Source organism: Adiantum capillus-veneris, chromosome 7, assembly GCF_014529385.1.
Source record: "Adiantum capillus-veneris isolate H3 chromosome 7, ASM1452938v2, whole genome shotgun sequence".
Classification (NCBI taxonomy): domain Eukaryota; kingdom Viridiplantae; phylum Streptophyta; class Polypodiopsida; order Polypodiales; family Pteridaceae; genus Adiantum; species Adiantum capillus-veneris.
The window spans coordinates 141,088,651-141,232,829 of NC_140937.1; the positions used below are offsets into that span (position 1 = coordinate 141,088,651).

General features: G+C 42.3%; 1 protein-coding gene and 1 pseudogene across 1 annotated transcript; both read right to left on the bottom strand.

Annotated features, from left to right (window-relative positions):
• Window positions 1-49,754: 49,754 nt before the first annotated feature.
• Window positions 49,755-53,241, bottom strand: LOC147454712 (uncharacterized). The gene is made up of 4 exons (XM_086517067.1): window positions 53,225-53,241; window positions 52,120-52,196; window positions 51,754-51,875; window positions 49,755-49,955 (listed from the first exon to the last, which is right to left on the bottom strand). Exons 1-4 carry the CDS (start codon window positions 53,239-53,241, stop codon window positions 49,827-49,829), a joined length of 345 nt encoding a protein of 114 aa, XP_086373193.1. The 3' UTR covers window positions 49,755-49,826.
• On the bottom strand, window positions 50,433-51,755 carry LOC147454713 (receptor-like protein 44 pseudogene; annotated as a pseudogene).
• Window positions 53,242-144,179: the final 90,938 nt, after the last annotated feature.

Below are 144,179 nucleotides of genomic sequence, written 5' to 3' on the forward strand. Positions count from 1 at the left end.
GTTGAAGCTCTAGAGAGTTGGGCTATGGGGACATATGGTTCAACCTCTTGGACATGCAATGCTTTGGGTTTTATTTCCTTAACAGGAAATATCTCAAGGACTATGGATTGAGTGGTAGGGCTAAGAGTTTTTTTTTTGCGTTGTGACACCCCCCGTCCCCCAATCAATAGTGCATTTGGTGGTTATCATCCACGTGTATCCTAGGTTTACATTACCCTCCATAGTTCTAGCAGGCATGAACAAAAAGTATTGAGCTACAACCCCATTTTCATAACTGATAGAAATGTGCCAGATTCCAAATACCGCAATTTTTTTCTTGTTGACACCCTTGACTTGGATAATACTCTAAGATAGAGGTGGTTTTCCTAGCTGACACCACTCTAGTTGGCGTCTTATGCGTTGTTGTTGCTCTTTCACCTCAGCTTGAGCTTATATCTTTTTCAATTCTGTTTGTGCCTTGTCTACCTTTTTTTGATGGATGGCACGTAGCTCCTCTTGCCTTAAAGGATCATAGTATCTTTTAAATTTGCTCCCATTGAGGAATCCAATGGTTTCAACTCCATCTAGAGTCTCCACATGAATAGTTCCTTGTGGGGTGATTTCACATACTCTATATGGTCCTTTTCCTGCATATTTCACGCACTCATACATAAGGACTTTATCACCAACATTGATATCCTTGTTCTTTAGATGATGGTCAAACCATTTCTTCCTCCTATATTTCTCCATAAGTGTATTTTGCACAGCCGATTGACTTTCTTCATCTAAACTTTCAAGGATATATAAGCGCTCATAGTAAAGGGTTACCATCCCAACCTTCTTGAGAAGCTACTCGAAGACTAGGAATGACAAACTCTTATGGCATAACGCTTCTTTTCCATACACCATCTTAAACGGTGTGCAGTTAATGACAAATTTGTATGCAATACGATAAGCCCATAGAGCTGATGTAAGCTTTAAATCCCAATATGTACGATGAGCTTCAAGTGTCTTTGTCAAAATGGAGATGAGAGTTATGTTGGTACTCTCAACTGTTAGGAAATATGACATAGCTAAGTAGATAATTGAGTAGATTGTTACCATATACATGTGGTAGTGATGTGTGTGAACACACTAGGATCGCCGGAGCATTTTTTCCCTCTTTAGGAGGTTTTCCCCCCCGAGCATTGTATATACGCCCATCACTCTAGGGCTATTTATCTTTCCATTGCACACTAAGTAACACACTCTCTATTGTGTGCCTTGAGCTTCCTTTGTCTTATCTAAGCTGTGTGCATTCCTCTGCAACCCTAATCCCAACAATTGGTATCAAAGCAGGTTACGTCCTCCCGGGCTTAGTCGCCAGTTGCTCCAACACGCCTGCTCACTTTCTCTGATTACAGTGAGGTTTGGTGAGCGTTCGGAGGTCGACAAATATTTTGCGAAATCTTGTAGAGCATAGTCTGCTCAAATTTCTCATTCGGGCTAATTTTGGCCTCCATTTCCACTACATTCACGTCTGCATAGGCTATTTTGTCATTTTGTGCAGAATTTTTGTCAGTGCCATTTTTTGCATAACAGGTGCCTTACAATCTTCTACGGTTTGTGCTATATAGCACGTGTTGTTCCCACTTCGTTTCTCCTCTTTTCGTGGAGTTTTCACATTAGGTGCAACATTTACCATGGCTGACAGCAACACGTTCTTGTGTCAAAGGGCGTCTAGAATATTGTGCAGGGCATTGATGTACGTCCTAGTTTTGAGGATGTAGGCTATGTTGAGGATGTTGCAGGTCCTACTCCAAGGATTGCTGCTATTAGAGTTGTTTTGCCTACGGCAGAACAAGCTCGTTGGGATGTAAAGGATGCATAGGCTCATGCATTGATTGCGTTTTCTGTGAAGCGCACCATTGTTACTCACATCCATTCAACAAAATTTGCAAAACAGGCTTGGGATATTCTAGCAAGTCTTTATGCAAGCCGCAATGAGGCTAAAATTGCTTTGCTGCGTAAAGAGTTGGAGTCGAAGATTATGCATGAGGACGATGATATGGAAACTTTCCTTTTGCTGGTGTCAAGGATATCAATGAGCAGCTTATTTCTGTAGGTGAAGTCATTTCAGACAGTTCCCTTGTGCAAACTATTCTTGATGCCTTACCAAATTCTTACCAGACTTTTGCTAGTACTTGGAGACTTATGACCCAAGGAAATCTAGAAGTTGTCAAGTTTGATTCATTATGCACATTGTTGTTGCAAGAGTCACTTTCCAAAAAAAAAAAAGGACTAGACAGCGTGCAGTTGAACAAGATTTTATTGCTTCTCAAAGAAAGGGTGGTAACAACAATGCAACGACTTCTTATGGTTCTGCGGCGAGTGGCAAAAATTTTGTTCCTACTGATTCTATTGGCAGCAATTCGTCTGGAAATTCTAGTGATAAGGGCAAAAAGAAAATGCGTTGCCATTATTGTCAAGCTAATGATCACTTGATCAAGTTGTGTCCTAAGTTGAAGGCCAAAGAGGCTAAGAAGAAAGAGGGTGGTTTCATCGAAAATGTTGGTTCCACTACAAATGCAGCCATTGTTGAGTCTTCTGTAAAAGGAGACTGTAATGCTGATGTTGATACAGAATGGGCTTTTAGCGCAAAGTGCACTTACAATCTTTCTATCCATGATGCATGCTTGTCAGTTTTAGCAGATTCACATGTGTGGTATTTTGACAGTGGTGCTACAAAGCATATTACCTCACATCGTGAATTGTTCACCTCTCTCGAGTCTGTCCCTCATGGGAATTCAGACACTTGTGCCAACAATGCCTCTTAACTGGTTCAGGGAGTTGGAAAGATTGTTCTTAATGCTGCAAATGGCAGTTCCTTCACACTTGTTGATGCACTTTATGTACCTGGGATCAAGAAGAATCTCTTGTTTGTATCCGCACTTGGTAGACTTGGACTTGTAGTCAAATTTGTGGATGATAGATGTACAGTTCATGATCTCAGTTTTGGTGATGAAATTGTTGCATAAGGCCTTTTGTGCCCTGGGTTGTATAAACTTACTTTGTATGACAAGTGCGGACAAAATTTTGCAAATGCAGTTGCAGATTCAAGGGCTATTTCAGATGCAAAACTTTGGCATGCACGTTTTGGTCATCTGAATTTTGACAGTTTACTGTGTTTGCAAAAATCTTGGTTGCTTCTTTTCCCCCTATTGAAGCACTTGTCAAACATGTTTGTGAAGGCTGTATTTTGGGTAAGATGCAGCGTTTGAAGTTTCCAAAGGATGATTCAGTTAAGGCCACATGCAGGTTGCAGCTTGTGCATAGGGATGTTGGTGGGCCCATGCAAACTCCATCCTTGGGCAATTACCTGTACTTCGTGACTTTCATTGATGATTACTCTAGGCATGCATGGGTATTTCTGCTTAAAGCAAAGTTCGACTTTTTTTTGTGCTTCAAACAATTTGTGGCTATGGCTGAAAATGTCTCAAAATGTACTATGGGCACCTTCCGTTCCGATCGAGGGGGGGAGTATATGTCTCATGAATTCAACGCATTTCTGGCTAGTCATGGGATAAAACACCAATGTACAGTGCCTTATACACCTCATCAAAATGGTGTTGCTGAGAGGAAAAACAGGTCACTGATGGAAATGGCACAATGTATGGTCAAAAGTCAAGCTTTTTCGCATTCTTTTTGGCTTGAGGCCATCATGTGTGCCACTTATGTACTAAACAGGTGTCCTACGAAAGCTTTGTAGTCTATTACTCCATATGAAGCATGGCATGATAGAAAGGCTTCTATTGAGCACATGCGTGTTTTTTGGCTGTTTTGGCATATGCTTTGGTGCCACAAAAACAGCGCAGATAATTGGATGATAAGGCTGTCAAATGTTTTTTTTTTGGTTATAGTGCTGAAAGCAAAGGTTACAGGTTGTATCATCCGCAAAAAAAATGTATTCTGGTTTCATGGGATGGTGTTTGTGGAAGATTCTGTTCAGTCCTTGCTGTCATGTACTAGAGACAGTAATGTAAGCTCACAGAACATTTATGACACTTTGTTGCCTCTTTTCAGTAGTGGAAATACGAATGTAAGTTCCAATGAGGCAAATGTACAGCCTATGGGGGTTTCTGAAAATGTTACAGATCAGCCTATTATTGATGCAGATGTACATGATGTACTTGATGAGGAAAAGGCTGAAAATGAGCAGGCTAGAGGTATGCCAAAATGGCTGGTGCACACTTTGCGTGACAGTAAATTGGATGCACCTTTGTCTAGTCGTACTCGTTCAGGCTCTCGCCATGCATCTTATGCATCAGATTGTTATGCTTTGGCTGTGTCTAGCTTACATGATGTTGAGGAACCTCTATCTTTTGATGAATCACAGAGTTCAAAAAATTGGATGGCTACCATGCAATCAAAATATGATGCACTTATAGAAAATGACACATGGACTTTATGTGATTTTCCTCTTGGAAAAAAGGCCATTGGTACGAAGTGGGTTTACAAGTTGAAACGCAAGCCGAATGGTGAGATCGATCGCCATAAGGCTCGACTTGTTGCAAAGGGTTATGCACAACAAACATGCATAGATTATGAAGAGACTTTTACTCCCACTTGTCGTATGACTACTGTACATTTTCTATGTGCATTGGCAGCTCATTTTGGTTGGGATGTATGTCAATCAGAAATTGTTACTGCTTTCTTGAATGGTGACATATTTGAGGAAGTTTATGTAACGCAGCCTCGCGGTTTTGTCATAAAAGGAAAAAAGAACAAAGTGTGCAGATGTAAGAAGGCCTTGTATGGGTTGAAGCAATCTTCTCGTGCTTGGTATGAAAAAGCTGACACTCATTTGGTCAAACGAGGCTTTCGTAATAGTCCAATAGAAAGCACATTGTATGTAAAGCATGAGGGTGATGTACTTCTCATTGTGGTTCTTTATGTCGATGATTTGCTGATTGCTGAATTTAAGGCTGATTTTAAATGCTACTTTCAAGATGAAAGATTTGGGGCTGTTGCATCATTACTTGGGTATACAGTTTAAGCAGTGTGTATGGCTCAGACGCCTTATGGGGCTGATTTGGGTGTTGGACAGGACACTGCCAACACTATCTACAATGATAGTTAGAGCACATTGGCAGTTGCAAGGAACCCAGTTTTTCATGCTCGCACAAAGCACATTGAGGTGCATTACCACTATGTCAGGGAGAGGCTCTCAGCAGGAGAGATCAGCTGGGCTTATGTGCCAACGCAGGACAACCTTGCAGATCTTTTCACAAAGGCATTGTCTCGTGAGAAGCTTGAAGCTTTTCGCAAAGCTTTGGGCTTACTCCCCTTTGTAGACTGATCATGTCCTCAGGGCATAGCACTTCCCTTTACTCATGTGCTAGCTCTCGTTCACCGCATCACTCCACGGGGGATTTGTTACCATATACATGTGGTAGCGATGTGTGTGAGCACACTAGGACTACCGGTGAATTTTTCCCCTCTTTAGGAGGGTTTCCCCCCCGAGCATTTTATATAAGTCCATTACTCTAGGGCTATCTATCTTTCCATTGCACACTAAGTAACACACTCTCTATTGTGTTCCTCGAGCTTCCTTCGTCTTCTCCAAGCTGTGTGCGTTCCTCTGCAACCCTAATTTTAACATAGATTACTTAATGGAGAGGGATAATTTTCACACATAAGAGATTATAGAGTAGAGAGAGAGAGAGAGAGAGAGAGAGAGAGAGAGAGAGAGAGAGAGAGAGAGAGAGAGAGAGAGAGAGTACACATGATATACGTGGTTCACCCAATGTGGGCTATGTCCACGGGAAAACAGCCACTCAATGGCTTTAGTACTTCAAACAGAAGTAGGTTACAAAGGGATTATACCCTTTTGGAGCTCCCGCCTTGCTTCACTCTCACCACCTCACACCCACCTTGTTGCATCAACTTCACACTATGAAATGTGTGTAAAAATGGATAGGCCAAAAGGGCTGCCCTCTCTCATGAGAGGCAGCCATGTGTAGCCACCCTTGTGTAGATAAGTCCAAATCGGACCCTCCAATCCGCCCATGTGCGGTCACCCTTGAGAAGACAAGTCCGCTTTTGAATTCGGCCACAAGCCACCGATCATTGACTTCCGACCACCAGCCACCGACCATTGACTACCAGCCACCGGCCAACTGGCCAACCGACCCGTCATTTTCCGACCTCTTTTCGATCGTTGTTCGGCCATAACATTCCAACGAAAAGGAATATTCCAGCGAAGCCAGTCTCGAGCTTAGGCTCGAGACTAGGCATGAAAATTTTGGTTTTTGACGAGTGATTTTATTTTCCAGTGAGTGATTTTTTCTTCACGCACGATGGCTTCTCCTCATAATGGGGGCCTTACAAATGTGCGTTTTTACCACAAAAAATTACAAGGATTAAATCAGGCTCCATACTTAACATCAGCTTGGCCATTTACTTGTGGATAATAAGGCGTGGACTTATAGTGAGCTATCATGAAGTTGGTAGTGAGTTCTTTTATCACTCCATTTATAAAATGAGTACCACTGTCACTCAAAATCTCAAAGAGACAACCAAATCTTGTAATAATGTTCTCAAAGAGAAACTTGGCAGTTGACCTCGCATCAGCCAGAGCACCCATCTGAAAAGCTATCAGCTTCCTTCCCTGCAACTCTTTCAAGCACATGTTCTGAATATGGCAAGGGGTAATGGTCCCTCCTAGTGGCGGCATTGACCTTCTTGAGATCCACGCACATCTGAGTTTCCCATTCTTTTTTGGCACAATCACTATTGGAGACACCCATTTTGAGTGCTCAATAGGGTATATGAATACGCATTTCACAAGCTTTTCAATCTCTTCTTGAACGATCTTTGCATATTTAGAATTCATTGGGTAGGGTCGTTGCTGAACTGGTTTAGCCATGCTATTCATGGGGATTGTGTGTTGCACCATGGAAGGTGGAACACCTTTCATATCATGATATGTCCAAGAAAATATATCCCCGAATTCCTTGAGAAGTTCTGTAAGTACACACTCCTCAGTCTCTGTCAAATCTTGGGCAATGAAAACAAGTTTGGACTCTTCTCCTGGGTCTGCTAACTCTATTTCCTTAACTATCATTGGACCGTCATAGAATCCATTGCTTCCATCAATAGGTTTTCTTTGAGCCTTTGTATACACAACCTTACGTTCCTCTGTGGTGTAGGATTTGAAATGTTCAGGTAGTGCAGGGGGTAAGTCTATGGGGTCCTATTGTTATGTGGACTGTGATTTCACTTCCGATTCCTTTTGTTATTGAGCTAACTCTCAATTTTGTCGGCTCCTTATGGTACGGATCAACTTTGGCTTCTCTGTAGCCTCTAGTTGTGCGATGTCAATGGGTTGTGGACTACACCACATAACACTTTGAAGGTATTCACCCCAGTTATCTACTAACTTTCGATGAGCATCACATGCCCCTATATAATTAATCCATTCGGTTGTAGATTTCTTTTCATTTATTCTAGCATGGACATTTGCTCGATATCGTCGCCTCTTATATCTCTTACTCTTCTTGTCTAATTTTTGATTACGGCCGATCTCTATTGAAGAGTCACTAGATGAATCGCTACTTGTGTCTTTTGCTCCCTTGGATAGATTGTCATCTAGGGTACCACTGGGCCCTGAATGGTTTGTCCCCACATTAGCACTAGTATTTAACTCAGATTCTTCATCCTCAGAGTCAACTTCATTTGATGATTCTGACCCCAAATCGTGTGGGCTATAGTCTTGTGAGACGCTACTGGTTCCAATGCCAGTCAAACCTTCATCTTGTAGGTCATCAGAAGCTATATGCATTGCTTCTAGCATATTTAAGGGTACGAGTGGTGGCATTTCATCCCCCTCAGGTGTTACCCAGGTCGTCCCCCTGTTTCTCCAAGTGTCTATGGTTGTTGCTACGTGGACCCAATCCACATTGTCCAACTCAGTCATCCCAGGTAGTACATCCATATAAGGAGAATCTTCCCCAACATCAGTGTCCGCTTTACACGTGTAGCAATATTACAATGGGACCGAGTGAATTGTGGTGTCATATCTATAATCAATTATAAACCTATTTCCTAGAGGATGTGTGCGACCAATTACAAGATCTACTCGAATAACAGAATCTTGGAGCTGCAAGTAGACATGGTTTTTAGACCAACCATGCACCATTTTTACTTCCATCATGAAAGGACGTCCTAAGATAATCTCAGAAGCCATAGTGTGCTTGGAGGAATCCATAACAATTAAGGTAATTCGTATTTTATGTCCAAAGACCTTGATCTTGAGATCTTCTAGCATCCCAATAGGTTTAACAATAGACCCATTGGCCATCTTTACTACTATGGTTGTGGTCCCAAGGTGAGGTCTTCCCATAGTTTCCCATCAATTTTTAGTCACAATGCTAACCCCAGTGCCACCATCAAGGATTCCCTTCATAGTTAATCCCTTAGTAGTGATTGGTATGGTCACATTGGATTCATCGCCCTCAAAGTATTGTCCCAACTTGTTAACATGTATTCCTACAACAAGGTTCTCATCTAAGTTGGGTTGTGGATTAGGTGTTCCTCCTCTATTGGCATCTCCCTAACTCCATCCATCTGTGCAAATTGTGGTAGCCCAACCTTCAGTTCTCCATTGAGGAAAGCTCAAAGAGCTAAGAATAGCTCAGGGTCTCCATATAGTTTGGACATTATAATGGTTCTGACTTCTGAAGCCATGAAATCCATCAATTTGGCAATATTTAACGACATCTTTAGGGCTTCAGTCCCTTGACATGGGGAATGTGGGATCTCCATTTCTTTGATAGGTTAAGGTGTCCCTCTGTAAACATTCTTTCCAACAAGAAGTGAGTACACCCTCTTTGCCATGACTTTAAGTCACTTTCTTCTTGGATGACACTAGGTATGGCTAAGGGTATATGGACTTGGTGAGGTTGTTGTTGTGTAGGGAACACTTTGTCTGTAATCTGGATCTGCCTAGGTGCTGGCTCTAGATCCCTTTGGGTATCTTCTACTAAACTCCTTAATTGCTTGACTCACTCGATCTCCTCTGCAGGGTTTGGATAAGTTCCTATCTTTTTCTTAGATCCTGGCCATTGTGGCTCATGACGATCTTCCTTGTTGGTTTCTTTCTTAGTGGTCATTTTGGTTTCCATGGTTTCACCTGAATCAGAATCCTCTTCAGCATCATTCATATATAGGGTTGTCACCAGTCCCTATGTTGGTCTTTAAACCGGGACCTCACTTTGTTGCTTTCTGCGATCTCTTCCTTCGTGTTTTCTTCTTTTTCTGAGATTGGGCAATTGATGCCGTGTCTCTTTCTTCAAGAATATAATTTTTTTCTGGAGCATCGATCGTGTGAGTACGTTTATTGGTACCACAGGTGTACTTTGTGATGGATCCTTCGTAACCTCAATCAAGTTTAATGGCGTGATCTTTGATGCATTTGGATTATTTGGACGTTGGGCAATCAAATGATCTATGCCACATCGATTACACATGAGTATCGGCATTGTAGACGTGCTCGCTTGATTGGTTTGCATTAGTGTGGCATTTTTTTGTAGCCTAATAGGACACTCGGCCACACGATGTGGACCTCCACACTCATAGCATTAAAGAGGTGGTCTCTTAGCATTGAAAGTGATATTTTGCCCTCTTGCAGCAAGAGCAGCTACTTGATAGACAGGTTTGACTTGTCCCCAATAGTCCTTCATGTAGTATTGTGGACTTTCTTCAAGTGCATCAATCCCATAGGCAATATTATGGTCTATATCTTCCTCACAGCCTTCCAAAAAAGCAAAAGATGACTCACAACCCACTTGATTCACAGAAGTGATTCTCGGATGTGGTGGTTGCAGTCGTGTTGTTCGAACAACATTTTGGGCCCTAGGGACCATGTGTTGTGATGTTTGTTCAAGAGGTGGGGCCGGCATCAATGCAGGCACTTGAGGTGTGGCTGTCCTTGCTAAGGTTGGTATATTGGCCATTGCACGCTTAAATACTATGCAATCCTTAGCTTGATGACCATACCTCCCAAAGGCATTGCAATTCCCATTGAATTTTACTCTAAAAGTAGGGCATTCACTAGTACTATGCGGTCCATAGCATACTGAGCACCATTGTTGCTCCCTTCTTGGATACATATGATTGTTTTGCGGAGCGCGATTGTCTCTAAGACTCTCTTGAATGGCCTTGGTGAGATATGCTAAAGTCATCTCAGATATCTTTGGCTCCTTAGCAATAGGCTTTAGGGTCATTGACTGATGCCCCGATGCTTGCGAGCTAATAGATTTAGGCTCAACAAACACTCTTTCTCCTTGAATCATTAAATTATCCTCCAATTGGATCGCATTTGTGGTGACTGCTTCCCAAGTGGTGATACCTCTAATAACTAGGCCATTGTAGATATCCTCATGTCGTAATCCCCTAATGAATCTATCAAGCAATTGATTATTATTGAAGCACTCATTTGGATTACAACGAGAATTAAAATGCTTTAAGCGACTAATAAAGTCTCTCACCGACTCTCCTTCCTCTCGTTGGGCTTTCTGGAGTTGAGAGGCTACACCCCAAAGCACTTCCTCTCGTATGTATTCTTTCAAGAACAGTCTCCTAAGAGTAGGGTAAATCATTTTTTCTTCCACCCTTAGGGTTCTATACCAATCCCCTGTCTTCCCACTTAAGGTTAGGCTTCAGGCATTACTCTTATGCAGGTCATTGTGTTCTCCTAGAGAATCGCATATTTGTTCAAACACTTTGATATGCTTTCTCACATCCCCGTCTCCACTAAATTTTTGTGTCAACTTGGCTATTTGTACTGCCTTACTTCTAGGTTCTCTATCAGGCGTGTTACGTATATTCTCAGCAATAGATCGACTGATAGCTTGAGCAAATGTTGCCAAGTCACCTAAGTGAGCAGGCACCGTGGGTTAAGGCATCTAGAGACTACATGTGGAGTAGGTATTGGCATTGGGCTTGGCACATAGGAAGCCCTTGGGTTCCATGTTTGGTACAGTGTTGTGCCATGTGGCGGCCCAAAGTTCATATGTGTGGGCCTAGGCATAGTAGACGTCGGATGTGACATGCTAATGCTAGCCGGTATGGTCCCATGGAAATAAGAACTTGGGTGTTGTGGTTGTGGAGCATAGGTTGTTGAAACAATGGGAAAGGTAGGACCCATAGGTGTATACGATTGGTACACACTTGTAGGTACTATTGCAGGCATTGAGCTACCATGTAGTGGTGCTTTACTAACAAATGAGGTCCATGGCATGTTTCTTGGCATGCCCATCATTGGGGTAGGCATGGTAGCTGTGGTGTTATCAAGGGAAAGATGAGATAAACTTAGAAAAGTAAAGCTATCACTATGTGCGAGCATGAAAAATTGAGTTCCTTGCAACTGCCAATGCACTCTGACTATCGGTGTAGATGATGTTAGTTGTGTCTTTTCCAACACCCAAATCAACCATAAGGCATCTGAGACATACACACTCAATTGTAGCTATGAAGACTACCTTGTACTCAGCTTCACAAGGTGCAACCTAAAATATCTACTCTAAGTCATGGGCTAGTGGATCTAGCTCCACAATGTTTGGAGCCGTCCCCAACAAAGATGTTGCCTTCAAGGCATGAGCCACCTTATCTGCATGCCTCTTGTCTCACTCCTACATCTCTTCAAGCCCTAGTTGCTACTCCTCTTTACCCCTTTAGAAAAAGCACTCAAGCTACTATACCCGTGGCTCGAATACCATTAATTGCAAGGAATAGAAGAGAGGGTCGTTCAACACCAAAACAACACCGGCTCCTGTCAAGCTTCTAATATCTCAATAGTGGTTAAGCCGTAGGCAAGCCCCATAGGACTCCACTATTAAGACCATAGATCTCGACGGTGGTGCTTCGCTAACTGCACAAAGGCAGGAGCACTGCAAGGTTGAAAAATCCCTATTCTACTTACTCACATGCAATTAATAATACCAACAATTTATAGCTAGCTTGAGGAACTTTCTTCTTGAGCAAGAAAAGAGAAACCTTGTGCTCTGATACCAATGTAACATTTAATGGCTTAGTAACTTGTGTGTAGCGGAAAATAGCATGAACATAGCGAGCATTTCATTAGAATAGATTCCTAATGAGAATAACAAGAGTGCTTGGGTGGAGAGAGAAACAAAAAGCATAACACCTAGTTAGATAGCATGAACAATACTTCAAAAGAGAGAGAAATTAAGCAATTGATAATAGTTGAGGACCGGATTTGCATGGAGCCGGTCCCCCCTCCAAAAGGCTTTGTATTATGGTTTCTCCCATCAAGAGAGACATTTTACAATACAATTCTTTGTGTTCCTTCAATACTAGCTAGTGCTATGAAGATGGAAACTTCAAGCACTAAGGACAACACTTATTAAACAAAACATCAATTCCCTCACGGTCTCAAACCCAAGACCTCACACACCTTTGAAGATGGTGAGAGCTACCGGGGTATGAGAGTAGATTGAGAGGAAGGAGTATTCTTACAAGAAAGATATAAATCTCCTCACATAATCACTCATATTAGCATAGCTTAGCTTAGTAATTATCATGGTAGAGGAGATGATTATGCATTGAAGCTTGGCTCTTGGTTGGATTTGCATCACAAAGCCAAGAGTTGTTGGTGTAGGCCTCCCTTCTCACAAACTTGGAGTAGGTGACCTAATCTTTCCATTAAAGCTTGAGAAGGAGAGAGAGAGTCTTCTTGCTTCACACATTGATTGTGTGAGTGTGTAAGTGAATAATGCCCTAAGAAAATCAGCCCCCCCTCTCTCTTGGTCGACCCCCCTTGCTTATTACTCAAGCTACAGCCCTATTGGACCTCCCAATGGAAATTAAGCAGCATAAATGATAGCCTTTTGACACGTGTCCCCCTTTCCCCTTTTGTGAGAGCTTAAGGTAATTACTTATTTCAACTAAACTCTCATTGGACCCCTTTGCCTCCTGGCCAATAGGAATCAGGCAAGCCATTGGGCTGTTGAATGCTCATTGGACCCCTTGGGAGACTATCCAATAATCTTCTACAGAGCTTAATTCTTATTAGTTCTTTTATTAAGTGTTTTTAAATTAATTAAACTAGATTTACTCTAGCCTAATTCTCATTGATCCACCTCCAAGGCCATCCAATAGGAATTGAGTACACCATCTGGGCATCTAGGCTAGGGAGCTGACATGTGTCCCTCATTCCCTTTGTGTAAAGGGAACTTGTCTGTGTGTGAGGTGTGTGTGTGTGAGAGAGAGAGAGTTTCTCTCTCATCTCCTACTTCTAGGGCTCGCTAGAAGATATCGTTGGATAGTCTTACCGCCTCTTAGTACCTTGTTCTCATGTCGGAGAATGGACTCGGGCTGCAACACCTCTTCTTGGTCCTCGATCTCCGGTGGGTCTTCAATAGTAGGTTCTTGAGGTGGTTCTCCTTTGTAAGGCTTTAATAGGCTCACATGAAAAGAAGGGTGTATGAGCCAATGGCTGGGAAACTTGAGTTGATAGGCCATCTCATTGATTGGCCTAAGAATCTGGAAGGGACCATATTACCTTTTTGCTAACTTAGCATAGTACTTTTGGTGTCCCATAGGATTCTTGCCTGTTGTGTGCCTTAATTGAGCCTTGGGAAATTTTAATAAGACCCGATCCTTTTCTTTAAAGGCTTGGGCTCTTCTGTGCTTGTTAGCAGCAGCCTTTTGCCTTTGCTGTGAGATAGAGATAGCATCCTTAATCTTTTGGAAAGATTCTTGTAGGTCTCTACTATACTCATTTGTAGTGAAGATCTTCCCGTGTACCTTAAGTAGCAAGGGACTTTTTGATCTTCCCTCTATTACCTCAAAAGGTGATTTTCCCGTGGAAGTATGTACAGTGTTATTGTAGGCATACTCCACTAAGGGTAAGTACTTCTCCCATTGGGATCTTTGATCTACTTCCGTTACACAGGCTTTTAGTAAATCAAGAATTGTTAGGTTAGCTATTTCACTTTGGCCATCCGTTTGCGGGTGATAGGCCGAAGAGAAGTTTAGCCTTGTTCCTAAATTCTCAAAGAGGCCCTTCCAAAAATTACTCGTCATTCTAGGATCTCTATCCGACACTATGGACATTGGCAAGACATGGTACTTGAAGATTTGTGAAATGAAGAGGGTTGCCATTTGATGGGCTTTGATAGTCTTTTGACAGGTATAAAATGAGCTTGTTTACTGAACCTGTCTACTATCATCCATATTCCCGTATTCCCATGGATAGACTTAGGCAATCCAAAGATAAATTCCATGGATATTCTCTCCCATGGTGAATTAGGGATTGGCAAAGGTTGAAGCAATCCAGGTTGCTTCCCTCTATCAAACTTCGTCTTTTGGCATACCACACATTTAGAAACATACTCTTGTATGTTTGCTTTCATGGTAGGCCAATAGAAATATGTTTCAATCCCCTTTAGGGTAGACCGAATCCCTCTATGCCCTGCATAAGGAGGAGCATGAAATTCATACAATACTTTCTCACGTAGTGAGCTAGTAATGCATAGTCTATTGTTATAGATAAGATAACCATCTTGTAAAGTAAATGGTTCCTCTTTCTTCCCTAGTGCAAGGGCTGAAATTACATCTCTAAAATCGGGATCAATAGCATACTCATCTATCATAGAAGATATATCATTGTGAGTTGCTATGGAAACCGCATTCACTCTCGGCCGTCTTGAGAGTGCATCGGCTACTTGATTATGCTTGCCAACAATGTGAGCAATATGAAAATGAAATTGCAAAAGAAAGTTTGCCCACCTCATTTGTTTGTCGGAGAGCTTGGTCTGCATCATGAAGTACTTGAGACTTTGGTGATGCGTTCGGAAAATGAAAGGAGTCCCCAATAAATAGTGCTTCCATGAGTCTAAGGCATGTAGAACTGCGAGGAGTTCCTTTTCATATATGCCTAGAGCTTGCTCAACAGGGTCGAGCCTTCGATTTTCATAGCCAATGGCGTGCCCTTCTTGGAGCAAAATAGATCCAAGGCAATCACCACAAGCATCACATTGGACCTCAAATGGCTTTGAGACATCCGGTAGTGTAAGCACAGGTTGAGAGATAAGCTTTTCTTTAAGTTTTTTGAAAGCATTGTCCTCCTTGGCAGACCATGTGTACCTAACTTTTTTCTTATGTTAGGTCATGTAATGGTCCTGCTATTAGTGAGAACTTTTCTATGAAGAGTCTATAGTATGCACACATACCTATAAAGCTTCTTAGTTCATGAAGATTCCTTGGTTTAGGCCATCCTTTTATTACCTCTAACTTTGATGGATCCATTTGGATGCCATCTTGAGTGATAATGTGACCTAAATACTGAATCTCTTGTAAGAAAAATTCACTTTTCTTTCGATTAACATAAAGTTTATTGTCTCTTAGAACTTGAAATATTACCTGGAGGTGTTGCTTGTGTTCATCTAATGAATTAGATTAGATGATGATATCATCAAAGAACACTCCAGTAAAGGTTCAGTGTCATAAAATCTAATATCTAACCAACCCAAATGATTTTCTCATATTAAATTGATCACTTAATGTGGGAGAATAAATGGGAACAAGTGTTAAGATATAGATATGTGCTTATAGATCTATCTCAACACGGGGCCAATAGTAAAGGGGCCCAAATGGGAGATGGTCTATCAAGAGCAAGGCTAACCAATGGAGCATAAGACCTTACGGTTAGCTTCATTGAAGACCTCCAATAATGTGTGTAAAAGTCCTTTGACCTTAGGTAAGCTAGGGCTGAGCTTGAGGTGGGAACCCGGCCCAAGCTCGAGGTGCTTGTCGTGCTTGTCCTGCTTGAGGTGCTTTTCATGCTTGAGGTGCTTGATTAAGATGCTTGAGGTGCTTGACTGGCTCCATGCTTGAGGTGCTTGACTTGGTGCATGATTAAGGTGCTTGAGGTGCCTTGAGATGCTTGTGGGAACACCCCCTACTTCAAGTGCTTAGTCATGCTATGACTAAGGGGCTTGCTCATCCAAAGTCAAAAATATCCCTACAAGGAGGGGGGCGAGCTACAAGGGGGGGGGGGATGAGAGAACACACACACACACACACACACACACACACACACACACACACACACACACACACACACACACACACACACAAGGGAAGCCCCAGCTTGAAGAGGTAGCAAGGACACTTGTCAAGTTCCTCCCCATGTTGCCCTCATGGTGTGCCTGAAGCCTATTGGTTGGCCACCCAAGGGGTCCAATGATAATTTAGGATATTTAATTAATTGATTTTGCATTTATCAAGTCCTCTCTCTCAAAGGGGAAAGGGGGACACTTGTCCCAAGGCTACCCACGTTGCTTGTAATGGCTCCTGCTTGTGATTGGCTAGGCCTGGAGGGGTCCAATGAGCTTCAAGCATGAGCTACAAGGGGGGGTCGACCCAAGCAAGCTAGGGGGGTGCTTAGGGGGTATACTCACCCACACACACTCACAAACACTCTCATTGTGTACTATGCAAAGTGCAAGAGCTCCCTCTCCTTCTCCAAGCAAGTAGAGGTTGAGAGCCTACACCAACACTCTTGGCTATGGAGTGCAAATCCATCCAAGAGCCATGCTTCAATGCTTGAGCTTGCCATCTATTTCTTCTTCATTACTATGCTATTATGTATGCTAGCACAAGAGTTATGATAAGTGAGGAACTAGCTCTTTCTCGTATGAAATGTTTCTTCTTCCTCTTCCCTACCCTCATTCCCTGCTAGCTCTCTCCACCTTCGAAGGTGTTTGAGGTCTTGGGACTGAGGCTTGGTATAGTTAAAGATTTCTTCAAGTTTAGGTTATGCTATGATGGTGATGCATGAAGCTTTCCATCTTCATTGCTTCACCTAGGTCACAAGGAACACAAAGAATGTATTGTAACAAGTCTCTCTTTATGGGAGAAATCATAATACAAATGCCTATTGGAGGGGGGACCGGCTCCACATAAATCCGGTCCTCAACTGTTGTCATGTTTTCTAAATTCTCTCTCTTGCAAAAGTATTGTCCATGCCAAGTTAACTAATTGCTATAATTATGTTGCTATCTTCAATTATGTCTACCCGCTATGCTCACAAAATCATTTCTTGAAAGTACTCTCATTAAATTCCGTTACTCTCAAATTGAATAGGCAAATTCCATTACATTGGTATCAGAGCATTTGGTTTTTCTTTTCTTGCTTAAGAAGAGAGGTCCTTAAGTAGCCTATAAATGGTTGATGTTGTTAATTATAATAGAGCAAGTGGAACTGGGATCTAATATCGGTTTTGTTAAGCCCACTATGTGGAGGATGGTGCACACCTCGGGAGCTTTGGACTTAATAATGGAGTCTTTTTAGACTTGCCTACGGCTTTACCATTATTGAGCCATAAGAAGTCCGAAAGGAGCTAGCCCTTGGCAACTCTGCTATGTTAGACCTACTCCTCTACTCTCTATAATTAACCACTTTGAGCCGTGGGTGTAGATACTTAAGAGCCGATTTTCAAAGGCTAAGAGGAGTGGCAACTAAGGTTTTGAACTGCCAAAGCATACACTAAGTATAAACATAAATTTTGTTAACATGGCTGACAATAATCAAGAGAGTAGAATGAACATTGATAGCTTTGATTTTGCACATGAAGGTGCTAATGATGATGCTCCCATGTTTGTGAATTATCTCGTCGCTAGGTTGCAGCAAGCTATGGGCAACCTTGCTTTGCAAGCCAAAGTTACTCAACAACTTCGTGCTTATGGAATTTCCCTTCCTCTCCCAGAGGAGAGAGAGCTTAGGAGGCCTCTTGAAGAGACCCCCAAAAGAAGACTCTCTCCCATTCGAGAGGAGGAATCCAAACAGAAAGAAAGCAATGAAAGTCTAAGTTCTTCTGAAGAGGTGGCTCCACGAAGACGGCGGCCTAGACGATCGCCTACTCCTCCCAAGAGGAAAAGAGCAACCTATAGTCCTTCTCCTCATCACTCTGAAAGGCAAGAGAGGAAACAAAGGAAGAAAAGGGCTAGAAGAGGTCACCCTCATCTCCTTCTTCTTCACCTTCCTCCTCTTCCGATGAAAGTTATGGCTATTCTCCTAGAGAATACAAGAGGGGAGGACATCGTAAATCATTTCCTGCATGGCGAAGGTCACAAAAGCTAAAGAAGTTCAAGGAGGGAGGAAAGAGTATCTCTTTTCTCACCTACGATGGCACCTTTGGTGCTACCGACAAAGTGTTGGCCTTCATCCAGCAATTTGATGCGGCCTTTGGGGACGAGGGATTCACAGAGTCCTCCAAGCTCCGCCATGTAGCTATGCACTTCCAAAAATCAGCTCGTCAATGGTGGGCTAGCCTTCGTGGCAATGGAGAAGCCCCAAAGACATGGAAAACTCTACGAGTTTCCATCATGAAGCAATTTCTTTTAAGCGATACTAAAGATAAAGTTCTTACCGAATGGCGCGGCTTGAAGCTTCTCTCTCATGAGTCTATCAACAAGTATGTAGACAAGTTTTGGGATTTACATCTCAAAGCTACTGTCTTTCAAAAGATAGACTTTGCCGAGCAAAGACAGCAATTCTGTGCGGGATTACCTGAAGAGATGGCCGAATACATCAACTCTCAACGGCCTGGTACTATTACCGAAGTAATCCATCACACCATGGTTGCTTCACGCATCAATTTCCATCAAGGGGCTAGATGTAATGTCAAGCCCATGGAAAACAAAGATAAAAATGATGCAAAGGGGAAATCCAACGCACAAAATAATTCCCAAGGCACTTCCAACAACAACAATAACAACAACAACAATCGGTCCAAGGAGAAGGGAGTTTACAAAGGTAAAAAAAAACTCTCTCTTGAAGAGCTTGAAGCTTTTCGCAAGGACCATAAATGTTTCAAGTGTGGGGAGCAAGGACATGGCTATCGTTCTTGCCCCAAGAAGAATACTCTCAATGAGACTCCTAGGGCTTCCACCATCGAAGCTCCAAAAGAGGATGCTCATTGCAAAGGATCATCACTTTCCTATGCTTGGGGAAAGGTAAGAGAGCATGATGCCTTCATCTTGTTTGACCCTGGCTCTACTCTCAACTTCATATCAATAGAGTTGGCCACCAAGTTGGGCATTCAAGCTTTTGAGATGGGAGATATAGTAATAGCTGATGCAACTTTCAAGGGACAACAAGCCTCTGTTACTCCCTTGATTGGGAAGTTGAGGCTTAATGTCCAAAGCTATGTCGACAAAGAAGACTTATTCATCTCTCCTCTCCAACATTAGGATGTTATCCTAGGGGCACCATGGTTTGATCGCATGGCTGCCAACATGAAGTTCCCTGAAAGGAGAATTTACTTCACCTACAGGGGAAAGAACATGTATATAGATGCTAGTGAGCGTGGTCGCACTATTCCACTTGTAAATCCTCTTTCTTTTGATAAATCAATGAAGAGCTCAGTTTCTGCGTACATGATTTATGTCAAAGAGTCTCTAAAAGCTAATAATGTTTCATCAAATGAAAATGATAGGAATCAAGAAGAGTTAGACTTGTCTATTTTTCTAAAAGGATTCCAAGATGTGTTCATCGATGATATCCCTATGGACCTACCTCCAAAACGAGGGGATGATGACCATCGTATTGAGCTCCTTCCAGGAAGATCACCGCCTAACAAACCTCCTTATCGAGTCTCACAAGCTCAACAAGAGGAGATTATGAGGCAAGTACAGGAATTGGTAGACAAAGGGATGGTGAGGACTAGTTCCTCTCCCTTTTGTTCTCCAGTCCTTTTAGTGCAAAAGAAAGATGGTACATATCGTATGTGTGTGGACTATCGAGCACTAAACCATATCACTATCAAAAACAGATTTCCCGTGCCTCGGGTAGAAGATCTGTTTGATAAGCTACAAGGCTCTACCTACTTCAGTAGGATTGACCTTAAGAGTGGCTATCATCAAATAAGGATAGTGGATGAAGATATCCTAAAGACCGCGTTTCGCACAACATTTGGTCTTTATGAATATCTAGTCATGCCTTTTGGCTTGACTAATGCACCAGCTACTTTCAATCGTCTCATGGAGAAAATTTTTAGACCATATCGTAAATTCACTGGAGTGTTCTTTGATGATATCATCATCTACTCCAAATCTTTGGAGGAACATAAGCAACATCTCCAAGTGATTTTTCAAGCCTTGAGGGAAAACAAACTTTTTCTCAACCAAAAGAAAAGTGAATTCTTCCTTCAAGAGATTCAATATCTAGGTCATATTATCTCTCACGATGGTATTCGTATGGATCCATCAAAGTTAGAGGTAATAAAATCATGGCCTAACCCAAGGAATCTACATGAGCTAAGAAGCTTTATTGGTATGTGTGCATACTATAGACGCTTCATAGCAAAATTCTCTCAAGTAGCAGGACCACTACAAGACTTAACAAAGAAGAACATTAAGTTTGTATGGACTGCTAAGGAGCAAAATGCTTTTGAAAAACTCAAAGAGAAGCTTACTTTCCAACCAGTCCTCGTGCTTCTGGATCTCTCAAAACCATTTGAGGTCCAATGTGATGCTTGTGGTGATTGCCTTGGAGCGGTTTTGCCTTTGTAAACTCCCTTCTCTTTAGCTTTGTTGGAGTTGCCCTTAGGACACTTTTGGACATTGTCCTTCCCCTTAGGCTCATTGGAACCCTTGTCCGTGGGCTTAGAATTTCTGTTAGCCCCCGTTTGGAAATTGATTCGAGAAGCCACCATAGTATGGTGTATAACCGCCAATATGGTGCATGGCCTTTGGGAGTTGACATACTCCACCATTTCTTCAGTTAAGCCCGCACAAAATTTTTGCTTTTGCTCTCCAAAATCCAACTTCTTGAAGACAGTGGCTTTGAGTTGTAAGTCCCAAAACTTGTCTACATATTTGTTAATGGATTCGTAGGGAGAGAGCTTCAAACTTCGCCATTCGGTGAGTATTTTGTCTTTGGTATCGGTGGCCAAAAATTGCTTCATAATGGAAGCTCTTAAAGCTTTCCATGTTTGTGGAGCTTCACCGTTGGCCCATAGGCTAGACCACCATTTCTTGGTGGACTTTTGAAAGTGCATAGCTACATGGTGTAGCTTAGAGGACTCCGTGAAGCCCTCATCTCCAAACGCCGCATCGAACTGTTGCATAAAGGCCAAGACTTTGTCTGTAGCACCAAAGGTGCAATCGTAGGTAAGGAAAGAGATGCTCTTCCCTCCCTCTTTGAACTTCTTGAGCTTGGACGACCTCTTCCACGTGGCATAGGATTTCCTATGGCCTCTTCGTTTTGATGGTTCAAAGGTTGCACCATCACTTTTTCAAAAGGTGAAGGATTTGAGGAAGATGGAGAAGAGGGTGACCTCTTTCTCGCCTTTTTCTTGCCTTGATCTTCATTGTCTTCACCATCACTTTCATAAGAGGGAGAGGATGAAGAAGATGGAGAAGAGGGTGTTCTCTTTCTTGCCTTTTTCTTCTCTTGCTTTTTGTCATCCCTCTTTGAAGTATGGTGTGGAGAAGTCTTCTCCGTTTTGGAGGTGATGGAGAGCGTTTAGCCCGCCGTCTTCATGGAGCCATCTCCGCCGAGATGGCAGGAGACTCACTTCTTTCTCGTTCCTTCGGTGGAGGCTCTTGATTTCTCCTTTGAGAAGGAGATGCGTCATCAAGGAGTAAATTTTTGAGCCCTTCATATGGATCCTCTTCTTCTTTCCGAATTAGAGAGAGGCCTCTTTTGGAAGTCTCGCAAGTAGGCTTCCTAGGTGCTCTCTCGCCATGGTGGGGAACTTGGAGAATCCCATGAGCACGAAGCTGCCGTTGCACTTCACTTTGGAGGGATGGATTGCCCATGGCTTCTTGAAGCATAGAAACAAGATAGTTAGCAAGCATCGGGGCATCATTACTACCCTGCTCATTAGCAAAATCAAAATTAGCAACATTAATTTCACTCTCTTTACTATTGTCAGCCATTCTAACAACTTTTAGGTGTAAACTTTTTAGGTGTACTTTGGCACTTCAAGCCCTAGTTGCTACTCCTCTTTACCCCTTTAGAAAAAGCACTCAAGCTACTATACCTGTGGCTCGAATACCATTAATTGCAAGGAATAGAAGAGAGGGTTGTTCAACACCAAAACAACACCGACTCTTGTCAAGCTTTTAATAGCTCAATACCCTGTAGGACTCCACTGTTAAGACCATAGCTCTCAACGGTGATGCCCCGTTAACTGCACAAAGGCAGGCACACTACAAGGTTGAAAAATCTCTATTCTACTTACTCACATGCAATTAATAATACCAACCATTTGTAGCTAGCTTGAGGACCTCCCTTCTTGAGCAAGAAACGAGAAACCTTCTGCTCTGATACCAATGTAACATTTAATGGCTTAGTAACTTGTGTGTAGCAGAAAATAGCATGAACATAGTGAGCATTTCATTAGAATAGATTCCTAATTAGAATAGCAAGAGTACTTGGGTGGAGAGAGCAACAAAAAGCATAACACCTAGTTAGATAGCATGAACAATACTTCAAAAGAGAGAGAAATTAAGCAATTGACAATAGTTGAGGACCGGATTTGCATGGAGCCGGTCCCCCCTCCAAAAGGCTTTATATTATGGTTTCTCCCATCAAGAGAGATATTTTACAATACAGTTCTTTGTGTTCCTTCAATACTAGCTAGCTATGAAGATGGAAACTTCAAGCACTAAGCACAACACTTATTAAACACAACATCAATTCCCTCACACACCTTCGAAGATGGTGAGAGCTAGCGGGGTATGAGAGTAGATTGAGAGGAAGAAGGAGCATTCTTACAAGAAAGATATAAATCTCCTCACATAATCACTCATATTAGCATAGCTTAGCTTAGTTATTAGCATGGTAGAGGAGATGAGCATGCATTGAAGCTTGGCTCTTGGTTGGATTTGCATCACAAAGCCAAGAGTTGTTGGTGTAGGCCTCCCTTCTCACAAACTTGGAGCAGGTGACCTAAGCTTTCCATTAAATCTTGAGAAGGCGAGAGAGAGTCTTCTTGCTTCACACATTGATTGTGTGAGTGTGTAAGTGAATAATTCCATGAGAAAATCAGCCCCCCCTCTCTCTTGGTCGACCCCCCTTTCTTATTACTCATGCTACAACCCTATTGGACCTCCCAATGGAAATTCAGCAGCATAAGTGATAGCCTTCTTACATGTGTCCCCCTTTCCCCTTTTGTGAGAGCTTAAGGTAATTACTTAATCCAACTAAACTCTCATTGGACCCCTTTGCCTCCTGGCCAATAGGAATCAGGCAAGCCATTGGGCTGATGAATGCTCATTGGACCCCTTGGGAGACTATCCAATAATCTTCTAGAGAGCTTAATTTTTATTGGTTCTTTTATTAAGTGTTTTTAAATTAATTAAAATAGATTTACTCTAGCCTAATTCTCATTGATCCACCTCCAAAGCCATCCAATAGGAATTGAGTACACCATGTGGGCATCTAGGCTAGGGAGCTGACATGTGCCCCTCATTCCCTTTGTGTAAAGGGAACTTCTCTGTGTGTGTGTGTGTGTGTGTGTGTGTGTGTGTGGGTGTGTGTGTGTGTGTGTGTGTGTGTGTGTGTGTGAGAGAGAGAGAGAGAGAGAGAGAGAGAGAGTTTCTCTCTCATCTCCTACTTCTAGGGCTCGCCCCCTCCTATGTAGGGATGGTTGAAGACTTTTGGGACACACACAAAGCATCCAATTTCCCTAGGCTTTTGACCTTTGGACACAACCTTTGAATTTTGGAACCTTAGCATTGTGGAAGTCTTAATGGGCTGAACCTTAGGGTCTTTTGAGCCCATTTTTGCACATAGCTCTTTTGGAGATGGCCCCCTCTTTGGATCCCTATTTTCCCTCCTTTGGATCCCTATTGTGGCCGGTCTGCTAACTTAACCAATATTCTAGCTTTTTCTCCCCTGACACTTCCCCATATTAAATGATTAGTTTAACATGAGAAAATCATTAAAGAGAATTAAATATTGATTATTATGACATTACGTGTGAATATTTCTTGAACTTTTCCAAACTTTATATACATTTCTAAAAGCAAGTGAGTTTTAATTTTTAAAAATCGTTTCTCTCTCTCTCTCTCTCTCTCTCTCTCTCTCTCTCTCTCTTGCATTGAACGCAAGTAGGCTTTAGCGCCCACTTGCTTTAAGTGCAAGTGTGAGAGAGAGTGAGGTAGGATGGGAGAGAGAGAGAGAGAGAGAGAGAGAGAGAGAGAGAGAGAGTGATAGAGTGAGAGATAGAGTCAAAAAGATTGAATTTTCTTTCTTTAAAACATTCTCTCTCTCTCACTCTCTCTCTCTCTCTCTCTCTCTCTCTCTCTCTCTCTCTCTCTCTCTCTCTCTCTGGGGCACAATAAACATTCTCGAAGGACGTGTGTTGATGCAAGAGAGCAAGATAAACACGTTGGAAGACCGAGTGACAACCCGAGTGACGACCCAATAGGAAGAGATCACGTCACTCAAGAAAGAACTCGCCGAAGCCCGATCAAGAAACACACTGGAAGAGGGCGAACTGCAACCCTCAGTAATTGAAGAAATCAACAAGATCAAGGAACAAGTACCGGCCATCAAAGAGGGAGAAGAACAGCACAAAGAAATGACGACTTCTTGGGTGGACATTCTTACCAAAACCCAACAGAAGGCAGACGAAGCCGAGAAATGGATCAAGGTGGCCAAGAAAGGAAAAGATAAGGAGATAACGCCCACGTCCACACCCAACAACATCATTAACCATACACTAGAGGAGGAGCAGAGGAGAAGGGTGCGCGCTTTACATGTGAGAATTTGCGGTCTTAAAGACAAAGGCAATGTAGCGAAGAAGTAAAAGAACTCACAGCCTTGATGGGGATTCATGAGCCGACACACACAAGGGCATGGAGAGTGGGCAACATAAAGAAAAATGGAGGCAGTGGAGAAACCTCAAAAGAAAGAGCACTCATCCTCCATTTTCCCTCCATGGAAGCAAAGAAGTCATTCTTGAAGAAAAGACTAACTCTTAAAGAGACTAGCATCTTTCTTGGGGACGATCTCACCCTCTCGCAGATCGCTCATATGCAGGAAGTAATGCCAGAGATTAGAGCGGCAAGGGGAAAAGGCAAGATCGCTTTTTACCGAGAAGGAAAAGTGGTAATACTTGAGCGACGCTCCACATGACGGTGTGAGACTTATGGGACCACACTCAAAGTAACTGCCTGGAACTGCAATGGATCTATGCGTCTTGATGTGGGTGCTTTTGAGGATAGATTTACTGAAAGAGACATCATCTTCTACTCTAAGACACACCAGGCCCCTGGGAAATCCATGCCTCACCTCAGTGGATATAGGTGGGAGACAGCCTACAGACAGGAAACACGCTCAGAGCACAGAGGGCGGGGCTCGGGAGGAGTGGCAATGTTATTTAGAGAGGATCTGCAGCCACTGATACATATAGCCCGCAGGGACGAGCAGGCTAGGTACATGTGGGTGAGACTGAAAGCAGAGACAGGCAGATACCTCTATCTAGATATTTGTTACTTTCCCTCGAGTACATCAGTGTATGCACCACCCAAAGAACAGTCCCCTTTCTCTATTTTGGATGATGACATATGGGAGTTCTCTAGGGACGGTGAAATTATCATCCTCGGGGACTTCAATGCTAGGACTTCCCATCACCAGGCAGTGTTTTATGATACTTCAGAGGAGATGCTAAGAGAGATAGATGTGGCAGAGACGTGCCTTTCCAGACTATCACACGATATGGAATATACTGAGTATGGGCAATACCTGATAGACATGGGCACTGCACATGGATTGGCCATCCATGGGCACTGCACATGGATTGGCCATCTTGAACGGCCTACAGAGATTTCCTGCTACGAGAGGCTTTACATGCTTCCCACACAGACATGGAGCCAACACGGTGGACTATGTAATGGCACAACCGAATCTCATCTCTAGTATCGAGGATCTCACAGTTGGGCCCAGACCCGTCCGGGTGGCGGTGGATCATGCTCTGGTGCCAATGACCATCTCCTTCCATTTTAGTGCAGCACACAGGCCACGAGTAGCAGTCCCTACTCGCTACACATTCACAAGGGAGACGGACTCTGTATACATGAACGGAATCTACAGACGCCTATGCACTGAGGACCCGGGGCGACCTCTGGAGGAGCTAACTACTATACTGACACAGGCATTACATGAGGCAGCAGCTGAAGCATACCCACACACCCAGCCTGAGCAGAGCCGCCGATTTGGGAGCATGCCTCAGAACAGCTGGTACGATGAGGATGGAGGTGTTGTTGGGGGATGTCACTCACAGACAGTCACAGATGGACTTCCGACGCCTGGTGCGGCGGAAGAAGAGGGCTTTTTTGGCTAGACTCGAGCAGGATCTATATCAGCTATTCTTGAGTCAAGACTCGCGTGAGGCGTGGCGGCTCTTTCATGATGCCCCCCCCCCCCCCCCCCCCCTGCTATTTCCTCCACAGAGACCTGGGGTCAGTACGCATCATCTTTGTACACAGTACCTGGACAGCCGCCCCTCCCCAACCCATGGATGTGCTTGAAGAAAGTCCACAATACTACATGGAGGACTATTGGGGACAAGTCAAACCTGTATATCAAGTAGCTGCTCTTGCGGCAAGAGGCCAAAATATCAATTACACTGCTAAGAGACCACCTCTTCAATGCTATGAGTGTGGAGGTTCACATCGTGTAGCCGAGTGTCCTATTAGGCTACAAAAGAACTCCACACTAATGCAAACCAATCAAGCGAGCACGTCTACAATGCCGATACTCATGATCATGAGGGCCTAGTAGCTGAGCATTTCATTCATGCCAAAGACTTACTAGCAGAGCTTCTAGTAGTTATATTTAACCGTGCCATGTGTGAGGGCCTACCGGACACTTGGAGCCTATCTACAATCGTACCTATCTTCAAATCAGGAGACCCCATGGAGCCTGGGAATTATCGCACTATTATGTTGGGCACACACTGGCACGGTTGTATGCATCCATTCTTGAGCAACAGCTGAGTAGATGGGCAGAGAGGGAAGGAATACGTGCAACTGGGCAGGCAGGATTCAAGAGAGGCTTCTCTACTCTTGACCATATCCTAACATTCAGGGCCATCATCGAGGAAGGCAAATCTCATGGGAGACGGATCTATTGTAGCTTTGTGGACTTCCGCAAACCTTTTGACACGGTACCCAGAGCTAGACTAATGCGCAGATTACAGGAAATGGGAGTACCCACATAACTCATTTGGGGGATCATGGCATTGTACAGATCAGTAGTAGGGCATGTACGCACCCCGGAGGGACTTTCTACACCGGTTCACTCCACTATTGGGGTGAAGCAGGGCTGCCCGCTCTCTCCCACTCTTTTCGGTATGTATGTGGATGAGATTTCTGACTACATTGACAGCGATGGGGATAAAGGTGCTCAGTTGGCAGGGACATGGATTCCACTTTTGTTATCTATTGATGACATAGTGTTGATCGCTGAATCCCCAGAGGGAATGCAACGTCAATTGGATGCTCTGCATACGTTTGCCCATGAAAGTGGTTTGTCTGTCAACCTGGGTAAAACCAAGGTTATGGTGTTTAATACCACCCCACAGTGGATCAGGAGGTCAGCACCTACACTCACATACGGCCAGGAGACTATGGAGTACACAGACGCTTACACTTACCTTGGAGTGGTTTTTAGCGGACCTACATTCTCACTCAGAAGAGCAGCAAAAACCAGACTTACTAGAGCCCACGCAGCATTGGGTAGATTGGAGAGGATGTGTTCGCAGGTTCAGTTTCAGGAGCACCGGACGAAGCTCTGGCTCTTTGACACCTTGGTGGCTTCAGCATTGCTCTATGGAACCGAGATATGGGGACCTTCACTGGATCACCACGGGAGGACGGGTCGCTCAGACGGATGGGGGAACATGGAGAAACCTCTCGTCTCTATGATCTCGTGGCTCATTAGAGCCAAGGCATCAGTACCACGGGCCATTATCCGAGTAGAGCTAGCGGCCCCCCCACTTGTGGTGGAGGCGTTCACCAGATCAGTCTCCTTCATAAACTGCACATGGGCACTTCCTAGAGACAAATATGCTCGCATAGCACTTGAAGCCTCTCGACAGTTAGCCATACAAGGAGATACAACATGCTGGTATGGGGAGATGACATCATGGTTTCAGGCACATGGGTTCAGCATAGACCGGCTGCCACCATTCCATTACTCATTGGATGCACCATCTCTGACCCTTACACAGAGATCACCAAGCTCATACGCCAAGACCTGACCCAGCTAGACACCAGAAGGACATGGATACAACCAGCACAGGAATTGGGCACGAAGATGGCTTTTTACAAAGACCACCTTCTCCAGCTTACGGAAGATGGTTTTGTGGCGAGACCCAGATACATGGATACCCACTTGTCTCATGGGATATGATGTGCTATTGGCCAGTCACGCACATCTTCTCACCAGTTGTTGCGGATTGAGACGGGGAGATACAACGGAGTACCAGCAGAGGACAGGACATGCCCCTTGTGTAACATGGAACCTGAGACAGAGCTACACTATACATGTCGCTGCCCCGTCTACTACGAGATACGAGGCCGCTTCCATTGCTTGTTCATAGAAGGTTTTGGACCACTCTCAAGAGTCATGGGATACGAAGATCAGAGATGTCTGGGTTTGTTCTTGCTCGAGCTGCGCAGACACAGAGATAGCCTGATGAATGGCGAGGCTAGCCAGTCTCAAAGACGAATCACAGACTTCTTCAGAGCAGACACGGGACAGCCGCAAGAGCCACTCCCACAGCAGAGCTCCCCCTCGTCTCATACCAGAGGCACACTGATTGACCGAGCGATTGAACTGGGGAAATCCAGGTGCCCGCGACTGCGAAGAACTACACAGCATCGACGGAGGCTACGACAGAAAATTCCGAGCACGCTGGCCAGGCATGCACGACGCCTGATCAGACTACTAACCATGGAGAAAATTGATGAGATTCGCCAACGATCGATGCTAGATCTCTTGTGATTCAGCTATCCCAACAAGCCGCCCATTTTTTGCTTGGTCTTTTGCTTGGCTCACATCGATCAACTTAGGACCCCATAGTATATATCTTTGTTTTGTACTGTTGTTAGGTTATTTTGTTACTCTGACTTTGTATCAGATCCACCACTTTGTAACTTTCGGGTCTCATAGGTCATTGTGGCCTTTTGAAGACGTTAATATAACATTTCATTTGATTTCATTTCTCTCTCTCTCTCTCTCTCTCTCTCTCTCTCTCTCTCTCTCTCTCTCGTTGGATGCTAGGTGTAGACGAGAGAGAGTCAACGAGAGAGAGAGAGAGAGAGAGAGAGAGAAGGTTTTAAAGAAAGAAAATTCAATTGTTAATGGAGATGAATATAAATTTCAAAAGTAATATTCTCTCTTTTTGACTCTATCTCTCTCTCTCTCTCTCTCTCTCTCCATCCTTCCCATCTTATCTCCCTCTCTCTCTCACTTGCATTCAAAGCAAGTAGGCTTTAGCGCCCACTTGCTTTTAATGCAAGTGAGAGAGAGAGAGAGTGAGGTAGGATGGGAGGGATGGAGGTAGAGACAGTGAGAGAGAGAGAGAGAGAGAGAAACGATTTTAAAAAAGAAAAACTCGCTTGCTTTTAGAGATGTATATAAAATTTGGAAAAGTTCAAGAAATATTCATAGGTAACATTCTCTCTCTCTCTCTCTCTTATTGTCTTTAACTCTCACTCTCTCTAACTCAAGTTTCATCCATCCATCCTCTCTCTCTCTCTCTCTCTCTCTCTCTCTCTCTCTCTCTCTCGCACACTTGCGAGAGAGAGAGAGAGAGAGAGAGTGTGCGCTCTCGCACACTTGCGAGAGAGCTCGCACACTCACACTCTCTCTCTCTCTCTCTCTCTCTCTCTCTCTCTCTCTCTCTCTCTCGCAAGTGTGCGAGAGAGAGAGAGAGAGAGAGAGAGAGAGAGAGTGAGTGTGCGAGCTCTCTCGCAAGTGTGCGAGAGCGCACACTCACACTCTCTCTCTCTCTCTCTCTCTCTCTCTCTCTCTCTCGCACACTTGCGAGAGAGAGAGAGAGAGAGAGAGAGAGAGAGGATGGATGGATGAAACTTGAGTTAGAGAGAGTGAGAGTTAAAGACTACAATAGAGAGAGAGAGAGAGAGAGAGAGAGAGAGAGGAAGGAGGTTTTACCTTTTATGCTACTACACTTGTTTGTAAAGTGATTTACCTTTCATGCTTACTTAAAATCATGCTTAAGCTCTTATGCCTCCATAAGCAAGCCTTTCCCTTGCTTTTTTTTTTGAAAAGAAGAACAACTTATTAATTTTTTTTCATTTTCTTTCTTACTAAGTCTTTTTGTTAAAAGTTGCAAGACTATTCATTTGTGATATTTACTTAATACCAGTAATCTCACTAAAGCTCGAGAACTGGTGGCGGGTGGGAATGTTTCCTTCCGTGGTCAATTAATCATCTTTTTTATATATATTTTGATTTAAGGACATGTCAAGTGACCAAGTTTGCAAATTACAGGGACGTCAGAGAGGAAGTAAGAGCCGGTGAATTTTAACTTCACCTTAAGGCTTTCTAGACTTATAGTCTAATGAGTAATTTTAAATATCTACCTTGCTATCCCACTAGCTCAATTGCTAACTCACTACCAAAATGTGCCTAATTTTGTTGAATGTTGGACACCCAAGCTTGGTGCCAAATATCTTGTTGAATGTTGGACACCGAACTACCAAAAAATGCCCAACTTTGTTGAATGTTTGGGATCAATTCTTTCGCCAATCAAGAAGCAATATTGAATAACCAACGATTATAATTTTTATACAACAATTAGAGCTTTGGATTCAAATGTGTGCATTGGGTGCACTCATTGGTAACCCATCTCATTTTTAGTGTATTTTAGAGAGTCTAGATCTCCCATAAGTTTATCGAGCTTGATTCACACATGTTTTGAAACATAAACCAAATAGGCCTTGTGAAGATGAATGTTCAAGGGCATACATTGGCAATTTTGAAATCTGAACCAATAGGTATATAGTAGAAAAAGCTCATCAAGGTCCCTCAACTTGCATTTCCAAACGCAAATCAAATAGGTTCATCGAAGAAAAGCTGGCAAATCAAGCTAACCGAGAGTCACAAAGACAAAGCTCACCAAGGGTCTGCAACTTGCATTTCCAAATGCAAATCAAATATGTCTAGTGAAGACAAGAGGTTTTGAATCAGAAGCTTAACAAGGTGCTAAAGCACACAGGGTCCCATTCGCTTGCAGTGCAAACCATGCCATGCAAAAGCATTCCCTTGCACCTCATGTTGGGGTAAAGGTGTATATGACTTGCCTGGTCGCCTAGGTTATGGGCGCCAGCCCACTACTCGCCTTATTCTTGCACATATACCAAGAATAAGGAGTAGCTCATTTGAGAGCCTTACACAATAGGTTGAGTGTAGAGCATTCGGGCATAAAGCTTGGGAGCAAAGCTTTGGAGCTCTATTGTAACAAGCAAAAGAAGCCGACACTGAGAAAATTTGAAGGCTTGTAAGCAAGCTTGTGGAATTGAAGCAAATCAAAAGCAAGGCTTGTAGTGGAAATTGAGGACTACCATAATCGAGCAGAACAAAGGTGTGTGAGGGTTGTGTGGTGACACACAACCCTCACACAAAAACACACACACACACACACACACCTTTGTGTGTTTGTGTGTCACAAGGTGTGTGAGGGTTGTGTGGTGACACACAACCCTCACACAAAAACACACACACACACACACACCTTTGTGTGTTTGTGTGGTGACACACAAACACACACACACACACACCTTGCAGTGAACGAGCAAAATTGTCGAGCATTGAGCAAAGGGCTGCAATGTTGGCAATTGGGAACGCTTGCAATGTTGATTTCAAAGGGAGAATCAATTGCAAAGCACATCTTGAGAGCTTTGTAGAGTTCATGGGCAGCCAACAATGAGTAGGAATTTTGAGCAGCAACAAGCAGTGCATGGGAGATTGGGAGTATGTGTTGAACACACACACAAAATTGAACAAGGCTTAGGGCAGCTAGTAGCTTGGAAATTTGGGCAGCAGCAAATAGGGCGAGATTAGTAAGTGAAAATTGACCCTGAGAGGGCAAGCGATTAGGCGCTTCAGCATTCTTCGCAACGATTTACAGCGGCTACGACCTTGGCAAGCACTTACGTCCAGCAATGAAAGGCAACATCGCCCTTCTTTTTCTCGGCTTCGACATAGCGAGAGAGCGAGAGAGAGAGAGAGAGAGAGAGAGAGAGAGAGAGAGAGAGAGAGAGAGAGAGAGAGAGAGAGAGAGAGAGAGAGAGAGAGAGAGAGAGAGAGAGAGAGAGAGAGCAGTTGGGCTCTCCTCCAGCATAGCTTCAACAGTGACTTCCCTCCCACGCCCATTCCGGAATGGTCATCCCCAGACATCCCGACCTCAATCTAGCATTTTGGCTTCGACGATTTCTTAGTTTTCACCTTCGGCGGCACACACTGACTCATAGAGGCTCCGACGGCCCATTTTGGAGCAGTTTTTCTAGCTCTAAAACGCGTTTTCAACCACAAGCAGCTGTTTGATGGTGCTTTGTGCTTGGTTTTTGGTCGACGTGTTTTTCCAATCAATGAGGTAGTGTGCCAGATTCCAGGCAGTTTTGCTCATAGGTTGCGTGTTGTTTGTGCAACAGCACAAAGAACACATATAGTGCTCATGTTTGATTGTGTGGGCATTCCAGAGAGCAATTTTTAGCACAATTTTGTGCAGTTTCATGCTATGTATGGATGTGTGGATACCTCTTGAGCTAGGTATAGCTCGCAGGTACCCCATTCACAGGTTTACAACGTTTTTGGACATGTATAGGTCCGTAGAGCCACTCATTCAAGATTGAGCTTGTTTGCCAGGATTTTGGCATTTTTTGTATACATTTGTGGATCTGTTTAATGAGACACTAATTGTCTGTATGCTTTATGTGGAATTGGTGAGATTTTTTGAAGTTTTACTCAGTTTTCAAGGGAAACTCTCTCGGAGTTTTTCTAGATTCTTGCCATGTTCCATGCATATCTACAGTTATGCTCTCTGATGGTTTAGTGGTCAAGTTTGACTCCCACTTTGACAGTGATCAAGTGTTCACTCTCACTTTGACAGAGCTTTTCAGCTTGGACATAGTTTAGTGTTCTTGTACCCACCCTCGAAGGAGTGAGGATTGCGTATGCTTGTGTGGCTACAAACAGACAGACACATGTTTCACAGGTTTTTTGTTGCAGATTTTTGCAAGCGGTTTCTCTTGTGGGATGACTTTTGCAGAGCATACAAAGTAGTCTGTAGAATTTACATATAGGCTCTAGCATGGGTACGCACGCTTGCCTACCACTAGAGCCAATACGCTGCATGTAGATCGATTGAGCGAGCCAGTGGACATAGGTTGAGAGAGTCTTGCACCTGTTTTCTTGTACATACTAGTAATTTAGCTAGTAGGACCCACTTATCGGCACATTCTTCTTTAAGTGGGAGACTATTACCCTCACATTTCCTTACATTAGATGAAACAACAATGCATAAGAGACAGAATAGATAGTACACAGGCGGACCACGCGCGTTTGTGCTTGTTGTTGGGTTACCGCCGCACATTGGTCAACAACGATCTCCAATTTTTCATTTGGCCCTCCCAAAAATTGTTTAGATCCTGTTGCATTTCCACTACTAGGCCATCCATATCATTAAGATTGATCAACAGATCTCTCGGATGTGACTCTAAATAGTTGGCCATGTCATTTTGCATGCGCAAGCGAAGAAGCTCATCTTGAATAGAGGAGACAAGGCAGAGTTAGCCTCTCTCAAAGCATGCATCTAACTGTCATGCTGCTAGGCTATATTTTGTAGTGCTGTGTTTTGTCCCTCCAGCTCCACATTGCGGGCTTGCAAGGCTGCCACCTGGGATTCTAGCTCGGTGACCCGTGAAGGAGTATGAGCGGAAGTGCAACGTGAGAGAGAGTGCGAGAAGAAGAGCAGGACGATATGGTGCACTCGCTCTACTGTAATGTGTAGAGCATAGTGAGTTCTTATTAGGTTTTTACAAAAGAACATGTGTACATACCTGGCGGCCCGCCCACTTACCTGGGCGACCACATTGGGCTTTATACCCCAACAACCTCCCACTTAAAGTCCAATGTGGTACTTTAAGTGTGAGAGAAGCTACTAGACAAGCTAATATACAAGAGATGTAGAGAAGTGATGTACTACCCTACACCTAACTGCTTGCGAAAATGCGCAAAGCTCTCTGAGGGAAGTCCTTTTGTAAGTATATCAGCAGGATTTTCTGTGGTGTGAACTTTGACAAGCTGAAGTTGCTTATCCTCGAGCATTTCCCTGATGAAATGATACTTCACATCCACATGCTTTGTCTTTGAGTGATAAACTGGATTGCGAGCCAATTGTATGGCACTTTGACTATCACAATATAACACAGGCATCTCTTCTTTGATTCCCAAATCTGTTACTAGTCGATTAAGCCAAATTGATTCTTTGCATGCCTCTATTGCTGCAACATATTCAGCCTCTGTAGTAGACTGAGTAACACAATCTTGTAATCTAGAACGCCATGATACTCCTCCACCAGCCAATGTAAAGACATACCCTGACGTAGACCTTCGGTTGTCTAAGTCACCTGCATAATCTGAGTCTGTAAAACCCTTTACACTTAGCTCCTGACTCCCATAGCATATACGCATACTCTTTGTAGCTTTCAGGTATCTCAATATTCCTTTCACTGCCTCCCAATGTTTCTTGCCTTGTGCATCCTTGTGCTTGAGAAAGTAAACCCATACTTTCCTCGAGTAATCATCTATAAATGTCATAAAGTAAGAAGCTCCCCCTAGAGATAGGTTAGGCATAGGTCCACACAAATCACTATGAACAAGTGCCAACTGTGTATCTCTTCTATTGCTTCTATGCTTATGTGGCTGCTGTGTTTGCTTACTATACATACAATGTTCACAGAATTCAAAATCATTAAATGAAAAGCCAGGCAAATAACCAGAACGAGACAAGATTTCCATTCCCTTCTTGGACATATGTCCTAACCGGCTATGCCACAAAGAAACGTTCGGCTGCTCGGTTACATTGATTACATTTTTAGAGACATTTGATACATAAATCATGTAAAGTCCTCCAGACTTTACTCCATGTGCTACTGTCATAGAACCCTTGGATATCTTCCACATGTTCTGTCCAAAAGTGGTGACATAGCCAGCATCATCAAGTAAACATGTGCTGATCAAGCTCTTTGTAATTGCGGGAACATGTCTCACATTCTTCAGCGTGAAAGAAGAGCCATTCTGAAACTTCAATTGAACATCTCCAACACCTAAGATCTCACATGTCTGCCCATTGCCTAGCCGAACATGATCTTTAGTGGTCACATAAGAGGTAAACCACTCCTTGTTTGGAGACACATGAAGTGATGCCCCTGAGTCTATAATCCAGTCACTCAGTGCATTTCCATCAGATGCTGTAAGAAGAGCTGAGTCCATTGTATTCTTCAAGAAGTAGATGTCTCCTGACACTAGACTGTCATCCTCTGCAACAGTGTTTGTCACATTTATTTCTTGAATCTTCACTGAGGACTTGTTCTTCTCACCATGGTCTTCAGCTTTCTCTTTGCCTTTTTCTGCTTTCCATTCTCTGCAGTCTCTTTTCATGTGACCCTTCTTGCCACAATGGTAGCATTCTATGTCACTCTTGCCTTTAGCACTGCGGGACTTGCTACGAGACTGATTCCTCTTTCCACCTTTGTACTTTTCTTTGGTCCTTCCCCTGACAACTAAGGCTGTTCCTTTGCCTTTGTCCATTGTCTTTCTATTGGTTTCTTCAGTAAGCAGACTTCCTTCTACACCTGCTATGTTCAAACCATCTAGAGGTGCAGAATTACTCAAAGCTGTGCGAAAAGTGTCCCAACTTTCTGGCAATGTGATCAACAGGAACATAGCTCTAACAGGTTCATCAAACTTGACACCTTGAGTTGACAACTAACTGTAGATTGTGTTGAATTCATTCAGATGATTGGACATAGGTGTCCCTTCTTTCATCTTCAAGTCAACAAGCTTCTTAAGCCAGTATACCTGTGAAGCTGCACTCTGCTTCTCATAAAGATCACTCAGCTTTAACCATGCTTGATAAGCCGACATCTCGTCTGCTACATTGAAGTAAACGCTTTCTGCCAAAGTCAACATAATGGTAGAAAGTGCCAATTCATCCATTTCGCTCCATTCATCTTCGTCCATGTCTTCTGGTTTTATCCCCTTGAGCTTTATAGGTTTTATCTGCTTCTTTTGTACCAACACGTGCCAAATCTGCTTCTTCCACAATGGGAAATTGGTTCCATCCAGCTTCTTGATATTGTAAAGAGCAGTGTCCTGTGATCCAGCCATAGCTACGCTTCACAGTAGTTTACTTTTCTGGGAAAAATTCTGCAGAGTTTTCCCTGTAAACTGACCTCTGAACCAATATCAACCTGTCAAATGAACCAAGAAAGCTTCAGATTCTGTAGAAATTTTGGCAGAGTCTCCTTTGTAAAATGGCTCTGGTGTACTAAAAACAGACCAAAAAACAGCTCAAAAAACACTATCTCTCTGACACTGTAAGCTGCGGGTAAACTTGTCCTGCACCTGTACTGTCTCTGACTGTCCTGTCACTGTCCTGTAAGCATAGATTGCGACAATGCCTCAACGGCAATAAAGCAAAGATGCAATCCCAATTGTCTAACTCATAGTCAATACATCCTAGCTGCCTATCTAAGGGTGCTCGAGGGATCGCTCCAAGACCTGTATCACTGAAAGGATCTCAACATTCGAGAATCCCCCAGCTCAATAAAACCTCACTCGACCCTCAACAAAGGCTGCAGTAAATCTGACAGTACATAGACTTCCCACAACGTCATACATCCACAAATTTCCCACTGTATGCTGTAACCGCTGCGGCGGTTGTTTGCTGCGTGACTCACAGCCAGCAAACCCTCAACAAACATACATCATCTCTGACAATACATCCCATGTGGAAGTACCTGCAATGTCAGGATGACATCTGGAATATCAAGCAGCAAACACAAGCTACCTGATGAAGTAGTGGATGTCGCCTACAGTCTGTGTGTAGATGCGCCCGTGTCGTATGTGACACGCCTCCAAGAACTGTGAGCCGTCCTTCGATGTATAGACAACCACAAATCAGCACTTTGGGAGTGTCGATATCCTCAGCACCTGCAGTCGTAGGCCGAAAACCCCAAATTTGCAGAGTCGGATTTGCACCCGCCGAGACCACGTAGTCGAAAATGGCCTGCGCAGACCTTTGTCGAAGCCGAACGGTGGCCGAGATGACCTCAGAATGAAATTCTGAGAACACCGAGCCCTTCGCGATCGCCCACGAGATTTGGGGCCGTGTCTTTGCCCGTCGAATTTCACTCCAATCTGAGCTGCTGACTCTAGCCTCCTGCAGTGCTGCCCCGAGCCTCGATCTGAGCTCTGATACCAGTTGAAGGAGTACGAGCGGAAGTGCGACGCGAGAGAGAGTGCGAGAAGAAGAGCACGACGATATGGTGAACTCGCTCTACTGTAATGTGTAGAGCATAGTGAGTTCTTATTAGGTTTTTACAAAAGAACATGTGTACATACCTGGCGTCCCGCCCACTTACCTGGGCGACCACATTGGGCTTTATACCCCAACAACCCGTGCCTCAATAGCCGATGTTGGCCAAATTGCCCACAAGGATTCCGCCAAGCGCTGCAAATTTGTTTTGCATGCCTGGAGCTATTCATAAGGGGGCTGGAGTTGGTCCCACCGCATCTGCTGCTACCCTGGCAGCTTCAGGATTTTTTGGTTGCGAGAAGGTGTTCGCACCCGCAGAGCCGGTCCCCTCAGGGTTTGAAATTGCAGCACATTCCTGCATTCTTTGTCCCCATCACACAACTATGAAAGATTCAGGCAACCTTCCTCACTCCAGAGACGGTGGCAACAAAGGAGGTGGTGTGGAAAATAGGACTTCCTCCCGTCCTCTCTTTCTGCTTGAAGTCCCCGCAGCGTCTATCTCACGCAAAACATGGGCTACCACTGAAGTAGACGCATCAGCTAAAGCCGTCACACGGACATGCGTATGAGGCAACTCCTCAGCCGGTATAGAACTCTGAGCCCCTGTTGTTGGATCAGTGCTACGGGCCATGAAATGATCATTCTCAAAATGACACAAAGGTCAAAGGGCAAGAGGAAAAAATTCTGTTAAGGGGAACACCAATGTCAGAAGCTACCCCACCTTTTCATTAATTGGGGTATTGCACCCCATCTGCCCTACTACTCTTTGACACTCAGCCAATAACTATTCCCTGATGATTGTTGCCCAAGCCACGCGCCCAGAGATGGTATAAGTTTTGTCATGTAGCCAAATAGCAAGCATCTCTAATCGCTGCATCAGTGAGCCCTGACAATTTTTATTCCCCTTTCACTTTTAATCCAAATTCAAGCTCTGTCTCTGCAACGCCAACGATAGGTAGACAACAACATCTTGAGATCCTTTCTGCTATTAAAAGAATACTTTGATCGTTTACTTCCACCATATCGCCAAGAGCCAACTATTCTATCAATGTAGTAGCCTGCGGGTGGATAGGAATGCTTGGCTAGTCGAGGTTGGCGAAGACTCACTGTTGCAAATCCTGCAACCATGCGTCCACCCGTCTGAGAGCTAGCTATTGCACAAGTGTGAAGGGGATGCATTGAAGCAAGGAAGCTGTCATGCTGGCAAGAGCACACAGAAGAACACAGAAACGCTGAGACAAAACAATGCGAAAGCTCTACAAATAGCACTGAAAGAATATAAGGAACCTGGTGCATGCACTACCCCACTCAAAAAGACTTCTCAAAATAGGTAGTGACACGGTGTCGCAACCATCATAACCCTTTTCCCGCTTTAGAGATTGCATGTGGCAAAGAATTCCCAATCATGATTAAGGAGGCTTCCGGTTCTTGTACAATAGCAAATGGACACTTGATAGCGGTAGGTGAAAAGTAATGACGAAGTCAAAAACCATTCACCGGAACAGCAATCACCTCCCCTCGCAAATCAACCAAATAAAATGAAGTGGGTCCACAGTACTTAAAGATCCAAAACGGCCCAGACCATTGTGATTTCAGCTTTCCAGGCATCTTCCCAAGACGAGAACTAAATACAAGAACCAACTGGCCCCGCAAAAATTTCCGCGCTTTGGGTTGGTCTAGCCATTTCTTTCGTCGGAATTGTAGATCTTGCAACACCGCAAAACTGCACAATCGCTCTTCATCTAATTCCTGCAAAACATGCAAAAGATAAATGACTGAAGCTTCCAGAAGAAGCCTATTCGCAATCAGCATCTGTAAGCTGGGCACAACATGCTCCACTGGGGTAATTGCCTCCATACCGAATGCCAATTTGAAAGGGGTTAGACCTGTTGCCACTTTATATGCCGTACAATTGGCCCATAATGTGGAAGGAATTTTAACATCCTAATCAGTTTGGTGCAGATTGACTAGTTTTGTCAAGATGCGGAGCGATTGCTTATTAGTTGATTCTGCCTACCCATTTGCCTGAGGATAATACGGAGAAGATTTCCTGTGTAACACAAAATAGAATTGCAACATTTTCTCCATCACCTTATTCAAGAAATGGCTACCCCGATCACTAACCAACTCAATGGGACAACCATATCGAGAAAAAATATCCTTATATAATCACCAAGCAACAGAAATCGATGTATTATCTTTTAAAGGCCATGCTTCCACCCACTTAGTTGCATAATCCATGGCCATCAAAATATACCAGTTGCCAGTTTGTCTACACAAAAGCAATTGGTTGACCAATGACGAAGGCAAGTGATCAATCATGTCAAATGTGGAGTGGACATACATACTTCTAATTTGGAGCTCTATATGCACTCCTGATTGCATGTGTGCTTGAAAGTAACAAGATTGTGTATGAGCATGCATGTGTGGCATGTAATTAGGTGCTACATACATAAACCTATCTTTCCTCATTCTTGCCGTACAAAAACATTGAACGTTTGTGAAATAGAAATGATTTGAGACTCTCATGCTCTCATACCAACCCAATGCTTAAACTGCTGTTGTTACGATATAAGCCACACAGTGCAGATCCTGTGGATACGCAAACTCTGCGGACTAGTACTTCATGCGGCTACGGACAGTTCTTCACGGGATACCTTGGGACAGGACGGGTTTGCACCGTTCCCGATCTGTGTTGGAGTAGCGGGTGGATTTGGGGGGCATACCAGTCATTGTGGGGATATCAGTCAATCAATATATTTCTCATGTAATCGTGTGCACTGCTGTGTATCAATGAAGAAGATGGTGTTTTGTTCCTGTACACTATCTATTCTATCTCTTATATATTTTTGTTTTATCTAATGTAAGGAAGTGTGAGGGTAACAATTTCCGTTTATTGCTCCACTGCGAAGCCATAGGCATTACATCTGGCGACCACAATGCGTGATGGGTGACCTGCCGTGAATACGCCTGTGCACTAGGTCGCAGGTTCCTCCTGACCCTGTTGTTCCAGTAGTGGGCAGACAACGGAGGAGAGGTGGTTCGGATGAATTCGTCTTTTTCCCACCCCAGGCTGAGGAACATGTGTCTCCGTCGCCAAGCCTGGTTCGTGGTCGACGTATTCGGCGTGCACGCATGGCGTACTCCGTGTAGTCAATCATGTCCTCCTGCCATGCGCTCTCGATCACCAACTCATGTCGCTCCACCACCAACTCCGGTAAGCAGTCCCGGGGCTACCCCGCCATCATCTCCGCCTCACATTGTTTGGCAACCTTTCCCGGAGGGGGCACAATTGAGCAAGGGGCCATGGCGCAACCAATGGCGGATGGTCAGATTAAGTATAGTCGCTTTCGAGGTCGATCAAAGGAAGACCATGAGGCACATTTATAGCAATTTAATAAGGTGTATGGATTGAATCATCCTAGTGCAGTGGTTCCTCTCCATCAACAATCTGTGTTTGAGTCCACACTTTCAAGGAAAGCTGCAAAATGGATGTCAAAGTATCTTGATGATCACTTTCAAAATTATGTCGAAGGTTCCAATGTGTTCTTGCGTCGATTCAAAACGGAAAAGACAGTCCCTCAACAATTGGAAAAGCTTCGGTCGTTGCCAGTGGAGGATTATGCTGCAAAGTTTCGGATGCTCTTGCAACGGGTACCTTAGGGATAACAACCAACAGCCAAGGTGTTGAATGATTATTTTCTACGAGGATTGAATAAGGATCTCAGAATTGCCTTGAAAATAGTGGATAAGGTAACCACTCCACTGGATAATGTGATTGCACAGGTTGTTGTAGCATGAGAAGCCTTAGAAGATACTAAGTCACCATGAAAATCAAAGAAAAAGGATCGCAAGAAATCTCATCGTAAATCTCAGGGAAGTCGCAGTGATAGTTTGGAGTCGAAGAGTACAGACTTAGAATCCTCAAATTGAGGCAGCAATGGTTCGGTGAAAGAATCGGAGGAGGCACCTCGGAAAAAATCCCAGCATCAAGGGAAAGGTGTTTCGTTCGGATCTGAGGAATCTTCTGCAATGGTAAAGAGTTTGAAGGAGCTATGGTGTACTCAGTGCCAAAATCCTGGACATGCCGCTCAAGATTGCACAATGAATCAGAAATGGTGTGCGATTTGCACCGCAAATACCCATAATACAGTGGAATGTTATTACAATGGTCATGGCAGTAGGAGTTGGGATTCTTCTACATGGCAGTCACAACAGTTAGGACAAGAGCCTGCGGTAGCACTGGCTCACCCTCATGCATTGGAGGCACCTTTTTCGGGACCAGCCGGCGGACAAGGTTAAGGGGGGACGGGGGGGGGGTCGTGCCCGCGGACGAGGTGGTCGAGATCCGAATCGACCCAAGACCTGCGTTTTCTATTTAGGAGGTGGGCATTGGCGGTCGAAGTGTTCAAAAGCTTTGAAATATGATCAAAAGAAAAAGGAACATGCTGCCGGAAAGCAGCCTGGTGTAGATTGAGGGATTTGAGGAGTCTGACCCGGTGGTTTCGTTGATTATCCGTTCTAAAAAAAATATGGTACCAGCAGCAAATGTTAAGCTTTCGGATTGATCAACTCAAGAGGATGTACGCAAAAAGTATGTAACATGGATGCCGCAGTCAGTGCAGTCGTTGCAATCACCAGGATCTTTGACAAGCTCTTTGGAGAAGAAAGAGGGAAAAGCCAAAAACAGGGCAAGTACCATGGAAGAGGATAATTGGGAATCTGTTTGGAAGGAGGTACTAGAATCACCATTACAGGTTTGATTGGGATCTTTATTGAAACTAGTTCCGAATTTTCATAAATCTCTACCGAGTCAGGATTTCAAAGGAATAAAGGAGATGGAAGTTGATGTTGCCGCAGATGAGGAAGTGGGATGATTCAGTCCCTTTTCCTGCAACTAGGATTACGGATACGCGCATCCTGGAGCTTTCATTGCAATATCATGGAACGTATATCAACAAAGACCTATTAGATGGAGGTGCAGGAGTTAATATTATTACTCAAGCTGCTTGTGATCGCTTTGGTCTTGGTGATTGGGAACCTGCTCCCTTTGTAGTTCGCATGGTGAATCAGAGAAGAGTACAGCTAGTAGGATTGCTCAAAGGAATTGTGTTGGATGTGGCTGGTCTGTCCTTTGTTGTTTCGTTAGTGGTGTTAAATATTGAAGACTACAGTCAGGATTATCATATTATATTGGGGAGACCATGGCTACACCAAGCCAAGGTAAAGCATAATTGGGAGGCAAACATGCTGAAAATACAAAAAGGTTGCAGGAAAGTTCGGGTGATGTTGGGAACCTGCAGACAACCAATTCAAGCAGCATGGCCTGTGATAGTGAAAACAATGAATATGGTGGAAGGATTAGAAGAGGATGAAGAGGAGAAATTCCTGAAGGCTAATCCAGATTTAGTTTCTCTTTATCTTGCAGATATTTCTATGGTTTTGGAGGGGAAGTCGTTATTGGATCAAGAAATGGCAGCGTCGGAGGGAAAAGAAGAAGCCTTGCCTATGCCAGAACCATTGGAGGAGGTTATTAGGCAAGTAAGAAACTTTGAAGTACAAATGAGTAAAGTAACAAGGGTGAAGGAGGATGAACTAGATACAGTCTCTCTAGGAGCTCCGGAAGAGACTAAGCCAATTCATGTCAGTCGATGACTTGAAGCTTGATTCTGAGAGGACTTGATTAATCTGTTGACGGAATTCCATAATGTTTTCACATGGGATATGTGGATATGAAAGGATTGTATCCAAAGTTTTATCAGCATAAGATTCATTTAAAACCAGATGCAGTGCCAGTGAAGCAGCATTATCCGAATGTGGCCAAGCAAGTCAAGGTGGAAATTGATCGCTTATTGCAAGTGGGTTTTATTACCCCTATTGATAATCCAGAATGGATTTCTCCCATTGTGGTGGTACCAAAGAAAAACAAGAAAATTCGAATTTGTGTGGATTATAGGAAGCTGAATGCAACTACTATTCTAGATCCTTTTTCGCTTCCATTTTTGGATTCTATTTTGGATGATGTGGTAGGTCATGAAATGTATTCTTTTTTGGATGGATTTAGTGACTATAATCAAATTCGGATGGCTGAAGGGGATCAGGCTAAAACAACTTTCATTACGGCATGGGGTGTATTCGCATGTACAGTAATGTGGTTCGGATTACGAAATGCGCCCTCAACTTTTCAAAGGGATATGTTTCAACTTTTGCTCTTACTTGACAGATTTTATGCGAATCTTTCTAGATTATCTTAGTGTCTTTGGAGTGCAATTAGATCATTTGAAGCAATTGCGGTTATGTTTTATGAAATGTCGTGAGGTGAAATTCAGTTTAAACCCTCTAAAATGTGCATTCGCGATGCGAAGTGGTAGATTATTGGGCCATGTTATTTCTGAGGACGACATTCAGTGGACCCTGATAAAATAGTAGTGATGATGGAGGCACCTCCACGGCAAATCCAAAGCAGTGTGCAACATTCTTGGGTCAAGCTCGGTGGCATGGGAGGCATTTGCGCTTTGTGGCACATTTGGCAATTTCCTCTTAACCAGGCAGCGCATGCCAAAGTTTTTGAATGGACCCCAGAATGTGATCTTCCCTACCGAAGATTAAAAATTCAGGTGTCCAAAGCTCCTATCATGATTCCTCCGAACTGGGGTCAAGATTTTCATGTTTTTGTGGATGCTTCTGATAGGGCTATTGGCAGTGTACTGATGCAGGAACAAACTCATGGGTGGTTTCGACCTGTCTATTATGCCAACAGAAAATTGTCATCCACAGAGAAAAATTATTCAGTGATGACAGAAAGAGAATGCTTAGGGATGATTTATTCGGTAAAGAAATTTTGTCATTATCTGTTGGGACGGTGGTTTTTCTTTCATGTGGATCATTCGGCTCTCTTATATTTGGTGCACCAACAGAATTGACAGGAAGATTAGCCAGATGGGTGCTCTTGTCACAGGAATTTGATTTTGAGGTCATACATCGTCCCGGAGCACAGCATGCGTTTGCTGATTACCTGTCTAGGCTTGATTTTGACGAGCCACCGACGGGGGTTGCGGATGAATTTTTGAATGCGTCTCTATTTTTGACAGGGGTAGTTGCGGATGAGGTTCCAGTCGTGCAATCATCCCAGATGATTCCCAGCATTCCTTGGACCTAGAATGAGGAGATGTTTTATTTTCTGGATAGCAGAGAAATGCCTTCATTCTTGTCCAGACATAAATGTTGTCAGATGGCTATTCGTAGCTGAGATTTTGAGATAGTGATGGGAAAGTTGTATTATCACACAGTGGCGGATGTTCTACTAAGATGTATCCTACCAGAAGAGCAAGGATCTGTTATGGAGGAGGTTCATACAAGCATTGTTGGGGGACACTTTGCAGCTTTAATCACGGCGTGGAAAGTGCTACAATTTGGATTAATTATGGTGGCCGATGTTATTTCAAGATGCGAGAGATTTTGTGCAACATTGTGATGTTTGTCAACGATTGGGGCAACCTACTAAGATGTCCAAAATGCCTTTACAACCAGTGTTACCTTTGGAGCCATTTTAGAAATGGGGATTGGATTTTATTGGACCTTTTAAACCAGTGGTGGCAGCTAAAGCAAACAGATCTTTCATGAGATTGTTAGCCCAGGGTTGCTGAAAAACAACATTTTGCATCATATATTGTTAGCCTAGGGATGCTATGTTCAGTTTTTCCCTACTTTGGCCTTCTTGTACGCTACTTTTGAAAGCACACAAAAGTTCTTGATGAGCTTCTTGCTATGCATTATGGTCTCAATGTTTGTGAAGCAAGGGCTTCTCTCCAAACATTGTCTCTCAGGCTACACTCATAATATAGAACATACTTTTAATTTTTTTCACAAAAAATAGCAATGCTTGTGCGATGTTGCAGTAGTTTGTTCTCCACCATTCTCTTACTTCACAACCCATCCCTCCATATACTTGTGGATTGAAATAGTGTAGTTTTTCATGAGACTTCTATGCAAATGATGCATGTAGGCTTGGTCAAAGAACCTGGCAATTGTTGATTGTGCAACATGCACCCCTATAGTACGAGAGCTTTTGTTGACTACGCTACATACACCCCTATAATACGAGAGCTTTTGCACACTCCAGTCTCTCTCTCTCTCTCTCTGTCTCTCTCTCTCTCTCTGTCTCTCTCTCTCTCTCTCTCTCTCTCTCTCTCTATCTATCTATCTATCTATCTATCTATCTAATGAGCTTCTTTGTCTGTGGGGTGTCTCGTTCAACAAGCCCTTTTCAAATTGCATATGAAATGGTTTCCACTATGGACCATTAAGGATAAAGGAATCTGAATTTCAGAACTACCTATTCATTATTTTTGGGGCACCTGGCTGTTGTGGGCACTGAAGGGGCACTTCTAGCTTGCATTTGAAGTGCTATCCTCCAAGATATGGTGAAGATAAGGCTGACAATTGTAGATAGCAAATCCCTTTCAAATTGCATTTTGAAATGCAAGTTGGAGGGTGTTGATAATGGATAGGGTCCCAACTAGTCTGAGGAGTGGTTCAGGTTCAAATTCAAAGGTGTTTGAACTGCGTTTCCAATTTATCAAGGTTTGCATCAAAATATGAAAGTGTCACAAGCAAGGAACTTTCTAATTCTTGATGTCCACAAGGACAGTGACCCTCAATTATCATCCTCCGCAAATTGAACAGCCTTAAAGCTAGAAACCACAACCATAGGCATATGCCAGCAATGCAGAGGATGTAGAGTTTTATATCATGGGATGAGGGATGGGTACATTTTTAGGAAGCTAGCAGGGCGACAAAACAATTGACAAGTGCAAGGTTCTTGCTGTTCAAAAATATTTTCACAATTATCATGGTTTGTAGGGCAAAAATCTCAAGGACATACATTTTTATATAGGTATGTTTATCTATTGAAGATGAGAATGATCAATAGCTAGACATGTAGAAACAGTTCATTCACCTCTAAACAAAAATATCATAAATGGATGTGCTCTTGGACTACCTATAATTTGTCTTGAAACCACACGCATGGATCTTTACTCTTTACACACCCACACATCCACCTTAACCACTAGATTATGACCCACGTTTAATATGTAGTGGCATTCTCTAAATTTTGAGATATACCTTACCAAAAAAACAGATTCGTCGGAGTTTTTGCTAGTGCAACCTGACACTTGCACAAAAAATGCAAAATGTACGACCATTGCTATGTCATTTTTACTTGTGACTATTATTGTAGTTAGAACCTCTAATTTAATTAGGAAACTCCTTTCCAAGGACCGAGTTGGAGATGTATAGCAAAAGACTTGATTATTTTCATTTTGACATTAAGAGAAGCCCTTGCATTTGCATTAGACACTTGAATCTATTACAAAATTGAGAATTACTAGCTGTTGAGTTTGGGACGTAAGAACCAACCTCAAGGAGTAAATGTGATGATGCCAATCTAGGAAGAGACTCTTCTAATATTCATCAAAAGATAAGATCGCACATTGCATTCAAAAGTAAGCTTGTACGAACAATTTAAAGTGCATTGAACATGTGCAATTTACCACTCATGTTTCTATAGAGCCATTTGAAATAATAGTGTGACAAAAGCAAGCACGATAGGACCATAATACTCATAATGCAATTTACTTCCTTGCCATCCAGTTTTTTCAAGTTTTTATTTTTTCACATGCATTCCTTGTTGGTGTTTCTTTCCTTTATGAATTCTAGTCCTTGCCCTTACCATTGGTCCTCACTAGTCTTTATTCTTCCCATTGAAAAGGCATTATTGAAAACTTCTAGTTTCTTTTTCTCTACGGTTTTATCATGTGGCTCACTTTGCACTCCATTACCAAGGAAGGTTAGCCTTTAAATTGACTTTCTAAATTTAATATGTTACAACCATCGAAGACATATGATAAGGTGAGCATTTGAGATTCTACTTGAATTTTTACCCTCGCTGGCTTTTAGCTGCTCGTTTTCTCTTCTCATTAAATGATATCCCCCGTCCTCATGTATGGAGTGAGTAACAAAATGAAAAGTTGAACTATGTTGGGAAGGACCATATAGAATACATGAAATTATCCCACAAGGTACCATTCATTGGAGACTCTTGATGAGGTTGAAACCATTGGATTCTTCAATGGGAGGAAATCTAAATGGTACTACAATCCTTTAAGCCAAGAACAGCTTTGGTCCATCCATCAAAAGAAGGCAGATAAGGCATAATTAGGTTTGAAAAAGATACAAACCCAAATTGAGGCTCGAGAGTAACAACAACATATCAGGTGCCACAATGAGAGACTAATCTTGAAGTTATATACGCATTCCAAGTTGAAATAGATGACGATTCTATAGACTCTAACCCGCCTCTACAATACCCAAATAGCTCCTTTAGAAAGATAACTTTGAATTTGTACACAACAAAAGTTTTAGAGAAAAATTTGATCTAAACAAAATTTTAAATATTAGTAATGCATTTTCTTTTCTTTTTTTTACCATTCGAAGCTTTGCTTCGACTAGTTTTACAAGGATTGCGCCCACTCACCCACACCCACATGTCTCAAGGGTTGAACCATAGTGGGTGCACTTAAATCCCCTCACCTTAACCACTAGGCCAACACCCCTTGACAATATTAGTAATGCCTTTAAAAAATTGAGTATAGATTCATGAAGAGAATATTCCATATTTGGAGCAAGTAGGAAACATTAGTAGCCAAACTTCGTATAGATGCACTCAAGAACAATACCATAAATGGAGACAAACTGAAGATGGGGTCCTAATACCATGCTAAAAACAACTATTTTTGAAAGTTACGTTGAAATATTGTCCATAGGAATGTGCTAGGTTTATGAGGATCTCATCCATGTCAATAGTATAGAAGTCTTCAATTTAATCATAATAACGCAACCAATATGAACCATCTCAAAGAAAAAATCAATCTTGACTTTTTCTTCACCCCTCAAAAAAGAATTCGATTTTTCATCACCCTTTTTCTATGTTTCTCTCAGTAGAAAATGAGCATTTTTCTTCACCCCTCAAATAAGAATTCGATTTTTCATCACCCTTTTTCTATGTTTCGCTCAGTAGAAAATGAGCACCTAACCAGCTATGGTACCAAGAGCTAAGCAACTCTTGTGCAACAATTACCCTCTTACACAAAGCACACTCTCAAAGTACACTATACAAGCTGTAGCTTTGGCATGTCAAGCCTCTCTGTTAGGCTCTCACTTAGACAAGCATTGTCCTATTGTCCATAAGGAATGGTATGGTGGTGAATGTTATCTAGATAACTCTCATCAAAAAGCCCCATGAAAACCAACCACCGTCGTCAAAAAAAATCAAGTACCAATGATTCTCTTGCAATGAGAGTTATCGCACCGTAATAGATACTTATTGCCAAGAATAGGCCCAAGAGCTTTGTCTCTCAAAATAGGCACTTCTTTCTAGACAAGCAAAACAAAGAGCCTAGTCTAACAATAAACATTCTTGCCATCTTGTGCACAAACTTTCCAAATGAAAGAGTGGCAATAGTGCCCCCACCTTGATGTCAATAGGCTTGTTACTTTTTGAAGAGTAATTCAAGTTAGCCCATCTTTTGGTTCGTTCCCTAGTTTTGACTCCATTTCCTTCTCTTGAAATCTAGTCAGTAAAGTTGTTCAAAGTTCAATATTTGAAACATTGATGTGCGCTTCCTTCTTAATGAGACTCTCCCAAATGTCTTAAAACAAAGGTCCCATCTTCCTATTCTCTAGTCTTCTTGTTCATCAAGTAGTGCATCTACAAGCTATTTTAGATCCAACTTCTTCTATTTAGCATATGTTTCAAATTACATCGAATCTTGGATGTAGCAAGAGAAGGAATGCAATTTCTTCAATCCGAGGACTCCTTGGTTACGTCTGAAGACTGAATGAGTAGAAGAGATGACTTCATTATGCCACGTTTGGTCATGAAGAAAGATATTTAAAATCGTAGAGCCTTGCCTTATAGTCAAATGATGTAGTAAGTTGTTTACAACCCAAAGCTCAACAGAAAAACAAAAACAAACAATAGTGATAGCATTCTCAAGTGCATCTTGTCGAATCGCGTTAAGTTTTCCTGGTAGTGTGGGGGAAAGATTTGCTTCAACTCGGCGAGTCCAAATTAGTCGTTTTTGAATGAAGGGAAAAGGAAAAAAATATTGATGAAATATACGAAGAAACGGTTCAAGCAATATCTCATTAGTACTTACAATTTACATCTTGGCAAGGATAATCCGGCCATCTAAGCAAAATGACTTTCTTGGACACTAGTTCCTATTATAGCCACTTTGTGCAACGCCTTCAACAAACTGGTCCTTGTGTGCCTCAAAGCTGAATGCTCCCACAAGCATAAGTCCAGGCCCACAACTTCCTGAGTACCATTAAAACCACATCACTATCAACTCATGTTAGGAGCATGGCCAAATTTCAAAAGTGATGCACAAATGCCCACTACAAATAAGACTTGAAACTATTTGAATTGACATCGTATATAACCATACTCTAGTCCAATTGTTGGCAAAACACTCCCATATACATTGTGTCAAAAACAAAGAGACGTTTTCGCTTCAATTCACCTCATTTGTATTCAAAAGAATGGCCAAAAGTAATCAAAAATCTATGATATTCTGTGTGGCCATCCCTGAAGTAAAACCTTGAGGTTGAGTGACCACTCCAAGAATCTAATCATAATGCGTAACGGGTAGCATCACCAAGCTGAAATGGCCTCACAACAAGTCACCGAAAGATTTCATCCCTCAGTAAACCATGTCGTCGGAAGCTAAATCACAAAGCCATAGCACTCAAGCAACATCAGAGACATCTTGGAGATGCGGCCCCACTGACTACATAGTCCTAATCATGTCTGTTTTGAAAGACCAAATGTATACAGCTTCTTTGAAAGTGTTAAAATCGGATCGAGCATAAAAGAGTATATTGGGGAGATGGACCACAAAGGGGCATTGAAACAAAAAGCCCCCATTTACAAATGTCAAACGCCTCTCCCTCATGCTACCCCAGCCATGCTGCATTTAATATGCAAATAAGGGGACTCATAAAACACAATGCAGCTGATGCATTATGCAAAAAATGCACACCTTCATCATGCTTCGGCCATAAGCTGAGATATCTTCCCTTCTTGTGCTGCAAATCCTTGCTCTGTGACACGTAGCCACACACATGCAGCAGCGAAGGTCACAATCAAACTCACCAATCCACTCGCCAGGCCGATCCCCACAATGGCCACTATTGAAAGCCCCCCTGTTGAACCAACAGGAAGAGGGTACCCATAAAGATCCGAGTTACCTTTGAAAGAGCTCACATTGAATCGGGGACCGCCAGTAGATGTATTCGACAGAGTGGGTGGGATGGCTCCAGAGAGCTTGTTGTTTGAAACGTCAAAGAATTTCAATCTTTGCAGAAGCCCAAGTTGGCCAGGGATGGAGCCAGAGAGTTGGTTTGTGTGCAGATCGATGACATTGAGGTATGCACACATGCTTAACTCAACAGGGATGTCCCCATGTAGATGATTGTTGGAGAGGTTCAAACTGACAAGATAGCTAAGGTTCCCGATGTTGGGGGGAATGGGGCCCTCGAGGAGATTTGAGGATATGTCTAGAGTCTCCAAGAGCGTGCAATTTGCGAGGCTCGGAGAGATGGTTCCTGCAAGATTCGACGCATTGAGAGTGATGGAGTATACTCTGTTGTTGTTGCAACCCACCCCCCTCAAGCTGCTTGCACTTGCACCCAAGCATGGGGTCTTTAAAGCTGTGCTTGTCCATGAATTCAAGCCTCCACCCTTTGATGCCAATGCACTCAGAAATCCTTGCAAACATATTGCGTCATCGCCGAGAGTTTGTGCAAAGGCTGCTCTTCCTTTAAGTTTGGAAAACAGTACAAGCACAAGAGCCACCATTAAAACAACCTTTTGCGTGCGCATAGCTTGCTGAAGGACTAGCCCACCGAATAGAAACAGCAGATGTCTCTCATGAAAACGGATCCTCGTCTGCGTGCAACCTCTCTCTCTCTCTCTCTCTCTCTCTCTCTCTCTCTCTCTCTCTCTCTCTCTCTCTCTCTCTGTGTGTGTGTGTTAAAGTCCTACCTTCAATTGTAAGTATCTGTGTCTAAGGCAAAGCTCTGCCCTCCTCTGTGTGTGTGTGTTAAAGTCCTACCTTCAATTGTAAGTATCTGTGTCTAAGGCAACAAACCGCAGCCCACATTATGTCTGAGGGCAAAGCTCTGCCCTCCTCCATCTCTCTGCGCAGAAGGCACGTTCTGCGCCCCCCGCCCCGCCCTGTTGAAATTAAACAGTTGAATAATCTGTTAACTTCTAAAACAAAAGCTTGCTTTCAAACTCAGCAAGGACTAGAACCCATAAAAAAGCCCAACAATGGACTTTCCGACAGAAAATGGGACATGACCAGAACTTCGAGGAGGAGCGCTCTAGCCCGGTGCCTCTCTCTCTCTCTCTATGTGCGTCTCTATGTGCGTGCGCCGAGCACGGTGTCTAACAAACAGACGACAAGGACTTGACAGACCTGCTTTCTCAAGATCCGGTTGGCAGGCTCGAGTGGGGCACGGCAATACGTGAAGAGCAGCGGGCGTGTAAGGAGCCCTTCATGTCACACGAGTCCTGCGAAGCTGTGATGCATTGCTCTCTCTCTCTCTCACACACACAACTTGACACAAGCACGCACACAGAGAGAGTCACAATCGCCCCCCCGCTCACGCGCGCGCGCACACACACACATATTCATGGAAAAGATTTGTAGAGCGCATTTGCACGTTCCAAAGTGGCCAGAGTAGGCAATGGGTGCTTCCCTTTACCATGCATATGCTGGCCACTTGGGTGGCTTTAAAGTAAGGTTCCTATCACACACTACCAAGCGAGGATTCTCGCTTCTACTACGTCGAAGAGGAGAGGGGATGAGTATCTTGTAGGCTGTAGTTGTCACTTTGATGGGTTGTAGGTGCATGTTGTTCTTTTTTTATAAGCACAGTCTCAAAAGTGAAATGTTGAACAAAATTGTAGCTTGCTTAGAAAATTCACCCGTACCTATTGAACCCACATGCAATATTCCACCCAGCAATTACTTTTACGATAGATGTTCTCGGCGGGAGGTGGCAAAGTTCTCCCCTAAGTTTTTAATCATCACAAAACACTTCCTTTTATGTCCACACATCAACTTTAAGAAACTCCTCTTCTTATGACCTCTAAAAGAAATCCTACTTTTGTTGCAAGCAAGAAAAATATGATGCTTTGATATCCATCACCTCTTTCATGTTACATGGCTTGCATAAATAAGGATGTACATGAATGAAATTTTATCTTTTTTGTTGTGTTTTTTGATACTTTTCTTAATGAAAACCTAGAACTAACGTCATAAATGTAGTAAATATGCTCTAAATAACAAGAGGGATGAAGAAGATGAGAATTAAGGAGACATGTATGGCTAAAAACATGAGAGAGAGAGAGAGAGAGAGAGAGAGAGAGATATCAAAGTGAGAGAATAACTCAAGATCAACTAATTGATATGGAACTTCAATGGAGTCCATGATCGCTTTGGAATAGCAAAAGGAGGCAATATTTCCTTCTTCATCTTCTTCTACATAACATTAACTTTACCTTGGGTGAAGCCTTACAGAGCTTTGCGTAGCATCGCTGCGAAGAAACCTTGCCCTGCTCTGCTTGGGCTGGTCGAAGGATGGCTACAACGCTTGCATGTGGGTTGGGGGGCCCTTTGATGCATCGTCTGGAGGTTCTTTGGCATCTTGGTCTGGGTCAGGGAAGGCTCCAGAAGGGATCTTTCGACTGATTTTCCCGCCGACTTAGAGGCATGGCTTGTGGCAGCATGCAACTTTTTTTGGGCTTTGTGGCTTGGCGGCTACCCGCCCTCACTTAGGGGACAAATTGCTTGCCTGGTCTTGGTTCGATGGTTGTGCGCTATGCATGATCGTGCTCGGATTTGGTTGGTTGTAGGGCTATGTGGGAGGGTCTTGTGCTTCTTCGAATCAAGTATTTCAAAGGGTTGGAGCTTTTGGGCAGGCGGAGGTGCCTGGTTTGGTCCATTTCTTTGCTGCATGGTGGTGCGCGACTTCGGTTCTTGCAGTGATGCTGTGTGAGAAGCAGCAATTTGGTGTTGATGCTTGGCACGCTTCTCCTGCCTGCATGGTGGGTTGATGGGATTGGAGTCAATTCGTGGCTTGTTGTTGACTGGGTCTTTAATGATGGTGTATCTTGTGGTTCGGGTCTTGTGGAGTCCAAGCACGGGGCATGGACGCTGCTGGTAACAGAGGCTTCTCCATGGTAGCATTATGTCCGTGCTTTGCTGGTGATGGGGACTTGGGCCCCGCCCTCTTTGCGGCCGGTGTTTTCTTTTCTGCAATTGTGGATCCTTGCAAGGGCGAAGCTGTGATGGGTAGCAGGCATCAGACCTTCGGTGGCACGCTTGAGGGTCTTTAGGTTGTATTCTTTGATGTGTGTGGGGCTAGCCTCCCCTGTTCAGGCTGTCTATTTTGCTTTCGGTTAGTTTTCGGTGGGCAGTGTTGTAATTTCTGTTTGGGTTTGGTTCTTGGTGGACTTTTGGATGCTCTAGCTCAACTTGTGAGCAGAGCTTCTAATGTATTTTTTTGGTGATTTAATATAACTCCACTCACTGTTGTGATTTTTGCAAAAAAAACCATTAACTTTACCTTTCCATCTATTATGGCGATAGATGTGAGTGATTTCTATGACATGCACATATAATCTCGCATGGAGTTGATTATGTGGTAGTAGCTGACGCCGTCTCCTCACTTCCCATAGTTTTTAATCTACAAAACAACAAGTCACTATATTAGTGAAAATAAAAGATATCACACTAATTAACCATTACATGCTAGTTATTCCAATTGTAATGCTAACCACGTACAACAAGAGGATGCCCAATATTGTAACATCCCACCCACCAAGGGTAGCAATTGTCCTTAGTTACTCAATAGAGAATCAATTGGACTGTGAGTGATGGAAAGTGTGGAGAAAATTTGAAAAGTTTCAAAAAAAAATTAAAAGTATCCATTTGGCATCTTCTCTAGGATGGCCTTTAAAAGTCAAAGGATAGTGGTTGTAAACCATGCCAATGCATGTGGTGGTGATCTCATGATCAACTATTTGTGCAGGAATGAGTTGTTCTTCTTGATCTACAAGTGAAGATGGATCCTCATAAACGTAATGTGTAGGTAGGGATCCTTGGAAGGGTCGTAAAAGACTAATGTGAAAGGCATTGTGAATGTGCCAGTGTGAAGGTAAATCTAAATGAAATGAAACATATATTAACAACAAAAATCTTGAAAGGGCCATAAAAATAGGGAGCAAGCTTTACAAGAACATTGGTGTCAACACTTTTAACTCTACGCCTTTCAATTCGAAACATAACATAATCACCTTCCTTAAATCCTCTGCTTTATGATGTTTATTGGCATGCTTAGTGTAAAGTTCCTAAGATGCTTGATAACAAAATGCACACTTACATGAATGTCATGAAAATCGATAGTAAAACTATCCGCAACATGCACAACTGTCAACATTAGAAAGACATGAAGTAGGACTAGGAAGAGAATGACCATATACAATCTCAAATGGAGATTTATCTGTAGCAAAGTGAGTTTATTGTTATAAGCAAACTGTAAAATATGCAGGTAATCATCCCATTTCTTGTTGAAGATGATGAAACAGGAAACAGAAGGAAGACAGCAACTCAGAGTAGGAAGAAGATGGAGAAGGAGAAGACACAGAGCTTGCGTACGAGATCTCTGTAGTCTATCTCTCTCTGTATTAGAATAATAGTGTATATACAAACTCAGAGCTACAAAGCTTATATGAAACCCTAAGAGATAAGGTGTCCTTTCACACCGGATGTCCAGGGGGAAAAACCCAGTGGGAGAAAAGTGCCCCTGGTGAAGCGCGTATACACACTAACACTACTACATGTCTACAAATCCCCCCTGTAGTGATAGTGTGAATCCGTACAAGGTAGCAGATCATCATGTGTATGAGAGTAAGCCCAAAGCTTTTCGGAAAGCTTCAAACTTTTCTCGTGATAACGCCTTCGTAAATAGATCTGCAATGTTATCCTGTGTAGGATAGTAAGTTAGTGTGATCTCCCCTGCATGTAGCCTTTCCCTGACATAGTGGTAGTGAACCTCTATGTGCTTTGTTCTTGCATGAAATACTGGATTCCTTGCAACTGCCATAGCACTCTGACTGTCAATGAAAATGGTAGTGGGTGCCTGTTGATACTCACAAAGATCTGCCAATAACCTGCGTATCCATACACAATCAACCGTTGCCGTGAAAGCTGCCCTGTACTCAGCTTCACAAGTTGATGTAGCCACTGTGGGTTGCTTCTTGCTTAGCCAAGATATACATGCATTTCCCAAGAAAAAACAATTGCCACTTGTGGAATGTCGTGTGTCAAAATCACCAGCCCAATCTGAATCGCTGTAACCAAGAAGCTGCATAGAACTGTGCTTTCCATACATATCCCCCCTTGGAAAGAACATGGCAAGATTAGGGGTACCTGAAAGGTAACGAAGTATGCGCTTCACAGCCTGCCAATGATGCATACCTGGGCTGTGCATAAATCTGCTTGCTTGTGAAACCCCAAATTGTATGTCTGGACGAGTGTTTCCTGCCAAATATATCAAGCAACCAACCGTTGCTGCATAAGTATGTACATCAAAAGGTTCTCCAGCATCGTGCATGCTCAACTTTGATCCAGTTTCTATGGGTGTAGAGATTGGTTTACAATTTTGCATACCAAACTTGTCCAAAATTTTATGCAAATATTTTGCCTGCAACATGTATATGCCATCCTCTGATTGCACAAACTGAATGCCCAAGTAATAATGTAGCAAACCAAGATCAGACATCTCAAAGGTTTTTCTCAAAGCATCTTTAAACGCTTCAATTTCATCTGCAGTATTGCCTGTAAGAAGCATATCATCCACATAAAGTGTTAGCATAATGAGAACTCCATCTCTCTTTTTGACATACAAAGTACTTTCTGTTGGACTATTCTGAAATCCCTGGCCAATCAAATAAGTATGTATCTTCTCATACCATGCTCTTGGAGCCTGTTTGAGACCATACAAAGCTTTATGCAATCTACATACCTTTTGCTCTTGACCTTTTACAAAAAAACCACTTGGTTGACTTACATAAACTTCTTCTTGCAAATCACCATTCAAAAAAGCAGTTTTGATATCCAACTGATGCACTTTCCAACCATGATGAGCAGCAATTGCAACTAGTGATCTAACTGTGGATGCACGAGAAGTAGGAGCAAAGGTTTCATCATAATCTATGCCTTTCTGTTGCGCATAGCCTTTTGCCACAAGCCTTGCTTTGTTCCTGTCAACAGTACCATCTTGTTTCCTTTTTACCTTAAAAACCCACTTTGTACCAATCGACTTTTTACCTGTAGGCAAGTCCACTAGATCCCATGTATGATTCTTATGAATAGAATCAATTTCTTGTTGCATAGCATCTTTCCACTGAACACACTTTAAAGCTTATTCAAATGAATCAGGCTCATCTGCATCACAAAGAGTGCTAAAGCAAGCCAAATCTACTTGCTCTCTACCAAAAGTAGTACCAACACGTGTTTTTCGTGGCAACGGTGCATCCAACTTGCTATCCTGCAAAGTTTTCTGAACCCATTTAGGCAAGGTTCTTTCTTCCCTGAGAACTTCTTGCTCTTCACGCACAATTTCCTCTACATCATGAGGTGTCACATGCTGATCAAAAGATTGATCAAGATTATCAACCTGTTGTGATTCTTGATTCTCCACAAAAGAAGGAAGCAAACCTTCAAATACATCATGTGTCTGCATATGCGGTACATCAAAAGAAACCATAGGTTGAGCAGTAGTTTCTGCAAAAATTACATCACGACTTTCAAAAATCTTGTTTGTAGCAGGATTGTAAAGTCTATTTACTTCCACTACTGTACCCCACAAATATACATTTGATTGCCTTATCATCAAGCTTCCCACGTAACTGCTGAGGGATGTGAGCATAAGCAAGACAACCAAAAACACGAAGATAACTGACTGAAGGTTTTCTGTCATACCAAGCTTCAAATGGAGTAATGGTCTTCAAGGCACGAGTAGGACACCTGTTCAAAACATGTGTTGCACAAGCAACTGCCTCCATCCATAGCTTATGAGGCAAACTCTTAGCCTTGAGCATACATCTAGCCGTCTCCATTAAAGACATGTTCTTCCTTTCTGCAACACCATTCTGTTGTGATGTGTATGGCATAGTGCATTGGTGTTTAATGCCTTTCTTTCCCAAAAAATCCTTAAATGCACCTGACATGTATTCACCTCCTCGATCGGTACGAAGAGTCTGTACTTTGCAACCTGTTTCATTTTCAACCATGGCGACATAATGTTGAAAAACTGCAAACACATCTGACTTTGCTTTGAGTGGATACACCCAACAAAACCTGGAAAAGTCATCAATGAAGGTCACAAAATAAAGGCTGTTTCCTATAGATGGCGTCCTCATAGGACCACATACATCATTGTGTACAAGCTGCAGCTTTCGTGTCGCTCTAACTGAACCATCGTGCGAAAATGCAAATCTGTGCATCTTTCCAAGAACGCAACCTTCACATACATGTCTTGGTGGCATCTCCAATAAAGACAAATCATGCACCATATTATGACGTTGTAAAGTCATCAAACTGCCATAACTAACATGCCCAAATCTAGCATGCCACAACTCAGCATCCTGCATGGCCTGAGTCTTTGTTTCTGTAATACATACCTGAATCTGCTTTTCATAACGATCTAGCACAAATAGTCCATTTTTCAGCGTACCTGTAGTGATAAGAGAATAACCATAATCTCGATCTCGTACAACACATCTGTCATCCTCAAAAATGACCCGAAGACCATTTTTTGCAAGAGAGGATACAGACAACAAATTCTTCTTGATCCCTGGAACATATAAGACATTTGGCAAGCATAAATCTGAACCATCTGAAATGGTAATCAAAATCTTACCAACACCTTTGATTGGATAAGAAGCATTATTTGCACATGTCACCTTCTTTCCTGCTGGAGCTGCATCCAATGAACAAAACAAATCCTTCCTTGAAGTAATATGCCTGGATGCACCACTATCAAAGTACCAAATCATTTGTGTCTTGTCAACCGTGTAAGCAGAAAAATCTGAACATACTACAAAAGCATAAGAATCCTGCACAAAGTTTGCAGACTCTTCTTTAGCTGTAGAAGAATCACCAGAAGCTGAAACAACCAAACTTGACTCTTTCTTCTTTTCTTTAGCAATTCGCTTTTTACACTCACTAATGTAGTGACTAGGTTTCTTGCAGTAGTGACATTTACCTTTCTTCTTGGACTTGTCGGAATCACCTTTAGACTTCTCTGAAGATTGTCCTGCACTAGACTTGGAGTGATGAGCACTCTCTTTACCCTTGTTTTTGTTCTGTACAACAAGAGCATGATCCATACCATCCACCTGTAAAGACTTGTTCTTACGTAATTGATCCTCCTGCAATAGCAAAGCCACTAACTCTTCAAAATGAAGAGGCTCAGGATTAGCTCGCAAAGACAGAGTCAAAGAAGTCTGAAAAGTCAAATAAGATGGTGGTAGTGAATTGAGTGTTTTGGAAACCAAGTCCTTCTCTGGAATCACTTCATCAATGCTAAGCAATTGCTCTTTAAGATCTCTGATTTTTGTAAGATGCTCGACGATATCGTCACCTTCGTCCATCTGTATTTTGTTAAGTTGTTTCTTCAAAAACTCTATTCTGGCAGCATTTCTTCCTCCAAACATAGCTTGCAGAGTGTTCCAAGCATCCTCAGAAGTTCTGCAAGATCTGATATGTGGTGTGATTGTCCTCTTTATGGTTAAGGCAATCACAGCCATAGCCTATGCATCTTTAGTATCCCATCTCTTTTGCTCTGGAGTGACTTGTGAGGGTCCTGCACCTACAGCTGCACCACGACCAGGCGTGGCAGGTGCAATGCTACCTGGACGAACTTCATCTCCAGATACATAATCCCACAATCCTTTACCAACCAAAACATTTTTGGCCATAAAAGACCAAAGAGAATAGTTGGTACCATCCAATTTGTCTTCGGATGTAAACGCAACAAAAATCTCTTTCTCCGTAGATTGAGCCATATTGTGGATGCACACAAGAGAGCAAAAGAACCTCCAAGAGATTCACAAATCTCCTCTCCAATGCAAGCAAAACTCTACACAAAATCTCAACACAAAGCTAAGACAAGCTGCTTCCCAAAAGAACTGTTTACCTGAAGAAAATCTGTCAAAAAGCACACCCTCTTGATCTAAACGCCTCCGAAAAGTAACTTGTGCTACGCTGCTCAGAACAAAATTCTGAGGGCTCGAACGGCTTCGAAAGGGGGGTAAAACCGCACGTCACCTGTTCAGAATACCCTCGGAACGTCGAGGATGCTCCCACGAGCAAATTTTTCGAAAACTGCCTGAAAACTGCGATTGCGCGCGCGGACGCGAAAACGCAAGTAGAGGCTCTGGAAATCACCTCGCTCTGATACCAATTGTTGAAGATGATGAAACAGGAAACAGAAGGAAGACAACAACTCAGAGTAGGAAGAAGATGGAGAAGGAGAAGACACAGAGCTTGTGTACGAGATCTCTGTAGTCTATCTCTCTCTGTATTAGAATAATAGTGTATATACAAACTCAGAGCTACAAAGCTTATATGAAACCCTAAGAGATAAGGTGTCCTTTCACACCGGATGTTCAGGGGAAAAACCCAGTGGGAGAAAAGTGCCCCTGGTGAAGCGCGTATACACACTAACACTACTACATGTCTACATTTCTTTGATTGAGAAGAAACGTAAGCTTTCAGTAAATTGATTATAGTACGATTAGTTACTTTTGTTTGACCATTAGACTTAGGATGGAATGCAGAAGTAAAACCATGTGTAGTACCAAGATTTTCATAAATTATAATCCAAAAACCATTGGAAAATTTGGAATCTCGATTGGATCTTTGGCAAACTCGAGTGGAAAGACAACTTTAAGAAAAGGAAGTGTAGCTTGATGTGCTGGGAAAGTTTCTTGCAAGGAATGATGTATGCTTGTTTAGAGAAATGATCAATGATAGTCCAGATCATATCATGCTTGTGAACAGTGAGTGGAAACTAGTAACGAAAACCATAGAAATGTGTTTCCAAGGTTCTTCAGGAATGGAGAGAGGATGTAAAAGGCCCAATTTCTTATTTGTAGACGATTTAATATTTTGGCAAATTAAACAAGATGAAAAATACTACTTAACATCACTTTTCATAGTAGGTAAAAAAAATCACGACTTAAGCCTAAAATGTAACAGCAAATCCTTTATGGCCGGCATGCGGTGATTTATGTAACTCCTCAATGAGTAAAAGATGAAAAGATTTTGTGACTGTTGGGAAGAAGAGGGGAGACCGGTTGCTTAAAACTATTCAACACATGCTCACAAACATCACCATCAACCTGTCCACCTCTTTTCCCAATTTCCAAGCGCGCACACACACACACACACACACACACACCTAGACTATGACACACACACACAAAGAACATGGAATTGACATAGACAAGATTGTAAGAGTGTGTAAGAGAATTGTAAGATAGAGACTTGATTAGAGAGTACACAGCAAATCTAGGTTGGCTCGAAATTAAGAGCGAGCTTGAGAGCGGACTCAAAAAAGATGAGGACGGGAGTCCAGGGCCGGGATTCCATGAGGCCACCTGAAAGAAACACAAAAAACAATTATTAGATTAGATAAGTCCAAAATATGGGCAATTCACGCCATGACGTCACCAGCAAAGTTCAAATTTTGAATTTGACGGAAAAATTCGAAGCTAACGGCATGCCGCCGTCAACTGTGCCTTGTAGACAGGAGGAGGAAGCTGCAATGAGGAATGGACTCTGGCGACCTTTCTTTGATCCTATGACCTTGTTTGGCGGGACAGTTACACACAGAGGTTTAGAGATTTTGCTCCAGGGAGATTTTTGAAGCCCGCAACCCGACTGCAGGAGGCCGATACTTGATACAATTTAGGCACGTGGGCTTGCAGGCTCAAGACATTTCTGAAGCTTAGGATTTTGTTGGTGCAACATTATCTCAAAGAGCAGTTCGACACCTTGACTCAGTTTTGAAGCTCGCAACCTAGCTGCTAGGTATGAACGGGAATGCAGATCGATATGTCTGTGGGTTTGCAGGCTGATGTCCGTGGGTTCCTGCTGAGACGTTGTTGGTGTATCAGTATCTCAAAGACCAGGTCAACACCTGTCGTCAATCCTCAAGCTCGCAACCTGGCTAGGCATGTCAATATCTCCATATTGCTGATGTCTTGGGTTTGCAGTCTCGAGAGATCGCAATCAACCTACCAAGGTATGAATCTCGAGAGATCGCAAACAACCTACCAAGGTACAAATCCTGAAGCTCGCAACACCCTACCAAGGTATGAATCGGATTGTAAGCCGATATCTCGATATTGTAGATTTTCCTAGGTTTGTAAACTTGAGAGATTTTTAAAGCTCGCAACCTGGCCAGATATAGTGAACCGTATTGCAGCAGGCCTCGAACACAAGCTTGCAAAGTAGAAGTATACAAACCTAGCTTCAACCACACGATTTGATTTCGCCAGCACGCTGCGGTCTTCTTCCTTGGAAGCTGGGTGGGATCTTTGCATCACTACCACGTGTGTGAGTACGGCAACCGCACACTCTATTGTGTCTTTCTTAAATGGGATTGGGATCTAGCTTGTGAGCGGCTAATTGCTTCTCTATGTACAAAGACAAGCTTTGGTGTTCTTAGGGTCTAGCGCATTGAAGTTTCGATAAGGCTAGTGCTTATAAAGGCTACTAACTAGTTGTACCTTGTTGGGTGGAAGACATTTGTATTTGTTGAATAAAGGATAGAGTAGGTTTTTGTATGGCAACTATGGCCATGAGCTCACTGGAGGTTGCGGGTTGAGTGCTTTTGGTTGTCGATTGGCAAGAGTGAGGTGTATAAGCGACATTAATTAGGGTATTTTTTATACGATAAAGAAAGAAAATTTCATGGGTATTTGAAACTAAGCCACTCTAAATGTCTAAAGCATACTCTGGTTGGGGACCCAATTAGTGGAGAAAACCATGTGGCTTACACCTAATTTTGAGCCTCCAAGGCGGGAAACACCATGAGCTCCAAGTATACTAGCCAAGAGACCACCTATAAGAATAGAGGCTCGAACTTAAGTTCGAGCATCCAACTATACCGGCCAAGAGACCACCAATAAGAATAGAGGCTCAAACTTAAGTTCAAGCCTCCAACTATACTAGCCAAGAGACCACCTATAAGAATAAAGGCTCAAACTTAAGTTCGAGCTTCAAACTATACTAGCCAAGAGACCACCTATACAAATAGAGGCTCGTTGAGCCTCCAACTATACTAGCCAAGAGACCACCTATAAGAATAGAGGCTCGAACTTAAGTTCAAGCCTCCAACCAGACTAGGCAAGAAATTGCATGTAAGGATAGTGGGCAAGAAACCATTTGGAGGGATGGAGGCTCAAACTTAAGTTTGAGCCTCCGGCAACACTAGACAAGAGAACCACCTGTAAGGACACCATTTGTAAGGATGGGGGCTTGAATCCTTTAGCCACATGAGGCAAAAAATCCTTTATAAGGACACTAAGAAAGAAACAATGTATAAGGGTTCTCAAGGGCTTGACTTGAAGTTTAAGCCTTTGGCTACACTAGGCAAGTAACCACCGTTAAGGATGGGGGATCAAACTTAAGCCACACTAGTTGACAAGTCACATATAAGGATTGAGGCTCTAGCTTAAGTTTGAACCTCTGTCCTCATAGGTAAAGACATGGAGGCCCAAACTCTTATAGTGTAATTTCCTTGTGATGTAAGGTAGGTAAATGCTGAAATGTCTAGCCACACGAGATAAGAAACCATTACAAGTCTTCAGCTTGAGTTCGAGTCTCTTGTTGTATATTTACAAACAACAATCTAAAGAAATAAAAAATGACTAATAAGTATCAAATCTCTAATATTTCCACCAATTCTTATTGTTTAAAACATAAAATTTAGTCTACAAATCCACAAAGTGTGTCCTACATTTACAAGTTAAAACAATTTAAAAATCAAGAATATATAGTATGCTATATCAAAAGTGAAAATCCTTTTGATTTGATGATATGTGCAAAATTTTTTGAGTCGTTGTTTCAATATCATAGTGGTTGTCTGAAAATCCTTCTCATTTGATGATAAGTGAAAACAATATTGACACTTGATATGTGCTAAATTTCTTGAGTGCTTGTTTCAATATCATAGTGGTTGTCTCTATATATTCCACTTGTTTGCTCTATCAGGTGGTATCAAATAAGCCAAAGTGAACAACTTAATTCATGATTCTCAATTTCAATAACATTAAGAATTCCCTTGAAAAGGATTCAATTTCCAATCTCATTCCAAAAAATGGGAATTGAATAATTTCCATTTTTCCTAAATTGGTCTTAATTGAAGAGTGCTCTTGCTCCATCTCCATCTTCTTCTTCATATTCTTGTGTGTGTGCGTATGCGTGTGAGAGAGAGAGAGAGAGAGAGAGAGAGAGAGAGAGAGAGAGAGAGAGAGAGAGAGAGAGAGAGAGTGATCGAGCATTGCAACAGCACGACGACGACGAGGTGGTTGAGCGCAAGACGACGGTAGCTCCCTCTTCTTCGTGACGAGGAATCCTCCACGAAGGCGAGCGTAGGGCGGTGAGTGACACACCCTTGCTCTCTTGAGCTTGCTACATTAATCTAGTTGTGTGCTTGCAGCCATTTGTGGCTCGCACACAGTGTATGGCAAGTCCCTTGCTTTGACACGTGCGACAGATGCACACATTTTGGCACCGTTTTCGGGGAGATGCTCTCATTCTATGCTGCTTTGTGGTGCAATATGAGATGTAGAAAAGATAGAGAAATAAGGGGTGTGGCTGTTGAGAAGGATTTGTGAATTTTGTTTTTGATGCAGTGTACTGTTTTCTGTTAATAAGGTGTTAGATTTTTTTGCTATCATGTTTGTGATGACGCCGTCTATCAAACAACATGTAGAATTTGTCACTCTACTTGGGAGAATGAAATGGACTAAAGAGCAGACATGCTTGTGGCAGCTATGTCTCCCAAGCACCAAATGGATTAGTCATCCATCTTGGAAAGATGTCGTAGGGTAAAAAGGGATCCTCTACCCGCTAAGAAACATTGATTAATGACTAAGGCTTTATCTCTTCTACCTCATAGTCGAGGACGACTATGATTTCAAGAGAGAGGTAATGTCATAAAATCTAATATCTAACCAACCCAAATGATTTTCTAATGTGGGAGAATAAACAAGAACAAGGGTTCAAATATAGACACGTGTTTACAGATCTATCTCAACACGGGGCCAGTGGTAAAGGGGCCCAAATGAGAGATGGTCTATCAAAGAGCAAGGCTAACCAATGGAGCTTAAAGGCCTTAGGGTTATCTTCATTGAAGACCTCTAATAGCTAGTGCTAAAAGTCCTTTGAACTTAGGTAAGCTAGGGTTGTGCTTGAGGTGGGAGCCCGGCCCAAGCTTGAGGTGCTTCTCGTGCTGACTAAGGTGCTTGAGGTGCTTGTTGTGCTTGATGACTAAGGTGATTGAGGTGCTTGTCGTGCTTGCTAACTAAGATGCTTGAGGTGCTTGTCCTACTTTCCGACTAGGGAGCTTGAGGTGCTTGTGGGAACACTACCCAAGCTTGAGATGCTTTGTCATGCTTGCTGCCTAAGGTGCTTGAGGGTTAGGTGTTCAAAAACTCAAATCCAATCCCTACTCAAGAGGGGGAGAGCTCTAAAGGTAGGGGGATGAGAGAACACACACACACACACACAAGGAAAGCCCAAGTCTCAAGAGGGAGCAAGGACACATGTCAAGTCCCTACCCATGTTGCCCTCATGGTATGCCTAAAGTCTATTGGTTGGCCTTCTAAGGGGTCCAATGATAAATTAGTTAATTTAATTAATTTTTTTGCATTTATCAATCCTCTTTCACAAAGGGGAAAGGGGGACACTTGTCCCAAGGCTACCCTTGTTGCTTGATATGCCTCTTGCATGTGATTGGCTAGGCCTGGAAGGGTCCAATGAGCTTCAAGCATAAGCTACAAGGGGGGTGTCAACCAAAGCAAGAAGGGCGGTTGCTTGGGGGGTATACTCTCACACACACACACTCACACACACACTCATTGTGTGAAGTGAAAAGTGCAAGAGCTCCATCTCCTTCTCCAAGCTAGTATCATCCCTTTTTCCACAAGCTCATTCACTTGCCTTACAATCTCCTCTTGTTGAGCCAATGAGACTCGAGAAGGAGGCTTATTAGGAGGTGAGCTACTAGGTAGAAGTTCTATGGAATGATCATCGTGTCCCCTTTTGGATGCTCGCCACTTCAAGATGGGGAACCTTGAACTCGGAGGCAATATATTGATTAGTATGCATCTTAAGGATTTCCTTCCGATGAAATAGGCACGATCTCTTGCAACCAATCATCTCCTCTCCTAAGCTAAGATAACTCTCACTATTTCCTATTAGCCCTAGCATCATCAGCTATAAAACCAACAAAAGTTGGTATGTTTCCTATGTGCTCCTCTGTAATTGAGACAAGATTATCCCAAAGCATGGTTTGTGACACCTCTTCCTCCTCATTGAACTCACAAGCCGCAATGGAAAAAATAAATGGCAAAAGCTTTGCAACACTACAATATTGGAAATCAATTGTCAAGCATATCACTAAAAACACATATATGACATTTTTAGTACAGAAAAATATTTTAAGTTCCAATGAGGAAAATATACAGCCTATGAGGGTTTTCAAAAATGTTACAAATCAGCCTATTATGTAGATATACATGATGTACTTTTTATGGAAAGGGCTTAGAATGAAGAGGCTAGGGGTATGCCAAAATAGTTGGTGCATACTTTCCATGATAGTAAATTTGATGCACCTATGTCTAGTACTCGTTGAAGTTCTCACCATGCACTATATGCATCAAATTGTTGTGCTTTGGATGTCTCTAGTTTATGTGATGAAGAAAAATATCTTTATTTTGATGAAGCACACAATTTCAAAAATTGGAGGGCTACAATGTAATCAGAATATGATACACTTTTGGAGAATGAAGCATGGATATGAAACGATGTAATCAGAGGGCTACAATGTAATCAGCATAGGGTGATACACTTCTAGAGAATGAAGCATGGACTTTATGTGATTTGCTTCTAGAAAAAAGGGCATTAGTTCAAAGTGGGTTTATAAGTTGAAACATAAGCCGAATGGTAAGATTGATTGGTACGAGGCTAGACTTGTTGCAAAAGTTTATGCACAATAGAAAACCATTGACTATGAAGAGACTTTTGCTCCCACTTGTCATGTGACTACTGTTCATTTTCTATGTGCATTGGCAACTCATTTTGGATGGAAAATGTACATCAATCCTAGGAAGTATATGTAAGTATATTTGAGGAAGTGTATGTAACACATCCTCATGGTTTTGTCAAGAAAGGACAAGAAAAGAAAGTGTGCAAATGTAAGAAAGCTTTATATAAATTGAAGAAGTCTCCGCATGCTTGGTATGGTTTAAGAAGGCTTTTGTAATAGTCCAACTAAAAGCACTTTGTATGTCATATATGAGGGTGATGTATTTCTCATCGTCATTTTTTATGTAGATGGTTCGCAGATTATTGATCTCAATAAGACACACACTACTGAATTCAAGGTTGAATTGAATGCACTTGGGGCTTTTGCATCATTAATTGGGCATACAATTTATGCAGTGGAGGCATTGCTTTGTGTCAAGAAAGATACATAGTGACATTACTATGTAAGTTTTGAACTTGAGGACTACAAGGGCTTGTTGCTACTCCAATGGAAACACATTTGAAATTAAGTCTTCATGATGCTAGAAATCTTGGGACGTATCTTTTGGTGAGCATTTTTTGGTGAGTGCTTTTTTGGAATCCGGTGAGCATATTCCAAGAAGTTATTTCTCCTATCTCAACTTTATTCTCTCTCTCTCTCTCTCTCTCTCTCTCTCTCTCTCTCTCTCTCTCACTCACACACACACACACACACACACACACACACACACACACACACACACATATATGTGTGCTTTGACAATGGTTGTATGTATGTGAAAAAAAAGTGGTAAATGGCTCTATCACTATACCACCCAAGCTTCTTCTTCTCCATCATCATCTGCTTCTCTCTCTCTCTCTCTCTCTCTCTCTCTCTCTCTCTCACACACACACACACACACACACACACACACACACACACAATCGAACATTCATAATTTATACCACCCAAGCTTCTTCTTCTCCATCATCATCTGCTTCTCTCTCTCTCTCTCTCTCTCTCTCTCTCTCTCTCAATCAAACATTCATAATTTATAAACCTCTCTCTATCACTATCCTCTCACTCATACATGCAACTTGTCTTCTCAAATGTTGTGATATATGTTTAGCAACAAGATTAACCACCAATGTGATAAGTGTCCTTCTATTTTGTCACACTTGTGAGCACTTGTACACATGCAACAATCAATTTTAACAATTCACACTCCATAGTAATAAAATTTGATTTTGAACAACATTTAAAAACTGCAATAAAAACACCACAGACTGTTATTAAAAGGGTTTAAAATACACAATTTAATACAACAACTACAATAGGATAGATATGGAGAAAAAAACATTACAATATGCTAATATGGTGTCAAGGCCTTATTTCTCCAACATTAGCGAGGAGAGGGGAGATCTAGTTGTTGTTGTTGTTGTTGGCTCCATTGGCTATTCCTTGCCCATCAATGTATGCCATCCACACTTCTATCCAAGCCTCCACATATCGTTCGAAGGATGCACACTCCTATAGGGTACGAAAACCATGTTCCCTCCAAATCATACTTGCATTGTTGGCTAGTGCAACAACTTGATCGATATCCACTTCGGTTGTATGTGCATTGAAATCAAGGTTTTGCATGGTGTTGAATATAGAGCTTGTGGCCTCATCGACTGCACAAAGAGAGTCTGTGTAGTTGTGTGCACTCTATATTGTGCACACTGCATTCATAGCATATACACTATTGAGAATATAAGTGGCGTGCACATTGTTGATGGGGTCAACACAGGGAGGAGGTTGACCACATTGATTGCGTTGTCCTTGATTTCTCCTAGGCATGGTAAATATGTGAATCAAAGAAAACCCAAGGAATAACTTTAGAAAATAGATACTTAATGGAGAGACTTGCACATGAATGAGTGAATGAATGAAACATGGTGTTCTTCTCGCTATTTATAAAAAAAACCCCAAGAGTCTTTACTTCAAAGGCCATTCACACCATGTCCTCTACAATATTTTCACTTAAAATATTACGAAGAAAAAAAAACAATGAAAGATTACCCACCATCGATTGACTTGCCTTCAAAAATTAAACATAGTTACAAAAATAAAAATCGACATAGAGCAAACATAGATCAGATTGAGCAAAATTTAGAACATAGTATGATCAACTAGTAAGTTTAGGTGTACCATTACATAAAAATAATTAATATGGAGTAATCAATATAAGTCGGGATTTAGGTTCCCAATGGTAGCAAATCCTGTGGGGCTTGCGCTACTGGGGCGTGTGCAGGTGGACCCCCATGGGTAGTGTGGGAAATAGTGGCCAATAGAGCGGTTGACCATAGCTTGGCCAACCAAGAACTATGGATGGAGGTCTACTTAGAGGAGGAGCAGACGGCACAATCGACTCTTGGCGACGTTTTAAAGGAGATGGTGGTGGTTGTGATTGTGCTTTACGTGATACCTCGCCCACATGATGAGTCGATCCTAGACCAGTAGGAAGCCACTGTTGCGGTTGAATACGTGACAAAATAATTTCTTATCCCAGTCAATGTTGATGCAGTGTTGTATATGCTCACACTCCATTGCCAAGACACCACAACCTGCTAGGCTATCTATAACTACAGCCCCAACCTTTGTGAAGGTACCCAACAACCACCTATTTACAAAAGCACAAACATTAGCAGATATTTCAATGGCACATTAGCAGACTAGTTCAATGGAAAAAACTGAGCATAAAAGTGGCCTCATAGACTTACCAAGCAAAGAACTCGCTTTTCTCCACTCCAGGCCGAAATGGTGCTCCATGGTCATCTAGCATCCATGGCAAGTCTCATAGTGGCTCTCGGATCATGTCACAATCAAACTCAAACCCATCATTATCAGCTACCACATCTACTGCTTGACGATCATATAGTGGAATCACTGGAAGGCCTTCAATTTTACGTGTGCACATGACAAACAATAAGGTCACAACTTGCAATATGAGTATTGTTTCAAAAAAAAAAAAGAACACCAATATCTACCAATCATGAAATTCGTGGAGAAATGGTTGAGAACTTACTAGATCCGTGAAGTCATCTATCACAGTGTATGGCGTGACATCGTACAAAGAAAAATAGTGCAAAGATGGCAAAAATTGTGCAAGCGGGCCTCCTCGGTGATGAGTGACAAGTGGTTTGCCCGGCACTCCATGACTAGTGCGCCATCCAATAGTAAAAACTGTAGCCAAGGTGAACACACTAGAAATGAGCTCGGGAACAAAGAATGCATTCCATCGGGGTATGCCACCAATGCCGGAATCAAGTTTGCAATGTGTGGGAAGGTCTACCCACACAAGTCGCACCCTTCAAGCCTCTGATCAGGCTCTATTTTGTCGGAGTCTGAGAGAGACCCAATCCGTCTTCCGTCCAAAAACCATGGACAGTCTCTCCATGTTTCCTTACCATGAAGCTTCTCTATCCAATCATTGTGATAGAGACTAATCTCCTCTCTCTCAGAATCCACCCACACATCACTCGGATACTTGAGGTATGAACTTCGAAGACTTATTTTAAGGGCGCCCAACCATCATCTACAAAAAACAAGAGAAATAACTCCACCATTCATAACACACGGTTTTAATATTGTATATTTCAATACCTGTATAGCATGCGTAAGACACTACAAGAAGAATGTGTCTTCTCCTCTGTGTTGTGGGTAGCTCATATCCATCGCACAAAAGCCTTGCCAAGGTGCTTTGGTCAAAAAGCCTACATTGCATCGCTAACAGACATGCCACATCACGTGCGGTGAGTGCATGTAGCTTCTTTAATGTGGAGTTCTTAGCCTCCACATTTTCGGCCACACTCTCTTTTGGCTATAGAATTAGTTAGTTCAGCCACATAATCATCATTTGTTGTAATGGCCAGGCTGGCCAAAAGACAGCAAAGGGGGATGCAAGACAACAAGTGATTGTATGGCACAACATCTGCGTCAATCCAACCCGATGAGATGTGGCTATCAACCACGGATGCAAAGAAATTGGTAAGAGGATCATTACTTGTGTTTTTTGCAAGGATGGTGGTCGACGTGATTGCACTCATCAAAGGAGGCACTTGCATTGTCCTCAAAACGGATGCTCCAACCACAGAGACTCTCTCTTGGGTGGTGTACAGAGGATTTTCTTCTTGGGTGATTTAAATCATCATTTCTTCTTGGCGATCTATGTGGGAAGAAGGTTTAAGAGAAATGAAATAAACGAGAGTGGGAGGAGAAGGTTTTGAGAGGTATGAAGCAATGAAAAAAAAAAAGTTTTTCAAATAGATAGAGATCAGTAACACTTAAGGAAAAGTAGAAGTGTGAGGAAAAATAAAGAAGATAGAGTAAGCTTTTATAGGCAAGTGAAAAGGGAGAAGGGGGGGGGGGGGGGGGGGGGGGGGGGGGGGGGGGGAAGGGCCGGCAGCAGGAGGTGCACATGGAGGAAGGGTGTCAAAGTCGACAATGTGGAAGTGTAGAGACCAAGGGGGGAGAGAGAGAGAGAGAGAGAGAGAGAGAGAGAGAGAGAGAGAGAGAGAGAGAGAGTCTCCTGAACCAATCAACCTTGGCAATGAATAACTGAATGTGTATACAATGGAGGCAAGGGGTTGCTCATATAGCAATCCCAGTAAATTGCCCTACCCAAGACTTTGACAAATAAGTAAAATAAATACCTAAAAGCCAAACTAAATAATGGGATCACATTGGGCAATTCACTTGAGATGCATAAACTTTAACACCCTCTCTGCAGCTCATAGTGGATATCAATAGTGAGACCAAGTCGATGAAGAAACTACCATGGACACCCCAGAAAGTGGTGGCCATCAACTGGATACACCTAGGTGTTGCTCTCCTCAACTTTGTACCTAAAAGTAATGCCATCTTGAGCATCAGTTGCCTTTGTAGAAACTTTGAACTGTAGACCATACTTTGTCCAAAAATCCCCATTCGTTAACTGTGAACACATTACAGCCAAAATATAAAACTTCAAGATAATGACTGTTGGAACACATCCTGTCCATAATCTGACCAACAACAATGAATTGGTGCACTCATCCATAGTGTTTTAGACGTCTGATTGGTTCCCTACCACATTCATGTGCATTGACCTCCGACCTACAGGTCCAAACACCAGTAACCTGAACTCCGACCTACAGGTCCAAACACCAATAACTCGAACTCCAACACAAGTGAAAGGACAAGGGGACTAGAACATGCTCATCACCACCCAGCCATGCCCTATATAGGCCCTTGGCCTTCTAAATATAGGGACCCCTTGACTGCATGTCTATCCTAGCCCTTGGCCCTACCCTTGGCCGTGACTGGTCCTACCATTGTCCTGACATTACTCCCCCCTTGGAGACGCGTTTTCGTCCACGAAAACACAAGTGATGGTGTCTTCATAAGAACACTAATGTTTTCTACGGTAACATCCCTCATGGATCCAACGGTTCATTTGAGTGGAACCCGGTTCAGTAGGAGGTTCAATGAAACCAAGAGTAACATCTTGATTTTCTACAATGTTGTCCATTTGTAACCATCTGATGGTACCGGTTCCTATCCAAACATAGTGTGTAGACACCATTTAGAACGCTCATGAGCATGGTAAACAAGTTTATCACAACAAAGATGTACCAAAAAGAGTACCTCTTGTCACTTTCCATGAAAGTAACTTGCTGACATAACTCATCAGCCAAGTTTAAGTCCTTGACTTATTCCCAATTTTCATTATCAGTAAACAATCCCACCCTAACGAGTGTCAAGGTTGAGAACCTGACTTATACATGAAGAGACTACCTAGTTGCAACATGCATTAACTGATAGTAAGTAAACTCCAAGAAGAGCAATAAATGCTTACTAATTGGATCGCTTGGTGCTAACGTACGCACTTTGCCTATCCTTTAGCACAAGATTACTCTTTGTAATCTGCCTATCCCCTTGGATAACTGACAGTACTGAGGTGTGTATAACATTGGTGAGGAATCAACAATGTTCAAAATAACCATTGTGGTTAACTTGAAAAAATCCACAAACACCCAAACCGAGCCATGACCTCTATTGGTGATTAGTAGACCCAAAAGTAATCTCCTAGACATATTGCACTTAGAGTGCAAAATGCTTCATAAGCAACAACTTAAGGAATATGCATGCCATTCCAAATCAGCCTTTGCTAAACACTAGGGCCCATAACACCTAGTGTGCATGCATTTAGCAAAAACAAACCCGAACCTGTATATCCATAATGATCCTTGCCAATACTTATGGCAAATGTGATGCGCCTAGCACGCATTAAAAAGGAATGTATATAGTTTTGAAAAGAAACTAAATACTTTTAGTTGCAATCTTTTGCAAGCCTTGCTGAAATGTCTGAATGACAATAGAAGGTGAAACATTGATCACTTCTAAGTACAGACAATGAAAATTTTTCATTAACAACTTATAGCCTTGCTATATGTATAAACAAACATTTTTAATGTTGTTTAGCAATACTTGTAGCTGAACAAGTCATTATAAGTATCCGACAATTTTTGGCCACTGAAATTGCTCCTGATACGTCGTGCTAAAAATGGTCTAGAAAACAGATTTGACCAGTACATAGGGACTTTTTCGTGACACATATTTGAAATAGGGGTGCCAGTGTCAGTCCCAGAGACTCATATTCGCCACATGTGGAATATGTCTCAACTAAGGATGTCTGAAAGAAGAACATCCTTCAAGTACAAGATGTACTTGTGTGTGGAGGTAACTCTAAACACTCTGCGACAAGAGAGAGAGGGCCCTCATTCATTACTCCACACTGGCTAAACCGAACTGCTTGAGTTCCTAGACCATGTTATATCCCATGTGACAACATGTGCCAAATCAAATCCTACAAGTGGATTCATCACAGCATATTGTACTTTGGTCACTACGGCCCAAAATACTTGTTTCGACCTGCCCTTGGCATGGCCCTGGGGATTGAACTGAAAGTTCAGTTACCCATATTCAAATACACAGGAGTACATCTCCCCCCTGTGAAAAAACCAAGCAACATTGCACTAGAAACCCTGGGTGTTGCCTTCGCAATCCAAACCCGTCGGGTAGAATCTACGTAGTCAAACCCCTTGGTAAGACCCTTTGTAGAAACTGCTCAACTAGCAGGTAACGGTAACCAACCTAGTTAACCGTGTATAGAATGATGAGAATCAACTTGAAAAGTTGAATTTTTCCGCTACTGCGTGGTAGATTGCGGAATTCTTTCCTTGAAAGTATAAAAAGAATAGATCAAACTGTGATCCTCTATGTGTATAGGGTGACTTAGTAAGCACCCGATATGGGTCGTACCCCAAAATTGTGATGCCATAGACACTCGTAGTACTATAGAGAGAGCAAGAAATCCACACAAGTGAGATGCCTAGCTCGTATCAACAGCCATGCTGTCTCAACTGTTTGCTGCCTCTAGACTCCATGGTATAGATCACATGATGTAAGTGCAAGAGTATCAAAAACTCAACTTGAGCGTTGCACTAGAAACATACAGTGCAAAAATGACATCCTAATACAAGACTCTTGCTCGTCCATTTCTGTCGATGTATTCGATGTGTACTCCACTGGGCAGATCTATTCGATCATAAGAACAATCACCCAAGGAATGCCAATAGTTGGGTCCTTCCCAAAATCTGACAATGACTCCTAGCCACATGTTTGGCTCATAGCCTTGATGGCAATTAGTGGTCAATCAACGAACGGATGAATACTAATTTAAATGGCATCTTGCCCTATGTCTAGCTGAGAGTTAGAGCACCTTGCCTAGGCTGACTTCCAAACAAACATGTTCAAAAGCGTCCTAGAAAGTTTTCATTATTCTATGAGAGAAATAAGAAAGAGAGCATGCGGGGCTGAGGAACTTTCCTTAAGTTATTACCTTGTATATATTGTGCTCATGCTCGTGTGCATCTTATGCATAGCATGCAGCTTATCCTATAAGCATTCAACATTCTGGCTGTATAACGCTCTCTTCGAGAGAGGTAACAGAAAACACAAGTCACATCTTGACCCATCGATCTTGTAGCGGCCGTGACGAGAAGAGGATGACTTAAATAGGTGTTAACCCTCACGGCTCACGGACACCCCATCACCTACGACGGACGTGTATTATGTATTTGGTAGAGTCAAGTACCAAGCTTGTCGGACCAATAGAAAAAGGGTAAGAGTGATCACCGATGAGAGGCGCACTCTAACTGGGACATTCAAAGGATTAGTTGGCTAAGCATGGGCGCCCAAGTGTGAATGGGGTGAGCTCATATAAAAGCCAACTAAACCTAAAATTCACTTATTCTCTCATTTGTGCAATAGAAGAGTGCTCTTGCTCCATCTCCATCTTCATCTTCTTCTTCTTCACCTCCTTGTGTGTGTGTGTGTGTGTGTGTGTGTATGTGAGAGAGAGAGAGAGAGTGTGTGTGCGATCGAGCATTGCGACGACGGCACGGCGGCGGCGAAGCGGTTGAGCGCGGCGAAGCGGCGGCTCCTTCTTCTTCGCGGCGAGGAATCCTCCACGAAGCAAGCGTAGAGCGGTGAGTGACACACCATCGCTTTGTTTGAGCTTACTAGTTAAGCTAGTTGTGTGCTTGGAGCCGTCTGTGGCCCGCACACAGTGTTAGGCAAGTCCCTTGCTTCGACAGTGCGGCAAGGAGCGCACATTTTTGGCGCCGTTGCCGGGGAAATGCCCTACACTAAGCTCGGTTAAGCACCTTACGCTTTCTTGTGATGCAATTTCAATTGAAGGATTTGTGAAGAAGGAAGGTGTGTGGTTGTGTGGAGAAGGATTTGTGAAGAAGGAAGGTGTGTGGTTGTGTGGAGAAGATTTTTGTTACACTGTACTGTCTTTTTTGTTTTCTGTAAAGAAGGAGTTACAATTTTTTTGCAATGTACTGTTAGAATTAAGGTATTAGCTATGGAATGTTAGTTCTGTAAGGTTCAATGTTAGTTCTGTAAGGTTAGTTTTGTAGATCTGTTAGCTACTGTAGTACTGTGTAAACAGTGTTAGAGTGTGTGTGGCAGTATCTCTATTAGCTGTAAGTAGATAAGTTAGGTGTAGGTTAAGTATGTGTGTGCGCGCGTGCACGGCGCGGCCGCGGCGACTTTTTCAAGAAAAAAAAAATCTTAAAAAAAATAAAAATAAAAGAAGGATCGGGCTGGGGATCATTCCCCAAGATGATCCCCAGCCCAAGCTCAAACCCAGACCTCAGTCCTCAGTTTTAAAATATAGTTTATACACCTTTTTATATTTAAAAACTATTTTTAGGATTTCGAGGATTATAAAGACTATTTTTAGGATTTCGAGGGTTTCACGTAGCCGAATAGGGAGCTGTAAAGCACGGCACGTTCCTTTAGCCAAAACGCTCGTCTTGAGCTATTACACGCCATATTTTGTGGCTTGGTTACAAAAAATAACCAAGAATAACGAAAAACTTGGGTTATAAACACCAAAAAAAAAAAAAAAAAACTAAGTGAGCGGCCTTCACGGACACTCACCAACGCGTTTAGAGTGTGGAGGTCACATGTACCTAGGCTCTGGACGAGTGTTAGAGCACGAGCATATTGGTAGTGCCTCCATTTACGCGGGCACCCATTATTACTCCACCCTAGGTTCTGGACCTTTGGCCGGGACTCAAGGTAGCGCGAACCAAGATCCTCATATCGCGTCTAGTGATTGTTCCTCTGACTACGAAGTCATGGAGGGGTATCCTACACCAAACCCTGATAGTTCAAGTCAAGACATGCATGCCATGGGCCCACGGCCCGGGTCCAGCGTGTTTAGCCGGTTAAAAGAGACCCTTAGTAGAGCTACTCGCTCCGAACATGCGGTTAATGAAATAAATGAAGGGAGTGGGGAAGTAAATTCGTCATTCATGCCTAAAATAGACCCTACGCTTCTTGAGAGTGTGCATGTGAATGTTCCATCCACTGCACCTCCTGATCCTTTAGGACTATCTCCCTCTGAGGTTCTACTACCCGATGGTAGGAGTCTTGCTGAAGTGCAAGAGATCGAACGCTATATGCAAGCAACAAGGGAGAGGGAAATTGAGAACCTACGAAGGCTAGAACAAAGTCGAGCCCTGAAAGCAAAGGCTCCTATGACAACAATCAGGCCAGCCGAGCAATCGAGTGCTCCCAAGGTAGCAGTCACGGAGGGGCAAGCGATGGGGAGCAATAATGCTTCCACCTTGAGGGAAACCTCTAGCACGCCAGGCCTAGATGGGATATTCCTAAACGAAAATTGGGAGTATGACCTACAAGCGGAAGCTTTAACTGATCGGTACACAGGACACACCTATCATGTGGGTTGGTTAGATGTTCTACAATCCACATCGGGTGCTACTAGCATAGATGAGCAACAACAGAAAGTCTGTGATGTCCTCCATAGGATTGTCGAGTTAGAAAGACAGAACACAGGGATCAACATGCCTTCAACAGGCCTAATGAGATTCTTGGATACGGGAAAGGCCAACCAACCAACCCTATCACAAATGGAGACTCCCTCAGTGAGCCCCATGGATCCTCCATATGTTGTTTCGCCAGGAGCCTCAGTACAATCTGAGCCCACAAGTGGCAGCTTTACCTTCCCAGATCTAGCTCATCTTTCTCTTAATGAAACTACGGCTACCATGCATATCCCAGTGGTGAGCATGACAAGAAGTACACCATGGAGTTCATTTGTTAATACTGCGCGGATGCCTAGTAGCACAGTGCCCCCAACTATACCTACATGTATGTATCAATCATGTGCACCTGTCGTACCTCAGCCTCATGTAGCTCCTACACCTCCGATTATTCCAAGAGCTTACAATCCACAATGGCATTATCCAAGCTCTTATACAAGTGGAGCCATGCCATTTAATAATAACATGCCATATCAGGCACCCCCTATGCCTAGGGCCACGCCTGTAAACTTTGGACCACCGTCTGGTACACCACCATACAAAATATGGGACCCAAGAGCCGCGCGTATGCCAAGGCCAAGGCCAACTCCCATCTCACATGTGGTTCCAGGAGCACATACACCCATTATACCTGCTCAAATAGGAGATTTGGCAGCATTTGCTCAAACTATCGGTCTCTCTATTGCGGAAAACATGGGTAGTGCGCCTGATAGAGAGCCTAGGAGCAAGGCTGTTCAAGTAGCTAAGCTCACACAGAACTTCAGTGGAGACGGAGATGCTAGAAAGCATATGGAAGTCTTTGAACATGTGTGCAATTCCTTGGAAGAGCACAATGAGCTACATAAGTGTAAGGCTTTGAGTTTGACCCTAAGCGAAAAGGCTGGAGATTGGTATAGAACCTTAAGAGTAGAAGAGAAAACGATCTACTCTACTCTTAGGAGATTGTTCTTGAAAGAGCACATACGAGAGGGAGTACTTTGGGGTGTAGCCTCTCAACTCCAGAAAGCCCAACGAGAAGAAGGTGAATCCGTGAGAGACTTCATTAGTCGCCTAAAGAATTTGAATTCTAGATGCAATCCAACAAGAGATTCAACAACAACAAATTGCTCGATAGATTCTTAGGGGACTACGACATGAAAGTATCTATAATGGCCTAGTCATTAGAGGTATCACTACTTCGGAAGCAGTCACCATGAATGCAATCCAATTGGAGGATAATTTAATGATTGCAGGAGAAAGAGTGTCTGCCGAGCCGAAGTCTAGTAGCTCACAAGCGTCAGGGCATGAGCTAATGAAGATAAAGCCAATCGTGAAAGAGCAAACGATATCTGAGATGACTTTGGCAGATCTCACCAAGGCCATCCAAGAAAGCCTTAGGGGTAATCGTGCTCCACAAAACACTCATATGTATCCAAGAAGGGAGCAACAATGGTGCTCAATTTGCTTGGGCCCACATACTACGAGTGAATGCCCTACTTTCAAAGTAAAGTTTAACAGGACTTGTAACGCGTGTGGTAGGTATGGCCATCAAGCGAAGGATTGCCTAATGCTTAAACGCATCATGCAAAATAGACCTCCTATAGCTTGGGCAGACTCACCTCGAGTTCTTGCATTGATGCCTACCCCACCCATGGAGCAACAGTTGCCATTACAGCACATGGTCCCTAGAACCCAAAATGTGGTCCAAACCACACCGTTTCCACCTCCAGTGCTAGGACCGCAACCCCCTCATCCAAGAGTTACACCTATGAACCAAATAGGTTGCGAGTCATCTAGTACTTATGTATATTGCGAAGAGGACATAGACTCTAGTATCACCTATGGAGTCGACATGCTTGAGGAGTGTCCCATGTACTATATGGAAGACCATTGGGGACAAATCAAACCGGTATATCAAGCTACTGCGCTAGCAACAAGAGGCCAAAACATTAATAGTTTTGCTCGGAGACCACCTCTTCAGTGCTACGAATGTGGTGGACCACATCGAGTAGCTGAGTGCCCCATTAGAATGCAAAAGAATGCCGCACTAATGCAAACAAGTCAAGGGAGTGCATTGGCAATGCCAATACTCACTTGTAATCATTGTGGCATAGATCATTTGATCGCACAGTGTCCTAACAATCCAAACGCACCGAAAATCACACCATTGAACATAATAGAGATTTTTGATGGGACACCACCAACTATAAACATAGCACCAGTGAATGCACTCACACGGTCGATGCTCCAAAAGCAAAATTACATCCTCGAAGAGAGAGATGCTGCATCCATTGGCCGAGCAAGAAAGAAGAAAACACGAAGAAAGAAATCCCTTAATGCTTCTAGCTCAAAACCTAGTTCAAAGACTAACATAGGGACAGAAGAGGATCCCGTGTATATGAATGACCCTGAGGATGACTCAGATTCGATAGATACCACGGAGACCAAAACTGTTACTACAAAGGAAAAAGCCAATGACGACATCACTTCAAACGGTATGATCTACCCAAGGGAGGGGGGAGTGTTTGTTGACATCCATTATTCACTTGCTTCCCTCTCAACCTTTCTCCCTGACCTCTTAATCTCCAATCTTAGGGAATGTATATATAAAGCCTTATACTCACAAAAACAAGATAAAAAAGTAAAAGAACAAGAGCTATAACACAAAATCATAAAACCAAATTATGCACAAGAACACGACCCTTGTAATATTTTCACTCTAACCATCATCTATTTGCGTGTACAGATATGGCTAGTACGCTAGAGTCATCCACTCCTGCCTTGGGTGAGAGGTACCCTCGTTACTTTTCACATGGTCTTTCCAGTGCTTGCATGTGAATGGGATTTGATAGGTATGCTAGCATGTGAGAGGAATTTTGAGGAGTTAGAATGGCTGGTACGTCTCTTGACCACGTCTGATCCATACTTAGTAGAGAGCTTTTCTCCCATTGCACAAGCCTACCCTTTTGACCAAGATGACTATAGGCGTCTAGTGACCTTCTTAGTAAACATGGGCACCTATGATGAAGAAGAAAATTTACAGGACTACACAGATGGCACATATGGTCTCATAGATGATGACTTTGTTTATCTCGACGACGAGGATAGGGGTTTAGCCTTAGGGTTTCCCCCCAACCTCTACAATATCCTATTCCCTTGACTCTCTAGGGGGGGTGCAACTAATTAGGTTAGGGTTCCTTATGTTTTTTGTTGTGTTCAATAAGTGTTGGTACCTTTTCCCACTAATGTGCCTCCTGGAGGTATTCCTTTTGTTTCCTAGTGTGTACAGGAGCGTGTTGCTATTGATAGGATTTGGACCTTCATGGAACCTTTCTCTCGTTCACACTTCAGATCAAGCACCACCATCAACACAAACAGGTGTTTCTTGTCCATTAGCATTGTCCCTTATCTTTTTTGCATCTATGAGTGTCTGCTTTGATTGTGATTGGTAGCATAATATCCAGCACATTTGCTTAGTATCAAACATTTAATTCAATGTCTTTTTTGTCATAATCCCTTGTCTAGGTTTAAACATCAAGCAAGTCCGACTAAGCTAGTTTGACCAAGTTAGGTGTTAGAGATCTTCTCTTAATACCATGGGGAATGCCTTCCTAATAATTAATGGTTACTTAGGTTCTTAATCCGATTTAGGCAGCATTGTGTGAAATGTACTAGGGCTTTCTAGTGGGCTTGACCCTATTGACCTTTAGCTTAAGTATTATAAAAGGAGTTTACTAGTGAGATGAGCCTGGGGAGGTGTATCAGTGTTATATGACCCCCCAAAGTTACAAAATTAAAATGATAAAAATGAACAAACAAAAAATCAAAGTGCCACATTGTAAAATCTTAAGCTGGAAGAGAAATCTCAGCTTGACTGGGTACTTCACTCACATGTATCGCCTATGGTACTAGAGCCCTAGAGGTTCCCAGTATGGGCGCTTTTTCTTGAAAAGCAAAAAACCCAAGGCATACAAAATAAGCACACACATCAAAATTGAATCACTGTGAAAAGAATTTGGGGGGTCAAAGAAAAAGAAATCAGTCAGGCGATGATTTCATGAGAAATTCCTTTTATGGTAGCTTAACTACAAGGTCTTCTAGATATAGCCTCTAGTTACCCTCGAACATGAATACTTGGCTCTCGCGATTAAACAACTTAATTGACCACAGAAAATTAAGAAGCTTACCCATGGTATTAATATTCGATCTCTAGTGCCTTTCGAGCGTCAAATTAGCGACCCCGGACTTGTTTAATTTTTTACCTTTACATCTGTTTATGCATTTGATTACATTGCAATTTAATGTTCATTGCTGACAAATTGTTTGAAATTCTTTTACCAATCAATTTGTCTACCTAAAACTGCATATGCTTTTTAATCACTTATGAGAATGCAATTACTGTGCCAATGTTGTTTGATTTTGCAGTGACTAAAGAAGGCTAAGGATATTCATCTCAAATGCTCTTCCACCTCGACGAACGAGCTTCAACTCAATAGCTTTCGAGGACGGAATCTACATCAGGAAGAGGGGCATGTTAACCCTCACGGCTCACGGACACCCCATCACCTACGACGGACGTGTATTATGTATTTGGTAGAGTCAGGTACCGGGCTTGTCGGACCAATAGGAAAAGGGTAAGAGTGATCGCCGATGAGAGGCGCACTCTAACTGGGACATTCAAGGGATTAGTTGGCTAAGCATGGGCGCCCAAGTGTGAATGGGGTGAGCTCATATAAAAGCCAACTAAACCTAAAATTCACTTATTCTCTCATTTGTGCAATAGAAGAGTGCTCTTGCTCCATCTCCATCTCCATCTTCTTCTTCTTCACCTCCTTGTGTGTGTGTGTGTGTGTATGAGAGAGAGAGAGAGAGAGAGAGAGAGAGAGAGAGAGAGTGTGTGTGAGATCGAGCATTGCGACGACGGCACGGCGGCGGCGAAGCGGTTGAGCGCAGCGAAGCGGCGTCTCCTTCTTCTTCGCGGCGAGGAATCCTCCACGAAGCAAGCGTAGAGCGGTGAGTGACACACCATCGCTTTGTTTGAGCTTACTAGTTAAGCTAGTTGTGTGCTTGGAGCCGTCTGTGGCTCGCACACACTGTTAGGCAAGTCCCTTGCTTCGACAGTGCGGCAAGGAGCGCACAATAGGGCACTTTGCCTGTGAAATAAGTCCTATTTTTAGGTTCCTTTTAGTGTTGTTGAGTGTTTACAGCAACCAAAAACCATGCTAAACAATCCATCACTTTCGTGTCCTTGACAGACTTGCGAGTGTGATAGCGAAAGCATAATTCATGAGGCGGTAGAATTGAATCCACCTAACTAGCATGCCTTGCATGCAGAATTGTAAGCCCTCGTCGAGAGTGATGGCCGCAAACGTGAAAGCCAAAAAGTGAATTGTTGGCTTACGTAAAACTATCAAAGCACTTTGCTTTGCACAACATACAATATTGTCCAAAATAAATGTGAAAACATGAAAAACAAGTCAAACTTAAAATTGTCGAACCTGGTCATCCCGTTGTAACCAGTTGTCTTGAAATGCTGAAGGAAAAACTCGTTGGAAGATGGTTCATAGCCATAGATGTTGCATGAGAGAGAGTTGTCGTGTATATCATATACACCCTCTTTGCATGTAATGAAAGAACACGCTGACAAACTGACAAATTCCCTCGAAGGTTGGATGCTCATAGCATAAGCCAAACAGGAAAATCTCAATGCAAGATGTCGAATTGGAAGAGTTGCTTCCCTGAACAACTTATGGAGTTCTTGAGATCTCATAGTCAAAGGATATGTATGCTTGTACTTGTGTGGCTTGATTTGTTATACTCTGGATTTGTAGATGGAGCCTTGCTCCCGTGACGTCGGTCACAACATTGTCATACGCAAGATTGGGAAAGGAAAAGTAACCCCGAGTTGCACATTGCCGCTTGGCATGCAGTCATTGCAAATTACTTTAGAAAACACGTTGGAGCACATTCACAGGCCTTGCCTGTACCAACATGTCACAGGCCTTGCCTAAGCCTTTGGATCGAACATTGCCGTGGAACCATGTCCAAGCAAAAATTCCAACCCAAAAGTGAAACGTTTACCATAACTGCAAACCGTTAATGGTAGAAGTCATTTGGCCAAAGACTTTGGTCATAGCTATTGAACATAGCATATCCCATGCATGAAAAACATTCACGTGTTGAATATGATTGAGCGGCTCGATGATTGAAAAGCCCAATGTATGCTTTGAACTTAAAGAGATCTGCAAAATTCAACGAATTGAGAATTGAAAATGTGAAAATCGACTTGCTTACCAATGTTGACAAGCCCTCTTCGAGCAGTGAAACCATGTCGTCTTTTTTCGGATGTCCTTGTTAGCAACATCTGACTCGTAGCATGATTATGCATGTACTTTGTCCTTGACAAACATCTCTTGGAACAAACTCCCCTTCCACCATGAGGCCTGGCCTTGAAGCTTGCTTGTACTAATGAAAAAGTCTATGCAAAAGAAACTCAGAAGCAAGCTAGCTTTAAAGAAATCTGCATATTGGGGACCGTGTCGACCCACTAAGGATATTGTTCTATTTAGCGAAAGTCGAGACAGAATTACCTCGTCTATGTGCGATTGTATCGAGTAGGATATCATATTCAAAGCAAAAAAAGGATCGGCAATGATTTCACATACAAGCCATACCTATGTTGGCCCATATCCATTGCCGATGATCATTGAATCATGTTGATGCCCCTGTTCATGCCGAATTTTCCAAGGCGTGCCGACCATTTTTGTTGTCGATCAAATTGTACAACCTTGGTATGCATGATGGCATGCTGCAACTTCCCCGTGCGGCTGTCCTACCGCATATCGTCGTTTGATATAGGCCATGCATCTTTGCACGGAAAATTATGATCACATGGTAGTGTGACGAGACCCTTGGGTGGCCCATGGGCACCCTAGGGCGCCCAGCTTCCGTGAGAAATGAAAAAAAAATAAAAAAATCGAAGCTCCTGGCTATGGCAGCGTGCCGCTGTCTGCACAAGGAAACATCTTGTGAGGACACACGGTGCGGTGTCTGTTGGGCTGAGGTTCTGTGACGTATTCCATTGCTTGGCCCAGGGCAAATCCAGTGCACTCAACAACACCTGGTTTCATGCAGGTCGAAGCTGCCCGCCTCCCTCATGCAAGGGTTGTTGCACACGTCGCCCGGCTTCGAACCCTTGCCCACGTCTTTGGTCATGCAACTTGAGCCCGCCATGGAAGGGGCTACTCCTACAGTCTTGCGGCCCTATTCTCTTGTTCTTTCCAAGGGACCCTGCCCACGCCATGGCAGCCTAGCTCGAAACAGAGAGAGAGAGAGAGAGAGAGAGAGAGAGAGAGAGAGAGAGAGAGAGAGAGAGAGAGAGAGAGAGAGAGAGAGAGAGAGAGAGAGAGAGAGAGCAAGCATGCAACACCATGCAAGGTTCCCCCTTCCTCCATAGCCCGTCCCTCCCCTTGCTCTGATACCAATGAAAGGAGAAGGCGACTAGAACATGCTCATCACCACCCAGCCATGCCCTATATAGGCCCTTGGCCTTCTAAATATAGGGACCCCCTTGACTACATGTCCGTCCTGGCCCTTGGCCGTGACTGGTCCTACCATTGTCCTGACAACAAGGGTCCAAATTAATTATAGGGGGCAATGCTTGCCCCTCTTTGCCACTCACAAGCCTCTTTCTGGTTGAAGCTAGTGGTGACACCTATCATTTGACTAGGAAGCTAACGTCGAGGCCACTATGGCCACCGCCATGTGTGCCATGCCAATATCCTCTGTCAAAGCTTTAATACCGTAATCTCTGCCCAACTTGCCTTTGTCCTTGTCTATCTGTGAGTTCCTGCTTTTGCCTTTGGCTTCAAACTCTCAAGCCAAACAAAGCGTCAAATCACATTGTCATAACAATTGTGGTCGTACCTCGTGGGTACCAAGGCAACTAACTAAGTATTGGTACTACCATCCTTGTCCAACTGACCTTTGTCGATGTCCTCTAGCAAACTCCTCCATTTGCTTTTGACTTTGCAAACTTGAGCCAAACAATTTGTCGGGTTCCTTGAGAATTGTGTCGATGCATAGGGAGCTAAATGGATGGTTGACGATCCGTTATCCATAGTTTTTGGTTGGTTTTGGTCGATGTCATCGCGTGTGCTTGAGCAAGGGGAGGCCATTTTGAAGTTGCAAGATCTGGAACTCCAAGAACCTTCTCACACTCCAAAGTATGACCGCACGAGTTCCGAGCCGCTTCACAATTCCCACCTTCTTTGCCGCGCCCAAGCCAAAAAATTTCCGTGCCAATCCTCAAAATCTGCAATTGCCTGCGTGTCTCCCAAGCCACTTCACAATCTTCATGTGGGAGCCCTTGAACAAATCAAGGCTCCACACAATCCCGTTCCCAAAACTTTAACACCCTCTCTTGAAGTCAAATCTCCTTGCCACTTCAACGCCAAACTGCTTACCTCTCCCAAGCCGCTCCACACCCTCTCTCAAGCTCGAATCTCCTCGCCAATACCAAGCCACTCCATACCCTCTCTCGCGAGCCAAAGTTGCTCCTCAAAGCAAGGCAAGCACTAAGCTCCACCAAGAAGCTCTGATACCATGTCAAAGTCAACGATGCGAAAGCGTAGAGACCAAGGGGGGTGGGCACGCGAGAGAGAGAGAGAGAGAGAGAGAGAGAGAGAGAGAGAGAGAGAGAGAGTCTCTTGAACCAATCAACTTTGGCAATGAATAATTGAATGTGTATACAATGGAGGCAAGGGGTTGCTTATATAGCAATCCCACTGAATTGCCCTACCCAAGACTTTGACAAATAAGTAAAATAAATACTTAAAAGCGAAACTAAATAATGGGATCACATTGGGCAGTTCACTTGAGATGCCTAAACTTCAACAAAGGGGTGGTGGCGCAGGGGGAGGGAGGGCAGCACAGAGGGCAGGGAAGGGGGCAAGGAGAGCGGTGCACAGGGGAAAGGGGGACGGCGGGGCACAGGACGGCAAGGGGGGGCATGGAAGGGGCAGGGCATAGAGGGAAGGGGGGCGATGCAGCACAAGGGGCACAGGGAAAGGCGACGATGGATGGAGGCAGGACGCAGGGGACAAGGGGGTGGCGGGCGTGAGTCCATGTGTCAGCCCACGTGGACTATGGGTGGCCACCACCTTGTGTCCCCCTGTCATCGTCCCGTGCACCCCTCCTCCCCTCCCGTCGCCCTTCTTTCCCCTACCACCGTGCACCCCGCCCCTTCCCTACCGCCCCATGCCGTGCGCCCCCCCCCCCCCTCACCCTGGGAATATATATATATATATACATATATACATATATATATATGTATATGTATATATATGTATAGAGAGAGAGAGAGAGAGAGTAGACAAAAGAGGACAATGTAATTTAATAAAAACTATATTTTAATATGGATTTCAAAAATTATTAAATATTACTAATAACTACAAAGATCAATTTAAAATGCTCTTAAATCCTTCGAACACAACTAAACACTTTCACTCTCATCTTTTCAATCTAGTGCTTTCACTTTCAAAAATTATTAAATATTATTAATAACTACAAAGATCAATTTAAAATGCTCTTAAATCCTTCAAACACAACTAAACACTTTCACTCTCATCTTTTCAATCTCTTGCTTATCTTTTCTACTTGATTATCATGTCATGCACTATAGTCTTCCCTTCGTTTGAAAGGGATTTTCCCTTTACCAATGGGAAGATTATCTTTCGGGTTAAATCTCTACAGGAGCATGTTTTGCCACAAACTTTTTCTACTTTGCATGCAATTGTCATGGTTGGGAGTGAAGAGTTGATAGTGCCAATGGAAAGAACAAGCAATCACTTGGGAGAGCAGTTTACCTTACTAGTCCAAGAAAGGAACAACTCTTTGGAGAGCAAGCATTGCAAAACTTTATCGAGGTAAGGAGTACAAATAGTATTTTGTCATTTTTTAATGCAATGACGAAGCCCAACACTTTGATGAAGCTTCTTTCAAAGATAGTCACGTGTTTGAGTTTCCATCGACCTTAGAAAAGGTTCATCCAATGGATGCTATGGAACATAAGTATGATCCACACCATTGGACCAAACCGCAAACCTCAAATATCGCATTTTTTGGAGTGTGTCACAAAAGTCAGTGTGCAAGTGCTCTAAAATGTCTCAATGAAAGTTGTCCCAAATTGGTTGATTTTGGAAAGTCAAACACAACTCATTTCAATGGCAGCATGCTAAAATTACCTTGCATGGGCGAGTTTTGCGACGGACTTGGTGGTAAGCTTACTTGCCGCTATTGTGGTCAACCACCCATTTGTTTGCGTACATGTGATCGCTTCGTATATTATGTCATGCCAAGAAATGAGAGCATGAACAAATTAATGGTACATCAAGGAACTCACCAACATGACATGAGGGATGGGTTATCAAAAGGGCTCATCGATAAAACCAAAGAAATGGTTGCACGAGTTCTCAGTGTGGATAGACATGCAGGCGCAAGAAAGGTACAAAAATGTGTGGCAAAGGAAATTGTGACAGCAACTTTGATACAAGAGGGAGGCTCTAGCCATGTACTTGGTGAGCAAGAATTTATAAATGTTGTTGAGGCAATGGGTCCCTTGGTGAAGGACAATTGGTGAGGATGCTTTCATGTTTCTTTTGTTTTGACATAACATTTCAAAGTTATTTAACTCTGAAATACAGGTTTTGAAGGTCCGTGACTGCAACTAGGAATGGACCAACAAAGGAGAGCTTTGGTGTGGACTCCTTGTTGTGGTTAAAAAAAGATTGCACATATGATTTTTTCCACAAAAGCAGGTTCCCTGGGCAAGGATCGGAAGGGGAGCCATGCTTTGTGTTCAGGAGGTCTACATTTAGTGTCATAAAATCTAATATCTAACCAACCCAAATGATTTTCTCCTATTAAACTGATCAGTTAATGTGGGAGAATAAACAAAAACAAGGGTTAGAATGTAGACATGTGCTTTCAAATCTATCTTAACATGGGGCCAATGGTAAAGGGGTCCAAATGAGAGATGGTCTATCAAAGAGCAAGGTTGGCTAATGGAGCTTAAAAGACCTTAGGGTTAGCTTCATTAAAGACCTCCAAAGGTTAGTGTTAAAAAGTCCTTTGACCTTAGGTAAGCTAGCGCTGAGCTTGAGGTGCTTGCCATGCTTGATGACTAAGGTGCTTGAGGTGCTTGTCATGCTTGATAACTAAAATGCTTGAGGTGCTTGTCATGCTTGTCGACTAGGGAGCCTGAGGTGCTTGTGGGAACACTACCCAAGCTTAAAGTGCTTTGCCATGCTTGCTGACTAAGGTGCTTGGGGGTAATGTGTGCAAAAGTCAACAACTATCCCTACAAGGAGGGGTCGAGCCCTACAAGACAGGGGTAGAGAGAGAACACACCCCATCACACAAGGCAAGCTTGGTACAAAGAAAGCAAAAGGGACACTTTTCAAGCTCCTCCTCATGTTACCCTTATGGTGTGCCTAAGCCTATTGGTTGGCCTCCCCAAGGGGTCCAATGATAAATTAGTTAATTTAGTTAATAGTTGTTGCATTTTTCAAGTCCTCTGTCTCAAAGGGGAAAGGGGGACACTTGTCCCAAGACTAGCATGCTTGCTTGATATTCCTCTTGCTTGTGATTTGCTAGGCCTAGAGGGGTCGAATGACTTGCAAGCATGAGCTACAGGGGGGGTCGGTCAAAGCAAGTTAGGGGGTTTCTTGAGGGGTATACTCTCCCACACACACTCATTCACACTCTCATTGTGTGAAGTCAAAGTGCAAGAGCTCCATCTCCTCTCCAAGCAAAAAGATAAGTTGAGAGCCTACACCAACACTCTTGGCTATGGAATGCAAATCCAACCAAGAGCCATGCTTCAATGCTTAAGCTGGCCATCTTATCCATCTTCATTACTATGCTATTATGTATGCTAGCAAAAAGAGTGATGATAAGTGAGGAACTAATACTTTCTCCTATGAAATGTTTCTTCTTCCTCTTCCCTACCCTCATTCCCTACTGGCTCTCTCCACCTTCAAAGGTGTTTGAGGTCTTGGGACTGAGGATAGTTGATGCTTTTTACAAAGTTCATGTTATGCTCATGATGCATGAAGCTTTCCATCTTCATAGCATCACCTAGGTCACAAGGAACACAAAGATTGTATTGTACCAAGTCTCTCTTAACGGGAGAATCTATAATACAAATGCCTATTGGAGGGGGGACCGGCTCCACATAAATCCGGTCCTCAATTGTTGTCATGTTCTCTAAACTCTCTCTCTCTCTCTCTCTCTCTCTCTCTCTCTCTCTCTCTCTCTCTCTCTCTCTCTCTCGCAAAAGTATTGTTCATGCCAAGTTAACTAAATGCTATGTTTATGTTGCTACCATAAATTAAGTTCACCCTCTATGCTCACAAAGTAATTCCACAATAATTTCTCTAATTTTTGCTACTCTCAAGTTTAATAAGCCATTTTCATTACATTGGTATCAAAGCATTTGGTTTCTCTTTTCTTGCTTAAGAAGAGAGATTCTTCAGTAGCCTATAGACGTTTGATTTTTTTAATTATATTAGGGTAAGTGGGACTGAGATCTATTATCAATTTTGTTGAGCCCACTATGTGGGATATGGTTCACACCTTGGGAGCTTTGGACTTAATAATGGGGTCTTTTTAGACTTGCTACGGCTTTACCATTATTGAGCCATAAGAAGTTCAGAAGGAGGTAGCCCTCGGCAATTCTGCAATATTAGACCCACTCCACTACTCTCCATAATTAAGTGGCACTTCGAGCCGTGGGTGTAGATACTTAAGTGCCAATTTTCAAATGCTAAGAGGAGTGGCAACTAAGGTTTTGAATTGCCAAAGCATACACTAAGTAAGTACACAAATTTTGTTAACATGGCTGACAATAACCAAGAGAGTAGAATGAACATTGATAACTTTGATTTTGCACATGAAGGTGCTAATGATGATGCCCCCATGTTTGTCAATTATCTTGTTACTAGGTTGTAGCAAGCTATGGGCAACCCTGCTTTGCAAGCCGAAGTTACTCAACAGCTTTGAGCTTATGGGATTACCCTTCCTCTCCAAGAGGAGAGAGAGAGCTTAGGAGGCCTCTTGAAGACCCAAAAGAAGACTCTCTCCCATACGAGAGGATGAATCCAAAGATCAAGAAAGTAATGAAACTTTAAGTTCCTTTGAAGATGTGGCTCCATGAAGGCGATGATCTAGACGATCGCCAACTCCTCCCAAGAGGAAACGTTCAACCCACAGTCCTTCTCCTTGTCACTCTAAAAGGGTAGAGAGGAAACAAAGGAAGAAAAGGGCAAGAAAGAGGTCACCCTCTTCTCCTTCTTCTTCACCTTCCTCCTCTTCCGAAGAAAGCTATGGCTATTCTCCTAGAGAATACAAGAGGGGAGGACATCGCAAATCATACCCTGCATGGTGAAGGTCACAAAAGCTCAAGAAGTTCAAAGAGGGAGGAAAGAGTACCGCTTTTCTCACCTATGATGACACCTTTGGTGCTACTGACAAAGTGTTGGCCTTCATCCAGCAATTTAATGCGGCCTTTGAAGACGAGGTCTTCATAGAGTCCTCCAAGCTATGCCATGTATCTATGCACTTCCAAAAATTGGCTCGTCAATGGCGGGCTAGCCTTTGTGGCAATGGCGAAGCCCCAAAGACGTGGAAAACTCTACGAGTTTCCATCATGAAGCAATTTCTTGCAATCGATGCAAAAGGACAAAGTGCTTACTGAATGGTGCAGTTTGAAGCTTCTTTTCCATGAGTCTATCCACAAATATGTAGACAAGTTTTGGGATTTACATCTCAAGGCTACTGTCTTCCAAAAGATAGACTTTGACGAGAAAAAGTACCAATTTTGTGCGGGATTACCTGAAGAGATGGTCAAATATGTCAACTCCCAACGACTTGATTCTATTACCAAAGTAATCCACCACACCATAGTTGCTTCGCGCATCAATTTCCAACAAGGGGCTAGATGGAATGTCAAGCCCATGGCAAATAAAGACAAAAATGATGCAAAGGGGAGTTGAGGCTCCATGTCCAAAGCTATGTCAACAAAGAAGTCTTCTTCATCTCTCCTCTCCAACATGAGGATGCTATCCTAGGGGCACCACGGCTCAATCACATAGCTGCCAACATGAAGTTTCCTAAAAGGAAAATCTACTTCACCTATAAGAGAAAGAAAATGTATATAGATGCTAGTGAGTTTGGCCATACTATACCACTTGTACATTCACCTGCTTTTGATAAATCAATGAAGAGCTCAGTTTTTGCGTACATGATTTTTGTCAAAGAGTCCCTAAAAGCTCCTAATGTTTCATCAAATGTAAATGGTAGGAATCAATAAGAGTTATACTTGTCTAATTTTCTCAAAGGATTCCAAGATGTGTTCATCGATGATATCCCTATGCACTTGCCTCCAAAACGAGGGGATGATGACCATCGAATAGAGCTCCTACCAGGAAGCTCACCACCTAACAAGCCTCCTTATCAAGTTTCTCAAGCTCAACAAGAGGAGATCATGAGGGAAAAACAAGAATTGTTTGACAAAGGAGTGGTGAGGCCTAGCTCCTCCCCCTTTTGTTCTCTAGACCTTTTAGTGCAAAAGAAAGATGGTACATACCGTATGTGTGTGGACTATCGAGCACTAAATCATATCACTATCAAAAACACATTTCTCGTGCCTTGGGTAGAAGATCTGTTTGATAAGCTACAAGGCTCTACATACTTTAGTAGGATTGACCTTGAAAGTGGATATCATTAAATAAGAATAGTGGATGAAGATGTCCTAAAGACTGCGTTTTGCACAACGTTTGGTCTTTATGAATATCTAATCATGCCTTTTGGCTTGACTAATGCACCGGCCACGTTCAATCGATTAATCGAGAAAATCTTTAGGCCCTACCATAAATTCACTGGTGGAGTGTTCTTTGATGATATCATCATCTACTCCAAGTCCTTGGAGAAACACAAGCAACACCTCCAAGTGATTTTTCAAGCATTGATGGAGAACAAGCTTTTTCTCAACCAAAAGAAAAGCGAATTTTTTACTTAGGTCATATTATCTCTCAAGATGGTATCCGGATGGATCCATCAAAGTTAGAGGTAATAAAAGTGTGGCCTAATCCAAGGAATCTACATGAGCTATGAAGCTTTATTGGTATGTGTGTATACTATAGACGCTTCATAGCTACATTTTCTGAAATAGCAGGACCATTACATGACTTAACAAAGAAGAACGTTAAGTATTCATGGACTGCTAAGGAGCAAACTTCTTTTGACATGCTCAAAGAGAAGCTTACCTCCCAACCAGTCCTCATGCTTTCAGATCTCTCAAAGCCATTTGAGGTCCAATGTGATGCTTGTGGTGATTGCCTTGGAGCAGTCTTGCTTCAAGAAGGGCATGCCATAGCATATGAGAGGCGAAGGCTCAATACAAATGAATGCTTCTTAGGCATTTATGAGAAAGAGCTTTTAGATGTTCTACATGTCCTAGACACATGGAAGCACTATTTATTGGGGACTCCATTCATTTTACGAACAGACCACCAAAGTCTCAAGTACTTCATGACACAAACCAAGCTTTCCAACAAACAAATGAGGTGGGCAAATTTTCTTTCGTAATTTAATTTTCATATTGCTCACATTGTTGGTAAGCACAATCACGTGGCTGATGCACTTTCACGACGACCAAAAGGTAATGCGGTGTCTATAGCTATCTACAACGATCTATCTTCTATGATAGATGAGTATGCTACTGACCCTGACTATAGAGACATAATGTCAGCCCTTGCTTTGGGAAAGAAAAACAAACCATTCACCTTGCAGGATGATTATCTTCTCCATGACAATAGACTATGTGTTACCCACTCCCTTCATAAATAAAGTCATGTATAAATCCCATGCTCCTCCCGATGCGGGGCAAAGAGGCATTCAGCCTACTCTTTGAGGAGTAGAGACGTATTTCTATTGGCCTACAATGAAAGTTGACATACAAGAGTATGTTTCAAAATGTGTGGTATGCCAAAAGACCAAGTATGATAGAGGGAAGCAACCTGGACTATAGCCATTGCCTATCCCAAATTCACCATGGGAGAGTATATCCATGGATTTCATCTTTGGATTACCCAAGTCTATCCATGGGAATATGGGAATATGGACGATAGACAACAGGTTTAGCAAGCAAGCACATTTATTCATGTCAAAAAGACTATTAAGGCACACCAAATGGCAACTCTCTTCATATCACAAATTTTCAAACACCGTGGATTTTCAACATCCATCATGTCAGATAGATATCCTAGAATGATCAGTAATTTATTGAAAATCTAGGAACAAGATTGAATTTCTGTTTGGCCTATCACCCATAAATGGATAGCCAAAGTGAGAAGCCAATCTTACGATACTCGATATACTAAAGACTTATGTTACCGAAGTAGGTCAACAGTCACAATGGGAAAGTACTTACCTCTTGTAGAGTATTCATACAATAATATTGTACATACTTCTACGCGAAAATCACCTTTTGAAATAATTAAGGAAAGACCTAAAAGTCCCTTGCTACTTAAAGTACGTGGGAAGATATTCATTGCCGATGAGTATAGCCGTGACCTACAAGAATCTTTTCAAAAGATTAAGGAAGCTATATCCATCTCTCAACAAAGGCAAAAATTTTCTGCTAACAAGCACAGGAGGGCCTTAACATCCCCTTAACATTCAAAGAAAATGATTGTGTCTTATCGTAAGTTTCCTAAGGCTTGATTGAGGCAAAGGACGGGAAAAAATCATACGGGCAATCAAAAGTACGATGTTAAGCTAGCAAAAAGATACTATGGTCCTTTCCAAATCTTGAAGCCCATCAATGAGATGGCTTATCAACTCAAGTTACGCAACCATTGGATCATACACAATGATTTGCATGTGAGCCTACTCAAGCCCTAAAAAGGAGAGCCACCAAGTGAACCAATTGTTGAAGACCCCTCAAAATCGAAGACCAAGAAGAGGTGCTACAACCCAAAGCTATCCTTCGGCATGAAGACAAGCTACTATTACATGGTAAGATTATCCGATGGTATCTTATTAAGTTCAAAAATTATCCTTTTGAAGATGCTAGATGGATGCAAGGAATAAAGCTTAAGGATAGTATGAACCTTGTCAATGCTTACAATGCTACATTAGAGTAAGAAAATGTACAAATTTCTTTTAAATGACCAATGTTTTTGTCTTATAAGACTAGTTCTGTTTTTATTGTGCACAAACTTAAATAGTATGCATACTTAGAATCATGTTTGTGATGACAACGTCTTTCAAATACCAAGTAGAATTTGTCACTCTACTTGGGAGAATGAAATGGACTAAAGAGCACACATGCTTGCGGCAGCTATGTCTCCCAAGCATCTAATGGATTAGTCATCCATCTTGAAAATATGTCATAGGGTAAAAAGGGATCCTCTACCCACTAAGAAAGGTTGACTAATGACTAAGGCTTTATCTCTTCTACCTCATAGTCGAGGACGACTATGATTTCAAGAGAGAGGTAATGTCATAAAATTTAATATCTAACCAACCCAAATGATTTTCTCATATTAAACCATCCACTTAATGTGGGAAAATAAACGGGAACAAGGATTAGAATATGGACATGTGCTTTTAGATCTATCTCAACACGGGGCCAATGGTAAAGGGGTCCAAATGAGAGATGGTCTGTCTAAGAGCAACGCTAGCTAATGGAGCTTAAAAGACCTTAGGGTTAGCTTCATTAAAAACCTCCAAAGGTTAGTGTTAAAAAGTCCTTTGACCTTAGGTAATCTAGGGCTGAGCTTAAGGTGGGATCCCGGCCCAAGCTTGAGGTGCTTATCGTGCTTTCTCACTAAGGTGCTTGAGGTGTTTGTCGTGCTTGATGACTATGGTGCTTGAGGTGCTTACCGATTAGGGAGCCTGAGGTGCTTGTGGGAACACTACCCAATGCTTGTTGACTAAGGTGCTTGGGGATAAGGTGTGCAAAAGTCAACTATCCCTACAAGAAGGGGGCGAGCCCTACAAGAGAGGGGTAGAGAGAGAACACACACACCCTCACACAAGGCAAGCTCGGTACAAAGAAAGCAAAAGGGACACTTGTCAAGATCCTCCTCATGTTGCCCTCATTGTGTGCCTAAAGCCTATTGGTTGGCCTCCCTAAGGGGTCCAATGATAAATTAGTTAATTTGATTACTTATTGTTGCATTTTTCAAGTCCTCTCTCTCAAAGGGGAAAGGGTCACAAGACTAGCATGCTTGCTTGATATGCCTCTTGCTTGTGATTGGCTAAGCATGGAGGGGTCCAATGAGCTTCAATCATGAGCTACAAGGGGGGGTTGACCAAAGCAAGCTAGGGAGTTTCTTGAGGGGTATACTCTCCCACACACACACACTCACACTGATTGTGTGAAGTGCAAAGTAGCTCCATCTCCTGTCCAAGCAAGTAGAGAAGTTGAGAGCCTATACCAATAATCTTGCAAATCCAACCAAGAGCCATGATTCAATTCTTAAGCTTGCCATATTCTCCATCTTCATTACTATGCTATTATGTATGCTAGCAAGAAGAGTGATGATAATTGAGGAACTGATTCTTTCTCCTATGAAATGTTTCTTCTTCCTCTTCCCTACCCTCATTCCTTGCTAGCTCTCTCCACCTTCGAAGGTGTTTGAGGTCTTGGGACTGAGGCTTAGGATAGTAAATGCTTTTTACAAAGTTCATGTTATGCTCGTGATGCATGAAGCTTTCCATCTTCATAGCATCACCTGGGTCACAAAGAACACAAAGATTGTAATGGGAGAACCTATAATACAAATGCCTATTGGAGGGGGGACCAGCTCCACATAAATCCGGTCCTCAATTGTTTCATGTTCTCTAAAGTCTCTCTCTCTTGCAAAAGTATTGTTCATGCCAAGTTAACTAAATGCTATGTTTATGTTGCTACCATCAATTAAGTTCACCCTCTATGTTCACAAAGTAATTTCACAAAAGTACTTTCTCTAACTTCCTCTACTCTCAAATTTAATAGGCCATTTCCATTACAATTGGTCCTGCATCTGGATTGGATTTGGTTAATTGAATGTGACAAAGTGGACCTGGAGTTCTTTGGCACGCTTGGGTACAGTTTGATCACACTCACCAAGTGGCACATTGGGTGACCATGGCATGCCGCGTTTACGATCCAGGGTTTTTTGTCTTAGGAACATATATCAAAAGTTTGGCATATCTTAAGAAACAACCAGCTTGTTTACTAATGTGCTTGTCTTATGTTGCAGCATGCAGGATCGCCTCACTATTGCAACTTGTGAGATGAAAGAGGAAGACATGGAAGCACAATTTTTTTTCTGGCAGTGCATAAATGAAGTTGTGGAGGATCATGGATGTGAGAAAGCGGATTTCCATTGACTCATGGGCAGATGAAGCTCAAGCCAACTGGAATGCAATTTGCACAGTGTTCAATGGTGGCAAAGACAATGCTCTACAATATTGAGAGAGATCTTGCCTTTTTTATTGGAAACAAAGCATGGTGACACACCCCACAAAGTACATTGTCTCTTCATCTCAACAAACTCACAAAGACATGTGCGAAAAGTGGCGTCTAGCCCCCTCTAAAGAGGTAGCTGCAACGGAGTCTCATCTACTTTGACAATGGTGGAAAAATGAAAATTGCATGGATAAAAACACCCCTGCAATGGACTCTTGGTTGAACTGGTGGGAGGTGTGTATTACATAGTGGGGGAGCATCATGTCAGCAATAGAGAGAAGTGTTGATGGGGCAAACACTCCAAGAACCAACTTGGCCGAGAGCAAGCATGGTAGCTAGCTTGCAAGCAAAGGGTTCAAAAGAAAAATCTCATTGTATGACGCATGTATTTCAGATATGGAAAATGCAATATTACAAAGCACGAAGGTAGTTTCTTACTCTCAGTGTAAACATAGTAGAAAGGGTCCTTCATTAGGGAGGCTCAAGGAAAGAGTTTCCTCTAGTCCGGCACAAGTGATAACGGTAGTAAATGAGGCTACATCTGGAACACCCATTTATAAGGCTCGCACCCCGCTTGAAGGAGACAAAGAAACCGTTCGGCAAAAGCGAGGGCCATCAATTGTGATTGATGTTGAGGATTGATTGACACATAGACCAGAGTACAATGCAAAAACATGAGACCGCAAAACACACGAAAGGCCAAGGAAGATCATTTTCACGAAAGATTCAGGGGTAGTAGATGCGAGTGAGAATTCCAAGGAGAAGAGGAAGTTTTGTGTTTTGGAATGAAAGGTCAATGAAGCTATGTGGGAAAAAAGAAGAACCCCTATCGGTAGTTGTGTGACATGCAGTGGCACCGCCATCGGTGGAAAAAGATGTGGACAAAATATTGTCGCATGTAGTAATGGGACTCTTGCACCATCCTCTGAGGGGTATAGAAAACATCCAAACGGGCTACTCAGACAATGGTTTTGGTTTTGTCTAGACATGTTATTCATTGCTATGTGGTGCATCATAATATAGAACCAAGGCCAGCTCCTCCTCCAACAACTTGGCCGGTTAATCTAGGAACAAATCTCACAGATGAAGAAGTTTAGGTACTACTTGAAGGAGGATTTCAAGTGGAGACAGTTGGAAGAGATCGAGAGAGTGCAACAACAATTAGAACTCCTCCCATGGGTGGACGTGATTCCTCTTTCGCTTCAACAAAAACAAGTAGCAGTGGTTCAATACTAAGAAATGGCATAAGAATCAAATTTTGGACGTCCATTTCAGAGGAGGCAACTAAGAAAATTGGTCTCGCTCTTTGTTTAAAGGCTAAGGTGATTGAAGAGAAATGCATTGTAGACAAAGCACATGAAGTCTTCAAGGTTGAGCATCACGCAGTAGATGGACATGTGGGGGTGTATGAGGTGCACATCAAGGATGAGCCCTATTGCACATGCCTTGATTTCACCGATAGGAGGCCAAGAAAAAAAATGTATTTGGCTTGCAAGCACTTGTGCTTCATTTTCTTGAGAGTTCTTGGATTGACCGAAAATGAAAAAATGTTCATACATCAACCCGTGCTAAGCAAAGTACATGTCTACAATTCTCTTAGCTGTGGATGCGCATCTCCAAGCTTAGAGTGAAGCCCAAGATTGTACAATTTTGTGACACATTTTCTGCCATGTATTGTAGCTCGAGAAGTTGATATAGATTGGGTAGGAATTGGACCTTTGGCAAAGATGTTTTGGATTATCTTGGGTTATAAAACTTTTAATCTCTCTTTTTGTTAGCACTAATCTTGATGTAATTTGATTTAGGTATGTACTTCTCCTTTTGTGTGTGTGTGTGTGTGTGTGTGTGTGTGTGTGTGTGAGAGAGAGAGAGAGAGAGAGAGAGAGAGAGAGGCCGAGGTTGAGGCCAACAAAGGGTCAAGGGAGAGAAAAAAGGAGCAAAAGCGATGGTGATGACGATGTGGGATCGCGGTGTGTTTACCAAGGAAAAAAATAAGAGAGAGAGAGAGAGAGAGAGAGAGAGAGAGAGAGAGAGAGAGAGAGAGAGAGAGAGAGAGAGAGAGAGAGAGAGAGAGAGAATAAAGTTGAGAAGAGAGGAAAGAATCTTTTTGGAATCTGCTCGTCGGATTCTAGAAAATGCTTGCCAAAAAATATCCCCTGAAATCTCGTAGATGTCACTTTTTATTGTTGGATGCCTTATTTATGTATGCAATACGAGGCCATATATTCAGTTTGTAATCTCACAAGTCAGCAGATTTATGCATAGCCATGATCTAAGCATTGGTAGGCTGTTAAAAGGATCTTTTGATACTTGGAGTGAGAATTTACATTTGGGTTTTCTTATCCCAAGGGGAGATCATTGATGCTAGATTTGCATGCTTTTTTAGACTCGAAATGGGCTGGTTGTTATATTACACATGAGTGTCCATAAGTGGTTTTTGTTTCATGCTTGACGGTTCATGGATATCGTGGTCGAGCAAGAAGCAACCTACTATGGCCACTTTTCAGTTGTGAAGCTAAGTACAAGGCACTCTTCATAGCTACAATTGAGTGTGTATGGCTCAAATGCCTTATAAATTATTTGGGTGTTGGACAGGACACTACCAGCATCTTCTACACTGGCAATCAAAGCACATTGGAAGTTGCAAGAAATCAACTTTTTAATGCTCTCACAAATCACATTGAGGTGCATAATCACTTTGTCAAGAGAGACTCTCAGTAGGAGAGATTAGCTTGGCTTATGTGCCAACACAGAACGACCTTGCAAATCTTTTCAAAAAGGCCTTACCTCGTGAGACATTTGTTGCTTTTTGCAAAGCTTTGGGCTTTCTTCCCTTTGTGGATTGATCGTTTTCTTAGGGCATGGAAGTAAGGTGATTACCATGACTGGAAATAAAATTAGCCTTTCCATTACGTTTTTCACTCATTGCGGCTATCATGTCCACCATCATCAATGCTTTTGTGCTATCCCTTGTCTTTCAACTTAGCATCAATGCTCATTCTCCTTCCACAAAGCTTTGATTTTAAAGTTAGAGAGGTCTTGGGACTACTTTGCACAATAGGAGTGATGGGACAAGAAAGAGGAAAAAATAAAAACACCTTGGCCTTCTTGCAAGGTATGGTAGATAATTGGTTAAATCAGATCCCTCTTGAGTAATAATTCTTGAGTTTAAGACTCATTGAAGAGATACTTTTGACATCCCTGTTGGGTTTATTTTGATGAGGTTGAAATCCCATATTTTTCTTATTGCCTTCAACATCTACCTCTCTAATTTATCATCTTCTTCCCCTTTGATCTCAGACATCTTTTCAAAGGTCTCTTGGGATTATCCATACAACGTTAAAGATTGAATCAAGCATCAAAAGTCCACACCTTACTATCATAGATGCAATGGATAGGATGAGAGTAGCAATAAGACCATTAAGACTATTTTGGATAAGATACTTCAGAAGGAAACTCACAGTTGGGATGAGAAGCTTCAGACAACACTTTGGGCGCATAGGAAAACACATAAGATTACAGCTGGAATGACAACATTCAAAATGGTGCATGGAACTGAATTAGTTGTACCCATGAAATTTGTTCTTCCTAGTATCTGATTAACAATAGAGCATGATATGGATTATAAATCAGCCCTAAAGAAGAGTTTGTATGAGCTACTCAAGCTATATGAAATTAGATAGAGAGTAATGTTGGAACATGAAGTAGTGTAATAATGAAGGAACACTGGCATGACAGTAAAGTGAAAGTAAGGGACTTTAAAAAAGGAGATTTGGTTTTGTTATATCACTCAAAGTTAGGCCCAAAGAAACCCAATTCCAAGATATCATGGTCAGGACCTTGTGGAATGGACTGGGTATTCTCTTATGGCATAGTCAAACTAAAGGACTTGTCTGGACTAATGTTGCATGGGGTCTATAATGGACCAAAATTTAAGTTGTACTATTTCACTCCAACAAAGCCTCCAATACTAGCACTTGAGGCTACTAAAACATCTGACTTTGAAATCCCTCCTTCACTAGATTTAGTTTTGATCATATCTAAAGGGGTCAAAATTAATAAGAATATTCAACTAGAGAATGGTATGAAGGTTGAGAGACTATTATCTCTTATACCAAATGACTAGCTAAGGTATGAAGCAAAGAATGGTCACTTGTACGACATAAAATTTTGTATCTTTTTGGGTATCCCACCAGTAATCATTATAAGGAGGATCCAATGCATGATTGTCATGTCAATTATGGTTGTTGTCATCCCGAGGCCTATAAAGAGTGGAGCATTCATGGCTCAAAGTAGAGACTCTATGAGGAGAGTGTGCAACCTTGCGACCATTCCTTCACCTCCTGCACCCATAGAGCCTTAACTTCCTACTACACCACATTTGCATCCAATTACTGTGTGCGCAAACACATATGTACACGCTTGGTTTTCATCACCAGCTTCATCAAGTGAGTTTAAACACAACCCCTCTTATAGAGTCCAAAAAAGGGGAAGCACACTGCTGTTTCTTCCTAGGTGATGCAAGTAGTATTGGAAGAAGAACAACATGCCATAGAGATACTTAAGAAAGGTTTGGTAGAAGTACAAACAGAGATGTTAGTTTCTTACCAAGACACGGGTAAGATGTCTTCCACGACAATAGAGAGAGTTACTCTAGAGCTGTGGAATGACAGTCATCTTAGAATCAACAAAACTACCAATGGACTTGTCATAGAACGAGTAGTCGAGACCTTTGATGCTGACACAACCACAATACATATTAATGGTCGGAACATGTAGCTAACTGTTGTTGCTATTTTCCACATTTTCAAATTACCATTCGACCAAAAGCTCAACCATGTAGTGCTAACACTATCAGTAGTTTTTTGAAGGAAATCCCTAAAGCCAGAAAGAAGAGGAAATCAAGAGGACATGGCATCAATTTTTTTGGATTTCCATATGCGTATGGTCATAATTTCCTCGTACGGCCTCACAATTGTGTAACTTTGGAGTGCACACACACATGTATCACTATCTGCTATAATCATGTTTTAATAAAAAAAGCCTAACCCCATATCCTCACACTCACTCTCACCTAAAAAACTAAATCTTTGGATAGCTTTTTGCCACTTGGAACCCTACACCTAATCCATGCCTTGGCTGATGCATACCGTGTAGTATGAACACACTCGTACAAATATCTGCTTTGTTTCAAACCCCGTTTCCACACACATACCACAAGCATCTCTTGGCAAATCTATTGATACTAAAACCTTGAGCTTGCCTCCAAACATATGCAACTACTATCTCTATGGTTCTCTCCCAGCTTTTGGGTGTGAGCAACCCCCTTTAGTTTGGGTCATGTTTTCTCTCACCAATGTGGGAACCTCTACCCATTGGTTGCCTTTTGTGTATTCATCCCCTATGCCGATTGTGGGATGGGGCCCTTTCATGGGCGCCTGATATTGGATTCTCTTTGGCTTGATTTTGGCAGACTTCAATTAAAACATTTATTGCCCCCAAAAGGGTGGGGTAATTATTGCATTCTTACTGCTTCCCTTCACGCTCCTCATGTGCTCTCTCTCTCCCCCCCTACCGCCCACCTCTTGTTGGCACTTGCACAAGTTCTTGGTGTGCCATTGCATGAAACCATACCCTTCCCTTCTCTCTCCCATACCTATGCTCCTACTATATAACCATGGCGGTGTAATTATGTAATTATCTGCCTTGGAGCGTGAACTTATTGAGTATATAGATCTCGTGGGACTTACCTTGATGTGCAAAGCTGGCTCAACCTTTGGGATAGTGCTATATATTGAGGTGAGGGTTTCTTTGGCGGTCCCTCCAATTGCATGGTGTGTGTATGTGAAAGAGAGGAGTGAGGGCTTTGTCATTAATTGTGGAGTAATGGAGGTTTTTGAGCATGATAGTGTATCTCAAGTCGGTGCTCTACCTGGCTTGGGTTATGTTGCAACTTACATTGGTGTTTTATTTTAGACTTTTTGTTCTGATCCATTGCACTTTGCATTTACTCTTAAGGTTTTTTTATATTGAAATATTGGGAGACAGATGATGCATCCTACTTGCTAAAGTATTTTAGCAGTGCTTTTCCTGGCTTTAGGATTATTGCATCTTAAAATTGGCCTATTGGTTTTTTCTCCAACACTCAGCATACACTGGTTACAATTTTTTTTTGGCTAACTAATCTAATCTGTCGAGCACACACATATACTAGTAACGGTTTTTTTTTTTAATAAGATGGGGAGACAGTTGATGCATCCTACTTGCTAAAGTAGTGTGACGGTGCTTTTCTTGGCTTTAGATTTATTTCATCTTACACTTAGCCTACTGGTTTTTTTTGCCGCACTCAGCATACACTTTGAGCTGGTTATAAATTTCGACTCACTAATCTAACCTATCGAGCACACACATATATTTGTTATTGTTTTTTTTTTAATGAGAAAAAGTGAGGCATACTATTGTCTAAAATCATAGATATATCCTTTTATAATTTATTTTTTGTTGTCAACCCTGTTGATTATATGTGCCACTATCATAACAACCTCTCCTCAAAAGTCTTGAGGTAAATTTTCCATTGATAACATCAAAGCTACCCTCTCTTAAATAGTCATATTCATGTGCTCAATAACTCCATTTTGAGTAGGTGTGTATGACCTAGTAAATTGCCTCATTTTTTATTGAAGTCCTTAAACTCAGTGGAGACATACTCTCCCTTGTCTTCGATGCACAAAGCCTTCAACTTCTTGCTTGTTCTCATACTTTTCTTTCATAGAAAAGACATACAAGGAATATAATGAGCCAGACTTTTGGCCTTTGAGAATGACCAAATTAACTTTTTGGATTATCTAGGAGCCATTGTCAAACATTGTATTGTATCCAAGTTCATCAAGCTCTTGGTTAGCTTTGACCCATGTCTAACACCTCATAGGATGAAAACAAAGTTTCACATGTGGAAAGTCCAACCCATTATATTGAATTGCAGCCAGTGATGAACCCTACGCATGTGCGACACTTCAACGAAAAAATAAAAAAAGATATATCGTGTGCAACAGTCAATCATGGCCAAAAAGCCTCAACAAATATTGATACCAATGGCCACAACTCTTCAACTAACGACCCGAGAAAAATAGTAGCATCCTTCTTCAAAATCTCAACAACCTCGATGTAGTTATACTTGGTAGTGGCAGCCAAAACAACCACACAACCCTACAACAAGCCCACCCAAGTTTCAGTGGATTCCAAATCAAACACAACCCAGCCAACCCAACCAACAAAAACAGCTTGGCAATGGAGACCAAAACAACCGACTTGACACCCAACTTGACAATCTCTACCACTACCAAATACCATTTTGCAGCAAAGAAGCATAAAAAGAAAGGAAATCGCGACAACGGTACTTCCACAACCCACAATCAAAGAAAGAGCACGATATCTTCAATCACTTTTGTTCGGACCACGTAGTATAGATGGACCCTTAACAACAAAAACCATTGTACAAACTGCTTAGTACCCACATATTTCACACCATCATGTTACCCCATGCATCTCTTTCATTAGCATAATAGGGCCACATTTCATAGCCTTGCATAGACATCGAGTTACTGCCTATGCACATTGCACAAAACTTTTGTCTGAGACAACTCAGAATGGGAAGGGGGGAGTAGCAGCCTACTACAAGACCATGAACTACAAGATTATGAGAATTTATGTGTATAGTGTGTAAAGTGCATTTTTTCACTTAAATTTTTTCTTTTATCTAGTTTCTACCTCTTATATGACATAATAATGAGCCATACAGACAAATTTTTGACAATCATGATGCCTAGAGTGAGAGTATGTATATATGAGTGAGGAATAGTTATGGCTAATTTTTGGCTAGGTAATAACAAATTTCAATAAATTTCTTTAATTTTTCACCAATAAGGATAAAAGTTTAATAAAATTACCAAAAAATCTGAAATTGAGTTCTAAAAGTGAACATTGGATCAGCAGAGCAAGAGCTTCAAGCATGTCAAGTTTTGAAAAAAAATTGAACAACTTACGACGGATCATTTGCAAAATCGAGGGCAAACATCGATCGCATGTCCAAATGACGAGCCGTTTGAGCCGCAAGAGATATACCATGAGCAATCAAGGCAAAGGAGATAAGTGTGCACTCAAAAATCTAGGTAAGTTGCATACATATAGGCAAAATAGGGTGAAATAAGCTCATTTGCATTTGCTAGAGTTAATGAGAAACCTAAAGTACGATACTGATTCTTGCTTGTTGCGGGCACTCATGGGTACAATTCTACACCAGATTTGATAGGTATGACCTACTTACCTCCCTGAATAAATCTATGTCAGCAACACAACACAAAAAACACCAATCTAAGATTTTTGAAAATTACCTAAGGCTAACAAAGGGAGTAAAATTGCTCCAAATGCAAAAAGATTTGGCACTCATCATACTCAACAAGCCAAGAACGTCCAGGCCATCTCATCACAATGTGATTTGGTGTTGGAACATGGATCACGATCCATGTTCCCCAACCTCCAAAACCCAAAAGAATTCACTAGTAGGCATGCCACAAACCTCTCCTAACAACTTCTGCAAAAACAATGAAAAAACTTTCTCTAGCATGGATCACAATCCATGTCCCACAATAGCTCAGAATGGGACCAGGAGTTGCCCACATTTAGGATATAGCTTGGGAAAGTCAACCTTGAAATTGGGGCAAAATTGGACACTTTTTGACCACAAAATCTCACATGCTTGGAAAATCAATTTGCAAATGGTCATTTTGACCCAGTCCAAGGGAAAAGTGGTACAAACTCAAAAATTTGGTCATCAATCACCTTAGGAACATGCCTAGATGCTTCCCCACAAGTTTTTGTGCGATTTGGGTTCCAAAAATGGATCACGATCCATGACCTCAGGTGTCAAAACTACCAGATTTTGGTTCACATATATAATAGAGTGTCAAAGGCATCAAAGAAGGGAGGGAAATCCATAATATTGGCTAAAGACCAAGAGTTTGCAACTTTAGAGTGTTAGGGTGCCAAAGTTAGGGTTTTGGGAAAAAGAGTAAAAGTGGAGTTTGAACATGTTTGTATGCTCAAGAGTCAAAGTATAACCAAAGAATGCTTGGAAAAGGCACAAACTTGACAACAAGGCTAGAAGGGTCATTCAGAGTCAAAATGAAGTGAGATTTGAAGGAGAAGTGGATATTGAGGAGTTGTTCAACATCAAAGCATCAGAAAAATAGAAACTAACACATATTTACCACAGGAAAGCGTCATAGTGGGATTCAAAAAATAGATATGGTCAAAGTCGGAAAAATAGGGCCATAATCTGGGAAATTGGGTTAATTTGGTAAATTTAGATATGAATTTGAAAAGATTCCACTAGTGTGCTCGAAATAGCTGTAGGAACATACCCACAAAGTCTTAGCCAAAATTGTGGCCTAACATGGATCGCGATCCATGTACCTTTTCCAAATTTTTGGACCAGAACCCAGCCCTCATGACCCACATGCTATTTAAATTTTAACCCCAAAGTTTCAAATCAATGGAGAACCAAAATTCTTGTGAGAATCCCAAAATTCTCTAAGTCTGATTTTTTGCAAAAATTGACTTGATGATTAAACCATAGATCCAAATCACAAAATTTTGCACCCATAACATCCCTTGATCATGTTAAATCAAATACTACCAAGACCACTCAAAAATGTGTTCCAACATGGATCACAATGTACCTAACCAACTTTCTCTAGTGCCTATAGTTGTCTTAGACACACTAGTGAAGTTTTGTCAAATTTGGATTTCTTTTGCTTATGTTATGCTCATTTTCCAATTCATGGTAAATTTTGCACTAAAGCTACTTTTTTGACAAATTTTTGGGCGCCAAAAAGGCTAAATTTTGTTAGCAGGATGCCTCGTCAATGTGCACAAAAGGAATGGGAAGCAGCTCCATACGAGATTGTCAACATCTCATCCAACGAAAAAGCCCATGTCATAAACGAGGAATTAGAAAAAATTAGAGCAAATGTTCTCATCGAATAGTTTTAGGCAGCAGATCAAACCAACCTCAAAGCTACAATCTTTCCCAAGGAGCTTTGGAAACTCCATCAGAAGCCAGAAGTAATGAATTGTGCCCACTGGGTGCAATTGGATAGTTCCTTTTGACTACTGCCATGGGTTACAAATTTCCAAGACGCATGAGCTTATGAGCAGCATTCAGTACAATGGCCAAGCAACACTCACAGATAAAGATGGAGCCAATGTACAAGTAAAGATAACCATTATTTGTGAGGCACTCCATCTATGAGCTGGCAGCCACAATCTTCTACTCAAGAACAAGGCCATTGACAACGACAATGAGGTAAGCCTAGTCTATTTTCCGTGTATGCAATGTTGGGGTGTAGGCCACGTGGCCGTGGGAAACCACCATTGTACACTTGATTTCACCTAATCAATATAGGGAGAAAAAGAGAGAGGGTTGACTCCTCTCTTTCTTCTCCACTAACCCAACACAAAGGCTGTCTGTGTATCATCCCCTTCCCCATTCTCTTCTTCCCCTCTCTTGCACACACTCCGTACACGCGTTACACGCACAACAATTGGTATAAGATCTCAGGAAGCTCGCCGGCATCCCCAGCTACACCATGTGTGTGCAGCCCATCTTGGGGAAAGGCGAGCACAAGGCATCATGTAAGAGAGCACGAATCTCTGCAGAAGCAACCCAAGACATTGAGCAAAGGGGCAATTTAAGCCGAGAAGATTCGAGCTGAAATCGAAGGCTTGAAGAGCAATTTGAGCTTTAATAGAATCGAGGGCTTGCTCAGAATCTAGAGCGGCATTTTAAATCTTGGGATCATTGCATTTAATTGTAGCTACAGGTCAGAGCCACACACACATTCGCTAGTGAGCAGGGTTTGAAACTCTCTGCAGCAAATCGGGCAGGAGAACAGGCTTGAAGCAAGACACCACCAGGAAATCGAGCCAAACATTTTTGGCTCGAGTTGGAAAGGAATTGAAGCCATTGAGAGCAGGGGCAGTCAGAGAACCTTTGCAAGTTGCAACAGGTGCTTATGCAAGCAATAGAAGCTATGCAGGCAATTGAGGGGGATCAAACCAGATGGGTCGACAGAGCTTGGGGGGATTGAAGTAGGCAACCGGGCACCAAAACCGAGTGCAAATCGGGGGCAATTGCAATTGCAAGCAAAGCAAGGTCGGGCTAGTTTGACATTGAGCTAATTCGGGCAGCGAGTAGTGGATCAAGTAAAGCAGAGCCTTGACACAGAGATTGGAAGCAAATCTCGAGCAACACAAACACTCATGCAGGAGCATTTGAGCAGGTGTGCCCCCACATCCCCCCACACACACACAATCAAATCGAGAAGCCAGGCAATCCAACAGATGGGTAATCGGAGCAGCCGAGCAATACACAAGCTTTGTGAGTAGGAGAAGCTTGAGATAGCATTGGCAAGCAACAGCAAGGGCATTTAGCAGGGAATCGAGCTGTGTCATAACACACACACACACACACACACACAATCTCATCCTCTGGTTCGTCGGGTTGGCACAGGAAGTAATCGACAAACAGCAGTGAAATTGATTTTTTTTTTAAATTTCAAACTTCATAGTGTGTGTGCAAGGGCTCATTCCCACCGAGCCTGTGACTCAATCCCCCGACCCCTCTCCTTGAGCTCGTGAAAAGAAAGACAGTTTTCCAGAAATTGCAGTTGTGAGAGAGAGAGAGACAGCTTGATTAAGAGATCGGAAGATACTTTCTCGAACAAAAACAAAAAGGTGATCTTGACACCGAGCTTGCAAGCGAGCCCAAGCAACACACAGAGCGAGTGAGTGAGTGAGAGACAAAGACCAGGGTCTCATCATCGACATCAGCGATTCTCCGCTTTTGACATCGACTTCTTCGACATCGTCACCCGAATCGACATCCGCACACCGAGTCCGACGAGCTTGAGGGCGATCTTGACAAATTGGCTTCGAGCATTAGCGTTTTACGGCTACTCAGCTAGCCACTTCCGCCCGGCGGCGGAAGGCGACATCGACATCGACACCGCTCATGCGCACCGGCTCGACACTGCTCATTCGGCGAATCTCCAACATCCGACCCAGACACCGGCGTTTCCCCAGACAAGCGTGTTCCCGCGATCGACGACCGTGCTTGCGACATGCGCACGTGAGGTACCTCTATCATAGAGGAGTGACACCTGGTATCGGCATCGAGCGCACCGATCGCACCGTACGACACAATTTACGGATACGACACCTTTGGCGGCTATTCGACTAGCATATTTCTGCCCGGCGGTAGAAATCGGCACATAGCAAAACCGACACGCAGGTTACAGGTCACATGGGTTTTTTCAGCCCATTCACTCACAGATTCTCCAGGTTACCAGACATAGCGCTTTCACAGGCGATTTGGCAGTCATTTCGACAGCAGATTCTCTACGGACAAATGCGTTGACAGATGCATTTTGTTGTGAGCACACCTAGTGATACTGAGCTCTTTTGAGAGAAGATATCCCCGCAGGGATCACTTTCACTGCATGCAGTAGTTCTTGGCGCCTGTTGAGCGCAATTTTACTCATGTACGTTGAGTTGTGGACACTGCCCATTGTAATACGTATGGAGCCATTTTTGGCTATTTTGGCAGTTTTTTCCGGCTGTTTCTGAGACTCGGACCGGAAGAGCCCTTTCTGAGATTGTGGCTAGTCCATTTGTGTCTGCATTAGCCTTTGGAGGGTCGATAGCGTGAAGTTTTCTTTGAGTTGGGGTGTGCTCGAATGTTGAGACACCTTCGGTGATACAGTTAGCTGGAGTTCCCCTTTACGGTACCCTCGCCATAGGATATGTATCTAGACGGTTATTTATGCTTTTGACGCCGATTTCGCAGTCACACAGCAGTGGTTTTGTGCAACATGCCTTGGTGCAGTTGGCACATTTATGTGCATTTTGAGTTGAGTTTTGACTCCTCATACAAAGGAGACTCTGCCGGATTTCCTTCCCGCGAATCGTGACTTTCATTGTTGGCAATTTTGAGTCTATTTCGGTTGAGATTTTACTCCTGATACAAAGGTTACTCTGCCCAAATTTCTACAGCTTCTCGCCATAGTTTGGCACCTCTCAAATCCTCTTGTCAACGATGGCTTCTTCTTCAGAAAAGGAGGAGTATTTCATTCGGAAGTTCGATGGCAGCAACTTCACCATGTGGAAAGAGCGCATGAAAGATGTTTTGATAAACAAAGGCCTCTCAGAACCGTTGAAAGAGCGCGCAGAGGATGATGATTATACACAAGCTCAATGGGAGATTTTGGATGCAAAAGCCATGGCTACGATACGTCTACATCTAGCCGAGTCAGTCTTCTTCACTATCATAGGGAAGAAAACAACCAAGGAACTTTGGGATAGCTTATGTTCAGCATGGGAGAGCAAAAGTGCATCCAACAAAGTTTTTCTCATGAAAAAGCTTATGAAGCTCAACATGAAAGAAGGTAGCACAGTTTCCGATCACTTAAATGAGTTCAACTCCTTGTTCAATCAACTGACATCTCAAGGCTTTAAGGAGTTTGACGATGAGCTCAAGTCTATATTCTTGTTATGCTCTCTACCCAATTCATGGGATATCTTTTGCACAGTCATTAGCAATTCGGCTCCGAATGGCAAGTTAGAGTTCAATGCTGTCACAGATGCGTTGCTCACTTAAGAGATTCATCGTAAATCTCTCGATGGTGCTAGTCATGGAGATGCATACATGGCTGACAGTTCAACAAAGGCAAGAGGCCGTGAAAGGAACAAATACAAAAGCAAAAGTAGAGAGCGAAATCCTCGTAGTCCTAGCAGACACAGGAACCAAAGTAAAGACCGCAATGCTAGAAATGTCGAGTGTTACTATTACCACAAGAAGGGTCATTACAAAAAGGATTGTCGCAGTTTCCTAAGAGATCAGAAAAACATAAAAAAGGATAATTCTGGCAAGGGCAAAAGTAGAGTAAAGATTGAGGAGCTCAATATTTTTGAGTCTCCCATACCTACCACTGCAGTAGAGGATGCCCCTCCTCCAGTGATGCTCATTATGCCCACAGAGATTCATGCCGAGGTGACAACAGATGCCTCATATGTTCTCATTTTCACTTCAGATCTCACTCCAAATGCTTTGGTTGCACAGGATGAGGGTTATGCACAGAGTTAGATTCTTGATTCTGGTGCAAGTTTTCATGTCACATCGCATAGAGAGTGGTTTTCCTCTTATGCATCCATACATGGAATAGTCAATCTTGGTGATTCCTATGAACTTGACATTATTGGCATTGGTGATGTGAAACTTCTAATGCATAATGGCACTACTTTTGTGCTGCAGAATGTCAGACATGGGCCTAAGCTTACAAAAATTCTTGCTTTCTATAGGGCAATTGGATGATCTTGGCTACACTACAGTTTTTGGTAATCGTTCTTGGATGATCCGCAAGAACAACCTTATCATGATGAAAGGTAATAAAAACGGATCCTTGTACTCTTTGTTTGTTTCGAGTGTCGACAAACACTCTATCTATGTTGCCGAGCTGCCGTCTCCTGAGTTGTGGCATGCTACAGATGGATGCGTGGCTGCCCTGCAAAGTACTCATAATAGCACAATACAGACCATAAAAATGATAAATCAACATACCTGAATCGTCGCATACGCACATGATCGATCTCAACACAAACATAGAGAGATAGAGAACAGAATAGAGCGAGGGAGAACGTGCAAGCGCACCTCCGAGAGCGGAGTGCTACGTTGGCATGGCGAGAGAGAAGAGAGGAGAAGGGAGAAGAAAGACACAAACACTGGGTGCAATCTCTCCCCGTGCAAGAGTGACCATTTCCCTCTTGCACGTATTTCATTTATAGATTTCTTCAATGGTCAATGTGAGTACAAACTAACCGGTCATAAATGGCCAAAGCTCATAAAGAGCACTTGAATAATATAATGTACAATATATATTTCCATTCGCATAGGCCTAGCTCGGTCTAGTCTTTTCCACCTATCAACTGTAATAAATCATAAAATATCATTTCTATAACATACCTCTCCGTTGAAAAGCAACTGTCCTCAGTTGCGAAGATAAAAATCTACAAACAATACTTGTCAAAAACAATGATTAGAAATCTGTATCAAATAGTAAAAGAAAAAATCCATAAAATTAGACAACATTGCTTATGCCTGCCGTCATCACATATTACATATTTTAGTGTCCCATACCACTAGAATAAGCAGTATATGTCATACCCTGATGAATCAGGATATCATTGATCACACTCATCATCAATCTCATAATGTCAAGTCTCATCACATAAACACTGCCATAATAATCACCAGATACCAAATCCCAATCCAATTCCAATTCCACAATATAAGTCCAAATCCAAATCACTTTCATTATGTACCCGGGTAACAAAATCATACCAGTTGCAGTGGTGGCCAGTCCACTACAGCATGATTTTGTGATTGGTGTTGCCTAAATCGACAAATCTACACCAATAAGACGTGCTGCCTAAATCGGCGAATCTGCACTAATGCTACCTAAATCGGCGGATCTGCATTTTGTATAAGTTTAAAACTCATGAATCTGCAATTTATCAATGTGCTGCCTAAATCGGCGAATCTGCGCTAGGATGAGCATTTATACACTGCCTAAACCGGCGAATCTGTGTGCTTGTGACCAATGGACTAGACAAGACATAAAGGAGAGATAAAAAAGTATATTTACTACGTTGTCGACACCACAGTGCAATATATCACCAAAGGATTTACAAATGGTTGTGCACTATCCGAGAGCACCTTAGCTCGCATGAGTAGCTGCATAGCTTACTGACAAAGCATCTCAACAAAGGATCTCACAAAAATTCCTTTGAATTCAATTAGAGGAAAAAAATCTTCGCAATGTTTGAGTTTTTGGCTTAAATACAATGCAGAGAAAAGAGGAGTGACGTAGTCAAGGTACATACCAGCAGGATCCAGAGTGGCTACTTGATTATGCGTGTCAAGAAAGTTGTGTTGTCTCTTGAAATGGTATCAGTAAACATAACTAGGAGCTTGGCACAATGTTGTATGACAGAGTTAGTATAATCAAGCAGGACATAGTAAGGGTTAGGTGAGGATAGATATTGGATCGATAACAGAGTAGGGAGGTATCATAAAACTCGATAAAATATAGTGAGAAGATTAGTACGAAATCCGTAAGAATTAATTTGCAAAATAAAGTTAAAAGATGACTTATCTGACGTCCTCGCGTTATGGTCTGCATAGGTTTTGGTGAATCTTTAAATGAGTTAGAGAAATGTAACAAAAACAAATGAAGATCATGATAAAAATCATTTGATTAAGGCCAAGTAAGATAGATGCTTTAATTTCCTCAAAATTATGGTAAACCAAATAAAAGTAATGGTGTTGAGCAGTGCTACTGTACAGCAACTAGTAAAATATAACAATGTGCCATTTGAAGAGGAGAAAACCTAGAAAATCTTCAAAATTTTATAAGTGCAACCAATTGTAAGTGACATTGTAATCGTCGATGGGGCATATCGTCAATGTAATTCTTAGGGGGGGGGGGGAGGAAAGAGGGAATACGAGTAGATACTAGGTTATAGAGACAAAGATAAAGCTACATCATATGTGTCATCGTCCAGTATACTATGAGATATGAAGCCACTTGCATTGTCTATTTAGTGAGTAAGACCACTCACTAGAGTTATGAGAGTCCTCAGGTTGTTTATGCTAGAGTGGGGCAACACGAGGAGAAACATTCACAGAGGGAGATGTTTGACTATGTGAGAGTAGAGACTAGACATTTAGAATAAGGAGATCAAACGAACACAATCCGGGTAGATCTAATCCAATATATGGGTGCAAAATTAAAATGAACCAAAGTGAAAAAATTGAAACTAAAAGTTGAAAGCGACAGATTGAAATAGAATGAAATCATCTTCATTATTGTTAATGCCCGTGGATGTATGGCACTGGGAGAAAGTATTTCATGTGATCATTCAAGAGCTTCTTCAATGTCTACCGCTGTAAGTAGTCATATTGTGAGGGGAAAGAGAGAGGGCGACATAAAATGCTATATTACTCGTCTTACAAAGGCCTATGGGACCGAATTGATACAATCCTTATGGTTCTAAGACAATGCTTGGGTACAAAATAAAATGAGGTAAAGTGAAAGACTATATGGAAAAAAAAAACCCTAAAACATCACACTAAAATCGTCATCATCATTGTCGATGCCTGAGAATACATGGCATCGGGCGTTGTGCGAGAAAGTAGTACATTGCTCATTGAAGAACGTCATCAATGTGCACTGTTGTAAGTAGCCATGTGCTGAGAGAGAGTGAAGAAAAAGCATATTGTAACAGCGTGGGTAACTAACCCAAGAGATCTTAAAGCTGGAGCGAAGGTCCATTGCACCAGTCGCTGATGAGCTACGACACTATCCGACTGTGTAGGTGGTCGGGGCCCACCTGCATGCAAGATTTCCCCGCTCTCTGCCGCTATTTTTCAACAAGCGAACTGGTGTCAACCAGCTGGTCAAGACTCAAGGCTTGGAGGAAAGAGTCGCGGCAACATGGAAAGTTGGAGGCGAGGCCCCTCATCTGCTGCTTCTCGTTCTGTGACATACCAGCAGAACTCATGCAGGTAGACTCGACATCAATGACGTTATCTTAGGCAGCAGGGTGACAACTTGACAAGGAAGTTCAGAGTCTTTTTGAGAAGCAAGTTGAAACTTGAGGGTGCGCCACGAGGCTACAACGACGAAGCTACAACAACGCTGAGCACTCGTAGAAGGATCCTGTAGCATAGCTCGCGCAGGTCGAAGACTGGAAAAAAAAAATTGACAGCATGGCTCACGTAGGTGATCACCTACACTTGTTGTGGTCTGTACTTCGATGTAGCCGTCCTCAGCCACTCGTCTCCCAACTACCCGCTTGCTAGCGTTTTACTGGTGTGGGTGCCACACACAAACGAGGGAGAGAGAGTTTGCATCGTTCGCATGTGGTCACTCAAAAGGGCCGGTTGTCGCTTATCAGAAAGGCACAAACAGTCTTTTTCCTTCATCTCTAGTTTGCATGCGATGCGAATGGGTGGTGCAAATCGGGGGGCAGTATTGCATGCCACAAAAACTTTTCGATACACTTTTCTCACTTCGTGCACCTACTGGCACTGCCTGTGTTGGCATGGACAATAGTGCCATAATATCATCTGCTACCCCAGGAGCTGTCTGTGTGAAAGTGAGAGAGAAAAAAAGCAAGTCAAACTACAGTGCGAAGTGGTAGATTACAGTTTGTGTGCATGTGTGTGTGCTGGAAGACCGCAAAGGAGTAGGAACAAAGAGCTGGTTAAGTTGTTATTGGTTGCATGGGCGTCCAACAATGCCTCAGAGAGAGAGAGAGAGAGAGAGAGAGAGAGAGAGAGAGAGGTTGGACAAGTTACGACTGGCAGAGAGGGAGAGGGGTTGGTTGAAGTGGGTGGTGGTTGGGTTACAGTCACTGGGGAGTGAACCAAAATGGCTGCATGAGAACGAGAGAGAAAAAAGAAACAGCGAGTGGTTGGTGCAACTGTTGCATGCAGTCACGAGAGAGAGAGAGAGAGAGAGAGAGTCGCGATTGTAGAGAGAGATAGAGAGAGTGATTGTTGTGGTTGGTGTCGTATAAGCTGTCGGGCCTGCAGTTGCATCTTCACGTGCCTCTGATGCCGCTACTACCATCCATCAGGCCTACTGTCCTGCAAGGTTGCTGCCCCTAGAATGCTACTGATTCCGCTCAGGCTTAGGCTTTGATCGCCGATTTGGTTCTACTATTTGGAGCTGCTTTACACAATTAAGAGTCAAGCTCAATAGTCTTGGGGGTGTTCTCCATGGTGCTCTACTAAGCTTGCTTGTGGACGGTAATTACTACCTTGTTGACAACGGTAATCACTACCTTGATGGTAGTAATCTTCTACATGTATCCCGACATCCCCTTGTGTATAGTTGAGCTTGAGATTAACACTCGGCGGATAGTTATGTGAGCTCTCTCAACATGGATTATGTACAATATTAAAAATTTATGTTCTTCTTCTGCTTCTTCTAGCGGTACATACAATAAAATCATATTTCCTATTTTGCCATGATCATATCGGGCTCCCTTGCACTCATCTTTGCTTCACTCTCACAAAGGGTTTATCCTGGTTACTCTAAATTAAAGCCTCAAACTAATCACCATGCCATGCAACTATATATGCACTCTAATGCTTAAAATATCATGATTCAAACTATCCTATTCGTATCGCTTTTCGTCATTGCAATTAGATAAAGGATTATCCTTAATGCACCCAATAATTTCAAAGATTTTTCAAAAAATATGTCAATCAAGATAAAATCAAATGAAGCTAATTAGAGTTGTATAATTGCACTTATCTGTGGTAATTGACTGCAAAGATCTACATTTCCAGAAAGAAAATTGTGCACCTCACTTGGATACCAAATTCGCAACTTCGATGACTGGTTCTTACTAAGAGCGTAACCATAGCTCTGATACCACCGCCACAGACGGAGGAATTATGGACTGGCAAAAGGCCAAGCTATGAGCATTTACATGTATTTGGATGTGAGGCATATGCACATATGCCCAAAGAACTTCGTTGAAAGTTAGATCCCAGATCACACAAATGCATTTTTATTGGCTATGGTGCAAATGGAGAGATGGGATATCGTCTCTGGCACCAGAATCAAACAAAGTCATTCGTAGCTCACATGTGATTTTCAATGAATCAAAAATGCACAAGAAGCCCATCAAAGATGTTGAGTACAGACGTGTTCGTTTTGAGGATGTAGCCTCCGAACCAACTCAGTTCAGTAGTGTTGCACCTACTCCTCAAGTGCAAGATACTACTATTGCTCCGGAGAGAGTAGAGTCCAGCAGTCAGGCACTGAGATGCTCTGAGAGAGTATCACGTGCGCCCGAGCAGTTTGAGCCCGGGTATACACCACATTTTGGTCACTGACAGTGGAGAGCCAACCTGCTACAAAGAAGCTATACAAATGGATGATAGTGTTAAGTGGGAGCAGGCTATGCAATCAGAATACAATTCGATTGTGGCTAATGAGACATGGGATTTGGTTGAATTACCAAAAGGCAAAAACGCTTTATCTTGCAAGTGGGTATACAAGAAGAAGTATACAGCTGAAGATCCCGAGCCTAGATACAAGGCTCATCTAGTTGCCAAGGGTTTCAAGCAGCAAAAAGGTGTGGATTTTGATGAGATTTTCTCTCCAGTAGTCAAGATGATTACACTTCGCACCGTGCTTGGCTTGGTTGCTATCCAGGACATGGAACTTGTCCAAATGGATGTGAACACATCATTTCTTCACGGGGATATAGATGAAGATGTCTACATGAAACAACCAGAGGGATTCGTATGTGAAACCCAAAAACCAACGAGGACAGAATTGGTTTGTAGACTTAAAAAGGCACTCTGTGGCCTCAAGCAAGGTTCAAGGCAATGGTATCAAAAATTCGACAAATTCATGCAATCTCAGGGTTACATAAGAAGTCAAGAGGATCACTGCTTATACACAAAAAGATTGAACGATGGTTCTTTAATCATCTTGATCTTGTATGTAGATGATATGCTTATCGCAAGCAAATCAATTGATGAGATCAATCAGTTGAAAAAGATGCTAAGCACTCAGTTTTCCATGAAGGATTTGGGAGATGCCAATCACTTTCTTGGTATGCACATCAAGAGAGACAGACAACGTGGAATTCTTGAATTATCTCAAGAAAAGTACATTCACAAAGTCTTGCAACGTTTTAGTAGGCACGGGGGGAAGTCATTGAGTACCCCAATGCAAGCATACTCCAAACTTAGCAAGGAAGACTCTCCCAAGACAGGGGTGTAGGCCAGGTGGCCGTGGGAAACCACCCTTGTACACTTGATTTCACCTAATCAATATAGGGAGAAAAAGAGAGAGGGTTGACTCCTCTCTTGCTTCTCCACTAACCCAACACAGAGGCTATCTGTGTATCATCTCCTTCCCCATTCTCTTCTTGCCCTCTCTTGCACACACCCCGTACACGCGTTACACGCACAACATGCAATGCTCACACAATCTAAAATCAGCAGTTTAACATAGGGATATAGCCAAAACAGTGTAACTGCTTCATTCCCTTTTGACCTATATGAACAAGCCAACTATGCCACAGCTCGGTAGAAGGCAGCTCAGCTACATAGATATAATTTTCTGTCATAGAAAAGAAATACAAGGAATATAATGAGCTAGACTTTTGGCCTTTGAGAATGACCAAACTAACTTTTTGGATTATCTAGGAACTATTGTCAAACATTGTATTGTATCCAAGTTCATCAAGCTATTAGTTAGCTTTGGCCCATGTCTAACACCTCATAGGATGAAAACAAAGTGATCACATGTGGGAAGTACAACCCATTATTATTGAATTGCAGCTAGTGATGACGCTTACGCATGTACGACACTTAAACGCACCTAGCACCTGCGGATCGACCCAATCTATTGCCCCATACCAAGACAACGATCCTGGGAGACATACACATTGTGGAAAAGCAGGAGACCACTAGTGATGAATTACCTTGTCATTGCCAACCTACACACAACCACAAGCCCATTGAAGATTACATGTAACATACACTCAAGGCTACCATAAATTGTTAAATTGTGCTTAACTTGACATGCCAAATGACTTACAAGATTGCAAAGATGATACTCACTTGTATTGAGGCCTTTGATGATATAGACAAAGAAGAATACCCGTGGGAAGTATTCCTTGACAAGACCCACAACATCAACTAGGACATGAGGATAGAGGCACCCTCAAAGAATCTAATTATGGGAATGTACCCCAAGATAATGTTCTTGCCCTTGCACTACATGTAGACATTCGAAGAAGCATACATGACGGGCTTCTTTGAGATGGACTCTACCATCTTCAACCCGATGACAAAGGATCTACAAAAGCAAGACACATTACTTACCAAAGCACACTACTAAACAACCCACTCAAAGACTTATTAGTCAAACCAGACATCAAAGCTAGAGCGACAATGTTCAATAACATCATGAAGACCTTGGAGAAGAAGCAATTTGACTACTAAAGAGATTCTCCAACTTGCACGAGGAGTGCAACCGCTAGGAAGGGGGGAGTGTTTGGCTGATGCATCTTACATATGTCCTCCTAGTCGGACACACTATCTCAAGCCACATTTTTGATATGTTGTATCTTATTTTTCTGGGAAACCATGTAAATGAGCCATTTATTTTGATCCAAAAGCTGTTAAACTTTGAGATGTAATATTTGATCATGTAGTCAAAGCCAAAGTAGACAATTGTTAGCCATTCTAAAAGCCCTTGGTATAAAAGACAAAAGCCTTAGTTCGAACACCACATTATTGACTTATCTTTTGGGAAAAGAAGAGCTTTTATTGTACGACTGTCAAGTAGCTACTCTGCTCAAACTTTTGATCCATTTTTCTCATGATTTGGTACTCCGAATTCAATTCCAAGATTTGCATTGTGTTCCTTGTCTCTTGCTCTTTCATTTAAGTATAAGCACTTCACGTTTTGTTGTGGTTCACAACTACACATTTGTGAGTCTTATCTTCAATTTTTAGTGCTTAAATCACTATTTTTTGACATTCTAACCATAGGAGGGTGCTATTAGACCTTAGGGCGACGTGTTTATGCAGTTCTATTGGAGTTTTGATGACCCTAAATCGTGATTTTGGTACCTTGTTAGATGGCCACCATACTTGGTAGGCTTGTTCCCTTAGACCTAATGTAGCTTCCCTTAACGTTTCATGATGATATGAGTCCATTTAGTCATTGAAATGGCATGATGACCTATATGTATTGAGAGTGGTGATTAGCTTGTTGAGTTGATGTGTTTTCTTGTTAGGTTTACTTCTTGAGGATTGACATCCTCAAAGAGTCTCTGTGCCCCATTTGAGTCACTTCCTTGAGTATTGAAATTAGTATGTTAGTGCCAGATAGCTATATAATAGACGTCCGTGCGACCTGCTAATAGCCTAGTGATCTACAAAGAACACAAAATTATTTACCAATGAGCAGTGTAAACTTTATGATACCATAAATCATCCCAAGGCTCTCTCATTCTGTTGTGGACTGTGGTGTAAATTTTCTCATTTGTATTCAATTTTTAGCTAGCATAGGAGATTGGAAGGTCCATTGTTCCATCTCTTGGTTGAGCTAATATGTAACTAATAGCAAAAAGCGTTAACATGCAAATGAAAACTTTTATCCCAGTATGGAGCTTTCAAGATTGGAGTAGAAGAAAAAGTTTTCTTAAGCGATTGAAATGATTTTTGCATTCTTTGGTCCAAACAAATAAAATGATAAAGCTCTTTCTCAAAGTGTCTTTGGTGGTAATTGTTCCTCTTCTAGTTCATAGGCTTGGCTTTTTGTTTCCTTCTTTACCTATCTTGGCGTCTACATCATTGATTGAAGAAATCAAAGTATTTTTTTCCTCCCCCTCGCAATAGCAATTTTGCTCTTATATGCTCTTTCTCAAAGCCCGACTCTTTGGTGGTAGTTGTTTGACTCTTTAGTGGTAATTGTTTCCTCTTTTAGCTCATCAATAGCATCATAATAATGGTCAAAGAAAACTTGATGATCATCAAGGTGCACAATGGTAACCATTTGGATAGGAATAATGTCATAACCCTCCTCATCACAGAATGTGGTGGGTGTGGACTCATTGACACAAACATCCATGGTTGCCAATATTTGGGTCCATTCAAATGGCTCAAAAAAATGTTGAAGGAAAGGTTCTAGCACGTAGTCCACATCATTGGCATCTCGATCTAAGGTGCAATTTTCCCTCTTTAAATTCTCATTCTTTGAAGCTTCGTATTTCCAAATAGGAGTGTCCTTGTTTATCTATGATGATGGAAATTTAGTTTTAACCGAGTTATTGAAATCAAATTCTTGGATTGGTGTTTTCATGACCTCCTTGTAAGAATGATCTTGCTAGTTTATCCTTGTAACTAATCCCACTTGTTTCAAGTACAAATAATATTTTCTTCAATCTTGAATTAGTTGAGCTTGTCTCATAAATGGTCATCCCAAAATGATTTCATAGTTTAGTTTCTTTCAAAAATCTAGAATGGCAAAGGTATGTCGCTAGTCAATTCCAAAAGAGCTGACTATCACATTTTCCAATAACCCATTGGTCTTTCAATGTGACCATATGCCAATTGAAACTTCATTCTTGATTATGTTATTCCAGGTCTACCCCAAGCTTCCACACATCTTTGGTGGCAATGGCAATGACAACCCCACTGTCTAGTACTTCCATGGTTTTGATCTTGTTATCTTCCACGTGAAGTGTTGTTTTCCCTTCATTTCCTTTGCAATAATCTCCTACCTTGTTCATCGGGACATATTTAACAAGTTCATCCCAAGATTCTTCTTGTTGCAACTCCTTGGTTTTTTCCATTGTCAGCTCGACGATCCCCACTGTTTCCAATCTCCTCTACTAATCTCCCCATATGTGTGGTATAATTCTCAACAACTCACCTAAAGTGATGGCACATTGGATGGGTGATGACATTACTGATTGAGGATTTCTAGGGTTTGCTTTATTCGATTGCTTGGTGTGCAAGGTGGCAAGATTTTATTAAAAAATCCACAGAGGTTTTTTGAATATCCGGTGACATGTACACCAAGCAGTCAACAATGTCAACTATGCCAACATGAAAAAGACTCACCACATAGTCAACTTGACAGGATGATGGATCTTGGTTATTGCGTGATGATTGTGACCAATGATTTTGATACATCAAGATATGACACATACTTAAGGCATAAGCAAAGTAGATTGTTTAAGTTTGTAAGATTTTGTTTTAATATATTCATAATATGCATCAACTCAGGTTTTTTGGCAAGTTATGAATTGTAGGGCAATAACATAGCAACTCAGATGAGTTGCTTAGTATGTAATGATATTTAAGTATGGAAACTAATAGATATTTACTGTACGGGTGCTAGGTGGAAAACAATATGGATCGTCCGATATCATACGTTAGATATTAGATGCTCACAGATAAGAAAACTCTAATCATAGACACTTGCTCTATTCTTGTAACACTCCATAACATTATAAATAGGCTCGCATGGGTTCATCGAGGGATCCATGTGGGAGATTAGCCTTTACCCCAGTGATTACATAGTTCCTCTCTCTCTGCTCTACCTCTCATCTATTCTCTCTTATAGCATGCATAGCACTCTAGTCTCAAAAGTGCACTTGTGGTTCTCTACAGACTACCTCTTGTCGCTCGTGTATCGTGTTGGATTGTATATACCTACGAATCTCATGTGCATCCATCTATGTTTGCCGCTTCTATGTATGCTATTTTACGTTTCAATATGTGAGGATGATATTAGATGCTCACATATAAGAAAACTCTATTTAAAGGCACTCTCTCACTATCCTTACAACACTTCATCACTTTACAAATAGGCTCACATGGGTTCATTGAGGGATCCATGTGAGAGGGAGTAGCATTTGCCCCAATGCTTGTGGCGTTCCTCTGCTATCTACTCTACCTCTTGTTGTTCTTTGAATAGCAACCGTTTCTTTATCTCTTCTTGACGTGTCTTGCATCGGATTGTATGTACATGTGAATCTCTAGGTATGCGCATTTATCGATTTTGTTGTTGGTATGCATGCTATTTGGTGTTTTTGCAAAACTCATTGCACCTTTTCCTGTTGCATAGCTAGCTAAAATAATTTATTGTCTTGGAGCCCACTCTCATGAATATGTAGGCCGGAAGCACCTCACAATCATGTGCAAAATTCTATGCTATCGGGTTCGCATAGTCTTGGGCTCTCCCATTGTTGAAACTCCAAATAGCATGCTCATCTTTTTCTTTGTGAAGCCATTGGAGTCCATTGGTCTATAGACCAACGGACTCCATTGTTCTATAGACCAGTGGAGAGGACAAAGGTTCTTGAGTTCAAGCATCGTGTAGCATGTTAGCATACTTATGATGAGCATTGGGAGTGGAGGACTCGTTGCATTTTTGAAGCTCTTTCTCCTTTCACACACTCTTTCAAGTACCCAAGATTGGCAAATCTCTCTCTCTCTCTCTCTCTCTCTCTCTCTCTCTCTCGGGAGCTCTAGGAGATAGACTCTATGCTCAAGCTCTTGGCTACTATGGATGCAAATCCAAGACAATGAATTTTTTTTCTTCTCCATCTCTACTATGCTATCACTAAGCTATGCTAAGAGCTTGCCCATGAATTCACAACCCGTTAATTAAGTAGAAACGAGATAATCAATTGTTTTCTTGGGGGGAGAGAGAGAGAGAGAGAGAGGAGAACGATGACGAGAAGAAAATATATTTTAATGTCATAGGATTCAAAATCCCAAAAGATCTCAAAGATCCGACAAGTCTTGAACTCGAGGGCAATATCAAGGGGGAACTGGGATAACCATTTTGCCACACACATAGAGAGAGAGAGAGAGAGAGAGAGAGAGAGAGAGAGAGAGAGAGAAGATGAGAGAAAACCATGTGACTAATTGACACCTCTTTTTGGGAGGTGGGATCAACGACTCACGATCGTCGATTGATCGTGACCGGGGAATGTAAAAGATTCTCAGATTTTCAAATCTGGGGTTTTAACCCATGTCCCTCTCCTCGTTGAGATTGATTCTAACCACTAAGCTATCGTGTACTAGTTAAAAGGTGTGTGTGTGTGTGTATTAAGTTTATAGATCACGTCGTCCGCAGATAAGTTCATATTTAATTCACACTTAGTTAACATGGAGTTCACAACAAATCTGGTGTGGTGCACATACCCTCCCAAGTTCACATCGAGTTCACACTAAAGTGGTGCACATGTTCACATTTAGTTCACACCTAGTTCAAAAAGGGATCGGACGGGCCAGACTGCCCCAACGTGGGCCATTGATCCCACCTCGCCAAAGAAGCAGGGATCGCTGGTTGGAGAGCTCTCCCGCCAAAAGCAGAGCGATGGCGGTCCCAGAAGGAAGCACGGGCCTCATTCGCATCGCCAAGGCCTCTTGCTCCACCCTTGCCCCTAACCAGGTTCACCTCCTCCCCTGCTCCATCTCCTTCAGTGGCCCCGCCCCTGTATCCGATTACTTCCGGCCCAGGATCACAGGTATTCCCCTATGCTCTCCCTCATTACACACAGCCCCATGCACAGGAAAGTCCCTTGGTTTCTGATGCGTGCGGCATTGTTTTTCCGGCTTCAAGATGTAAAGTCCTCATACTGGCCAGAATCAGGCCAAAACACTGCATTTGAGCTCTGAGTTTTGTATCCATCGACTCAATTTTGAACATTACACTTTGCCTTTATGTTGCATTCAGGGGACATGCCCTGAGCATTCTTCTACAAGGCATTATCCGTTTGTACAGAACGGTTCTGTCAGATGCACCTAGCAAGTAGCCAGTTGGTTCGTGGGCTCCTTCTCATTTGTTTGTCTTTTGAAGCTTAGATCCAGATGTGGTAATGACTTCAAGTTTGCCAGACCTTACTCGCAAGTCATCTAGTCAAGCCTTTAAAAATAGTGGCAACATAGAACCATTTTTATGCACCTGCGTAAGATGGTGCCCATGCTTCCAAAGGCTGATTTTTGAAGCTGCCAAGAAACGAAGAGGGATACTTTAGCTGCGTCGCCTACCTATGGTATCATTCTGGAGATTTTCCCAATATGTGTGTTGTTGGGGAAAATTCACCAGCTAGATGTATAATTGCCAAAATAGCTCCTAGACAAGTGAAAGAATTAGGCGTGAGCAGATCTCGAGGGATCAGAGCAAACCAAGACCGCAATTGTCTCTGAATTGGCTCGCTTGAAGGGGAAAGGGGGGGTGCTGGACTTCAGCAACCTTGGGCTGAGCTGAAAAAGAGGTCCTTGGGGCCCGCGACAATATGTTGAACTGTCTAAGGGTCTGTAAATCAAGGGCTGAACGGAGCTTGAGGGCCCTTGGCCTCGCCCTAAGTATGTATGCTGGTGTGCAACCATTTTCTTTGGGGCTCTAAGGGAAAGGGGAAGGGCTGTCAGGGGAGGGGGCCAGAGGAGAGGAGAGATCGCTGATTAAGGTGGTGGTGAGGCTGACGATGGAAGTCACGGGCTGTATGGCCAAACTCACGACAATGAAGGCTCACCTGGATGATCAGTGAAATCTTGAGAGAAAGCTGTGTCTCTATTATTAAATGTCCACTATGTTTGGGAACACTACCTGAACTCTGGGAGAGCTGGAACACAAGAACTTACCAGACCTAAACTCCTGGACCTCAGTAACTCAAGAAAGGATAACGTATTTGGCAATCAAGGGAAGACATGCGAAATCATTTGAATAGAAGCCCGAGTACCATGGAGTAAGCATAATGTGACGCGATGCTAAAGAAGTTGGTGAACGGGATGGAGTGACTGATCACATTGCTCATTCAAAAGATGCACTTCAAAATGTCTCTGCCTTGAAAATAAGGGCTTGGAAATTCTCCCCTTTGTGCCTTCCAAGGGAAACGCAAGTGATTAATGAATGGCCAAGTGGTAGGGAGAATGATCAACCATCCTTGTGAGTGAGAGTTTGGCCAAAGTAAGAAAGAACACTAGAATTCGTCGACTGGTGGCCTCGGGACTGCAATCATACCACTTCCCAGTTTTCCAATCATCATGCCAGGCTGAACTTGACGGTGGTGAGGTCTTTGGTGCAAGAGTTTGTATTGGTGGAACCTCCAGGAGGCCAAAGAAGTGCAGTGATGGTCGGAGGAGGGGAAGAAGTATAGGGAGGCTTGCAAAAAAAATCTGTGGGGCTCTTTCTCTCCCGCGTTTCGTCAGTTATCAAATTGCAGGAAGGCGAAAATTTCAGAGTTCTCCTCCATTTCCAAGTTTTTGGGGTAGATTCCGTTCATGAGGTCTTCCATCATGTGATAGTGTACTTCTAGGGTTCTTCTCACGTTGACCATGCTGCTTTGTATCGCGCTGCAATCATTGTCCTTTGATGTTTCAGTTGAATTCTCGTTATTAAGAACCTCTATGACCAAATTTATTAGGTACTTTCCAAGTTTATAATATAGGGTTTCTTGGGTTCCTCTCTAGTGCAAGTTGTTATAACTCATAGGTTATATTTGGTCTCTAAGGGTGTTTTTTTTGAGATGAGGAGGCCTAAGTTTAATGCACATAGCATGAGGGATACATTGGGTTTAGTGCCAGAAACCTCCGCTTCTAATTGACAAAGGGATTGATTGCTTAGATGGGTGCTCTTTCAGATTCTAATATGGAAGGTGTTGAACTAAAAGAAGCAGCTTTTCGGGGAAGGAAGTTACTTGGTAGAACTACCGAGCTGCCTCCTGGTTATTGCGGTATACCCACCCTTAATTATACATGGAATACTTCTTACCTTTCTTTGTTGCTATCCTCAGCTAGATTTTGGACATGTACTTAAACGAGCTATTTGCGAATGTTGGGGCATTGAAATCCAGGTCTCTTTCTTGAGAAGGAAGTAACTAGTGAGGGTGGTACACGAGCAAAGAAGAAGAGTACTAGTGTTGCTGCCGTAGATATATGGAATGCCAAGGCCACATTTAAGGATGTTACATATTGGAGACATGATGACAATCCACATTCAGTCGATAGTGGGCATAAATTCCTTGATTGGCTACGATTGGCAGCAATGGTATTGACAATTTTTGCTTTTTAAATACTCGGGTGCATGGGAAGGTGCACCTCATAGTAGGGATGCATTAGGTGAGAGCAGACATTTTTGCTAGTGCATACATGGTTGTGTTCACAGCTTGCATTCATGCCTTTGTTGCTACTAGGTTAAAGTGTTTTCTTATGTGAATATTTTTTGTTGCGTGTATACATTATGTTTAATGTGTTTTCTTAGATGCATAAGCCTGTATCTGCCGAGGAGGTGTTGATGGAGGAGACTAAATCTCGAAAGAATGGTACATCTTTCTTCTTGCTCTCTGTTTTCTTGCCATTTACCTGCTCTTTCAGAGTTTTTCTCCTTTACAGTTACTTTTCATCTCTGTGCTTTTCTGTCTTTTAGTTCAGTTCTTGGATGTCTTGGTGACTATCATTTTTTTCCCAGGACAAAAGAGAAAATCGGAGGAAACTTAGCTGACAAAAATTTGGAACATGTATAGCAACTTGAAATGAATCGTCAAATGTTCTAACGACTTCGACACCAGATAAGACTTTGCTGCTGATGAGCTTAGATTATTCATGAATACAGCTCAATTATTTATCTCAGCATTATTAAGTAGGCATTGATGTAATACGCGTCAATCTTGATCATTGTCTCCCTTAGTGACAAGGCAGCCTTGAGAGGAGCGCTCCATTGGGGGAGCTGAAAAAGAGCACTGCTGCAGCGAGCACTTTGAATCGAGGTATTTTGAGTGACTTCAGGTATTGCTATAGAGGGGGTTACAGATTTCGTCTGTTTCTCTTGTCTTGGTAATGGCTTAGCAAAAGCTTGGACCATCATTGGGTGAAATCACACAACAAACCTCTTTTTTTTCTAGGCCTCTAAAATTTATCTGCAGTCTGGATAGTTTTCATGTCTTGAATCCTTTATGCAAGGGAACAGGATGTCAATTTTGGAGGGAGATGGTAATGCCAAATGCTGCAGTTTGTCTTGAAATGTCTCATGTCACTGGTCTACTTTTCTTTTCAACTATAAAAAGCATATTTGCCCAGCATCTCATTGCCAAATCGTGTGTGTCTCTATGCAACTGCCATAGGGATTGAGCCTCTGCAATTGGTTGTCCGTGTATTGAGCATGCCTGATTGTGGCCTAGTTTGATTGGAGAATATTGTCGAGATGTTGCCTTCAAAATGACCAATCCATTTTACAGAGCTTGGTGCCCCTTTTCACAGTTGTTGATAATTGCTCTGTGAAGTTCAAATGGCAGGCTTAAGAAGCTAACCTGGTCGGTAGGCAAGCATATTCCTGTCTCAAAAGAGAATGACCGAACATCTTCATGTTAAGTTGTATTGTGAAGCTCTGCAAAATGAAGATTGAAGAACAGCCTTCCATTCTAAGACAGAGAAGCAGATTATCCATGCATTTTGCTTTCTTTGGAGTGGGAAACGCTTTGCCATCCTGAACTTGTCTAGTTCAGTCCAGTCCAAGTCACAAGTACACGCCCCCCCCCCCCCCCCCCCCCCCCACACCCCCGAAACAATGCGCTGTATAAGAAGTGTTTCTAAAACTGGATAAACATATAACATTCTGTTGACTTTAGCTCTGACACACAACAAAGGGCACGGCAATGCTCATAATTGTTACCCATTTTTTGTCAACATCTGAATCAATATCTAATTTGGTCATCCACTCAGCTGTTCTGCTCTACTCCTGGCCTGAGCATCACAGGCAAGGGCGGATTTGCAACTAATCCATTGACTTCTCATTGAAACAATGTGGTGTTAGGGAATAAAGGCCTAAGTGCCTTGTACTTACTAACTTATAAATTAAAAGACTTATAAGTGAGGGGGCCCAAGTGTGAATGGCCCCCTAGTCACTTACTCATATACTCAAAGGAAAAGCCCAAATAAAAATATCGTGACTTCTCCCAGATTTTGACGAGCGTTCTCTCTCTCTCACGTTCTTCCCTGCGTGTGCTTCTTCAGCGCTTCTCTCCTCTTCTCCTTCACTCTCATTACATAGGACAGCAAGTGGGCTCTCTCTCTTGCTCTCCCACACATGGTATCAGAGCTTTAGGGTTTCCAAGAGAGCCATCTTTGCAACATAGATCAGAATTCTGTTCTTGCTCGTTGCGGGAAGGATATTCAATTGTTTTCGATCAACTTTGTCGCGAAGGGATCCTCTCACCGTGTAGAATCGACCTCCGGTGACAGTTTCCCCAAAATTAGGGTTTCAAAAATTGGCGAACAGCAGTCTATTTCTGCTGAAATTGACCAATTTCGGGGTCAATTTGATGCAATTTCATTAGGGCAAGTTTCACAGGTCAATCTTACAGGTGTTTCCACCAACGAGGTTCTGAAAATTCAGCAAAATAGGTGTTTACAGGTCTGATTTTTGCCCTAAAACAAGGAATTTTAGCAAGCAAATGATGTATACACCTTGTGGAAACCTTTGGTAAGGGTTTGGCAGTGAATGTACGCCGTTTTGGGGTGATTTTGCGTGAAATTTGTTGTCCGATTGTGCACATTTGGGCGTGTTTAGATCGGCAAAACAGGGTTTCAGTGTTTGCAATCACTTAGAATGGCTTCTAGCAGTGAAAGTGGCAATTTGTTGCACATTCGCAAGCTTGAAGGTGTCCATAACTTTGCTATATGGAAGAAGCAATGTTATAATGTGATGTTGCAGAAGAAACAGGCGAAACCTATTAAGTTACAGGGTGTGAAACCGGTTGATATGGAGGTTGAAGAATGGGAAGAAGTGGACGAGTTGGCTCGCTCCACGATCATGCTTTCGGTGTCTGACAATTTACTCTTTAATGTAGAGAATGAGCAGACAGCATGGGGCATGTGGAAGCGTTTAGACGAGTTGTATGCACAGCAGAGTGCTGCAAGTAAAGTGTATTGGCTTAAGAAGCTTATGGATCTCCGCATGAAGGAGGGCACGCACATGTCAGTGCACCTCAATGAATTCAATTCTATTTTCAGCCAACTGACAGAGCTGAAATTCACGATTGATGAGGAGTTCAAAGCTACTTTTCTGCTATGCACATTGCCCGAGAGTTGGGATGTATTCCGGACAGCTCTTAGTAACTCAAGTGCGTCACTTAAGTATGCAGATGTAGAGAGTTCTCTCTGGATGGAAGAGATGAACAGGAAGAACACCACAGGTGGGTCTTCTAATGCATTGCACTTGAGAGGCAGGTCTCAACAGAGGGAGAAATCTGACAGTAAGGACAGGGCACGCAGCAAATCTCGTAGGAAAGATGTTGTGTGTCATCATTGTGGAAAGAAAGGACATTATAAACGGGAATGCTATGAGTGGAAGAAAGAGAAGAACAAGGGTGCTGAAACTGATGCAAAGGACAAGGGAAATGCCAAGAAGAGCACTGTGTTGATTGAGGAAATCAATGTTGCTAGTAGTTGTGACAGTGACAGCAGCACTGATGTACTCAATGCCTCCTCTGTGGATGCACATACCCTTGCTATGGGTTCTGATGTGGACATGCATACTTGGATTCTTGATTCAGGTGCCTCCTTTCATGTAACACCTCATAGGGATTGGTTTACACAATACTCAGGTGAGGTGCAGGGCACTGTTTATTTGGGAGATAACTATGCATGTGACATTGCAGGTATTGGCAGTGTCCAGTTTTCCTTTGCTGATGGTATGACTTTTGTTTTGCACAAAGTGCGCCATGTGCCACAACTCAAGAAGAGTTTGATTAGTACAGGGCAGCTAGATGATGCAGGCTATCACACCACTTTTGGTGATAGCAAGTGAAAAATTTGTAAAGGGGCCCGGATTGTAGCCAAGGGTTGTAAATCGGACACTTTGTATCCTTTGCATGTATCTAGTGTGCGTGACCATGTTGTCGCCGTAACCGAGCAGCCAAGTGTTTCTTTGTGGCATGGCCGGTTGGGACACATGAGTAAAAGAGGAATGGAAACTCTGTCTCGTTGTGGTTATTTGCCGTGTTTGAGGTATGCTGATTTTTCTCATTGTGAGCACTGTATTTATGGTAAGCACAGTCAAACACCGCACAAAAGGTCTCTTTCTTTGAAGTCTGACAGGTTAGACTTAGTGCATTCCGATGGATGTGAAATGCCACAGTTGTCCTTAGGGGGAAAGAAATATTTTGTCTCGTTTATCGATGATGCTACACGTAAGGTGTGGGTGTATCCAATACGTGCTAAAAGCGATGTTTTGGATACTTTCAAGAAGTTTCTTGCGTTTGTTGAGAATCAAATTGACAAGAAGCTTCGGTCTTTGCGCTCAGACAATGGGGGGGAGTGTATCAAAAGCATTTATTGACTTTTGTGCTACTAAAGGTATTAAAAGAGAGCTCACGGCTCCTTTTAATCCCTCTCAGAATGGAGTTGCAGAGAGATTGAACCGGACTATCCAAGAGAAAGTTCGGAGTATGCTGTCACATGCTGCATTACCTCATGGTTTTTGGGCAGAAGCTGTGCAAACAGCTATTCACTTGATTAATCGCTCACCTAGCAAGGCTTTGGGTGCAAAGGTGCCTGAGGAGGTGTGGTCTGGCAAGCCACCCTCATATGCACATTTAAGAGTGTTTGGTTGTGAGGCCTATGTTCACATCCGGAGTGAACTGCGCACCAAACTAGAACCAAAGTCTCATAAATGCATTTTCCTAGGATATGGTGAGGATGGTGAAATGGGGTATAGATTATGGGATCCCGCATTACGGAAAATCATACGCAGCAATGATGTCATCTTCAATGAGAATTGCATGCACAAACAGCCCACAAAGGTCGAGGAAGTGCGCCGGGTTGTTTTTCGTGAAGATGTTACATATGGACAGCCAAGAAGGCCCAATGTTCAGCAGCCTTTACATGCTGAAAATGGTGCTGAAAATCAGCCCCAACAAGTTGCCATTGATGCACCACAGGTAGGTGAACAGGTTGATGCTCCTAGACTGCCCGTTGTTGCGATGCAACCGGCTGAACAGCCTGCTGTTTTTGATGGTTTGCAGGCTGAAAATCCACCTGTTATGGATCATTGGGTGCGTAGGTCTACTCGGGTGACAAGGCCCCCCGATAGATATGAACCGTCTTTGGACTATGTCATGCTTACTGATTGTGGTGAGCCGTCTTGCTATAAAGAGGCTATGCAACGGGAAGACAGTAAGAAATGGTTCAAAGCAATGGTTTCGGAAATGCAGTCTTTGGAGAAAAACCATACATGGGACTTGGTTGATTTGCCTAAAGGGCATAAGGCTCTGCCATGTAAATGGGTTTACAAGACCAAGGTCACATCTGATGCTTCTTCTAAGTACAAGGCACGTTTGGTTGCTAAAGGGTACAAGCAAAAGCATGGTGTGGATTTTGATGAGATTTTTTCTCCTGTTGTAAAGCTTGCCACATTACGTCTTGTTTTAGGCCTGGTTGCTTCTGAAGATATGGAGTTAAAGCAAATGGATGTCAAAACAGCGTTTTTGCATGGCGATTTGCTTGAGATGATCTATATGATGCAGCCAGAAGGTTTTGTGTCAAAGGGGCAAGAGAAGAAAGTATGTAGACTCTTGAAGAGCTTGTATGGTTTGAAACAGTCTCCCCGTGCATGGTATCACAAGTTTGATACATTCATGAGGTCTCAAGGATACAAAAGAAGTAATTCTGATCACTGTTTGTATATCAAAACGGCAAGTGATGGATCTCTTCTATTGCTGATTTTGTATGTTGATGACATGCTTATTGCGGGTAAAAATGTCACGGAGTTGGATGCATTACAGCAAAGCTTAAAGAATCGCTTTAACATGAAGGATCTTGGTGATGCTAATCATATTTTGGGCATGCGTATCTCTCGAGATAGAACCAACAGGCGTCTGTATCTATCTCAACGAGATTATGTTAATAAGGTGCTACATCGTTTTCATATGGATGGGGGAAAGGCACTTGGTACTCCGCTGCCTCCATATGTAAAATTGACTGCACATGACTGCCCAAACACAGATGATATGCGGGCTGAAATGGCCAAGATTCCTTATGCATCAGCCGTTGGCAGTTTGATGTATGCTATGGTTGCTACACGTCCGGACATTGCATTTGCGGTGGGAGTGGTAAGCAGGTACATGAGCAATCCTGGCAAAAAGCATTGGGAAGCAGTGAAGTGTATCTTGAGATACTTGAAAGGCACTAAAGACTTGTGCATTTGTTTTGGGAAGAGTGAGACATCTATGCATGGCTTTACAGATGCAGATTTTGCTGGACATCCAGATTGCAGGAAGTCTACCTCTGGATATGTGTTTACATTCACAGGAGGTGCAGTTTCTTGGATTTCTAGACTGCAAAAATGTGTTGCTTTGTCTACCACTGAGGCTGAGTATGTGGCTGCCACTGAGGCATGCAAAGAAGCTTTGTGGCTCATGCGTTTGGTAGAAGAGCTTGGCATTAAGTCACCGGTTCCTGTGCTACACTGTGATAGTCAGAGTGCTATTATACTTGCAAGGAATCCTGTTTTTCATGCCAAGACAAAGCACATAGAGGTGAAGTATCATTTTATCAGGAGTGTGCTTGATGACAAGAGCATTACACTTGTCAAGGTGCACACAGATGACAATCCTGCAGATCTTTTGACCAAGAGTCTTCCCGCAGAGCGGTTTGCATATTGTCGTCAGATGATGGGTGTTGGATGAGTAAGTGCATGATCAGCTGTTGTATCATAGTTAGCTGATTCTTTGATCTCCCAAGGTACATTGCCTTTAGGTGGGAGGTTGTTAGGGAATAAAGGCCTAAGTGCCTTGTACTTACTAACTTATAAGTTAAAAGACTTATAAGTGAGGGGGCCCAAGTGTGAATGGCCCCCTAGTCACTTACTCATATACTCAAAGGAAAAGCCCAAATAAAAATATCGTGACTTCTCCCAGATTTTGACGAGCGTTCTCTCTCTCTCTCACGTTCTTCCCTGCGTGTGCTTCTTCAGCGCTTCTCTCCTCTTCTCCTTCACTCTCATTGCATAGGACAGCAAGTGGGCTCTCTCTCTTACTCCCCCACATGTGGAGCAGTGTTCAGGAATAACCATTTTCGAAACCTTACACAATTCCTCACCATAGGTTTTCCAAAAGGAAATTTTGAAATTTTGAGCTATTTTTTAATATTTTTAGACTATTTTTGTCAAAATCTAGGCGGGACTTTGAATTTCAAAGTGGCATGAATGTAAGCTGAGACACTTTTCCTGAAGACTGATGTGGAGTGGCTTGATAGTGTTGGGAACTTTGAGATAAATCGGTACTCACTGGCGGCCTGGAATTGATACCTTTTGAGGGTTTAGGACTTGAAGATAAATATGTGCCTATTGTGTATCCTTTGGTGAACCAGGCTAGAGCATGGGAATGCCCCCCCCCCCCCCCCCCCCCCCCTTCCCCCTCTGTCTCTCTCTCTCTCAGTTGAGCACTACAACAAAAACAGCTCTACTATTTTCTTGATTATATTGCGGGCATATAGGTGTGCTTAAGGTGGCATTGAGGAATCTGCCACTCTGTATGTCAAGCATGTAAATGATGTGCTTCTATTCGATTCTCTTTGATACTTTGTAATGGCCTCAGCTCGCCCCACATAACAGGCATTTGTTCCAGTTCTTAAAGAACCCTGTTCCACAAGACCATCTGCGTTATCAAGGGCTTCATCTTCACAGGCACCGTCCAGGGCAAGGTAACAGCCTTTTAAGTAAGCAAACACAACTAACACAGTGCTGCCATTTTCTTGATAGTATTGTGGGTATACAAGTGTGTGTGAGATGGTACAAAGTAGCAATAGGCTATCTTTGTCTGACACCATAATATGATTCCTCCATTATGCTACTTCAGGTGTATGACTGGCTAATGATTCGAGAAACCCAACACTTCTATCTCAAAAGAAGCTTTCAAATTAGCCTAAATATCAGCAATGTGCTTTTCATTTGGTCTACTGAGCAACATGTCATGGACATAAAGATCAAGTAAAATCAGACTGTATGACAGTTACTTACACGGCTTATGGGCATTTTTTGTTATGCAATATTCAGCATCCTTGAATTTTAAGCATAAATATGTGCTCCATTGCTATCTATGCTGGTAGGGTAACTCTCATCTGCCTAAGATGACATACAATGAAGATTTTGGGCAACACTGCTCCTTCCTTTTCATTGTTTTAGCTTCCTTTGAGGTGGTTGATCTCAAGCTAGTTTTAATGTTCATTTTGGTCCACTGTGGTATCCGGATTGCATCCTCAATAGCTAATTGGATTGAAGGTGATCAATCTTCTAATTTATGTCTATTTATGCAGGTGTAAATCCCTCTTTGGAAAAGAGGATAGGTTGTTCTATGCTTTTTGAGAATGGTTTTGGCATTGATGCAGAGGTTCGTTTATCGGTTTGGAGATGCTTGATTGCCGATGGGCAAAGCTTGTTATGAATGTGTGTGAATCCAACTGTGGCACACAAGGCATGAGGCCAAGACTAAAAACAAACACAAAGGAGTAACATTAACTCTAAACAAAATCTTTAACATACATAGTACCTATTACTTAGTCACCACAATGTTCGTTTGATAGGGAAGATCAACTTGAAATGTGTGTTGTGTTAGAACATTGTAGATAAGTGAGAGAGCTTAGTGTTAGATCTTGAATGTTGTTGTAGGTTCAAAAGCGTGCAATTGATGGGCTTGGATAACAATTGAGTTGATAAATGTCTCATTGTGATTTTCATTACGTAGTGCAACTCACAACAGTAGTGCAACGCATTGTTGTGAGTTGCTTTTGAGTAGCTACTGTCCAACGGCTTAGAGATGGATGAGCTAAGGATCCAACGGCATATAATTGACCAAGCGACTGCCTGCAGAGCAGTAGGAGTCTTCAGCCATGCTTAGTTGCTTCGCAAAAGCTTGAGAAATGAAACTAACCCAAGCTTGGGATTATAGACATTTTGCTTAGCACTGTAAATTGGGAGTATAATCAGCTCTGGAACATTGGGACTCCTTCATTCTCAAATACAAAATCTTGCACATTGTGTCAATTTCTTCCTGTCCTCTTAAAAAGAGAAGGATATCACCTTATGGCTTAATTAAATGTATCTGCATAATATCAATAAGTGTTGTGTCTAGATAGTCACTCTTTAATTGCTTTGCAAACAAAATCTTGAGAGGACATATTCTTCCTAGAATAGTGAAAATATTTCAGCAAAAGAAGTATCTAGAAAACTCCTCAGCATCAAGTGCAACTGACTTAACCGTATGACGCTTCATCAAGCACAACAACATAATAGATTGAGAGCTAACCATCCACAAGCATTTCTCATAGAAGCATTCCATCTGTCATATACTTGATTATTGTCTCAGGCCTCGTACAATCCTCAAACCTGATTGTGTGACCAACCTCTTCACCAAGCTTGCGACCAAATTCTTTAGCAACCCTCTTGGCTATAGACATTGCGACCACTCTTCAAGGTTGTGTGCAACCGATCTTCCCTTTTGTTGTGTACCCTAGATTTTGTGTAGCATGGAATCAAGCATGGTCGTTTGTTGTTGCCTTCACAACTCTCTCGTCTCTTTTGCTAATGTAGATTGTGTCATTGTAGCTCTCTGAAGTGAACTATGTGAAATTTTTATGATTTTCACAAGTGACATCAATGGAGTACCTTGTTTGCTCTCTTAAGAAGGCTAGTTCATTGTGGGTGGGCGGCGCTGATGATGAACAATCCATGGGGGGTTTTGGGAGTCAGGATGATGACTCAAGGACGATGACAACTGACGAGTAGCCCAAGGGGAGGCAGTAGCATGGGCCAGATGGCGATGTGGCCTTGTGATATTGATGATGAGTAGGCCATGGTTAGGCCGCAACCTTCCAAGCCCCGCTTGTCACTTTATTACAACACACTGTCGTCCCCATGCACATGCTAACCCCATGTTGGGAGGAGATTATATGTATAGAATAGAGCGAAAGAATTAGTAGAAAAGAGGGACGAAGATTACCAAACCCTTCCTCAATTTTAATCGAAACATTGCTCAATGGATGTACTGGCTGGTGAACGTCGTGAGAAGCGGCTCTTAATCAACACTTTGTGTAGTTTCGAGCGATTGGATCTTCTGCTTGATTTTGGAGAAATCAATTTAACACTAGTCTTGTAATTGGACACTCAAGTGTCGTGAGATACTTAAGTGTCTTGTTTTTATACCAAGTTTTGGCAATTTATTTGTCAAGCTAGAAAGAAATTTTTTACACCTTGCTTCTACTATAGGTTGGTTATGAGGGAAACGAAACATTGGATTTTTCTCCATGTTAAAATGCAAGCCCTATGGAGAGAATTATGGTAAGTTCTAAGTCGTAAATTTTAGTAAAATCTTAAGTTATAAAGCATAAAATTCTTCTATCGTTTTGTAGACATGACCTTTTTATGTTTATAAAAGCAAAGTGTTAGTACTTAGTGTTACAAAACAATGGAATGCCCTTCAAGGACTAGTTTCCAAGTCACTTGCAAGTTATATACATAATTTCACATTGAGCACATGTTGACAAAGAGCATAATTTTGACCTTCCAAAGGTCCTCTCATGGAATTGGGGCTATTTTAGTGTAGTTTGACTACAAATGACTTTAAATATGTTGAAACCAAAAAATGATGTATTTTTTAGGCTTCCTAACTTAGTTCAATGTCGTTGCTTGAACTCTATCTTGAACATTTTATTGCGCAAAAACTCTTGAAAATCTTGAGTCCTCCACAATAACATTGTAATTAAGGTTTTAGGTGTCAGTACCACATACTTTGACACATTTAGTTGATCTATGTGGAAAGTTTGAACTTATTTGAGGTTTTGAATGCTTATGTCTCAAGAATTAAATTATCAAAATTTTCTTGCGTGTAGTTTTGAATATTTGAAATGATCCAATAACTATTGCTTACCAGAGCACTTCTACTTGTCGCCTTGAGTCCTCAATGCAGAGGGTAAGCAATGTATCACTTTCTAAAACTCACAAATACATCAAAAACATATGTTTCTTTGTATACAACGATATGCTTGAAATGACCATATCAAACACGTAGAACTTCCCATTATTTTATATCCTTTCAAGTAAATTTGTTTTGCACATGAAACTTGCAATTATCTATAGCACAATCGTAAAAAAGTCACACAGAATTTTTTACAAGGTCTCTTCATTTTTTCTTGAGCTGTAGCATCTAATCTAAATTTGTATATATTCTCTCTCTCTCTCTCTCTCTCTCTATATATATATATATATATGTGTGTGTGTGTGTGTGTGTGTGTGTGTGTGTGTGCACGCGCGTGGATGATGTAGTGCTTTAGGCTCATACTCAACAAGATGCACAAGAGCTTGTGGCCATCCTTGAAAATCATAACCAAACATTCAAAACCATAACCATTACATATCCATTGAGTACTCACCAAAATCATTAGCAAATCACCCTAACCATAACAAAATTATGAGTCCATTAAGTGCTCACAATAACCATAATAAACAACGTAACATTTCCATTAAGTGCTCATGAAAATCATAACCAAACATTCAAAACCATGACCATTACATATCCACTGAGTACTCACCAAAATCATGAATAGATAATCCGAACGTTTTCCATAACCATAACCATAAAATCATGACAACAAGATCGTCATTCGTATAACTTCGATCAATATAATAATAAAGTGTCATCCAAAACATTTGTCATAATTATGTCACCACATCAAAAAGAGGCTGCCAAAAACTTAAGCCATAATGATAGGTTTACAAAAAAAACATGTTGTTGGCTTATGAATGCATATCAAAATTATCAAGAGAACTTGTAATGGAAGGATTTCATGTAACCACCGAAGGTTGTGCACAGGAAACCAAGTGACATTTATTTTGGATTGTCCATAGCTCCTTGGGAGCTCCTTTGTTAGCCCAAGCACCAAGGTCCACCTTCATTGTCTCAACCTCCTAATGAATCAACCAATTCACACGGTGAATTGCAAATGTTAATGTCATTAGTTCATGACCATAACAAAGATCTCTGTTAGGCATGTATAACACATAATAGAGATGTTAGCATGCATTACTACACAATTTCTTGATGCTATGGGACCATAAACTTCTTCAATCAAGAGCTTCATGACCAACATAAAATAGAATCCACAATCTTTTGTGTTTGATTGCCTTGGCATCTAAACAACATTCATAAGCATAGATTTCATACACAAACACAAAAGAAAACATCACAATTCCTAGAAGTGCACCTCCATCGTTTGCACGTGGCAATTTTCAAGATGACATAACTGCTTTCTAAGTTCCAAATGCGTTGCATAAGCAAAAAAATGTTGTAAAACTCTACAAAAGAAAAGCATACTACCGCAAGAGGAGAGCACACTTATCAAAGTACAAAGGCATGTTAAAACACATACCTCTACAAAGGTGAGATGTAATGGTTAATAGACCGCAAAGAGAGTGAATCAAAGAAAAGGATAGCACTCCTATCATTTGGAAGACACGATAGGGGACATGTCCAACAATTAAAGTACTGCAAGCGTCCAATGATCCCTAAAACCACCAAAAGCCATTTGTAAGGATTAACGGCACCTAATTTGCATCAAAAGCTGTGTAATAACAACTTCTTACTCATCAATAATTGAAAAGAAAGTAAACACTCATGAAGAAAGATCCACCCATCCAAAGTAGTTACTGCATAAAAGAGTGCCATAAACTATCAAAAAACCATGTTTGATCTAAAGCTTCTTCTCCGAGAATGCTTTCAAGCCATCTATCATTACCCATGATCTCCATTATAATTGCCAAGTTGAACGCAAGTACACAATTTGAGTGAATGATTGAACAAAAAGAAGACTTACAAGACAAACAAAATTAAAGTCCGAGAGGGAGCTTTTTTTCTCGCTATATCACTTGCGAGCTTCATGTCATACATAACCTTGAGGCCATATCGAAGTGAATATAAGGGGGTTAACTTTTCCTCGTGTGACTTATGAGTGTGTAATCATTACAAAACAAAACTTAAAAGCCTTCCTTGAAACACGCCATACCATGTATTCTTTACTACCAAAGGACGACTCAAACTCATGCTTCCAATCGGAGAGGAGATATCTATATGAATGTGATCTATTCGAACCTCCCGTTTGACGACCAAGCTACAATTTGAGCTCTCTTAACATACAAATTGCATATGAAATTGAAAACACATTAATTGATGGGCTTGAAATCATGATGAGGTAATACATTATGCATGTTTTTCCTTGGTTTCTTGCGAACTGGTAGTTTGGCAAGCTTTTGTGCCTTCATTGAGGTACTCCCCTCATTTTTGAGTTGTGGCTACCATAGAGAAAAAGAAAAGATGTATTAAACAATAAACTTAAAGCTCTAAAGCAAGCAAAAAAGCATTTTGAACTCTCCATCTTACCAATGTAGTGACATCATTATTGTTCTCTTCCTGACTCAAATCATTTTGACTCATAGAGCAATCGTAAGTATGCTGCTCTTCCTCCATTACTTCTTGTCCATCTACAACTCCTTTATAACTTCTAGACTAAAGAATTCAAGAAAACAAGCTAGCAAACACATTTTTCTTATAATCCCATCAATATACATGATTGTCACGCATGAAGAAAGAAATCTTACCATGTCATTATATCCTTTAGCAAATTTGGCTTGCATTTTGGCAATTCGTTCTGGCATGCCACTCTCCCACGCCGCCATCTGCTTCTCCATATATTTTTCAGCCATTCCTTATAAGGAGTTTTAGTTTTAAGAGAGCTAAACATCCACCTCTTCTTTGAACCCTTACGTAAATCCTCCTGATGCTTTCTTCTTGCAAGCTTAATGCAACTGTGAAGACTTGCAAAGCGTGCCTTTGATTATCTATGAGACCGCGACCCTACTTGACCCTTTTGACTATTTTTAGGTTGACCAAAAGATCTACAAGGAATGTCAATATTGATACCATGCCTCTCTTTTATGTGATGAATGATATCCGCACGCTTCTCCCATGGTTTACCTCATTTTAGACAATCTTTAGCAACTCGACAATAGCGTACAAGAGCCCCATCTCTCTATCTCAAGACCTCGATGTAGTATTGGGATTCCTATATTATTCATCACTGTGTGTGTGCGTGTGCGTGTGCGCGCACACACATTCCTATGAGACGCGTGCACACAAAACATTCATGCATCCTCTAGTAAGAAGCTTACCATTTGAGAAGCTTCGATATTGAGCATGCGCGTCGCTTTTTGCGAATCACATGTATGACTAGATGAAGCCTCTATTGTCTTGTGGCAACATCTCTTCCCTTTTCCCCTCTTTGCATGACCGTATGATTTAGCCATTGCAGGCATCGATATACTTTTGACATGCGCACATAAGAATGCATGCATAAGACAACACCCTCCTCATATCTTCAACCAAAAGCCTACTTAACATAATCTCAAGACCTATTCAAGACTTACTTAGCATTGAACACTTGCATTCAACAAGATGTATTACAATATATCATAAAACACAGACTCAAGATACCTGTGCAACCGTGTGCATCGATCCTACGGAGACGGAGATGGTTGTGCCTCGAGGATCGTTATGTGCTCCTTTGACTGCTTCCTCGACCTTCAAACAGTGGTGCCAATAAGCACTTCAAGGTTCCAATGCACTACATTTGTGGTGCACTATCTTGCACGACAGCGAGTGTCATGCGTCCCTCCTCTAGCTCTTTATCCTTCTCAAGGAGCACTTGGTCGCGAGGCTGAGGAGTACAAAGATGAAAATATAGTTAGTGCCTCAAGGATGTCTCACACTCCGACGCAGCCTAGTAAAGCTCCTCATGACCCTGCTCTTCACACAAGGCTGCCGGACGAGCTGGACTTGCTCCCGAGGCTGAGGAGTACAGAGCGGGATTCACATAATTGATTGTCGGATGTCACAACCCTGATCTTCACACAAATGCCGTCGGACGACACAGCAGGCCTACCCCCCTATTTAACCTGTGCGCTGTCCCCTGCTAACTTGCACGCTGCCCCCTTGGTCCCTTGAGCGCTGCTTCCCTGCTAACCTGCGTACGGCGAGCAAAATACCTCCCGAAAGCGACATTGTCCCGCCCTGTAAATTTGGATAACCTTGTAAATTCGGGTCAATACCCGCCAACGGCCCAGATTCACCGGATAACCCTCACCCGCCCGTGCAAGATAGTGAGGAGGATCAGCTTTGGGAACTGGAGCGGGATAACCGTGTCTGCAAAAGTGCAAGAACTTCTTAAAGGTGCTGTTTAAAATATGATGATAAAAAGACTATCATGCCACACGTTATATACCAATTGGTTGAAAGGATGATGTTGGTAAATTCGGGTCACATTTGTAAATTTTAAAAAAAAAGGTAAATTTGGGTCAGTGGATTATGAGCATATTGCTGATTTTCAATGTGATTCGCTTCCTCTTTTTCATTTCTTTCACCTATTCCCTATCTATTTCAACACCTCTCACTCACAACACAATGGAATGGTACATTGAAAGTGAAGACAACAATGACTTTGAGGGTGAGGAGAGCTATTCTAGCAGCTCAAGTGATGATGAAACCGGGGTGCATGAAGCTAGGCCCATGGAGTTTGACCACAACCTTTGCAATGTGGAGGGTGAAACATTGGTCAACATGCTGCACATATATCTTCAAGGTACTTCACGTTCACTAAAGATGCATATGCATCGATGATTAAAACCTTGAAAGAGGACATATCCCCATCCTTGGATACACTAAAATCTTGCGATCCTGGAGGGTTGCTTGACTTAAAAAAGTGGCAAAGAATGAAAGACATGTTGTGCGTGAGGGGAGGATGCAGTAGAGAACTTCTTATTTGTCTCAAATTAGATCCTTTGCTTAGGATTCCTTGCGTTGAGGATTGGAAAATTATTGTGAAAGAAGCACATTGTACGAAAAGCTTACCCCATCATAGAGATCTCACATCCACAATCAATACCTTGCGGTCAACTTGGTGTATTGATCTCAAGGGAGGTGGAATTCCCTTGTTCTTCATCAAAGAATATGTCATATCATGTGGATGTGGCTGCCAAAGGAAGACCAATGTGGCCACTCAAGGTACCTTTGATCTTAACAGGGCTCCATCTTATGAAATACATACAACACAGGCTAATTTGGACATGCAATTAGAGCATCTTATGATTGAGCACAAAGTAAGGTTGGTTATGGTGCGATCCTCAAGGAAACATCTCCTTTCAAGTGTTACGATTGAATACAAATTTCATAGGGGTGGAAAGACAAAGCATGTTGGAAAGATAAGAAGGCTAAGGACATCGAAGAGGTGTGGTTGCTTATTCAAAATTCAAGTTCAATTTCCCAATGAAGGTGACGAGGTTGCAATACATATTTACCCCATTCATGATGGCCATACGCGAGGTAGTCGGAGTGACCTCTACCACCTTCCTATCCATCCAACTATCGTAGAGTGTTGCAAAGAGGATTTACTTGATGTTAATAGTTCCCGTCATGTCGCACAAATGTCACTTTCAAAAGAAAAATATCAAATGGAGCGGGCTTCCATGCTTGATTGCACTATCTATCTCTTCTTCATGATCCCGAGGGAAGTTCAACCACTATCATTCCAGAAACGCATAGAAGGTATTCTTTGTCATGCTAAATTTGCATCTTTTTAATTTTGTGTAGAGTCCTTATAAAAGACATTTGTTTTTAGGAAGGATCTCCAATGATGATTGGGCAACCATATATATGGAGGTTAGAGTGTTGCAAGAGCAACATAAGGTGACAAGTTACCCTTTACTCCCAAGTTCATGCTTGTACGTTCTATATTCCAAACATTGGTCATTGTTTTTCTTGTAGGTTTTTTATTTTCAACCTTACAATCCAACAGCAAGAGATCCAAAGGATAAGCCATTCATCCTAATTTTTCAAGATGATTGGATGTTACAAATGGCCAAGCGTTTTTCTCGAAACTCATGGGCAATAGATAGCACTTTCAAAACAAATGTATATGGGCTTCCCCTTTTTGCAGTCGTGCTACCAAATTAACTTGGACAAGGTATCCCTATTTGGTTTATGTTGTGCACCCAAGATGCGGGGGTTCATCACGATGTCCTTGCCTTGGAGGTAACTCTATGGATAGTACTTTCAAGAATGGGAGACATCCGACCCACCACTTTGGTCATTGACAAATCACAACAAAAATTAGAGGCATTTCTTACGGTGGTCAATGAAGATCCACATTGTTGGGAGACAACAAATGAAGGAGAGCATCACCAAATTTCATGTCACATTATTCTATGTTGATTACATGCTAAGAAATCATGGGTAGATAACCTCCTTCCTCACGTAAGCATCATGGTTCTTATGATTTATGATAATCATGTTTTCAAGATATCTACATTGGCTTGGTTCTCACTTTAGGTTCCAAAAGAGATTAGAAGCAAAATCTACATGGAAATGTCAAATCTCATGCAATGCCCAAGTGAGGTTGACTTTGATGGTAGATTTCAACAACTACTTCCTCGATATGTAGCGTATC

Coding starts and splice junctions, on each gene's coding strand:
- LOC147454712 (XM_086517067.1), bottom strand. Junction 51,876..52,119: donor ACCGGATCTTGAGAAAGCAG/GTCTGTCAAGTC, acceptor TAATTTCAACAG/GGCGGGGCGGGGGGCGCAGA. Junction 49,956..51,753: donor ACAGATACTTACAATTGAAG/GTAGGACTTTAA, acceptor AATGGTACTCAG/GAAGTTGTGGGCCTGGACTT.